Below are 107,750 nucleotides of genomic sequence, written 5' to 3' on the forward strand. Positions count from 1 at the left end.
GATGACCCCTCGATCCGGTGCAGGTGGAGGGAGGCAGATCGACTCGAGTGCAAATAACATCACTGTTGGACAATGTCTCCCAGCCCATGCATGAAGCTGTTGCAGAACTAGCAAGCTCCTTCAGTGACAGACTGCTGCGTCCTAGGTGCACAAAGGAGCGATGTTGCAGGTCCTTCCTCCCAGCAGCTGTTAGACTTTATAACCATCACTGCTTCCAACAAACTCAATAAGTGTTTACTCCCCTGCTGTTCCTACAGTTTTTTACATTTCTTGTAAAGTCTGTTGTTGTTTTTTATGCATAATTATTCATGTTCATTTTGTACTTTTTTAAAATGACCCTACTCAGTTGCACGTCATTTAATCTGAATATGTTATTTTTCATAACTGCACAGTGTTTTTCTTATGTTATAAATCCTTCCCTCACTTTACAGTCTCTTGTTCTTATTTTTTGTTTTTTATATACTCCACTGTATCACATTCATTGCTTCTGGGACACATGACTCCTAATGGCTTTCTTTCAACAATAGTTTTCTTCTTGTACTCTTCCATAAATACATGACTAAAACTTGTCCTGTTTACATATTCTCTTACTTGAACTGTGTTTTTTACTGTAGCTCCTCCAGAGTTACCATGGGCTTCTTGGCTTCATCTGTTCCTAAAGTGAATGCTCATGTCTTGCCTAATGTGCGAAACTCTTTATTTTGTGAGGATGGACCGAGCAGTGCTCTGTAAGATGCTCACAGCTTGTGATATTGTTTTATAACCAAACCCTGCTTTAAACGTGTTCACAGCTTTCTCGCTGACCCTTCCCTGTATTTATTCTGAGATTACATTACACACAGGTGGACTCTTTAAAGGAACTCAACCCAAAGGCCACCAAAACCATGCATCATTTTCCATCCACATTATAATAACCCACTAACTTGTGTTGGTCTGTCATAGAAAACCTTATTACACTGAATACATCGAAGTTGGTTGTTGCAACTCTTTAGTGTTGTATTTTACAAACTATATCATAACATTAATAACCAAATCACTGTCATAAAGTGTCAGGAGATAAAGTACATTAAATGACATCAAGTTTAAAGCTGTAATGTAGCAGCTTGTAAATGCTGGCTGTCAAACACTTTTGTAAGTTGTGTTTATCTAAAACTTTAATTCAAAACCTGACCATTTTTAAACTGGAGCATGGACATCCATCAGAGGATTTGTGCTAAATATCCCCACCCACTCAGACCCGATTCAGATCCTTCACGCCCCGTGATCCGCCCACTGGTGGAGCTTCTACGAAAATCCACAAAGCGCAACTTCAGGACGCGCTCAATGACAAAAACCCATGGAGTCCATGTGACAAGTCCACGCATGGTGCTCTTGTAACTTTAAAACAAAAACAAATAAAGCCTAGATTCTTCCTGCCCATGCATGAAGCCGTGAAATTTTCCACACGGACAGAATGTGGAAACCCACGGGGGGAGTCATCGTCAGCTCAGCGGGAGTCCGCGCTGCTGCCGGGGTCACCATCCTGATGTTGACCGGGGTCCTGCTGCTGCTGACCGGCAGACACCCGAAGGAGCCACCGGTCGCCGGGACGGTCTTCTCCGCTTATATCAGGACACTAGCCCGGGAGAGGAGAGCGATAAGCGGCCCCCCGCGGAGCAGAATACCCCCTGGACCGGTGGAGCATCTTTCACAGACTGACTTGTTCATAGCGCTGAAAACCACTGGGAGGTACCACCGACTGAGGCTGGAGCTGCTGCTGGACACCTGGATCTCCAGAAACCTACCACAGGTGAGCCACACTATGTTCTTACTGATTTAGGGTTCGTGCCCGTTTTATGACTGGGTTACTGGCTATATTAAAAATAAATTAAAATTAGCAACAAAATGTTTGTCGGAACATTGCATACATATGCTGATGTGTTGTTAGTTTAAGGACTGGGATCTTTTCATATTTTCTCAATTTTTAGCCACAAACGTCAAGGTATTTTATCAGGATTAGACCAGCGCAAAGTGGTGGATGATTGTGAAGAAAATGGAAAATGATTTTCACATGTTATGTGGCATTCATTTGAATTCAGCCTCTTTTACTCTGATAGCCTTAAGCGATGTTACCTTTTTAACAAACAGATTCCACCTGTATGAAATTCAATCTCCGTATAAGTCGAGCTGTTCTGTGAAGAACTCAAACGTTTGTCAGAGAACATTGGTGAACAAATGGCATCATGAAGATCAAGGAACACAGCAGGTCAGGGAGGAGGTTGTGGGGAAGTTTAAAGCAGAGCAAGGTTATAAAACAATATCCCAAATGTTAAGCATTTCATGGGGCAACTGTCCATCAGCCTATACGCTAAAGAGTATGTCACAACTGCAAATGTACAACAATATGGCCATGCACTCAAACTAACTGACTGTGCAAAGAGGGCATTACTTAGATCTATGGGAACCATGGTAACTCTGGAGGAGCACCAGAGACCCACAGCTCAGGTGAGAGAATCCATGTAAAAGACAACTATTTATCTTGCACTCCAAAAATCTGGGCTTTATGAAGGAGCAGTAAGAAGAAAGACAAAGTCCTGTTTGTAGTTCACCACAAGACAAGTATGAAAACCAGCAAATGTGTAGACAGTGTTCTGGTCAGATGAGACCAAAAATAAACTTTTTTGCCCACATGCAAGATGCTGCACATCACATTGGAAACACCACTCTAATGGTGTAACATGGTGGTGGTATTGTCATGCTGTGGGGATAGTTTTCCTCAACCCAGGCAGAATAGCTGGACAGGGTTGATTAGAAGATCACTGTGCTGAACACAGGGCAACTCTGGGAGAAAACTTGTTAGAGGCTTACTAACGACTTGAACAACTAGAGCCATGATGGAAAGCTTCAGATTAAAGTATATTCATGTGTTGAGTGGTCCAGTCCAAGTCCAGACCTAAATCCAACTGAGAATTCAGGCCAAGACCAAATAATTGCTGTTTGCAGGTGCTACTTTGAAAAGGAAAATGGGCAAAAATAATTCAGTCCCTAGATGGGCAAAGAATCAGAATCGGCTTTATTGCCAAGTTGTACAGACAAAAAAGGAATTTGACATTTTTTTGTAACAGTGTAAATAAAGAATATCTTTTTATAAAGAATATTTTTTTAAAGCTGGTAGAGAAATACCCAAAAGTCTTCTAGTTGTAACCACTTTGAAAGCTGGTTCTGTAATGTATGGCTACAGGGGTCCTACACATAAATGCACGCCACAATTTTCAGATTTTATTTGTAAAAAATAATGACACCAAACATAATTTCCTTTCCACTTCATTAATATGCATGCCTGTGTTTGTCTGTAACCTAAAGCCCCAGTGATATACTGGGAGGTTTGTGGTTTTCACAGGACTGTGAAGTAGTGTCGTCAAGGAGCAGCAAGGTGAACAAGAAAACACCATCAGCCACCGGTTTCAGATTCTTCTGTTGACATTTATTTGTTACGTTTGACTCCGACAACCTCCCCAAGCTTCCAACAACTCACTGTTTTTCTAGCCAGTTGGCAACACACCTGCACTTGAGTGGACCAAGCCACAATTAAACAGGAAAAAAACAAAATCTTAACAGAGAAACAAAAAATAAAATTACTAATCTAATTTACAAACTCATCTACATAATGAAAGGATCTGCAAAATATACCATGTAATAGAAGTTAACTCAAAAGTTAATTTAAAGAAAAACAAACAAAGCAATGTTCCACAGAAAACCCTCTAATTGGTAAAACCCAGCCAGGTAATCAGTGACATCATCCAGCCATTCAAGCAGGAAACACTATGACAAACAATGATGAATAAAAAGGAAAACAAATACCATGAATATACTTTGAAACAAAATAAACTAATTCAACCAATAGTCCAGAAGTAATAGCTTTAACCCAAACATATAAATAGATAGAAACTGCAACATAATGCTAACACAAACAAACCCGGGATAGTAAGTGAAGCACAGTTGCAAACTAATGTTTAAATTTAAGCATTATGACCTGCTACCGAAAATAAATAAATCAGAAATACGAATAAGGGAAAAGTGGTAAACACAAACTGAACCACTTTGTCACAAGGACAAAATATAAAAACGCTCCAGAGGTAAGAACATTTTATTCATTACACTGAAGTGATAACATTTTCTCTCAGATATTTTAAATTGATTCAGATCAGAACAATAACAAAATTCTGATCAGCTTAGAAATTATTTTCTCCAGTAAATGATTGTGATTTACACAAGTTTGCAGACTTTAATTCAGAGTGTGAGAAAATATCAGTAAATTAATTATAAGGTTTGATCTGATAACTGCTTAGAGAAAGCCTGATTCAGGACGAATTTTAGTGCTTCACAGATGGATATTTTAGATCAAATGCAGCCTTTTGGTCTGAACCACAAAGCCGAGTGAGTCAAAGATGCATCTGTTGCTCTAAAACACATGGGACAGTGGTGAACTGCACCCAGCAGCTTCAAAGCTTGTAATCGAACGCAGACGTGACTGGATCGCACAGCGAGCGTCCAGATTTCTTTTTAAACCTCAGTGTCTCAGGAGGAAAAGCCTGTTGACATGTAAACACAGTTCCTGTGAGGTAAGGGTGGGGTGGGAGGGATCAGCTGTATAGGAGCTCCCACGGTTCAGGTGGTTGTGACTCCACTTGTTTCCCAGACACACCTTCTCACTGTGAGACTGCTGAGTAATGGAAACACAACAACAACACGCATGAACACAAATACCCAGTGTTACCATCATGCACACAGCCTGGGAACTCAACAGATTTCTCATGGGAAGTCAAACATGTGTCTGATCACAAGAGTAAATAGAAACAAACACTTATCACTTTCTCCAGCTTTTGGGCATAAGTCGCTGCTGTTTCCTGGGCTGTAAAGATCAGCTGCTGAAGAAAAATCCCCCCTTCTTCAAACCCACACTTTCTCCTCACCGCATCCTCCCCCGCTGCCTCGATTGGGCCTGCGTTGGCAAGTCCCAGACACACAGATGAGGAAGGCTCATTCAAAGAGAGGAGAAAAGAAGAGTGATAGAAACTCACAGTTGGCTGGACTCATTGGCTGGTCTTTTTTTCCCTTCTCATTTAACCACAGACGATGATGTGATCACGCGGTGCTCGAATCAAAGATTTATTATTGCATTTGGATGCATGAATATAATCCCTCTAAGGCAGATATTTCCCATTTGGATCTACAGTGACTTGCAGTTTTCATAACCCTGAACTCTTTAACCTTTTGCCACCTTACAGACCACAAACTATACATACATACAATTCAGAAAGGATTATATGAAATGGCACATAATTATGAAGTGGAATTAAAACTCTAAAAGACTTTAAAACAAAAAACTGAAAAGTGTGGTGTGCATTTGTTTTCATGCTCCTTTACTTAGATACCCCAAAATAAAATCAATTTAAACCAGATCTCTTTAGAAATCACCTGGTTAGTAACAAACAACTTCATGAAAACCAAGGAACACAGGAGACAGGTCAAAGATAAAGTTGTGTAGATGTTTAAAGTAGAGTTAGGTTATAAAAGAACGTCCTAAGTTTTAAACATTTCACAAAGAACTGTTTGCTACATCTTCTTGAGAGGAAGAGAGTAGGGTACAGCTGCAATCCTACCAAGATACGGCTGTCCACCTAAACTGACAGGCCAGGAATTCAATTCAATTCAATTCAAAAATACTTTATTAATCCTGAAGGGAAATTAAATGTTGTTATAGCTCATATTATGTAGGTTTCTTCAAAGAGCCGTTGTAGATGCTGATGGCTGTGGGCAGGAAGGATCTCCTGTAGCGCTCCGTCTTACAGCAGATCTGAAGAAGCCTCTGACTGAAGACACTCTGTTGTTGTAGGACAGTCTCATGAAGAGGATGCTCAGGGATCTCCATAATGTTCTTCATTTTATGAAGAATCCGTCTTTCCATAATGATCTCCAGAGGTTCCAGAGGAGTCCCCAGAACAGAGCCAGCCTTCTTTATCAGCTTGTTGAGCTTTTTTAAGTCCCTGGCTCTGATGCTGCTTCCCCAGCAGATGATGGCAGAAGAGATCACACTTTCCACAACAGATTTATAGAAGATATGCAGCATCTTGCTGCAAACACCAAAGGACCTAAGCTTCCTCAAGAAGTACATTCTGCTCTGTCCCTTCTTGTAGATGGCTTCACAGTTGCATCTCCACTCTAGTCTGTTGTCCAGGTGAACACCGAGGTATTTATACTCCTCCACCACCTCCACTTCTTCTCCCATGATGGAAATAGTTAATAATAGGAAAGGAGAACATTAATCAGGGAAGCAGCTGAGAAGTCCATGATAACTCTGGAAGAGTTACAGAGATCAACAGCTTAGGTAGGAGAATCTGTTGGCAGAAACTACTAGCTGTGTACTATTAACCTTCCAGCAGGACAACAAGACAGTGAGCATTTTTAAGTTGAAAATGGGTCAAAACAATGTCTAAATACTCCATAGAAGTTCAGGCTAAATTCGGTATATGTTTGGTTTCAAAGTTAAAGTTTTTTCTATGTCTATTTGTTTCTAGACATGCAAAGCTGTTAAAGACATACCTCAAACAATTTATGGCGTAAGTGCATCAAAAGGTAGTTTTACAGAATACTGGTGCTGAATGCCACACATTTTTATAGAAAAATCTGAAAACTGTTGAAAACCATAAATCCTTTTCCTTCCATCTAACAATTATGCACTAGGTTGTGTTGATATATCACATAAATTCCCAATGAATTACCCCAATGTTTGTAGTTGTAAAGTGAAAAAGCATAAAAAAGCTCAATACTTTTGTAAGGCACAGCAGTCGATCATATTTTCTGAGGCACAATGGAAACAAGTGACACAGCTCTTCGCCCATTGTGGTTGTAAAAAGGCTCACAGTTAACCTTAAGGGTGGCATATTTACTTGGTATTATTTCATTTAAAATCTATTGTCCTGAAATACAAAGTCAACACAGCAGACAATTTAAAGACTGCTGTGTGTGTGTGTGTTCAGTGTGTGTGTCTTCATTTCCTGTGGAAAAAAAAAATAGGATCTTTGTTGCTTCCTGAATGCTCAGTGACCCTCAGCCTCATCACTCGTCACCAAAACACCCATAGACCCACTAACAGCTAAAGGTCTGTGAGCAGCTGCTGCGCCGCTGATGGACAGGAGGCTTACCTTTGGCCTGGCCTCCGTCCATGACCAGCACTGTTCGCTGCGGGTTTACGGAAACACGGGAGGGGGCCTCACCTGAGATCACAAACTGTGAACTGAAAACAAAGCAAAGCGAGCAGCTGGATGAGGGCGTTTTATTCTGTCTCTGGTCATGAATCGAGTTATGTTGTGTTTTGTTTCTTTTTAAACAGACATACGTGTTCACTGATGGAGAGGATGAAAGGCTGAGGAAAAGGATGGGTGAGCTGCATGCAAACATGGACACTGAGGCTTTGCTGACTAGGTGCAAGTTTATCTGCCGCATGAGAAACAGGAAGGCTGGTACCAACCTGCTGACTGAGCAGTAATGTTTCCTTGAAGTACAGGAAGTCACTTCAGTTTAATCAGCAGGCCCTCCTATTTCCTGCTCATTGAACTGTAACATTAACAATAAAGTATTCTTCTGGAGAAGCAGCTTTTAGTTCTTATGCTCCACTAATCTGGAATAAACTACCAGAAAATTGAAAAAGCGCCGAAACTCTAAGTTGCTTTAAATCAAGATTAAAAACTTATTTGTTTAGAGTGGCCTTTGAATGTGTTATCTAAACATTATTAGTTAAGTTTTCTGTCCAATTTTCCTTTCATTTTCTTATCCATCATTCAATTCTTTTTTTTTTTCTTAATTACCTCTGTTGTTTGATTTTCTGTATCATTGTAATGTTTTTCCTTAAGGCAACAAGGCGCCTTGAGTGCCTTGTTGCTGAAAAGTGCTATATAACTAAACTTGACTTGACTTCTGTTATCACACACTATGATTTAGTGTAAAAATGTCTGATTATTTTTGGGGCGCTATAAAGCAACAGGGCTACCTAAAGAGGTTGACAATAATCCGAAAGCGCATCTGAAGTATCAAGGTACACCAAAAACATGCATTCACTGCGCTCACAGACTTTTATGAGTAAGACTGTACTTACCTGTGTGTATATATGAAATTTAAGCACTACATACATGCACACACAAAGCACACACACACCCTAAAAGAAAGGGTTAAACAACACAGTTTACCAAAATGGGTTTTTAACATGTACAGAATAAAAACACATTGGGGAAAAGATGTTTGCACGGGCACAAACCTAGGTCAAAAATATTTTTTTACATGTAAGTAAAGCTTTGTAACCAGATGAAATGTTAAAAAATATGTTTGTGCAGATCTAGAAAATATTTTAAAGTATTTCTTATTTCAGGTGTCTACATTCAACTAATACAAATAAAAAGTAGAAACTCAACTGCCTTCAATTACTAATGCAAATGTTGGCACAATTTTTACACTTTGAGCTGATTGGACAATGACGGATTGAAGAGACCAATCAGAGTAGAGACTTATGTGTAAAAATCAAAAAACCAAAAACATTCAGATTACAACTTTTGGGGAATTTAGGGAAATTAAGGTATTTATTATTTATCACAAACTGTGATTTTGAAGGATCTGGTACTTCATCCAGGATAATCCAGTCTAGATTTGCAAGGCATTATATATTTGAACTGATCAATGTTTATCCAAAGGCCAAAAAATACTAAAATGGCCTGTTGCCTCACTACTGAATTGGAAGACTGCTTCGGTTCGGTGTTGTTTAATGGCTTGGGGGAAAAAACTAATAATAAAATCTAGGCTAATGTTTTGTTCTCATATGTCCATGATTTCAAAAAAACTGGAAAACTGAGATTGGCAAAGAATGTATTTGGAACAACACGACTTTCAAAAGTAGGTGATTTTCAGAAAAACAGCTGAAAATCACTGCTTTAGACTATTTGTAATATAAATGAAAACAGCTTTTTCTGCTCTTACAAAACACTTATTTACTTATTTTGTTTAGCTTCTCTTGAAGATTGATGGCTGATTTGTTTTGAAATTGATCATCAGGAAGTCATCTGATCAACACCAACTGCTCGGCTGCCCACACCCGTCAGGCCCTCTCTTGTAAAATGGCTCTGGAGTACGACACATTTCTAAACTCTGGAAAAAAGTGAGGACACCGAACAGTCCTGCTGCTCAGGAATACAGACAGGATTCCTCACTAATTGTCAGCGTTTTGTGTTCCAGGTGGTTCTGTCATGTTGATGATGATAACTACCTGAATGTCGGCTCCCTCCTGAAGCTCTTGTCTCAGTACAGCCACACGCAGGACGTTTACATTGGCCGGCCCAGCCTGGAAAGGCCAATTGATGCCATAGAGACTCTAAGTATAACTGAAATGGTGAGTTGATTTTCCAAAGAGCATTCAGGTTTTCTTCTATTCTCTATCTTGAAGTCATGCACTGCTAAACCTTCACACAGGACGGTGCTTTGTTCTTGCTTTTACTGTATAAGGACTATATTGCCTTTAAAATCATTCTACTTTAAAATTATCTACGGTATCCAGACTTATCTTCAGTGTGGTACATACGCTCACCCTGTATGTCTCTGTGTGTGTCTGAAGAAACGGGTCCGTTTCTGGTTCGCCACAGGAGGAGCGGGGTTCTGTCTGAGCCGTGGCCTTGCTCTGAAGATGAAACCCTGGGTCAGGTAAACTCTCACATCCAGAAATCGTTTCCTGTTACTATTACAACATTAAATCTCCTCTTCCTCGTGCTCTCCATCAGCGAAGGCAGGTTCATGGCCACGGCTGAGCACATTCGCCTGCCTGATGACTGCACTGTTGGTTACATAGTGGAGGCGCTGCTTGGGGGGAGCCTCACCCGCTCAGCGTTGTTTCACTCCCACCTCGAGAACTTGGGATTGGTGTCAGACATTCACAACCAGGTGAACTCACTGCTGCCCCGGCAAGTCGCTACTGATTAAAAGAAACCTGACCGAACAATATAATGTTTCTGTTGCCCTCTTTCAGGTTACTCTGAGCTATGGCACTGTAGAAAACAGCAGGAACACTGTTAATGTGAAAGGACCGTTTTCCATGAAGGAAGATCCCACCAGGTGAACATACCTTCCATATAGTGGACCAAACTGAGTTGTTTTCATCTTGTTATGCCTTGTAGCAGATCTCTACCAGTCATAAAGAAATCTCATCCAAACTGAAAGAACAAGTGGCTGAAAAGGATCTTAATCCTTCTTTATTTGTTTTCTCTCCCACTATTGGTTCTTCAACCAGTAACTTTTATCGTCATTATTGTTGAAGTTTTTGTTTTTTATAACAGACACAGACGGCAAATCAGATAAGCCTGACCCAGCTGTTGGTAAAAAGCCATTCGGACACAATAGCACTCAAACTTATATTATTACTTACTTATAATAGCACTTACTACAATCTGTTTTATTGGGATTTTATGAGATGGATCAACAGAAAATAGTGCAGACGTGTGTAGTCTAAGGAAAATATTAAATAAAATCTGGTGAGTGATGTGCAAATACATCAGCCATCTTTGTTCGGATACCTCTAAATACAAAGTTTTACACAATTACTAAATAGAGTCGACATGTGTGTAATTTTTAATCTCACGATAGATACAGGGCAGGCTTCAGAGGATTGTTGAAGAACATTAGAGAACAAACAGCAACAACAAGACCAATGAACACATGAGACATCAATTTCAAACTCCCAAATAGATTGGGGAGACGTTTAAAGCAGGCTTCACATATGCCACAAGAAATGCAGGGATCACAACAAGCATGTGGAAGATGCTCTGGTCAAATTGGTTAAAATAAACTTTTTGGCCCACATATGACACACTGATTGTGAATGAAAACAAACACTGCTCCCTGCACACACCATCCACCAGGTCAAACATGATGGTGGCAGCATCATGCTGTGGGGGTGCTTCAGAGGCAATGCGGAGATGGTTGGAGATAAATTCAGGGCAGTCCTTGAAGAAAACATGGAAAAGATTGCAAATGACTTAAGACTCAATGCTTTATATTAGGAGCAGACTAATATAACGTTTTTTTGAACATGGCAAAATATGGAAAAGTACATGTTGGTGTATTAGGTTAGCCAGCATACGGCAGCTTTGGAAGTCTGGTGCAGGAAAAGCTTTTGTTTTTAAAACATGTACTAAAGTTACTCTTATTGTACACGTTCTGATACTATGGGCTTCCTGGCTTTGTTCATTATGTCTGTGAAGCCGATTGTTTTCATGGCTTTATTTTGAAATCAGCAGTTTGTGGCTTCCAGGCATTGTGACACTTGTTTCCCTCTTTTTCTTAGATTCAGATCTGTCCATTGTCAGTTGTACCCGGACACTTCTTGGTGCCCCAGCCTGTGGTGACCTTAACACCCACCTAGAGACAAAAGGAGCGATGAACTGATGGTCCCGGAGCAGACTGCTGTACACTAACCTGCTCTGACAGTCAGGGACAGGAAATGTTTTCCTCACATTCTGTAACAGTCGTTTTTATAGGGCGACTGGTCTGAACCCTGCACTCTGCCTCTTTAAAGTGTCAAAAGGCCAAAAATCAAGCCAGCGTTGATTAACTCCTTGTTTCAGAGTAAAGAATAACAAAGGAACCCTTACTTTTTTATCCTGCTACAAAAAATAAATTTGGCAATTTGGCCTCAGGTAGGTGATGTCATGGGTGCTGTCAAATTCGGAATAAATATGCAGAAATTTCCATTATTTTGGCTCTGCATGCAGACAGAAACTGAGTTTTCAGGTTTCAGAGCTAGGAACATAACCCTGAAAACACTAACTTTCTTGTTTTTAATGTGCAGAACCAGTTTGTCACTTTTAAAAAAAGATATCAACCCTGAGTGCATCTGTATGCTGATGATTCACGCCTTTATTTCTGTTTTTGGTGTGCAGTTAAACCCAAACTTATTCATACCTTTGGCAGTTTTCGTTTTAAAGAAATCTTTTAATTTTAACAAGTTTCTTCGGACTGGAAGTAACGTACGTTTTGGAGTGGCCTAGAATCTGTGGAGCAAGCCACTGTAAAGATTAGGGTGATGGCAACGTGGCCTTCCAACCTCAAAGACTTGAAGCTCATCATCAAAGATAAATCATCAAAATACCAGCAGAAACATGCAAAAAGCTGGTGAACAATTATAAGCAGTTTGCAGCTTGGTTGTTGTAATGCCAATAAAGATTTTTCCATTACTTGAGAAATTTCAGATATTTAAATACTTAATATAACAATTTTCAACATACCATTTTGTTATTAAAATATATTTTTTATAAACTATTCCTACCAGGGGTGTGAATAGTTTATGGCCTAACTATACATCTGTGGCAGTGTTACAGTACCACATACAGGCCTACGTTAGGCCATAGATACTACAGTATTTTGGGGTTTTTAATGTGTTCTTTTCTAAAAAGATCCTGTGTTCACAAGGAACATTTTAAAACCTATAATCAGACTATTATTTAAATATCTCAACTTTTATGTCGACAAAGCCTTATCTTTGCAGTAGCTATTTTATATTCTTTATTTGACAAGTTGCTTCTCTTTTAACCTCTTGATTACACATCAAGTTAAATCATGCATTTTGATACAATCTTGCTTACTTTTCAGCATCCTCCAAGTCCTTTATTGTAAAATAGAGGAGGTGTGCTTTTAAGAAGTGGGCTTCTCCAGCCTCCTCTCCATGTGCAAAAGTGTTAAACAATTAGATTTCTATACAAAGGACTGTGAATGAAATGAAGAAATCTAGTCTCACTCGCCTGCTACAAACGTTTTAACCCTGTTCTGAACAGTATTAACCTCTAATGTATATAACGTAACTGAGCACTTTCATGTTTTCTTGCTGATATTCGCTCTTTACCAGCGGATAGAAGCACATGAACAGCATAGTGTAACATTTGGGGACATTTGCAGGGTATTTAAAAACAAATAAAACACATATTTTTCTCTGCTGTCCTCAACTGAAGCACCACCTAAAGAGCTCCAACTCAGATATCCCTGAATGTCATGCTTTGCAACAATTTTGTGTGAACTAAATTTCTATTTAGAATACATCCAGTGAAGTCTTGGTGGACCTCCCCTGCTTTAATCTAGGTAAATTGATGAACTGTGATCAGAACAAAGTTTAGACTGCTCCTTAAATGTTGTAGCAGTCCAACTTGAAGGTAACTCATGTTGAGTTGTATCTTATCGTTCTGTGCGTACTGTCCCACTGTGCTCTCTCCAGTATCTGGATTGTATGCAGACATTAAGGTAATAAAAATTGTTAAGAATCAACTTCTTCATTGTTTTGTGTTTTTCTTAAACCCCCGAGAGCTGCGACTCGCACTACAACAGCCCTCCTGTCTGATAAAGCCAAGCAGGACTGCAGAGCAAAAACTCGGAATCAGAATATATTTGTATTTGAGTGCGTTCTTGATTTTGTTACCCTAGCCGGATCTTTTCTGCACAGTGGTTCATTGTTTCTGATGGGAATGACCTCAAACTATGTAGTATGATCCCAGGAATACCAGGCTGAGAGGACATGCCACACAGACACCATGATGGCTTTCTCAAAGAAACCTCTCATACTCTGTGTGGGCAGCGACACCTGCTGGCCTTTGTGGGTTAATGAAGAAAGTGAAAACTTGAAGAGAAAAATTGCAGAATTTCTGCACACATGTACATTGGTACCATTAAGTGTGGAAGGCGCTTGAAGAAGTGCACTCCAGCAAACGTGTAGAGCCTGCACACCCTACCGAAACCAAAAGTTTTTAAATGACCAAAAAAGGAAGAAAAAAAAGGAGCAGCCCTGATCTGTACGTTAAAAGTGTTTAATTTCATTTTTTTAAACATTTATTCCAGGCTGAATATCATTACCACAGTTTTGACATGTATATCGTTAATATCAGTTAAAACCATCAGAAAATAAAAACGTCAATAGAAAACATTCTGTCACATCTGTACACGGGTGTATCAGAAGTCCTGTAGGCATCTCACTCTCTCTCTCTCTCACACACACACACACACACACACAAATTACTGATTTTTAATCATGAGCGTAGCTCACCATCCAATCAAAACACTGTACCTTACAGGGCATTGCACAGAACTTCAGATACAACTCAGGATTCAGGTGTGCAGACGACACTGGAATAGTCTTATTAAAACATTGCAATACAAACTATCATTCACCATTAATGAGAGAAAAAAAAATTGTTCTCTTTTTCCTCCTAAAAAACAGCTAGTGATTATTTTATCTTCAAAGTCTTCTTTTTACAAGACAGAGGAAATTAAAAAAAATGGTATGAAGTGATTTAAGAGCTTATAAACATGAAAGGCCACTCATCAGTGACTTGTCCCACAGATCTTAACATCGTTTGCGTTAATAGTGCAAGAAAACACGGTAAAGTCTTAGACCATAGGTAGCACTGTTATCGCAACACGGACACTTCTTTCTAGTAAAACCACGCGTGTAAGATTGTCTCGCTAATACGAGAAGTGGTCATTGGTTAAGTTAAGCAGACAATATTAAAATCTTTTATAAGAACGATGGGTGAGAAGCTTATGAATGATAGGCCATTCGGTCTATACCTACTATGTCACCTGCGGCGCAAATCAGTGCGAGGAGATGGTGCAGTTACTACAGCTCTTGTTGTAAACAGGACAAAATGATGGAAAGAGAGATTTGAAACGATGCCTCAATGTGTATGTGTGCCTATGAAAGCTTGTATGAGTACATTTACGGCATGTGTGAGCTAGTGTGTGTGCAGCGGCGACGTGGACGTGACTCAGGCTGTTTAGACTGGCTGTAACACGTACCGCCACACTGATCAACTGTGGTCACACAGAGTAACACTGAGATAAGAGCATCAGCCAATCACGCTGCAGAGATGCCACACACGGATTCACAATTACAGTTTGTTTTAGTTTTTCTTTACACTGTACAGAGTTTTAGGGCAGGAGGAAAAGCCGTGCGGCAGAGACCCAGGCAGTGAGTTTTATTTATCCATCTCCTAAAGCCGTCTCCTGCAGAATTTGTGCTTGAGTGATCAAGAAAATAAAAAGATTGCTCCCAATGTTACAAAGCAAGATAAACAAAGTGGAACGGTACAAGACTATAAAAGAAAAAAAGAAAAAATACAGTTGGTCACAGTTTCGTATCCTGAATATAAAGAAAAAAAATATACCACCTGATGTCCTTATGTCCTTTATGCAATACCTTTTTTTCTGGTTCTGGGACACAATTTCCTTTCAGGTTCAAAGGAAATGTGTTTATTTGGGCTTTCTGTGATGCCTTGTATTCATACCTCTCGAACCTTTCAACATTGTGTCACATTTTAACCATGAACCTTTTCACTTCATGTCATAGATGTAAGTAAGTGATTGTGAACATGGTTAATACATGGTTTTACATGTTTTGACTAAATATTCAACCCCCCTAAATAACATACAGAGCAACGACATGCTTTCAGACGTCTACTAGTTAGTAAATAGTGTGTCATTTAATCTCCTTGTAAATACAGATGTCCTCAGAGGTTTGAGAGAGGACATTGGTCATACAGGGGGCGCTGCAAACGTGGTAGAGGGTGCTCTTCTCAGATGAGGCTTAAATTGAACATTCTAGCCTACATGCAAAATGCAATGTGGGGCAAGATGATTGCAAATCACTCTTCATTCAACCTTCCCGTTATTAAATAAGGCGGTGGCAGCATCATGATGTGGGGATGCACTTCTTCAGCAGAGACAGGAACATCCTGGAGGAAACCTTCAAAAAGACTTGAGATTGAGGTGGAGGTTCACCTTCCTGCAGGGCAACAGCCTGAGCTACAGTGGCATGGCAAGATCGAAGCACGTTCCTGTGCTAAAATGTTCCGGTTAAAGTCCAGATGGAGAGTTTTTAGTAAAACTTAAAAATTGCTGTTCACAGACGATCTCTGATCTAATTGAGCTTGAGATATTTTGCTAAGAACCAGGAGAGTCCAGATGTGCCAAGCTGAAAGAGACAGACCCCTGCTGTAATGGCAGCAAAAAGGTGCTTCAATAACATATAACTTTAAAATCAAAATTTAAAACCATGCATCATTTTCCTTTCACTTTACAACTATGTGCTGCTTTGTGTTGGTCTGGCTGATGAAATACACCAATGCTTCTGGTTATGACGGGAAGAAATGTGGAAAAACGTCCGAGCTATGAATAACTTTGCGAGGAACTGTATGTCCCTCATCACAATCATGAATGAACAAAAGAAAACATTTCTCCCTCTCCGTCCTGACGTCCCGAGACTTTGACAGCTTTACATAGCACCTTACAAGTTTTAAATCTCAAATACGTGTCCGTCGATTCCCTTTTCAAGAATCCGTCCTGTTCCCTTGTCGCCGACAGCTGCACGGATAACTCTCCTCACGAGTTTCTTTACCCTTTATGAGTCATCCGGAGGCAGTAGGAGATGAGAACAGAATCAGGCATCGTTTATTTTCATTTGTCAGTTTATTTGGCACAAGTTGAGCCTTTTTATATCCGTGCTCTCCAGCTCCCTCTTCCCAGATATAATCATTTGTTGTACAACAGGACTCGTGGCTCGTTTACTTGAAAATGCATTAATTAATGTGTGTGCAGTACGTGCACATAAACAAGATGTGGACGCACAGATTCAAGTCTTAAACGACGAGCCAAAGATGGAATGTGAATGTGGTGGCACAGCTCAGTTCCTATCTATTATCATGGCTTTCTGAGTCACTGGCTTGTTATTTATACACATGAGCATTCAGTTTGTGTGTGTTTGTGTGAGAGATACAGCAAAGAGTTTCCATGATGAACACACAGCACACCACGTAATCAGGAAGGATTAAACAGTCTACTCTTCATAAAATCAGAATAAAGCCCATGTTGCACTATTTACAGCTCTTTACAATGTGTGTGTGCAAGTGTGTGTGTGTGTGTGTGTGTGTGTGGTGTGCTAGTTAAACGTAAAAGTGTCCAGGAACTCGGGTGGGGGTTAGCTGACCGGCAAGCCAGCGAACAGACCTCAGTGGAAAGGGAGACATCGGAAACACAGAAGAAGGAAACGCTGAGGGAACGAGAGCTGATCCGCCACCGAGGGGGTGGAACAAACAGCCGAAAGGTGGATCCATAAAGGAGAGACGTAGAAACAGTGACCCTTTTAAACTGGAAGTGTTGCTTCTGGTACCGTTTGAAAGAGATTCAGAGGACTTTGCAATGTGGGGTTCTGGTAGAGCTGAAATGCACTCCGCTGAGCTCCGGCCTGAGCGCTGTGTTGGGTCTTGCTGTTGGCTGTGAGAACATGATTGAGGCAGTGCTGTGTTGAACTGGTCTCTAGTGGACTGAGGACTGTGGTCGGGTGGCGGGGTTAGGCCGACTCGCGGGATCCAGTTGGTCGTTGGGAACCGAGCGGCGGTTCTGCTCCGGTCGGTTGGTGGCCAGGTACTTCGCTCTCATACTGGAGGTGTACTAAATAGAGAGGGAACAGCAGAAGAAGAAAGGAAGAGCAAGAAAGGAAAAATGATGAGAAGCAGAGAGAAAGGGGGAGGAACAGGAAAAATGAACCAAGATGGAGAAAATGAAACCTCTTTCATACAACAGACAGATACATCGACGGGACGATTCAGGTGAATCCAGATATTTACATTTACTGTATAAAAAGAAAACAACTCATTTTTCTCACTGTCTGACATTAAACCAGACTGAATCTTTCCTGTTTTAAGTCAGTTAGGAATACCAACATGACTGATGTTTCTTAAATGCCAGAACAATAAGAGATTTTGTCAGAACTCTCTTCAAAGTTAAGAGTTGTCATGCACAAAGGTCACTATGCCCTAGACGATTATGTCATGGGTTTGCAAGCTTATCAGAATCAGAATCAGATCAGAATCAGAAAAGCTTTATTGCCAAGTACGTTTTTGGACATACAAGGAATTTGTTTTGGCGTTAGTTAGGTTATTCATAAGAACAGAGTTTAATGGAGGCGCAACTGTGGATGTGTATGAAGGCCACACCCCAAACACACTGCTTCCTTGTGTCACATCATAAAAAAATTTAAATCAGCCAAGATATCAAGAAGAAAATTGTGGACCACAGCAAGTCTGCTTGGGTTGAATTTCCAGATGCAAGATCTGTGCAATCAGTTATACCCACAGCATGGGAATGTCCATCTCTAAAATGCCGAACCTATTTTTTCCCTGAATGATGTGATGGACGAACATGTTTGGTTTGAAACGTGTTCAGAGACCCTAGAACAAAAGAAAAAGTAGGTAATAGTCTGAATAAGGTAAGAGAATGTATTCTATAGTGAAACAAGTCCTGTACAGCATGGGCTGAAAGGCCACCAAGAGAGGAAGAAGCCACATAAAAAAAACAGATTACAACAATTAACCTTTGGAGACATCTCCTGTGATCTAATGACACCATAATTTAAAGTGTCCGGCTATAATGACCCGCATTACATTTGGTGGAAAAAGGGAGAGGTTTGCAAGCCTGAGAACACCATCCTAAATGTGGACTACGAGGGCTGGCAGCACCATGTAGTGTGGTCCGTTTGCTGCACTTCACAAGATAGATGGAATCATAAGAAAATAACTTTGTGTGGAAATATTGAAGCAACATTTGAGGACATCAGCCACAAAGCTAAACCTTGGGCACAAATGTGTCTTACAACTGGGTAATGATACTAAGCATAAAGCCCAGTTAGTCAGTGTTCTGGACTGGCCATGATAAACTCCCTGATCTCAGTCCCATAGAAAACCTGTTGACGGAGCTAAAAGGGTGTGTGTGAGCAAGGAGGTCAAAACCTTGTCTCGGTGATACCGGTTCTGTCAGAAGGAATGGGCCAAAATTACAGCAAACCGCTGTGAGAAGCTTGTGTTTAAAGGGTTAGTGTTGGTGTACCAAATAATCAGGAGATTTATGTAAACTTCTACATGTTAGGAATGTAATAAAAATTCTCTCATTCTGGTTTTAATCAAACTAATAGGTTTTTTTAATCCTGAGGTAGAACAGGGCTTATTTAATTTGATCTAAAGTCAGACGGTAAAGGGAAAAAAATATGTCATTTTTATAGTTTATGTAAATATCTGGTGTCAATTATAGGTAGATGGAAAGATAAAGACACACACACACACACAGGTCATGTGATCAGTCATTTGGACAGCCAGGATCTGATTACAACAGTCATTCCTTATTTAGCTGCTGATTAGAGCTACATGATGTTATCACAGATCAGCAGATGTGATTCATTCGTAGTTAGTTCTCTACTTCTGATGTAGGAGGTTAGCCTGGTATGAGTTAGTGGTCTGGTGTGATAGTTACAGTAGAAGGGTCTTGGGTTTCCACATCACTGCAGAGGGCTGAAGATCAGCTCTGTCTGTAAAAAAAACAATGAGCTGTGGCCGTTTGGCTGTTTATGGACGTTCTCGGCAGTGGAGGTGGGAGGAGAGTGGTAGTGTGGCTGCTCGATGGTGAAAGGTGTCAGGGTGGGAGGGGGTCACAGAAACAGCAGACACATACACCTCGATCGGAAGATGTGCACACATAGACACAGTGTGGAACAGGAGGGAGGGAAGGCAGGACCTTCAGAGGTTAGGGCTCCAGTTTCTCAGAGTGGGTGAAGAACTGTCAAAAATGACTGAACGCAGTGTTCGGAGAGGCGGCACAGTGCAAAGAATGCATCTAAAGAGTTGAATTTCAGCTGTCCACAGCATCACAATGCAAAATGTGTACAGTTGATACGAGGTTTTTTTCATCAACAAACACAGGCCCAGCAGTAGTCAAAGCCACAACTACCAGTAGAGGTGCATCTCAATAAGGTAGAATATCAAAAGTTTTTTTCCTTAATTCATCTCAAAAAGTAAAACTCATTTAGAGACACTAACCACACTGATTTATTTGAATTATTTATTGCGGTTCTTTTTATTATCAGGGCTTCCAGCTAATCAAACCTAAGATTCAGTTTCTCAGAAAATAAAACATTACAAAAGAAGAACTTTTGTTATGTACGCATTCATGGCGTTTGCCCTCCACAAGAAGGTTAAGGCACAAAAGATCATTGCTAAAGAAGCTGGCTGCTCATAGGCTGCTGTATCCAAGCAGATTCATGGAAAGTTGAGTGGAAGGAAAACATGTAGTGAAAAAAGATGCACAACAGGGATAAGCCTTGAGAGGATTGTGTTTAGGGGAGATTCACCAGGCTTGGGCAGCTGCTGGAGTCAGAGAATCAAGAGACACCAAACACAGACACTCCAGAACCAGACACAATGTCAGAGGCGTCTTATCTGGGCTAGGGAGACAAACAACTTGACTGTTGCTCAGTGGTCCAGTTTCCACAGTCAATGATGATTTTGGTATCATCATCTACTGGTGTTGCTCCACTGTGTTTTATCATGTCCAAAGTTAGTTCACACGTCTACCAGAAAATTCTAGATCACTTCATGCTTCTGTCTGCTGACAAGCTTTAGGAGATGCTAACTTTATTTGCCAGAAGGACCTTGCCCCTGCCCACATTGCCAAAATGACCAATACCTGCTTTATTGACCATGGTATCTGGTTGGCCATCAAACTGGCTTGAACCATATAAGAACCTAGGGTGTATCGTTAAGAAGAAGATGAGAGATCACCTTCATCCCTCACCGCATCGCTTCAGTAATTGATGCCAGCGGAGCTCTGACCAAGCATTAAGCTCATATATTATATTGTTCAGTACATGGATATGATTTCAGTAGTATTGCGTTTCTGTTTTAAAAATTATTTTTTATTGGGTAATTGTGTTTAATTGTAATTATCTATAAGCCATAATCATCAAAATAAAACAAAACTAACTCTTAAAACATATCACTTTGTATGTAATAAATTGATATAGGATGAGTTTTACCTTCTGAACTGTAGGTATTGGAAAAATACACTTTATGATGATACTCTAATTTATTGAGATGCACAAGAAATCCATTTTAGCTAAAAAAAAAATATGTGCAGTTCTGCTGTTGAACAACAAACATGAACGTAGTCTGCAAAGTTTTCATCACACTGCTGTTGAATTCAACCACTGTACATCAGAAATAGAGGCCAACTTTGTGTCCAGCGTGACACTATAAAGGCAAATCAAAAGAGCAGACTTTCTCTTTCAATTCACATGCAAAGCTACGAAAGGCGTCTTTTTAAGCTCCAGTTTTCCCAGGCTGCCAAAATGACCCTTGTTAAGCTTGAACCACGATCACACTCTAGTTTGAGCAAAAATGACTCTTGTAGGGATGCAGGGAGAGAGGACTACCTTCCAATATCCACACATAGCAAGTGCTCACACAACAGGGATGGGCGAAAATTCACACCCTTGTTATTAGTAGAACAAATAATCCTAATAAATCTCTGTGGGTTTTAAATGTTCTCCAGCTGTGTTGTGGGTATTGGAAGACAGCAGAAGGGAGAGTGTGATCTAGAAAGTGTGCACTTACAGAGGGTGGAGGGGACTCCCTGCCAATCAGGGGGGTGTTCTCACACCGGGGGTTCTGAAAGTTTGCGTTCTGGCTCCTGCATTGTGAAATAAGAGGTTACTGCATGTGGTCACCCTGCCGCTGATCTCCTGATCTGCTGCTTAGCTCTAATCTGCTCATCATGACTGATTATTGGCCTTTGATAAATGATCTCAATCATAGATGAAATAGGGCCCTTCAGCTTGCCAATATATAACAATGTGTTCTTCGTAAACAATGCAGAAAAATCTTTATATTTCCTAACAAATAAAAGTAGAGAAACAAACGTGAAGAGCCACAGGAAATGAAACATTTATAGATTAATTTAATATTAACAGTGCTACTTAAAAAATTTAAAAATTTATTCTAAAGAAGTTTTCAGCATTTGGTCAATATGTAGGATGATGTTGTAAAAAATAATTAAGGCAATACATAGCACCTTGAAAAAGGTGTTACTAACTCCTTAACTTTTAAACATTTTATCACAATACAAGAACAAACTTCAGTGTATGTTATTGGGATTTTATGTGATTGACCAACACTAAGAAACATTGATCTGTGAAATAGAAGAAAGAAAGGATGCTTTTTTATTCAGCCCACTTCAACCAGATATACCTAAATAAAGTCCAGGATAAACAAATGCATTGTGGGGGAACAAACAGCAAGGATCACACCAGAGAGGTCAAGGGTGGAATAGGTCATAAAAAAAGCTTCGGGCATCTCATATTGTTCAAACGCTCATCAAAAAATGGAAAGAGCATTAATCAGAGAAGCTGCCACGAGGCCCATGGTAGCTCTGAAGACGCTGCAGTGATCCACAGCTCGGGTGGGAGAATCTGTTGACGGGACATATACATTTTCCTTTATAAAAGAGTGACAAGAAGAGAGCCGTTGTTGAACAACAGTCATCAGACGTCCTGTTTGCAGTTTGCTACAAACCACATAGGAGGGACAGCAAACATGAAACAAGGTGATCTGGTCAAATGAGGCCAACTTTGAACTTTTTGGACACTATGTCAGGCAGAAAACTAACACCGCACATCACCCCTAACACACTAATCCTGACTGTGAAACATGGAGGGGGCAGCTTCGAGCTGGAAATATTGTTTTCCGCAGGGACAGGGAAGCTGGTTGGATTAAATGGAAAACTGAAGCAGCTTAATGCAGGACAGTACTGAAAGAAAACATGTTACAGGCTGGCATCAGACTGCTTTTAAACCACTGGTTTAAAGCAAAAAATATTCATGGATTAGCAAAACCGGGTCAAAGTCCAGAGCTAAATCCAGCTGAGAATTTGTAGCAAGACTTGGAAATTGATGTTTGGATGCTTTGAATCCAATTCGACTGAGTTTGAGCTATTTTGCAAAGAAGAATGGGTGAAAGTTTCATTGTTTGGATGAGGAAAGCTGGTGGAGACGAGACTTACAGCTGCAATGAAAATATATCGACTCTGGGTGGCTGAATACTCTTATTATAGAAGTAAAAGCCCTCTATTAGTTTTATTTCACTTCACAATTTTGTTCTTGTTTGTGTTGGTTTATCACGCAAACTCTCATTAAAATACATTCTACAAGTCCATAGTTGTAACAAAATGTGAAAAAGAAATAGTTTCAAGGCACCTAAACAGAAGCAAGCCAGGATATTTATTCCAGCGCTTACCTATCGCTTGTTTAAGGCTTTGAAGTCAACTAATTGTGCTTGATTAGCTAAAAAAGCAACAAGCAACAGGAGAAAAAAGCCATTTAAGATATTTTTTGGTTGTTCTGCTCTGAGCAAGGAAGCTAGTCCTGTGGCAACAACACGCAGCATGCAATGTGACATCACTAACTTATTTTCCAGAGTGCTATCATGTATTTATCTTGTTTTCGAAAATATTGTGGCGATGTACAGGTAGGCCAGCTAATGGAGGTATTTTCCTATCATTCTCCAGCAGGTTCTAGTGAGAGGTTTTCTATGATAAATACTACTGACAGGTTTGTCACAGAAAACATAGGTATACCACTTTGCTGTGAATGTTTCTAGGTTGTGTGGCCTGGGTCACACAGGGCAAGCTTCAGCTTCCTACAGCACGGAGTGTATGGGTCCTGCTAGCCTCTAGCTAGCGGTGGGTGCTAACTCACATGTATTCAGTGACGGGGGCATTGCTGACAGTGTGGGCTGTGGCGGGCAGGCTAGCTTCGCTACCGTAGCTGGAGCCACAGCTGTAGAGACTGGGCATGTGAACGCGGTACAGGTTATCGTGCACACCACGTGAGGCACCCGACTCGTCTTCTCCGTCCTCGTCATCCGTCCTTCAATTGGTCAGGTTAAGAGCAGGGCACAAGAGGGCATGATGGATAAGAAGGAAAAAGGTAGAGGGGAGGGAGATCCGAGAGAGACAACAGAGTATAAACAAGTGGTTGAAGAGGAGGTTAGGTGAGGGAAGGTGTACTTGGAGATCTCCAAACACACAACAAAGACCCAGCTGGGGCTATGCCTCGAGAAGAAACGGATCATTGGCAGCATTCATCTAAAAAAAAAAAATACATCTACTGCAAATACAAAAGAAGCTAAGACTGGAAACAGGAAGCTGCATTTTGCTTCTTATTAAAGCTTTAATTTGTTCAAACTGTATAAACATAATATCCTTAAAGATAACCATGCAGTCATTGTTTTCATGCAGTCTATTATTGATAACGAAGTTCCGTTGCTGTTATTTAAAGGCTAATAAGTCATACTGTCCAAACAGAATCATATTCCAAGAAGGGCTGGGCGATAAGTCAGATATATATCATACATCATGATGACCTTTCTTCAACTTCAGATGTCTGAAATTTAAATATAAACTCCCATAGCAATCTACATCTGATTTGATGGGAGCTTAATTTTTCACAATTCTCCTAAATACATCAGTCACTCTCTCCCACCCAACCTCCCCTGGACCATTACGGAGACAACATTACTACCAGCATCCCTCCCCAAAAAATAGTTGTGTTCAGTTCAGTTATTTAAGAAAGAAAGAAATCAGCTCAGGATCAAGCATCACTTAGGAGCAACAAAGAGACGTCAGCTTGAAAATCCCTAATGTTTTGTCAAAGCTATAATTGAGCTGACAATCTAACAGAATCAGGAGGAACAGACAGAAAACTCTGCAGGTTGCTGGCTGCTGCACGGCTGAGGCAGACAGACACATGGAGACATCAAAGCACCAAACCAGGAGCAGAGTTGGTCAGATGATCAACTGTGTCACCGCTAATGTCTACAAAGGGCGAGTAATTTGATCGCTGGGTAAAACAGCTTTTGTTCTGGTCTTCAGCATGTGTCAGCGTTCATCTGGACCAATTCATTTTATGACTCATACCGTCCTAAATGTCAATAGATTAAATTGGAACTAAACCCCAAATGAACATTTTTTGCAGATAATCTGTATAAGGTGGGCCTTAAAGGTTCTAACTTTATGTTACTGTGCAATTTTTTACATTTTCATTTAAACTTGTTTAATTCTGCAATATTTGTCCTAAAACAATCTTAGTGCTGCCCTCTTTGGGTTGAACGGTGGCTACTGCAGTTGAATTTTCCTATTGGTTCAAATGGTACAGCTTGGTACATGTCTATGTCTCAGCCCCTGTGTTCGGGTATAAAATCATCTCACTCAGACACACGCCCCTGTAGCAAGTCAGTGAGCAATGATTACAGCCTTTTATGCTTTATACCTTCGATCATATGCTTTACTTGAGATAATATAAATCTACATGTAAATGTAAACTTTCTGAAAGTTTGTTACTGTCTTGAATGGTAGCCCATGTTAGCAATGATGCTGCTACCATCACTTTACCACTCAGAAACTGGACTCATTCAGTCCTCCACTGCCTCGGCAGCGCCAGCTGCGGGCATCGCTGAGTCAGCACCTTAGGCCAGAGGCTCGAACTGATAAGGCTCAGACCCGCTGGGCTCCACAAAGCCTCCCTCATCCTCCGGTGACGAGGGGGGTGAAAAATCATCCACCTGAAAAGATCTATCCATGGCAAAACTACCAGCGTTGCTGTGTTTACTCTCCAGGAGAGTTGAGGTGCACATTTAATTCTGCCGTGATTTGGGCAGCCGTGGTTTTATGTTTTTTGGATACAATCCAGGTTAGCACCCGAACATCCCTTTCAGAAAACTTCCTCTTGCGTCCACAGTTGATCCTGTTGGATGTGGTTCGTCCTTCTTGGTGGTATGCTGACATTACCCTGGATACCGTGATTCTTGATACATCACAAAGACTTGCTGTCTTGGTCACAGATGCGCCATGAAACCTCCCACACTAAAATGACAGGTGTTTCAGTTTCATTGTTCAACCGCTGTATAATATCTATTTTCAGCCTGAAGCCATGAGTGTGTTCTCTAACCAAACATGACCTGTCTAGTGTTCTGTAGCGCTGCTCAATATATTGAATCACAATTGTCATGGAAAGTAACGTGTGCAACATTACACATAATTTTGTGGGATCTTATATTTCAGGTGTTAGACATTCATACTGTGCATATTGATAATATTTTATTACCAGCCGTAATGCCCCCACCTGATGTATAACTTTAAGTGGCTGAGATACTAAAGCTCACAGAGAATGGTGGCGACATTTTGTTTTCAGCAGAAGTACCACATGTGTAGCAGTATGTGAGAGGACAGCTTGTTTTTCATGACATCGTGAACATGAGAGCACAAAACTCTCGCCTTGTTTTGGTTTTTTGATCTGTTAAAGCTGCCAAAAACTACAATGGTTAATGAGTTGGAAAAAACTAAACTCGTGATGTGGCAAATCAAGTATAAAGGTAATCTAAATACAAGACAATGTAACAACCCTTTTATTTCTCCAGAAAGTCTGATTCTTAGCCTTTAGACAAAGGAATGCGATACAATGTCCGCAAACGAAAATTGTTTTCCATACCCAATTCAAATTTTACCAAACGTTTCCCCATCCTTTGTATTTGAAGCTTGTATATAACATATATTGTCATAAGTCCCTGATGTATAGTGGTAATTTTTAGGCAATATCGCCCAGCCCTAATTATAAGAACGCTTGTTTATCATACATAATTCGTGCATTTTTTATGTGTTCCATAGAAAAGTAAAGCAAAAGTATCAGGAAAAAAGGAGATAATATGGCTGAACTGAGCAAACCATTTTCAGACATAAAATGGTTAAATGTAAAACGGCCAGGAACGTAACAAAATGAGGCATTAAAAAAAGGTATGTGCTGATTTGGAAGTTGGATCTCTGGCTGCAGTGCTGGACACAAAATGTAAGCTCGAAACCTCACACTGACATCAAAAACATCTTTCTTGACCTTAGTAGTACGTCTGCATCAGCTGTTTACATAATAAAACTGTAATCCCATGTGTCAAAGAGAAAGGGACGGAGCTCTATTTAGATCAGTTTACACAGAAAATTAGGACAATGAGATGTCTTACCACCAGATGGCGGTATTCTGCTCTTTTAATCACATGGACTGTGGAGACTGTGCGCTGGTGCTGCTCAGCCCTTCCTTCAACGAACCCACTGAGGGGTCATTCTTGTTAAAGTCAGATACAGACATAAACTCCTGCTTATTTCTGCTGGGCCATACGCTTGTATCGTTTCTGATCCAAACCCAACAGAGAAGCATAGAAACACCATTATCCTGGCACAGCTGTATTGCAATAGGAGTGAAATCCATCACTGCATGCAAAGCTTAGATTTATTGCACCGGCTGTGATGCTGAATTATTATCTGATCACAGGGTTTTCAGTTATCTCAATATGCACCGTCATTTGCTGAAGCCCGAAGCATTTCCAAATCAGGACAGGAGGGAGAGAAGAAGGGGAAGGAACAGAAGGAAGAAGTGGGGCACAGGGAAAAGAAATAAAAGTGTGGTGACATACTGTCCAACACAACATGGGTGCTCTGAGTCCAAAGGAAATGAGAGATGTACAAACATACAAAAAACAAACCATCGACTGGACTGGCTGCGATGAGAGCAGACAGTAAAATAAGAAACAACTGCATGGATGCAGAGACAGGCAGACAGAGGTGTGGAGAGAGACAACAGTTTGGGAGGCGAATACACCCAAAGCAAAGCAATGACATGCATGGGCACAACAGCGATCCTGTTTGAGGCCTTTTGCATTGTTTTCAGTTAGGCATTACAGTAATTTGTTGGAGCTAGTAAGTGTGTGATTCATTAGTGAACAGGTTAAACAAAGACGAGGATTTAGGGATGTAAAGAGTTGTGTGTGGCCTCTATGTGGGTTGTCCATTGCATCATTTGCCTTGACTCAACTCTACTGTCCTGCTGCCTGCAGATCAGATCGCCTAAATGTTGGTGGGATGTGCTGCTTTTTTTCCCCAATACTTTCTAAAGCTGATGTAGAATCAGGAAAAAAAAAAAAACTCACAAGAAATTTTAGATTAATTTGTATGTTTGTCATCATCCAGCAGCATACCATCTCTGCACAATGAGCCAAGCCACATTCTCCAATGGAAAAGTCTCATACCAGCATGAGAGGAACTTTGGAGGAGCATGTGTACGTTACCTCTTCCTTGGCCAGGTATGTGGCACACTGCACACAATAGAAGAGAACATCAGAGCCGTGACGAAGGAGAACAGAACCAGGTAGATAACACCTTCTACCCCATCGTAACACAGCCCGGTCAATGCCTGGACGTAGTCCTTTAAAGACGAGAGGAGGAAAGTGAGCTGGGAAAAAAAGGCTGTGATTTCCATCATCAAACAAAGCACATAATGACTCACCATGTGTAGGCTGCGACAGTCAACCAGGGCTGTCAGCTGGTGGAGACCAACCTCAGTGGAATTCAGTACCGACTGGATTTGCTCAAGACTCTCCTGCACACACAATGTCAACGTTTTTCAAATTGAACAGACATCCTCCTTTATATGCATGTTGAAAAATGAAAGATATAGGGCCTTGCGACAGTATTTGTACTCCTTGAACTTTAGCACATTTTTGTCACGTTACAAACACAACGTTTAACATACTTAAGTTGGATTTTTAGAGACAGAAGAACATAAAGTGACAGGGAGTGGATTGAACAGTTCTCTGTGAGATGATCAAAACTTGGGATACTGTTTTATGTAGACGAGAGGCCTACAGATCACTCCGCTGTAAGCAAACATACCTTGGCAGTGGCAAAATCACGTGTTGCTGATCTCAGTAGTTCAGCCACATCATCCTGCATCTCCACCAAAGCTTTGTGACTCCCTGACAGCCTCTACAAAACAAACAAGGAAGCGTGAGAGGAACACGACTAGTAGAAAGAAATTAGAGAAAAAGATATCGCTTCAAGACTGATTAGAAATATCTGCAACACAGAGAGATTTTTACCTGCTGGAAAGGGTTCACTTTTCCAGAGCTGCATCTCAGGTAATACTGCAGGATATCTGGCAAGGCATCCACAGATTCATATCAGTATATTAATATTACATACATTTGCAATATCCAGTTTCATAACAAAAAAAGGTCAACTCTGCATTCTTCGGGATTTTATATGTCTTTCATCTCTTTGCTGAGGCATGTTTTCTGTTTTATCAAGCAGTTGGTAGGTGTGTGTTTTATGTGAGCATCATCTGTGCTCTACAGCTACAGACAGCAGGACTCATTAGCTGTGTGGATAGGGGGAGTGAACTAAGCAGAGGAGAAAATATGACAAAAGGAGAGATGAAAAAGGGCGAAAAAAGGGAAGGAAGAAATCAGCTCAGGTCGTAAATGAAGATGCAAAAACGTGCTCAGGATTCTTTCTATCTTTGAGACGAGCAGGAGGAAGACGTAGTTGCTTATGCACAGCGGGCTGCTGTGCATAAGCAACTACTGTGTATGAGCTTTTAGATACCAGAGTGTCAGTCAGACACTATCCCGCTGGATGTGCTCAGTCGCACACAAGTAAATGCATCCTCTTTCTAAAAATAGAAGCCACAGATTCTGCAGCTTCAGCTGTCAGGAGTCAAGTCGACATGTCTTTGCTTCTTTTTCAACCAAAATGGATAACAGTGTTCATAATTTATAAACTACCTGCTGGAAATCAGCAAAGTTGTATTGTTTCTTTCTGCGTACCTTGATTGATGACTGCATTTTCTTTGGTTACACTGGTGATGTAGGCGTCTGGAGAGACGCAGAAGTCACTTGCTGACTGTAAGAGGGTAAAACATACATGAGACATCAGGCTACAGAGAACACACTCACTCCAGCAGTAGGTAGGGATTACATCACTGCAGAGACGGAGAGCTCGGCTGTGTTGCCATGGTTAACTTACAGCAGCGACGGCCAGCTCAAGACCCAGAGAACCCCAGCTGATTATCAGTGTCAAAACCCCAAGGAAGCACACTCTGGAGGATAGAAAAAAACAGATCTCCTAAAAGCCAATATTAAACTCATTGACATGGCACACATCACAGCATTAGAAGATACATTTCAGAGAACAGACAGGCTTTTAATCGGTCCAATTGGAGCAGTTTGTGGAGAATGATTCAACAGGCCGTACCCAATCAGAGTGCCTCGAGAGTTGCGAATGAGACCAAAGAGCACCAGCAGACATATGAGAACATCAAACAGCAGCAGGCCGAGGTACCCCAACCACCTACAAGGATACAAACAGGGATACATTATTCCATGGAAAGGATTTCAAGATCTGAAGCAGGGAAAAAACAAATGCATGTGCAGTTTGAGAAATTAAACAAGCATACTATTAAATATACAGAGCTTCTCATTTACACCAATCAGGCAAAAAATATGACAACACACAGGTGATGGGAATAACCCTGATTCTTACTGTTAGATGGTGGTATATATCAGGCAGCAAGTTGACGTTTTGTCCTCAAAGTTGATGTGTTAGAAGCAGGAAAAATGTACAAATGTAAGGGTTTGAGTGACCACATTGTGATGGCTGGAATGCTGTGTCAGAGCATCTCCAAAAATGCAGCTTCTGTGGGGCTTTCCTGAATGATCTTGGCTCATAAATGCATGTGGTGCAAAGGCTGGTCTGAGTGGCCCAATCTAGCAGACTATTTAGCATAGCTCAAATTGCTAAAAAAAAAAAAAAAAAGGTAATGCTGATTTTTTTAGAGAAGTGTCAGAAGACACAGTGAGTCACAGTATGTTACATCTGGGCTGCATAGCTTCCAGTCAGGGTACCCATGCCACATATACACCGCCAGCAGTGCAAACAAATGGCATGTGAGCATCAGAACCTCTAAGTGGCCTGATCTGATAAATCATGTCTTCTTTTTTATCACATTGATGGCTGAAGACCAGGTACTCCCTGTCATGGAAACCATATTTCTTGTGGTCTCTAAGCTGGATAATCTGCACTGCCACAAAACAAAAACGATTCGGAAATGCTTGGAGGTGGACAACAGCTAGTTTGAGATGTTGACTTTGCCTCCAAATTCTCCAGATCTTGATCCAACCAAGCATCTGTGTTGTATGCTGGACAACAAGGTCATACAGGATCTGCTGCTGATAACACCTCAACACCAGATACGTCCCCTGGGCCTCCTCCCGGTTGGACGTGCCTGGAACACCTCCCGAGGAAGGCGTCCAGGAGGCATCCGGTATAGATGCCCGAGCCACCTCAGCTGGCTCCTCTCGATGTGGAGGAGCAGCGGCTCTACTCTGAGCTCCTCCCGGATGGCCGAGCTCCTCACCCTATCTCTAAGGGAGTGCCCGGCCACCCTACGGAGGAAGCTCATTTCAGCCGCTTGTATCCGGGATCTCGTTCTTTCGGTCATGACCCAAAGTTCATGGCCATAGGTGAGGGTAGGAACTTAGACTGACCGGTAAATCGAGAACTTCACTTTTTGGCTCAGCTCTCTCTTCACCACAACGGACCGGCACAGCGACCCCATTACTGCGGCAGCCGCATCAATCCGCCTGTCGATCTCCCGCTCCGTTGTCCCCTCATACGTGAACAACTCCCAAAGATACTTAAACTCCTCCACTTGAGGCAGGAACTCCCCTCCAACCTGAAGAGGACAAGCCACCCTTTTCCGGTCGAGTACCATGGCCTCGGACTTGGAGGAGCTGATCTTCATCCCAGCCGCTTCACACTCGGCTGCGAACCGCCACAGTGCATGCTGTAGGTCTTGGCTAGAGGGGGCCAGCAGGACCACGTCATCTGCAAAAAGAAGAGACGAAATCCACTGGTCCCCAAACCAAACCCCCTCCGGCCCTTGGCTGCGTCTAGAAATCCTGTCAACAGGACCGGTGACAAAGTGCAGCCCTGCTGGAGTCCAACATGCACTGGGAACAGGTCCGACTTAGTGCCTGCAATGCAGACCAAACTCCTGCTCCGCTCGTACAGGGACCGGATGGCCCCCAATAAAGGGCCCCTGATTCCATACTCCTGGAGCACCCCCCACAGGGCATCACGAGGGACACAGTTGAATGCCTTCTCCAGGTCCACAAAACACATGTGAACCGGTTGGGCAAACTCCCATGAACCCTCGAGCACCCTGTAGAGGGTATAGAGCTGGTCCAGTGTTCCACGGCTGGGATGAAAACCACACTGCTCCTCCTGAAGCCGAGGTTCGACTATCGGTCGGACTCTCCTCTCCAATACCCTGGTGTAGGCCTTACCAGGGAGGCTGAGGAGTGTGATCCCCTGTAGTTGGAACACACTCTCCGGTCCCCCTTCTTATGTAGGGGGGACCACCACCCCAGTCTGCCAGTCCAGAGCCTAATTACTGTATGTTTCATTATTATTAATACAAAGTAAATTAAGTCCTTTTGACATGGTGGCTCTTATCTTAAATGTAATGATTATTAATCGATGCTAACATCTCTGTGTATTATACACATGAGCCGTATTCTGCTCAGGTGAAATATGATTGGATTTCCAAACTCTTGAGCTTACTGACCTGTAAAAGTCAAAGGCCTCTGTTTTTTGGGCTAAGTCCTCGAGGGAGATGTCAGTGTTGGACCAGAAGGGGACATCGCCCATCAGCCTCACCAGCTCGTCTAGCTGGCCTTGCAGCTTTTGAACGATGGCAACATAGTCCGTCTGGTCCTGGAAAGTTGTCTCTAACTGGGCCAGGTTCTCCTCCACGGTCTGGTTTAAGGCTAGGGCATTGTCTGACACCTAGAAACAAAATCAAATAACATTTAGGAAGTCAATCAAGTGTATTTATATTTATGTTTTTAGAGTCAAATGTTTAGTACTCTTGGAGGTGGCTCACCAGTTTCTCCACTCCAGACACAGTGCGGTTGGCGTGACGAAGGGAGTATGCCAGGCGACTGGCTCCATCACTCGACTCCCCATTTCCATAGAATCCAACCGCGATTCCAGCACTGGACGAAAACGGTAGACAATAAACAATTTCTTTGATTCCATATAGAATCATTCATACGGATATAACTCATAGTAGAGCATAAGGTCTTGCTGCATAACTAAAAGTCAGGCTACAGAGTTGTTGGTTGCAGTTCATCTGATGGCCACCAGAAGGCAGCCCTGAGTTCTCAGATTTCACCCTAAAGCCTCAGGCAAACGCAGGACTACCAGGGATGATTCACACGCACACATGCACGCTCACACACAGTGTACACAATAACTGGGTCACCAGACCACAAATAATGGGATCCCTCTGCAGGGCCCTGCCCACATTCATACAGCACACATGCAACAATATTTGGGGCTCTTCACTCATACAGACGTTTCCCTACACATCAACAATGCAGCCATTTTTTCTATTTTCTTGTCGTATCTAATCCATTCCTCCCCCACTCACCCTCCTTTAACCCCACTATGCTTTTATATCCCCTTGTGTGCCCCCCCCCCCCTCACTCTGCCCTTCTTTTGTGAGCTTTGTGTACACGAGTCTCCTTTACCCTCTGCACTGAAGCCGCTGCTGCTGTCTGCATGCAGGAACTATTTAAAGAGATCAATTTATGGCCATTGTTCAGACAATTCATTCAGGCTCATTAGATATTTAATAGCTCCATTATACATTTGCGGTTACGATGTACATATATCCTTGGATGTCTGTTTGCAAGAGCTTTTTGCTCTCTGTATGTTGATGAGCTGTTAACCATCGTCTAGTAATTTCTTCAGCCACCCTTGTACCTCTAAACAGCAATTCATTTCCTTATTCCATTCAGTTTTTCATCCTTTTCCTTTTTCTCAATTTAGGTTTAGTCAAGGTGGTTTAATGCCTGTCGGTCCTATCCGGAGATTTGCTTAATCGACTGAGCCAATTAATCCACTGCAATCATAAATATTTAGATCAATGGGAAACAACAGAGAAAAATCACATACATCAAGGGTACCTCAAAGGAACAAACTGTAAGTGGTTCTAAATGATGCTAGAAACTTAGAGCTGTATTTTATTCTCAGCATTAGTCCATTTAAGATGAAATGAGCTGACCTCATGAGTGGAAAATGCGCTGCTGCACCTAAATGAGGACATCAAAGCGTGTTCAGATGGAGCTCAGCAGATGAGCTGGAAATGCAGCAAAACGTTGTTTATAATGAATTCTAGGTTTAAACAAATTAAGTCATCTGAGTCCCAAAGAATGTGTTGAATTAGTAGTAAGCAAACAGAACACAGAAACTGATATTTCATCCGAACACAATGCAGCAAACGCATACACAAAACCACAGCAGACTGCTGAATGGCAGCTCATACAAGTGGCAACTAGAGATGAACCGATCCGGCTTTTCCAGGGAAAAAACTGATTTTCAAGTTTCCTGAAGGTCTGACCTGCTCATTTGGGATTTTAAAAAACTGTTTTTATTAACGGCAGTATAAGATAAGAGAAAAATGTGCTGCCTGTCCTTTGATAGAGATAGGAGTTTAGAATCTAACAGAACATTTCTTTCTGTTGTTCTTCTTCAGACATGCTGGTTATGTTTTAATGTAGCCTGGTCCTCTCAACCGGCAGGCCTTTTTCTGTCCAATAACACCACACTGGCACACAAATGAAGGAAGTCCACATGTTGTCGGCCTGCAGCCAAAAATAGGATATGATGTCATATTAAATGGTGGACAAAGAATCACATGCACACGCTTGTGCACTCAGGGAAATATGAAAAAAGCATGCACAAATGTTCTGATCCATATCAAATACTCTGTAAGAATATTATAACAAATCATAAAGTATTCAAAATCTACAAAAACCCTTTCACCCTGTGTCAAACCCCCACACTCAGAAAGCTTCCCATGGCTGTATTATTCATTTGTCGTCTCTGCATCAAATCTGCTGCTGTCTCCATGGCAACCTTTCTAGGCCAGGGAGAGGGCCGAAATGGGGAGTAATAATAAATAAAGGCCGAAAAAGATGGAGAAGTGAGAAGGGAAGGGAGCAAATGTCCCAAGCTTAGAAACAGAAAAGTGATGACAGTGAACGAAAGAGGAAGAGATTCCTAGTCTATTAACAGGCCGGCGTCTTCGTCTGCAACATTGTGTGCTGACAGGAGCATGTAGGTCAGCATCTGATCTGCTGCCTGGTCGCTGGGATGAAAGATCTCAAAGTTTGTAAGCAGAGAGCGTCAGATGAACAAAAGCTAACAGACTTGCTCCCAATTACACCACATAAGATTTAGGTTTACGAACGAATACTTGACCTGAACGGTTTACATTTAGTCATGTATACATGTCTGCTTTCAAATAATAATGCTGTGATTTCTGATCAGTGGATCAAATATAGTTTAAATGCATAATGTGCTCCCTTTGCATCGATACAATCCATATCAAAAATAACACACACTGATCAGCTATGCATTTATAATCCTGGCCAAAGAGTGGCATGTTGGGGGGTCACCAATTCTCCATAACAATTACCTGTACAACCATTAAAAAACGTTAACATGTGGAACTCTGTGTTTTGCAGAACGCTTCCACACACGAGCTGTTTGGTCTATTTAAGGCAGAGCAGATAGTCTGATTTGCTTCAAGCAGCAGTGGAAGCTAATCTGAACTTTGGTGTGGCCAAAACAGGCGAACTCTGGTGCACCTGGATATGTGGGTCTCAGTTGACTTGAGAGAGATCCCTGATTGTTCGTTCACAGTGGGAAAGCAAATAACTATCCAGAAAACAATAAAAGACAAAGTAAACCGAAGTGATATCTCTTGAAATATTATCACATATGTGATCTGGAAGTTCGCCATAGTCCCTGTCCTAGTCTCTTCCTCTGTCTTCTGCTTGCTGCCAAGATTATGGCAGCATGTTTTAACATTTAATACCAAGGGAGGGTCTTTACATCAAATATCCATAAATCAATTCTTTATAATAGAAATCTACGTTTCACATATCCAGAATGGCATTCTTCCGATCCACAATTAACATTTCAGCCACCCAATGTGCATCCATGTGTAATGGGTTTGCTGCTGCACATTTCTACACACACATTCTTCCCCTCTACATCGAACATCATGGATGGCTCAAATGTAATTCTTATTGGACAAATTCATTTCAGATGTCTATAATTCAAATGGAAAGCAGAGAGTTTGGTGTGTTTTTGATTAAATGTTGAACTGGTTTGCCATACTGGGCAGTTTCTTGTGATAGCGCCCCAAACTCGCAGGATGAACATGGATGAACAAGATGAACATGTGGAAAAGCACCTCATGCCCACTACTAAGTAGAGTGGAGGATCTGTGATGCTGTGGGCCTGCTTCTCGTTTTAAAACCCCTGGAGGTTGAGTGACATAGGGAACTCTTTGAAACAGGAGGAAATTTCAAATTAAAGTTTGGTAGATTCTACTAGAAATAAAGAAAATAGTTCCCAATCTGGTGTTTCAGCAGAATAATAATCCAAACATGATCAAATACACACAGAAATGGTTTCCAACGAAACAAAACGAACTGCCTTCCCCATCATATGGATCATCATACCTAAATCCTGCTGATAATCTGTGAGGTAAGCTCAAAGCAGAAGAGCATAACTGAAGGCAGAAGAGCAGTCAAAGATCGCTCCTATTAGTGATATCTAAGCTGAACAAAAAGGGTTAAACAAAGTATCATCAACAGGGTTACCAAAGAATAGGTGCCACCTGTAAATATTAAGTACCATTCCAGATTATGCTGCAGCTCTAAAAGATAAATGTAATTTAAAACTTTTAACTCATCTTTACCCTGCATGACCACACACAGGTGGTGTGAGAGTGCACTCTATTATTCTACAGAGAAAACGTACATCCTGGCATTCATGTGGAATAACTGATCCATTTCTGTGACTTAAAAAAAGTTGACACATGGCAACCCTCAGTCAACCCACAGTGTTTTTACATTTCTAATTGTTATAAACAAGGTCATATTCCACATGTGTGATTTGGCCATCCTGAGCACAGACGTCTGCTTCCTTTCTTCTCTTTGTCTTTTGTGTGTTTATGAATGTAAATGTCTGGCTCTCAAATTATACACCCATAGAACTAGTTCTACTGTGTTTAGACAAATAACAGACATGGGCCTGAGTGACAAATAATTTCAAGTCAACTGTCAGTAATTACAGGCCCCTCCTGTGTAAACTGAAGCCCCACAGAAAAATAGCTGGCTTGTTAGTGGAGCAAAGCACAGAAAGGAGCCCTGGTCACACTACGGCAGATGTGAAAGCACAAACCGGTCAGCCTACATTAAGATTCAGAGTAAGTCATGGTGATTAATCTACGTGGGGAGATTTAAAAGACCATTAGGGGAAAGTTAGAGACTCCAGGCTGCAGGGCAGAGGGCAATTCTTTAATCTAGACAAAGATGAACTGGACACTTGGGAGCCACCACTACAGTGTGTGCCATGGCAGCAAAGCTGCAGTTAAACATACTCAAACCGAACGTTTGAGTATGCTTTCATCCTTTAGCCTCTCACCTGCAGACGAGCGTGGCGATGATGACGCACCAAGCGGTGCAACAGCAGTCAGCGCTGGGCTGCTGGGAGTGCGAATGGGAGTGTGAGGAGTCTTGCTTCTTGCATCTTCGGCAGCAAAGCCAGAAGGAGTAGATGAGCAGGAAAATAAGGTCCAGGCCCAAACACAGCAAAGCCACAGCACCGATGAGCAAGACAGACTAAAGAAACGAGGGAGGGAGAAAAAATGATAGTACAACTTACATTTATTAATAAACATAGTAATTATATTTTTTCACCAAAGTTTGGCCATTACAGTCAGCGCACAAAAGAGTCCCGTTCCAGACTTGTCTTAATCACAGGGAAGCCGACCATTTAGGATGCGGATACAGAACACAGGAAGCCTGTTAGCTGATATGAGCAGAAAGCAGATACACAGATAGGCTGCATGATTTAGCAGTGAGGTTGTAACAAGACTTCCAGCTCACGAGACGAGACAATACATGATACAATACGAGACAAGAATTTAGCTGCATTATGGAGAAAACTTAAAATCCTATTGGTTTCGTTTTATAACAGAGTAAATGTGTCACATACAGTTTTAAAGAATCATTAATCAGTGTTAAATAATACATTTGACTTCCATACGGTTGTCTTATTCTAACCAAACACCAAAACAGCAAAGAAGCTGCTTATTTATTTGTGTTGTGACATATTTTAAAGAATCTCTGTTCAGTGTAAAATTGTCCAGGTCAGATTTGATAAGTTCAGTTATTTCAGATATAGAGTCAGATGTGATCAACTGAGGTCCCGACTCAAAAAACAAAACTTGTAAAAACACCTTTATTTAGGACGCCAACTTTTTGCAGTGTGGGCAGGTGTCAAGTCCTGATGGAAAATGAAATCGGCACCTCCATAAAGCTTGTCGGCAGGAAGACGCATTAAGGGCTCTACAATTTCTAGGTAGACGGCTGCGCTGACTCTGGACTTGATAAATCATAGTGGATCAATGGCAGCAGGTGTCATGACTCCCCAAATCATCATTGACGGTAGGACCTTCACATTGGACCCTAAGCAACTTGGGTTATGTGCCTCTCCACTCATCCTCAAAACATGGAACCTTAATTTCCAAATGACATGCAAAATTGACTAAATCTGACAATAGGATTTTAGACCACTAAGCAGCAGTCCAGTCCTTTTTCTCCTTAGCCCATGTAAGACACTTCTGATCTCTGGAGCTCAGCAGTAGCCTAACAGTTGTGGCCAATAACCTGAAGTTCTCACTCCAGCTGCAGTCCGCATCTTATGAATTTCCCCAAACGTTTTGAGTGTATTTTGCTTCAAAATACACTCAAGACTGTTGCTTTTTTCCCTACACTTTCTCCTTCCACTTAATGTTCCATTACTATGCTTGGATAAAGCTCTTTAAACAGACAGCTTTTTTGGCGATGATCTCTTAAGGCTTACCCACCTTGTGGATGGTGTCAATGACTGTCTGCTAGATACCTGCCGAGTCAGCAGTCTTCCACATACTTGTCTAGACCAAAACATAACATGGTTGAATTTAAAAGTGGTCTTTTGTAATATAAGGTATTTTTAGATGTAAGCCATAATCATCAAAATTAACAGAAATAAACACATGAAATATATTAGTCTGTATGCAATAAATAAATATACAAGTTTCACCTTTTGAAATACATTTAAAAAACAAATCAACTTCAGTTATATACATTATATGTACATGAGCCATATGTCACAGATCTGTTTGCAGAATCCAAAGTTCTGAAAGCACATGTTGCCCGTGATGTAAGCAGATTGACCTGCATGATATGATTTACAAAAATATCCGTAAAGGAAGCGTTCATGGCTGCATGTTTATCTAAAAACTAAAATCTGATTATAAATACAACAAGGTGTCAAGGCCCATAATAGTATCTTACACTTTCTTCTCCAGATGGAGTCACAAGCTTCCAGAAACTGGTTAGCACTCTGTGAGGTAGACTCTGATGAGAAATAACATGCCGTTTTAAAATGTGCAAGAGAGCGTGGCATGAGATCTCCTTGCATCAGGTAAATAAAGTATATTCAGCATTTTATGTTTTTCCACCAAATCCTGGCCTGATACACTCAGTCCACAAAAGAATTCAGTTCCGGATTGGTCTTTATCACTGGGAATAGGACCATTTAGGATGTGGATAAAGAATACAGGAAGCCCGTTATCGGAAATTAGCAGAAAGCAGATATGAAGCTGGGCCACATGACAGGGCACACAAATAGCGCACATACAAGTGGAGCTCCTCTCTTGAGCCGTTTACAGTTGGAAAATAGTGGCTGTTCACTGAATGTTTGATGTATCGCATTTTGTGCGTCAAACAATCACACCTCCATGGAGGGAGTGGGAGTACTGCTGTTCGGAAACTGCATGCGATAAAGACCAACCACACAGATAACTCAACCTCCAAAAGCTTTGAAGTGCAGAGCAAGGCCAGGGTGGTGGGGGAGACAGAACAGAGAAGGGGGAAGTGATTCTAGAAGACAAAGAACACAAGGAAGAAGATGTGAAAGAATGTCTAAACTGTAGACTAAAAAAAAGAAGTGGATAAAGAAGGAGATAAGAGCTGTTGCAGCGAGTGCTGAAATCTTTTTTAGGCACATAAATACACTGAGATGTTAATTTTCCTCTCCCATATGGAGTTGCCTTTGCACAGCAACACCATGCAGAGACACAGAACCATTCTAGGGAATCTAACATCTTCATCTGCAAGACTACATACATCAGACAAAGATCTCCTGCAACAGAGCTCCTCATTTAGAAACAGCAGCAATGCAATTCTGGGAGACTCCGGAGAGTAACACAATCTGACTACATCTCCAAGATCTTCCCAGAGCTTCCTGCAACTCCAGCCTCTGAAAGGCTTTTTGCATCGACTATGAAATTTCTCCTGTCTGACAGACCGTTTTAGTAGGCTGGGAGACATATTCATGCTTACAAGAACAATGTAGGTGTTGGCAGGTGTAATCTCTATACCATGTTAAATATGTATTGTCCTATTATCATAGCCTTTGCTAATAAACACTGAAGTACTCAAAGTTAATTTTGACTAACTAGTTTAAATGAAAGACAATGGCGTCCATCTTGTCTTAAGAGAGATTTATTTTCTAAATGGATTAAAACAATTTAAAGCAACTGATATTGTTATATTAAACCTTGATATTACACCTTTTCTTAATATTAAGGAGCCTGACATTTCAGGAGTTCCTGCTAACATGTATTGTGACAGATGTGTAACTTCAGCAGCATAATATCCACATATGGAGAGCAATGGCCATACTTACCTGTATATATATATATATATATATATATATGTGGCTCATCAGTCATCTAGCCTTGTATATCATAAAGAAACAAACTTCAACGTATTAAACGCTAACCAGTGCATAACTGTGAAGTGGGTTTTTATTTACAAATATAAACCTGAAAAAGTATAAGATGCTTTTGTTTTCAGCCACCCTGAATCAACACAGCCACGAGTGTTTTGGGGTATGCCTCTGCCAGCTTTACACATCTGGAGACAAGCTGTCTTTTCTAAGTAGCTGAAGGTCAGTTGGATTAGTTGGTTAGAGAGTTGGAGTGTTATTGAATAGCAATTTTCAATTTTTGCCTGAAATTCTCTGTTGGATTTAGATCTGGACTTTGACTAGTCCATTTTAACAATGCTATGGTCTAAACCAAGGATGTTCAACCTGAAGCAAATGAATGGCTCATTACCAGGCCTTTGCAGCTGCTTGCAGGTTTTCTTTCAGGACTGCCCTATATTTAACTCCATCCATCGTTTCATCAACCCTACAAGTTTCCCTAAAGAAAACAGACATGGTGTATTTGGGATGAAGTGTGTAGTCAGCTTCCCACCAGACACAAATAGGCCAAAACGTTTCATTTTGCTCTCACCTGACTGTTTGCTATGTCCGCTACATGGCCAGCGTTACATTGTGGGCCCTTTGGCTGCTTCTCTTTCTGCCCAGCCCGTGACTTTAGTGTTAAACTAGTCTTCTCAGACCTCAACCCTGCAACTATCAGATGTATTTCTGGTCCAACACACTTCAAATAAATGGCTGAATTAACTACTCAGTAGGCAGTCAAGTTCCTGTTAATGACCTAATTATTTGAGTTAGATTCCTGCAGGACACCAGCCCTTGACGACTGGAGTTCGACACCCATGGTTTGGTTGGACAATTGTGTCATGTTAGGTCTGTAGCATTTTGAGATGATGGATTACATAGTGCTCTGTCAGATGTTTAAAACTTGAGATATTGTTTTTATAACCTTCCCCTCCTTTAGCTTCTTCACAACTTCATCCCTGACCTGTCTGCTTGGTCTTCATGGTGTTTGTTTACTAATGTTCTTTAACAAACCTCTGAGGCCTTCACAGAACTACAGGTGGACTCATGAGCCCTCTGAAGGACATTACTTGCACTTGATTTAATTTGTTTATCAGAATTAAAAGGTGGCACACCACATATTTCAGATTTTTATTTATGCAAATGTATACATGCATCATTTTGCCCTTTTGCACCACTGTGTTGGTCTACCACATTAAATCCCAATAAAAATATATAAAGAGCGTCTGGTCATTATGTAAGAAAGTTTAATGGGTATGAATACTTTTGCCTTAACTGGAGTCTGTCTGGTACCGCTTCAGCTTTCAGCTATGGTTTAATGCTATTTATTCCATTAAAAACTAAATTGCAACTTACACACAATTGACAGCAGATCATTTTAACTGAATAAATTTACTGAAATTATGTTGTTGTTTTCTCCAGATCAAACAAGGTGGAGGTAAAACTAAGTCTGCTGACTGAATGCTCCTATCTGCTCTGCCAGGTTAAAGACGATAACCGTGGTGGATCAGGAAAGGATCCTGATGGTAGAGGAGAGGGACAAAAGCTCTGAAGATTCTCAGTGTCTGGTATCATCCTGTGTTATTATCTATTGGATTACTACTGGAGAACTTGTGCTTTGGTAAAGCCATACTAAGCACCACCTACACATTGTTACGCCTCTTGAGTCTTTAAAATCAGCTACAGCTAATACAGGTCCTTCTGAAAATATTAGCATATTGTGATAAAGTTCATTATTTTCCATAATGTCATGATGAAAATTTAACATTCATATATTTTAGATTCATTGCACACTAACTGAAATATTTCAGGTCTTTTATTGTCTTAATACGGATGATTGTGGCATACAGCTCATGAAAACCCAAAATTCCTATCTCACAAAATTAGCATATTTAATCCGACCAATAAAAGAAAAGTGTTTTTAATACAAAAAACGTCAACCTTCAAATAATCATGTAAAGTTATGCACTCAATACTTGGTCAGGAATCCTTTGGCAGAAATGACTGCTTCAATGCGGCGTGGCATGGAGGCAATCAGCCTGTGGCACTGCTGAGGTCTTATGGAGGCCCAGGATGCTTCGATAGCGGCCTTTAGCTCATCCAGAGTGTTGGGTCTTGAGTCTCTCAACGTTCTCTTCACAATATCCCACAGATTCTCTATGGGGTTCAGGTCAGGAGAGTTGGCAGGCCAATTGAGCACAGTGATACCATGGTCAGTAAACCATTTACCAGTGGTTTTGGCACTGTGAGCAGGTGCCAGGTCGAGCTGAAAAATGAAATCTTCATCTCCATAAAGCTTTTCAGCAGATGGAAGCATGAAGTGCTCCAAAATCTCCTGATAGCTAGCTGCATTGACCCTGCCCTTGATAAAACACAGTGGACCAACACCAGCAGCTGACACGGCACCCCAGACCATCACTGACTGTGGGTACTTGACACTGGACCTCTGGCATTTCTTTCTCCCCAGTCTTCCTCCAGACTCTGGCACCTTGATTTCCGAATGACATGCAGAATTTGCTTTCATCCGAAAAACGTACTTTGGACCACTGAGCAACAGTCCAGTGCTGCTTCTCTGTAGCCCAGGTCAGGCGCTTCTGCCGCTGTTTTTGGTTCAAAAGTGGCTTGACCTGGGGAATGCGGCACCTGTAGCCCATTTCCTGCACACGCCTGTGCACGGTGGCTCTGGATGTTTCTACTCCAGACTCAGTCCACTGCTTCCGCAGGTCCCCCAAGGTCTGGAATCGGCCCTTCTCCACAATCTTCCTCAGGGTCCGGTCACCTCTTCTCGTTGTGCAGTGTTTTCTGCCACACTTTTTCCTTCCCACAGACTTCCCACTGAGGTGCCTTGATACAGCACTCTGGGAACAGCCTATTCGTTCAGAAATTTCTTTCTGTGTCTTACCCTCTTGCTTGAGGGTGTCAATAGTGGCCTTCTGGACAGCAGTCAGGTCGGCAGTCTTACCCATGATTGGGGTTTTGAGTGATGAACCAGGCTGGGAGTTTTAAAGGCCTCAGGAATCTTTTGCAAGTGTTTAGAGTTAACTCGTTGATTCAGATGATTAGGTTCATAGCTCGTTTAGAGACCCTTTTAATGATATGCTAATTTTGTGAGATAGGAATTTTGGGTTTTCATGAGCTGTATGCCAAAATCATCCGTATTAAGACAATAAAAGACCTGAAATATTTCAGTTAGTGTGCAATGAATCTAAAATATATGAATGTTAAATTTTCATCATGACATTATGGAAAATAATGAACTTTATCACAATATGCTAATATTTTGAGAAGGACCTGTATAACGAGCAAACTGAATAAAGCTTTTAAAAGAACTAAAAAGAAATGTCATACTTTACAACCTTTTTTTAATAACCTCTTTAATAATTCAAAATTAATAGAAAAACTACCTTTCCGTACATGGGTTTAATCCGTTAAATGAACCTTGGATTTCTATTAAAACCTCAGTAGGGACCAGCTCTCTGCAACAGTCACCCTCCTCTCAGTCAGTTTGATGGCGTCTAGATTAACTGTCAGGCTGACAAACCGTCAGAGCAGATTAGGCGAGGCTGAATTAGCTGCTAATTAGCATGGTGAGCTTGGCTATAAATGAGTGTGCCCACTGTAATGTCGCTGTGTGTGAGTGAGCATCAAACCTAATGGAGATCAGCTTGCAGGCTGTGGGAGGGGCTAAAACGTTAAACACCAAGGCACAGTGATCTACTTTCAATCTGTCCCTGTAAAATGTGTGTGTGTGTGTGTGTGTTTGGGCTGACAGGATCAATCACTTCCACTTCTGTGAGTTGCCCTTGCTCTGCCAGACTGTGTGTTATCATCTGTAGTCTGGATTCGTGTAGGACTGAGCTCGACTTTTTTCCCCCGGAGGCAGTGGCTGACCTCAAGCGCGTTCTGCTTGTATTTACCTCCGCTGTGAGTTCAAAGAGCAGCCAAATTCAGGACTAAACAAACAAAACAAAAAAACAAGAAAAGTCTTTTGTCTGTCCTTTTTCAAAGAGCAATGAGATCATTTCTCCCACTATGCAAACTGTAGCCTACCGTCTAAAATGGTAATTACTGACTTTGCTCTCCACAGCTGGGAATATGTGTTATTTTGGGTCACATGATCCCACTGTAATGTTCTGCAGCTGTTTGACTGTAGCTGACTCTGCGATTCAAACAGATGCACAAGCACTGAAGCAGGGTACCAATGCTGCACGCGAATGCCTTGCACGGCCTCGGGATGAGAGCTCCTATTTCAGAACTCCAAGAAAGAAAGAAAACAGTGAGGACTTTTTCATCGGAAAGGACAGGCAGCATCCCGAGTGATGTGAAAGTCATCAGATGTCAAACGTTATAGTAGATGACTGTTAAACAACTTGTTAGGCTTCATTCAAGATGAAAAGTTGAAGATATAGAGTACATTACTGAAGTATTCCGACCCCTTGAACATACCCTCCCCAATATGACACATGGTGGTAGCAGGATCATGCTGAGGGACAGAGAAGCTTGTCAGAGTTGATGGGTTGACCTGTTGCAGGCTGCAAAAGTCCAGACCTAACTCCAATTGAGAATCTGTAGCTAGACTTGAAAATGGCTGTTTACAGACTTTCCACCCAATATGGCTGACCTTGAGCTTTTATGCAAACAAAATGGGAAATAAATTCAGTCTATGTGTGTACAAAACTCTTAGAGAAATGCCACAAAATATGTATTGTTTTAATTGCACCAAAAGGTGATTCTACACAGCGTTCACTAATGGGAACTGTATAGTAGGTCAAAGCACACGGAGATTTAAACTTTTTGTGCTTTGTGTTTTTCTGTCAAATAAAATCCCAATAAAATACATTGATGTTTCTGGTTGTTATATGACGACATGTGGAAAGCTTCGAGGGGTATTTAAACTTTTGTTAAGACACTGTAACACAGAACATGAAACTAAAGTGTGAGCAAAATCAAATGACACTGAGTGCAAAGTGACCCAGAAAAAGAAAACCCTACACTGAAGATCTTCTGTTGTTTTAGTTTGTGTGATGTTGTGATATAGTGATGGACGCAGTGGATGGAAGGACACTGCATAGGCCCTTGTTTGTGTGCCGAGTGGACGCATAAAACCTTTGAGACGTATATGCTGAGCCCCTCTAAAGACCGGCCTCAGTGAAAGAGTGAAAGAAAGAAGAAAGAAAGACTGTATTCTTTCACCATATTCTGCACCCACCACCACCACCACTATCTACCACTCCCCCCCGCAACCCCACCTCCTCGGTCCAATTCCCCGTTCTTCTTGGTCTTCTCAGCCTCGTTCCCTCCTCCAGTCTAACCAGAATTAACAATCTCACCCTGTAAAAAGAAAGATTTTCCCTCAAACACCCTGAGGGGGCCGAGTGACCCCACATCAACAAACAACACAAAGGGATGCATACGCTCTGACACAGAAGACCATCTAACTGTAAGTAAGCATATAGCATACTGCATCACACAAATAATGCACAGGCATACAATCACGGTGCTCAGTGACATAGAAACGGCCTCATCTGCTGAAATATGTCAGTATGTAATTAGTCTGAAAAGGGGGTCCTTAAAATTCCAGTGGGCAGACACTGAGACACAAACATGCACAAAGGCCCTTAGTTAAATGCTGAATGGCTCATAGGAAGTGGCTACTTGGCAATTTAGCAGCACCTCCCATGGTTCATCGAGCTGCCTCGCTCTCTCCTCTCGTCTCAAGTTAGTCTTTTTTTTTTTATATTCTTTTTTTCATTCCTCCTCCTCCTGCTACCCTCCAGTTCTCATCTTCCCCCCTTGTTTGTGACTGTGGGTGCCTTCTCACGCTCAGCTCTTGAACTTCCACGGCCCCCACCTGCCCTCCTCCTCTCTCAGTGCATGTCAGCAGACTGCAGCACATGAAATGGGGGATTCTAAATGATGCGTCTTAGCTCTGTGGGAGCTGCCAAGACTGAACTCCCCGTTGCAGAGACCTAGTAGTCACCTTGTCCAGGAATGTTAAGGAAAGGCAGGCAAACGTGAACATAAACTTCAGGTCTGAGATGAAACTGCCCTCTGTAGCGGCTTTGTCAACTTCTTCAATGAATAATTGAAAATGACTAATTACTTTTATTCATGTTACTAATTATAGGAACTCCTTTCTAATAATGCATACATTTTAATCCAATAAAATGTCACAATTGTCAAGTAAAAGAGCCTTAGGGGATAAACCTCATCAAGTTTTCACCTATAATACTTTCCTAATATAAATAAATCAGCATGAGAGCAGGTTATTGGTTTAAATTTTAGTAGAAAGAAGGTAGTTTCCCAATTAAATCTGCAACAGGGTCTCTAACCACCTCCTCACTAGCATAAAAACTGAAGTTTATTCAACTGGAAATGTATCCTGAAAACTGTTACTGAAAAATTACATAATATCTAATTCTTACTGCTAAATAAAAAAGGAGAACAAAGCTTGTCCCATATATACAGAGATCCAACAGAACTCTCATTTCAAATGCCGTACTCCTTGGTCCTCTGGCTATTTTCTGTCCATTTTTGAAACACAAAAATTAACTAAGGAAGGAATACAATGAAGGAAATTAGGAAGCAAGTAAAGGTTGAAAGACAAGGAAGGAAATTAGGAAGCAAGTAAAGGTTGAAAGACAAGGAAGGAAGGAAAGAAGGATACAACAGATAACAGGATATGGAATAAAGTATGGAAACATCTAAATTCTGTCTTCCTTTTCCACACTTATCCAGATCTGGAAAATAATTAAATAACAGCCTACTTTCCCAGAGGGTGCGTCTTTTCTGTTTCATCCCTATCTCATTAATTAACTGTTCAACCATGGAGTTACATTGCAAGCTGGGAAAGAAAACGAAACAAAAGATCAAACCAGTGCTTGACTGCAGTTTCTCAAATCTGACACTCAGAACAGCTTCAAACGTGAGTCAGTCACTGGACCCTGTCACGTTCAGAAGTTCAACATTACAGAAATAAGAAATATGTTCAAAGCTTCCTCCCAAAAATGTCACGGTATAAGAAACTAGGTTTACGGTACCTCTAGTAACAGGGTGAGTAACATAGAAATGTATTGTTTTCTTCAACTGAAACCTCATCAAGTGCAATTAGATTTTAAAAAGTGTTTTTTGTCTAACACTTCATGCCAGTTACAAATTAATACTTCACACACAATAAATACAATGGTCCACTTTCTGTGATCCAGAAGTCCAGAAAAAAAACTTTGAAAATATTACCTTTTTAGCAAGTCTGACCTGTTTCGTCTTTTTGAACCACTCAGACGTTTTCAACCACATCTAGATATCAACAGATGTCATTATGAAGACATTTGGACAGGACGTATGGACTGAACAAACTTTTTTTTCTGTTATGCTACCTTGAACCTTCATCCCCCTGAACCCTCAGTGCTTCTTGGGAGCTGAGAGCATCGCTCCTCCCCAGTACCCAGTAGTAGGTCACAGAAAAGAACAAGCTGAGATTTTTTTGCAAAAAAACTATGACTGATTCTATAATGTATGTGAAGTAGCTTCAAACGTCATGCAAAGAGACACCTTAACAATTTTTAAAGGTTTTTCACAGATGCACACGTCTTTATGTGTATTTGTTGCAAAGGAAGGATGAACAGGAGCTCTGGTCGAAGCTTTAATAACTGTAACTTCTGAAATATTTTCACGACTGTTACACTCTGAAACCAAATTAGAACGTCCTTCAAACTCAGCGAAAGATGCAGCATTAACAGAGATTATTTGGACTTAAGATGGTGCAAAGAGTCCCTAAAGGGCATCGCACACTGGAGCAGAAGCAGCTGCAAACTTGAAATCTGTTAACGTCCCAAAGTCCTGATGGTTTGTGGTTTATTTATTTGTGACTGAGAGCCCAACGTTTGCAAAACATTCTAACATAAATGGTTTAAAACACTGAAAATGATTTCCCTGATGGGAAGATTAACTCCCTTTGTCCCAACAGATGGCTGAATGGAAGCAGGTTACAGTTTAAGTTAGCAGAAAAAATTAGCTGCAGAGGAGTTTAAATGGAGATGAATGAAATATCCTTCTGACAATATTCTTCCTATCGGAAATGCCTAGCACCCTCCCTCCACAAAGCTCCACCATCAGGTTCATGGTGACACCGAAGGTTCTACCTCTCAATCAAGAAGTTACACTGGTAGATGCAGGGGAAAAATAGAAGAATAAAGAACAGCCATTACATAGATGTTCATGTACAGTACATCCAGTGCTAGAGGGATGCAATCATTCTAAACATAAAGTTATCATTTTTCAACCATTTATCCATACGAATGGCTGAGTGGTAGCAGCTTCAGCATCATCCTTTAAGAACAATTAATTTCTTTCCTTTCACACAGAACTGATCGATGCAGAAGGAACCCACAATCCTATAGTTGAGACGAGCCACAGAAACCGCTCAGCCAGTCTGCTGTAAAATTACAGCGTGTGCCCGTGACAAGAGCCAGGATGACAACGTGATGCTGCACAATGAAAAAGGTGACAAATTTAGAGCGGAGGGGTAATTATTCTCACCTTCTGATACTCTGAGTCCTCCGGTCTGAAGTCACTGCTCACCATTTGAAATTCCAAGTTGAAATGAGGTAACCGATGAAGCAGATTCACCCACCAAGGCGGAGAATAGTTAACCACGGCGGCCATCCTGATGCAGCTGCCCGCAGACTGTGACTTTGCTCTGTAGCCTGGTTCTTCACGGGGATACTGGAGAGAAATACACAGCCGTGTTTAATGTCATTCGAAGAAATGCGTCTGATGTAAAGATTTGCTGCTAAAACAGTTTTCTGCAGAAGCCTAAATGCAACAGGCATAGCATTATGACCACCTGCCTAATAGAGTGTTAGTTCCCCCTTTGCTGCCAGAACAGTGCTGGTCTTTCAAGGCATTAACTCCACTAGACACCTGAAGGTGTCCTGTGGTATCTGGTAGAAGATCATTTGCAATTTGCAATGTGGTGCCTCGAAGGATCAGAGTCCTTTCACTCAAAGATGGTAGATCGAGATGAGATGTGGAGAATTTGGAGCCCAAGTCAACACCTGAAAATTGTTTCCATGCTCCTTAAACCATGGCTGAACTATTTTTAATTTGTGGCAGGAAATAATTTCCTGCTGAAACAGGCCACAACCATCAGGGAGCACCGTCTCCTTGAAAGGTACGTGGTATACAACAATGTTTAGGTAGGTTGTTCGTGTCAAAGTAATATCCTCTTAACATCTATCTTTCATTTCAGAAACATAAAAAGGCACATTGCTATAAGAAAAAAAAGGCATTTAATGCTGCAGCATCCAAAATTTTATTCAGGTGCATAACTATCCTTAGCATTCTGGATGCCTAAAATTGAAAGTGACACTGATGTAATTGCTTGCTTTGTGATTAATTCAGCAAAATAATATCTGCCCACTTAGAGAATAAAAATGTAATTTCCAAATATTTCTTGATTTTTAAATATAAAAAACAAAAAAATAAACAAAGTCCACACCCTAGATCCCAAAACAACATGCACTATTCAGAAGCCAATCATTTCCTCAATGGTCAGACCCATGTCACCAGTGTTTTCCTTAAACACCAGCATACCTGGCAAGTCAAGTTTGACAGTAGTTTAAATTCCACATTTTTGTCATGACCCAAGTTTTCCCTGCAGTAAATTGTCTATAGTATCACACTGCCTTTGGGAGCTTTACTTTCTTCCCATACTGCATCCAAGGGCCACATATTCCCAGAGTAAGCGACGCACAAGCAACCAGCCAACCAGGGCATAAAAGAAAACGTGACTCATCACAAAAAGGCCACCTTCTCCCATTGCTGCATGGTTCAATGCTCATTACATGGGCACCCTAAGTGGTCTGCAGCTGTTCAGGCCCATACACGATAATCTGCAATGAAAGGGTCTTACCAACACCTTTCGATCAGAAACAACACGAACTTCTTCAGCTATTTGAGCAATTATATCTCCTACCAGTGACCACATTTGAAAGATACTCACCACTGCAGAACAGGAACACCCCACAAGAGCTGCAGCATTGGAGATGCTCTGACGCTATTGTCTATCCATTACAGTTTAGCCCTTGTTGAACTTGCTCAAATCATTAGCTATTTTTCCGACTTCCTTCATGTCAACTTTTAGGACAAAATGTTCCACTGCAGCCCTATTATATCCCACCATAATCAAGGTTATTTACTTCACACGTCAGTGGTCATAATGTTATGCCCTATCGCTGTATGATGACCTCATCACACAGGGAGATATGGAAAAACATGCCAATGTATGAAACATTTTCTGACTAAATCTTTTAAGAGGTCATAATTTGGCTGTTTCACTCCGTTTATGACAAGAAAATGTCAAGTTTTGAAGAACCGTAGACATTAGAAAGCGTGTGGTTAAAAATCAGGAAATACAGGCATTTAACATTTTACTTGCGTTCAAAGAAAGCCAAAATAAGTGATGATGACATGGATGGCTCTGATATATTATGCACTGTAGCAGAGTCATAACAGAGGGCAATAGCTTTCTAATAGGCTGAATATTACCCTATAAGGGCAGTAAATGTAATAAAAATGTATCATTACTGGTGTGTTAAGGACGACATTGTTTGGGGGAAAACTGTCAAATTGATGCGGATGTGGCCAAAGCACGGTTGGCATTTCTCCCGATGCCTGCAAATTACAGGCTTCGTGGGATAAATCAGGAGAAATGGCCGTTAAATGCAGCCCCACGCACGTCCACGGTCCGGTGTGTTGTACCGAGAGCTTGTAGGTCAGTTCAGTCGAGGGAACCCTCTCGCGAACACCATGCGAGGTTATTTATTGCCACAGCCGATAAGACAAAAATGTTGGAGACCCTGGATTAGCTAGCATCATCCAGCTTTTTTTTTTTTTTTTTTTTTTAATAAACTACCGCAGTGACGGAGTCGCCAAGGCAACAAGGAGAAGGGAAATGTGGGTATTTTGCTCCCATTTCTGTGTTGGGGAATAAAACAGTAATGCCACCTACCTAGTGAAGCACAAGCGGATGCAGACTCTCGTTCAGCGGCGTATTTCTTCTCCCCGCCCGTCGGGAGTCCAGAGCGGCGTGTATACTTCACCTTTTGTCTTCCCTGATCCTGTGGTGGTGCTGCTGGATGTGAAGACCACAAGCCGCTGCGGCATCAACGCGGTTGGACCGAGCTAGCTGCTACGAGCCAGTCGGCTGTAGTTCCATCCGCATCGAAAATAACACAAAAACATGCTCGCATTTTTTCTCCCCTACAAGACGCCTTTAACGATTCGACTATCCTCCCCCTGTGGCAGCTTAGGAGTTAAAATCTTTGACCCGCGCCTCAGTTATCTGGTCATATAATTGTTTATTTTACAGTTTGTCGATGCCGTAGCTCCCGCGACGATTGTCGGTTCAGCGCATTTGGCGGTGATATTACTGGAGCATGAAGCGAACACGGTCTATAAAAAGCCCCGGAGGATGGGGCTTTGCGGCAGCTTTGCCTCTTTAAACGTGTCTGTAGGTGATGGGCAAATGCGCCAAAATGGCGCCCCCTGACGGTAAAACACTGGTAGTACAACTTTTGGAAAAGTATCAGGAACCCGTGAAGGTTCTAGATGGGGGGGGGGCATACAAGACCCAGGACTGGTACTACAGGGGCACTAGCCCCAGTTGGCCCCTGTCTAGAACCGCCCATGTCAGGGACGTTGCTAAACATACTTAATGTCTTACATAATACAGTTTTAATCACAGGTTATCTATCTTCCCATTGACTCACCAACTTTTCTGTTGAAGAAAAGCATCTCCATGACATGAAGCTGCCACCACCATGTTTTATTATGGAGATGGTGTTTTCAGGGTGATCTGCAGTGTTATTTTATTCATTTTTACCTTGCTGTGAAAAGGTATTCATCCCTTAAAACCTTATTCAGTTATATATATATATATTTTTGGGGGGGGGGGGGGGGGGGTGCTTTTGGGCCACAGTTAACAGCTTCATATCATTTTAGTATGAAACAACGAACGCAATAAAGCAGTTCTTAAATGGTTTTATTCATCAAATGGAAAAAGCTATGCAGACCAACCTAGGCCTATGTGAGAAAGTAATTCTCCCTTAACCCCAATAATTAGAGGTGCCACCCTCGGAGGCAATGACGGAGGTGGAGGTAACAAATTTGTCTTTTACATCCTTGTTAAAGACTTAGCACTGCCCTTTATTGAAGAATTAATTCAGTCAGACTGAAGAGATTTCAACTATTACCGGGGTGTTTCAGGTCATTGCACACCATCTAAATTGGATTTAAGTATGGACTTTGACTGGGCCACAAGTAGAAGAAATATGGAGGGGTGACGTTTGTACAGCACTGTATATGATCATGCCTTTTGGATCTGTCTGAAAACCTTGCAGGTCAGTTCTGTTCAGTTAGACTAAGACAGAAACATTTTTACAGTGTTTAAGGCAGAATAATATGAAGGTCTTGGTGAATTTACAGGATAAAATATGTGCATTTTTGCAAAGCTTCTTAGCTGACATCTGCACTGGCTTTGCAGGTCTCCTTAAAATTCATATTAATATAAAATTTAATACCAAGATTTATTTTTCTTTAGGATGACAGCAGTTATTTGTGATTAACTTTCCATCATATTGCCTTCCAAGCCCTCGAATCAGTAGCTGTAAGAAAGACTAAAATTGTGTACTGTAATAACTTTTAAGGCAGTTTGAGGATGTAAACTATAGGGATGGATGGATGATATTAACCTAAATTTTATTTTATTTTCTGATTTTTACTGCAAATACAAAATATGTGGCAATACAAAACTATTTATGACCATGAATCTTTCACAGCATAGTTTATAGCCTCACAAACACAATTATTGCTCCTTAATATTTATTTTGCGAGGACTTTAACAACTCTATGACACTAGTTGGATCAAATAGTGCAACCGCTGCTCAGCAGTTCATAGCGACTGTATGTAATCATATTTTAAAACACATTTATGCTTTCAAGGAACCAACAGAAGAAAATAAATTTGAACAGCAACAGTAATCAGTCCTCAATTAGAGTTCATTATTAGATATATTTTTCTATTATCTGAAACAAATGTCCCTTACCCTATAAAGCAGAGGGAGAAATTTACAAATCCTACCTTGGACCTCTGTTTCTGCTTGCTGCTACTTACATTCCTATACCTAAATACATTCTTTAGGTATACAGATACTAAATCGGACACATTTTCAAATCTTATCAGTCTATGTAAACCATCGAATGAGCATGAACCATCAAAGCCCCTAAGGATATGAGAGATGTGTTTACTTAGTGTTCCCAGGACCAGAACTGAACAAAGTCAGGCAGCACTTAGTTTTCTAATGCCTCAGCTCTGCAGCCAACTCACCGAAGACCTGAGAGGTGCAGAGCATGTTGGCTCATTTAAATTAGACCTGAAAACCAATTGGAATAAATGACTGAATGTTACTGCACTGTTCAATAGTTAGAATTAACTGGAATGTATGTACCCGACTTGAAATCGTTATGATTCGATCGAATTGACTTTGTGAAGTGCCTTGAGACGACGTGTCGTGAATTGGCACTATATAAATAAAACTGTATTGAATGGAATCAAAAACATACATACTGCAGTTTTCTAGTCAAGCTAAGTTTTAGCAGTTCCTGGCCCGTTATTTTTTAAATTTGAGTGAACTTTATGTACTTCTTTTATCTCTTTAAAGTGCTTTAAAAATCACACCATATGAAAAATTTACCTTAAATTGAATTTATTCTAGCTGTTTGAGTTCCCATAACACATTTAATTAAGGGCCACACAATTAATGGAAAACAAGGTTTTGATTAAATTTAGCAGTGAAAAAAGCTACATAGCACAGTAAAAAGAATTATCTCTGAAAAAGAAAAGAAAGAATACAAGAACAAGCTTCTTAAAATTAAAGAAACAATCTGAAACTACATTTATAAAAACAGCATTTTATTGAAGGCCTCACACATTAGGTTATACACCCATAAAATTGCAGTCATCCATTTTTGACAGCTTTACAAATTGCCTTTCTTAAAGCACAGGTTTTATTAGTATTACTAATACATACACCTGTGTATCCTACCATTGGAATGACAGTTCAGTATTGCAGCAGAGTGATCTATAATTTATTCACAGTTTGGCTCAGCAGTGCATCAGATGAGATTCGCTTCCTCATCATACCTCAAGGATCAGCCATAATTTCACTATAGTGCATTATAGTGTGAGATCGTGTTTATGGGTTTCATATCAGGCATACAGACACACAATCAGGCGAATTTATAGGGATGTGGGACGCCGCTGAAAGATTAATAAGGATTCTTCATACAACAGCTATTTCAGCAGAGAAAACAAAGAATGATTTATAGTTAAGAGTATTGCTTGGCTCAAAACTATACAAAGAAAAACTAAAAGAGCTGCTTTTTCATGTTACCATAAGGTTTCTTTCCCCAGCTAGTAAACATATACAGGGGTTGGACAATGAAACTGAAACACCTGTCATTTTAGTTTGGGAGGTTTCATGGCTAGATTGGACCAGTCTGGTAGCCAGTCTTCATTGATTGCACATTGCACCAGTAAGAGCAGAGTGTGAAGGTTCAATTAGCAGGGTAAGAGCACAGTTTTGCTCAAAATATTGAAATGCAAACATCATTATGGGTGACATACCAGAGTTCAAAAGAGGACAAATTGTTGGTGCACGTCTTGCTGGCGCATCTGTGACCAAGACAGCAAGTCTTTGTGATGTATCAAGAGCCACGGTATCCAGGGTAATGTCAGCATACCACCAAGAAGGACGAACCACATCCAACAGGATTAACTGTGGACGCAAGAGGAAGCTTTCTGAAAGGGATGTTCGGGTGCTAACCCGGATTGTATCCAAAAAACATAAAACCACGGCTGCCCAAATCACGGCAGAATTAAATGTGCACCTCAACTCTCCTGTTTCCACCAGAACTGTCAGTCGGGAGCTCCACAGGGTCAATATACACGGCCGGGCTGCTATAGCCAAACCTTTGGTCACTCATGCCAATGCCAAACGTCGGTTTCAATGGTGCAAGGAGCGCAAATCTTGGGCTGTGGACAATGTGAAACATGTATTGTTCTCTGATGAGTCCACCTTTACTGTTTTCCCCACATCTGGGAGAGTTACGGGGTGGAGAAGCCCCAAAGAAGCGTACCACCCAGACTGTTGCATGCCCAGAGTGAAGCATGGGGGTGGATCAGTGATGGTTTGGGCTGCCATATCATGGCATTCCCTTGGCTCAATACTTGTGCTAGATGGGCGCGTCACTGCCAAGGACTACCGAACCATTCTTGAGGACCATGTGCATCCAATGGTTCAAACATTGTATCCTGAAGGCGGTGCCGTGTATCAGGATGACAATGCACCAATACACACAGCAAGACTGGTGAAAGATTGGTTTGATGAACATGAAAGTGAAGTTGAACATCTCCCATGGCCTGCACAGTCACCAGATCTAAATATTATTGAGCCACTTTGGGGTGTTTTGGAGGAGCGAGTCAGGAAATGTTTTCCTCCACCAGTATCACGTAGTGACCTGGCCACTATCCTGCAAGAAGAATGGCTTAAAATCCCTCTAACCAACGTGCAGGACTTGTATATGTCATTCCCAAGACGAATTGACGCTGTATTGGCCGCAAAAGGAGGCCCTACACCATACTAATACATTATTGTGGTCTAAAACCAGGTGTTTCAGTTTCATTGTCCAACCCCTGTATGTGCTAAGCATCTCCATGATGTACAAGGTTAAACTACCAATTCGGATTATTAATTGGGTCTTCTGGACGACAACTATTGTGTTCTCATTATTATTCTCATGTAAAAGGTAATGATTTTATAAGCAAGCAAATGATGGATATCTCTGATATACACAAACTGAAACAGACCTGAACATCTAAAGCATCAAGGTTTCTCTGCTTCTCAATGGACGTGATGGAGATACAATAATGTCATCAGAATCATCAGATCCCACTGCAGCGTCTGCATCAAACTCTGCTGTGGAACGGAGCTTTCCATGAGCTGTAAGGGACGAATAAGGTATTTAACCCAAATTTTACCAATAAAACATTCATGTATGTGTGAATAAAACAGTTGAATGCGGAAACTTAACATCTTTTTTCCCTCTGACCTTGTGTGTGTGACCTGCTGGAGACATCAGTTATTGAGATAGGATCAAGATCTTCTTCCTTTTGACCATTTTTACTAAGATACATAGAACCTTGGGAATAAAATAAAAAATAGACAGTTATTACTGAACTGTAAATTACAGTAAATCATCAGAAACCTGAGTAGAAATTGGATAGATTTTAAAAATAAAATTTTTTTTAAGACTTAGACACATACAACCAGTCTATATATGATCTCCAGTTCTCTAGCAGACACCAGATGGTTTTGGGTCCAAACTGGCAGGCATTTGAAACTGTTTATAATTTCATTCACTTCGAGGACCCCAGCACCAGCTGACAAAAAGGTAACCCTACAGCATGATGCTGCCACCACCGTGTTAAACTGCGGGCATTGTGTTCTTTCGGTAATTGTAACCTCTCCACAAACTGTGGCTCTAACTGAAGGATGCAAATGTGGTAAAGTGAGGAAAATCCCACTAGGGTAGCTGAGCTTTATTACAGGTTCATCAGATTTAATACAGTGCCTGTAAAACTAACGGTAGGTGTGAACTCAAGAAGACTAAATGCTGTATTGGAATAATAAAGTATTAAATTAAGGGTCTTTACACTTAGGCAACCAGGTTTTGCACAATGAAACCTTTGTGGGTTTTTCAGTTCAACTCTATAGGATAAATGTAAAATTGTATTTGAAAAAGTTTTGAAGTGATTTATGATCTCATTCCTTTACATCACAAAAACCTGGCATTGTAACAGAGGTGCATACACGTTTAAAAAGCCACAGTCGACACAAAAAAAAACCATCCTCTTAGCTGCCAAACTGCTGAAGTTGTGCAGTCCAAACTGTCTCAACCGAAGCCAATTACACATCAAATGCAGAGACAGGCTTGTAAGCAGGCACAACATATGCTCACTATTGTGCTCTGTGGACCCATATACTGATCAAACCTCAGCGATTAAAGCCACGGGAAAAAGGAGGTCCCTGAAACCTCACAGGTCTTTGAACAGTAGTAGCTACCGATCTCTACAGGTCATAAGAGATAGCATCATTACAGGCTCACAGGTCTGCTGAGTGCCATCATCACTCTTTTTATCTCAGGCTGTCAAAGGCCTGGCTGGTGTAGAGGAGAGCGCTGTCATGGAATTAGATATACACTACAGGTAGATCCATCACTACTCATAATGGTGTCAGGGGAGTAATGAAGAGCAGTTCTGAGGTTTGGAGCACAGTGTGCTACACAGAAGTATAAATCAAGGCAGACTCAGGCACACGATGGATGTAACTGCTGTGTAATTCCTGCTGTGGATAAATTACCTTTGTATCTCCACACTGTAAAAGGAGTCCAGCATCATTAAACACAACACAAATTACACTGAGGTGTCGGAGATTACTGGAGGTGGAAAGTCACAAATATACAGTTAGGAGCTGAGACAGAAAACATCTATTCTGCCTTATCGATAAATAGCTAGAATATATAGATATATAGCCATGGACAGTAGTTTCAATGATTGTCCATACAATTATATGAAAACCTAAGTAGTCCCACCCAAGTTATAGTACCTTGTAGAACCACATCTTTTTGTGTATTACTTTATGTTTCTCAAAATATCCAGAAGTTTTAACCCACTTTTCTTTACAAAATGGTTCCAGTCAACTGAGGTTTCCAGATGTTTGTTTCAGCACTTCTTTCTGAAGGTTCCACCCCAGCATTTCAGTCAGTTTGAAGTCTGGACTTCAAACTGACTTCATTTTTCAGGGAATTTCCGTCTACATTTGCTGCTGTTGGGGATCACCCAGATCCTGTGGCAACAAACAAGCCAAAACCATCATGCCTCCAGTTAGTTTGAGGGTTTTGTGACAATATGCTAAGTATTATTTTCACCAAGAATCTATACTTTGTTCTCATATCTCTCAGAGGACAAGTATTGGCAAAAAGAAAAAGTATAGCGGCTCATCTGGATTTAGTGTTGGAAACATTCCTTCCAAAGAAGCTGTGAAAGTAGACTTTTTTTAATTTCATTGTCCTAAACTTTAACATTTAACAAGCTAAATGTATCTTGTAGAGTCTGAGGGAGACCTTGTTTTTTTGTTTTGCAATTGCTCTGAGGACTATGGGAATGATAATGTGCAAATCTTTTGGGATGTACACTACTAGGAAGATTACCACCTGTTTAAAATGAATGTCACTTGAAAATAATCTCTCACAGCGGAATGATGGATTTTAAATTGTTTGGAAATGATCTTTCAACCCTTCTGAGATTGAAGGCCAGCTACAATTGCTTGTGTAAGATCAGCGCTGATGTTTTTCGACCTTGGCATTGTGTTAACACATACATTAATGATCCAGACAAACAAACTGCCAAATCTTCTGATTTTATTGGTGGTCCCAGTTGCTGCTGAGCAGTTAATCAAGTACATTTGATTAGCAGTACCTGGCTGCTACTTTCTCTGTTAAATCCTTTGTAAGCAGGAAGGGTGTACTTAGTTTTTCCCATGACTGTAAAGGCGAGCCTTACAGCAAGAAGGTTAAAATCTTAGCTGAGCTGGGCCTTTCTGTGTGGAATGTGCTCTGGTTTTGTCCCACAGCTTATAAACATGTATGTTATGCATGGGAGCCTTACCTTTTCTGCTAGGAGCATCCGGTAAATCAGCCCCTCTCGGTACCAGAGCAAGTGGATAGTTTTCAGCTGGAGAAGGCACAACAAACCCTGAGCTGAAGCACAAACAAAAAAATCACTCTAAAAAAATATTGCGGACACAATTTTTAAAAATTCCATGTAAAATAATGAGTAACCTTTTTATTGCAAGACTACAACGAGCCAAATGTCCCCTGAAGGCAGATTGTATCAGTGTCAAGGCAGCAACATCCAGCCCTCCACCGCCAGAGTTTCTGTCGTTGAGGGATACTTCAGCCTGAAAACAAAACAAACAAGACACAGAGAGAAAATGGGACTCAGTAAACACTTTTTAGAGCCATTTAGCGGTTGTTTTGGGTGTCCTTTGATTCTCTCATCTTTAAACCAGGACATACATGTAATCTACAATTGAATCTGTGTTAAATCATATTTTCACTTTCTTTTGTGGACCATAACTTGATTCTTGAATCCACCTCTCAATGACAAAAAACTAATGATGGTGAAGGAACTGAAATGCTAGAAAAACTATTTACTAGTTGCTAGATTCTTCTGAAGAGAACTGCCTACAATGGCTTTTATTTAGGGGCATCAGAGTAAAGAGGAAAGAATAAGAATATAGTCCACACTTTTCAGATTTTTCTTGTGAAGAAAACATGTGAGCCATGCTCTACTTTGTGTTGGCTTATCTCACAGAACCACATGAAAATATTCTGAGGTTTGATAGAATGGGGAAATATTCGAGGGGTATGAGCAACTTTGTAAAGGACTGTATGTATAGTGGAATACCTTCTTCTCTGTGTTTTTCAGAAGGTCTTTCAGCCATGAATCTCTGAAGAGATGGCCCCTCATCACTGACTGTAGCATCACAATGTCCTGCAGACAGAACAGAGTAGAAAAACAAGACCGTGTGTCTGGATATTTCTTATATAATAGTTCTCTCAGGCATCAATGGCTTCCTTAACATAACTGCACTGCGTTACCTACCTTCTGTCTGTGCTGTCTCCAGTTTGTCTGGATGATCGAAGCTGCCTTTTCTTTTTTTGTCATCTCTGCATCCATCCCCAGTGCTTCCTCTTCTTCCTCCCCCTTTTCCTGATGTCCAGGGGCCCTCTCCTCTTCCTCCTCCTGCCCTGTTCTGTGCTGAGCATCCTCGAGATGCTCCGTTATTGTCGGAGGAGTTGAGCAGACCTCAGCCTGTACAATTTTTCTTCTGTCCTCCTCCAGAGTTACAATCCTCGACAACAACTGCTCCAACTCCTGTCTAGAAAACAGAAAGCAAAAAATAAATTAAAAATATGACGTAGTGGCTGGAGCAGGGGTGTTATTTAAATTCATGTGTCATTTTCTGAATTGTTTTTAAATCATGAGATCAGATATGATGGAGAGCAATGGCAACATAGGAGAAACCGAATGCTATACTAAGAACATTAACTTATATACTACTGGTATATAACCTGGATCAGGCAGCTTGAAGCAGCGTCCTGTTAATATTAATAGTTTCTTCATCATCATCGTGTTAACTTCAGTGAGTCAGTTTTTGTCTGTTACACTAAATTAATCTCATAAGGTGTTGATCTAACTGACAGCAGTCTGAAACAATACTTTGATAACTGATTACATTAGGGTTAAAACTATTAATCAGATTAATCATAATTAATCTATTATTGAAATAATCGTCAACTAATTTAGTAATCGAATCACCGTTATCTGTAGTATACAGACTGTAAAACATGCCATTTGCTGAAAGGACAATCCACTCAGGGCAGTAATTAGGCCAAAATTGTACAAAAATATTTACATTTTGCATTTAAAATGAAAAACCTTCTTTATCTTTAAATATGCTCTGGCCAGAACTCCTCAAGAGGCATAGCTTTAGCTTCACCTGGTTCAAATTCTGTAAAAAAAAAAAAAAAAAACTCCTATTAAGCACATTTTGCTATCTGATTATTAATCGATCAATCGAAAAAATAGTCAACAGATTAATCAATTGTAAAGTAATCATTAGTTGTAGCCCTAGATTACATAAACAGTCGTGTTTATATGTAAATTGCAAATGAGCAACAGTATAGAATCGGGATTTGCTGCATTAATTCATATTAAGTAGAGCGGTACATTGTCATTGCAATATCAGAGAGTACAATATTACGGAGGACTGCTCGCATGCAATATTTGTTGGGCTATTATATTAAAAGCGTCATGCATTCATGATGTGCATATCAATGATATATCGGACTAGTTGGATGGACTTAATGCCCACACCTGATGTAACCTTTTAGTGGCTGAGATGGTAAAGCTCAGAAAATGGTGGGTACATGGTGTGAAGTTAAAGAAAAGAGTAGTAAAAATGTGGGTTAAAAGCATATTTCAGTAATACTGTCACAGTTACATACTTTCCTGATATTTTGCATCCCTAATATTAAACCAGTGGTAGCAATCAATAATGTAATAATGGTGCATAAGGAAAACACCTGTGTCAATTTACCATGGCCATTTTAAATATAAGGAAGCTTATAACATGACAACTTGCAAATATTATAATAAAGCTTTTAAGCCAAAAACATTATAAGTTATTTCATTTTTGGGTGAGACATTTACAAAAAAAAGAAAAATCAGTTTAAAATGTGATAACTTCAGTAGTAATACATAAATAGGCCTGCATTTCATGGTGTAGATGTACAGGAAAGTTTTATGACCATTCTGAACGCACTCAACATGATGTTCAAAAATACACATTTCCAATCAATTAGAACCAGACTGATCAGACTCTTACTGGCCGACACTAATTTCTGGGTTTTTTGTGGTCTAAAATGTCAGTTCCTCTTTTAACCAATTCTTGCTTTCTTTCTGAGAACCACAACAATTAAAAAAAGCTATTTTGTGTAAACTCTACTTTAATTTATTCATCCATCCATTCATTTTGTATCCCTGCTTATTTCTTGTATCTCCAGTGGAAAGAGGCAGGCCTGGACGCGTTCCCACTCCATCACAGGGTAGCATAACAGCGGACACTCAGGACAAACAACCCTACCAGCACACACTCACATCGTAGGGAAATTTAAAGTGACGAGCTAACCCTAACATGCACAATTCTGAGAGAACCTGCTTTATTCTTCGTAATAAAAGCCAACCCTAACTCTGCTTCAGGTCCTTTGATATAGGTAGCAGTTCTGAATGCATGAGAAAATGAAAAGATGAATAGATTATTCCCCATTGATGCATCAAAGCATATGTACCTAACCTTTTTCGAAAAACGATGCTCTTCAGTCTTCAGTTTTGATGCAGTGAGTGTACTTTGAATGTGTTTTTTTTCCCCAGTATTTGATCTTAGTGGCTGATTGGTGCATCACAACACAAAACCTAAGAACTAAAAGCACACCTATGCTGCTGTTCCATTGTGTCCAGTTGTTCTTTCTGTTCAGCTTTCAGTTGTTCAGTCTCTTCTACCAGTTCATCTGTTTCTTTCCTCAGCTCCATCAGTTCATCACTGAAAACACAAACACAGATACAAGAGAAGAACTCTGTGACTTCTTCAACTGCTGGGAAAACAATACAAGAAACACTGCAAACATAAAACTAATTCACTTATCAACTCAGTATTCTGACTTTTTAAAATATCAAATGGAAAAAAGAGGACGATGGATGTATTAGTGAATTCTTTTAAGTTCCTCTTTCTTTATTACCGCACTTGACAGATTAGTTTTAGAGCATGCAGCCTTATTATGAACCTTGTTTTTCTGGGCTTTTAGAGTACAAGTTATTAAAAGTTAATGACGTGTGACTTGGGGCGACGGTGGAAAGGGTAACCAGCGGGTTGCTGGTTCGAACGCCCGCTCTTCTGTCTCAGTCGTTGTGTCCTTGGGCAAGTCATTTTAACCGCCTTGCCTGCTGATGATGATCAGAGGGCTCGATGACGCCAATTGTATGGCAGCCTCACTTCTGTCAGTCTGCCACAGGGCAGCTGTGGCAACATTGTAGCTTACCACTGTCAGTGTGTGAATGGGTGGATGACTGATTGTAGTGTAAAGCACTTCAGGATCCTCTGACACTAAACAAGTGCAGATTACTTACCATTTAAATGCTTTAATAGTAATCAGGTAAAAAACCAAATTACTGATGGGCAACATGTTACAGTAAAAATGTGATGTAGCAAATCAAACCTAAAGAAAGTTGTTTAATATAAAAAATTATATTAACAAAAGCAAAGTCCATATAAGACATAGTTAGATCCCTGAGTTTCTTTTGTTAGTTCAGTCCACAACATTTCCCACTTTTGTCTCGTGTTTTTTAAGTTTCTGTAAGTTTCAGATAAATGGTAACTTGCAACACTTCACGTTTTATTGCCTTCTTGTGAGATTTTTTTTTAAAGCTCTCATGGTAAAGCAATATTTTCCTTCAATTAGCCAATTGTTTCATGTTATTATGGTCTGTTTGAACATTTAACTGCAATGTCATCTGCATACTAAGACTTGTCACAGAACACATTTGTTGTTAAAATGCAAAGTACTATATTCCCTATTTTTCCCAACTGGATGTAAAACAAATTGTAAAATATTGACGTATTTATTTATTTATTTAAACTAACTCGTGATTTTTTTGCTGACTATATGTGTGTATGGCACAGTCCAGTAAAAACCATTTTACAAATTTCTTCTTACGCTGATGCCATAAATTTAGTTTATTAATTAAGTATATAAGTTGTTTATTGAACTGAGTGCTTACTCACTTTTTATTTGTCAGCCTCTCTTGAAGCTCTGAAATCTCCTCCTCCAATTGGCTGAGGTGTTCCCTCAGATCAGAAACCTCTCTCTCTTGCTCAGTGACTGTTCCCACAGAGACCACAGCCTCTGTTGCCATGGTAAGCCCTGGAGCCTCAGTAGGCATAGTCTGGACCTTCTTATCCAATCTGGCACTGCTCTTTGCTGAAGGGGTGTGTCTTCTGCTGTCCTCCAGCCTCTGATAGGACGAGATAATAGTTTGTGAGTGCTTGAAGCTTCTAAGCTACAAATAGGAAACTAATAACTGCAAGTGTTCCTCTTACCCTCTCCACCTCTAACAATCTTCTCAACAACCTCTGCCTGCTCCACTCTCTGTAACCTACAATCACACACACATGTTCCCCTTATATTTACAGTAGAGATTATTAAAAATAATGTAGTATTGAGACAGGGCTGACTTATTCACCTTTTGACATGATTTTATTAACAAAATGAGGAAACATGCAGCTAAAAGACATTTTAGATTGCAAAGCTGAAATGTGTTGAAAAAGAGCAAAGGTTGTAAAAACATAAAAAGGAGAATTTCATTGTGTCTCTTGGGGTTGTTGCATAAAGATGGTACTGGGTATGCGAAGACCTTTAATTCCAGCTGCAGGACTGTCTGTGTCAAGCTCTTCTCTGAGCGCTGCGTTTTCCTGTTGAAGATGCTTCACATTTTCAGCCAAGCGATGAACTGTGGAGTTTAAAGCTTTCTGCTGCCTCTGAGAGCATTTACTCTCTGCTCGACTGCTGCAGACAAACATGCAAGATGGAGACTTAAATGCAGCAAAGACCATATATTTTACATTCACCTCTGGACAAGCACAGTGAAATTGTCTGGAAATCAGAGTTTAAATGTTTTTAGCGTAAACAATGACTTGACAGTCGTACTTTTAGCGATCACTGAATGTGCCACAACTAATCATTTCCAGGACCACCAACACAGTTCAGTGTGGATGCCGTTACTGACTGAAAGAGACTCAAAGTCTACTATTTTCGGTATCAGTAAGGTGTGTAAAGTTGAGGTCAGAGGAGGCTCAAAGATGTAAAAAAGTATTTAATGGGAAACTATTTTTTGCAGGATCTCTGCAGGAGAGCCAGAGAGAGCAACATTTTCAACCGATAACAGGAAGGCTGAATGGAATGCAAAAAAGTAGCCATTATAACCTTTAGAGCTTTTAAACCATTGTTGAAAATGCATTAATTGGAAAGTTGGCAGCCTTTTGGAAATCTCAAAGTTAAGGTCAAAATCTACAGTTGGGCTCATAGGTTTACATACCCTGGCAGAATTTCCCATTTTTGGGCCATTTTTCAGAGAATATGTAGAATAATACATTTGGTTTACCTATGGTTAGTGGTTGGGTGAAGCCATTTATTAACAAACACTTGTATATACCATTTTTGAGTTATAATGTAAACAGAAACTACCCAAATGACCCCTGAACAAAGGCTTGTTGTATAACAGTGTAACGTCACCTCTGCTCCGTCCCCTCACAGCAGGAAGGCTCCATCAAACAATATTTAGTATGTTGTTAGGTATGGTTGTTATATTATAACAAGAGAACTCATAATCAGGTTAAATCTGTGTTGGCATGTCAAATCTTTCCAGAAACTGGCCACAGAATTTTGATCGGTGCATCTCTACTGACAACAAATCATACACTGTGCATTTTGACCTTTCTGATTTCCGGTGCAGTTGTTAAGATCTTGGCCCTATTTGTTAGCATTATGAAAAGTTAAATAAAACAATCAATGCACTTTATGTTTCAAGCAACAAGATGTGTTCCTAAGAGAGATGCTCCTTTGTGTTTTAATTAATCGCACCTTTTCTCTGCAGCATCTAAAAGTATCCTCAATCTTTGGATCTGAAAGATGAGAATCACAACAACAATTTTACAACTTTCCTTTTTAAACAGCCTCGGTCACACTTCACAGCTTAAGCAGATTTAATAATAAACACCACACGCAATTCAGCAGAACATCTCTTATAAATATTACCTCTTCAAAGTATGTTTCTACAGTGATCTTCAGCTCCTCCAGGTTGATGGTCCTCAATTCACTTTGCAGTTTACTATGGAAAAAAAGAAATATTCAGAAAATATTGCACATCTAAAAAAAAAAAAAAACAGTTAATTTACAGTGTGATTAAGGTTCAGGTTACCTCAAAGCATTTTCTTTCTCTCGACATTGCTGCTCTAGTTTTAGGATTCTCTGCTTCAGCCCATTGACAATCTTAAGAGAAATATGTAATCTTAAAAGACGGGTAAAGCTGTTTGCTACAACAATTTTACATATGCTCACAAACAACATGGACAAACTCACCACACTCCCCTCCTTTTTCTTATCGACCAAACTACGAGAGTATTCAGAGCCCTACCAACAAATAAAACAATCATGCTTTGAAAATGTGTAAAACATTTATGGTAAGGTGAAAACTTCAATATCGCGTTTCAAAACGATTTGGTCTGCTATTAAAGTTTGTTCCGAGTTCTTCAAGTGTTGCTGAAGTTTTCACCTTACCTGTTCGTTGACCCTCTTCATGCGCCTTAGAGGTTGGTGAAGTTGCAACAGAAACTTTTGGATCTAAACCATTAATGTGAAATTTAAAAAGTATTTAGTGATTATACCTTTGTGGGGTCCAGGAGTTCTTCAATCTGTTTCACTCTCTTAGCATTGTCTTCCTCCAGGCGCCGAAGTTTGGCTTTCGTTTGCTGGTTGTCAGACTTCTGAACCTGGAGACTCTGACAACAAAGGAATTAATCACACAGCGAGATCAAAATAAAATACGTACATATGCAAACGTTAATGTGGATCCGATGAAAAATATAGATATACATCACTAAAAAGCAGAAAAATGTCCGAACTTGCTGGAACAAATTTTAAGAGTTTACAGCTAGGTTTAGCCTGAAAAAAAGGTTTTTAAAAAATTGCTGGGTGAGTGGTGATTAAATTATAGAATTTAGATTTTATTTTTCGTATTGTATTTTTAGATGGTTAGTTAAAAAGTAAAATGAGAACTGGGTGAGTAATTAGTTGTTTTTGTTTTTTTTAAGTCAAAAAGGCACTGGACCGATGTTCCCCTTTGGGTTCCTGTTTCATGTCCACACGTTGCAATTACATCCCTCCCTTTTTAACCAATTTATAACATGTACTTAAATCATTGTGTATCTCTTTGTGGTGAAATATTTTTACAAATTAGAAAGACAAACACTCTGTAAATGTTTTGTATTACACGTTATTTCCATGTAATTTGATACTCATCCCCATTTTACCAGTTGACCACTAGGAAATCTGACCCCTAATCAAACCAAAGTAACTCAAAGCGATCTCCTTTAAGAAATAATTATTGGAGACAAAATAACTGCTTTTCTTTACTGTAGACTATGAGCAGATCATAGAAAATTACTTAAAAGTCAGGGATCTCAACATCCAGTCCTTGAGAGCCTGCGTTCTGCAACCTTTAGATGCATTCTGCATAAAATGGCTGAATTGGCAGCTCATCATGCAATCAGGCTCTAGAGAGTACTGCTAATGACCTAATTATCTGATTTGTGTGTGTGTTCAAGCCGATACACATTTAAAACACATACAAAATCAGCCTTCGAGGCCTGCCATTTAAAACCCCTGATTCAAATAATTATTTGTCAAAGTGGGTATAAAATGTTGGTCTAGTAGAAAATCTCTGTTGCAAAATAACAAAAGACACAAAGTGGCGAAATGATCTCCACCCCTCAAAAAAAAAAAAAAACTGAACAGCAGCTGCTCCATTGTTCAGGCTGCTGTTATGTTCATCTTTACCTTTTTGAGGCGAATGATCTCATCATACATGCCCTCTTTGTCCTTGTGGTCACAAGCCCCTATAGCAAAACCTGCAAAACATTACATGGTGTATAAAATCAAAAAGAAACATTTCTATACTCAGAATTTGTAAAATATTCGTTAAAAATGGTTATATGTCATATTCTTCAAACATCTTCCTCAGTCAACAAAATATGATCCTCATCTTCACAGCCTGAAGACTTTAAAACATTCTTACCATTAGATGCAAAAAGGTGTTTCCTTATGCTTGATTTCTGTGTTAGCAGCTGTGGACTATCATCAGACTCTGAACCCACCATGTTGAGAAAACAAAAGTGTTAAAGCACGAAAACAAATTGCAGGGACTATTGCACAGGTTCTATGGCATCTTCTCCAAGCTGTTCTGAGAAGAACTCTCCTCTGAGGAGTAACACTTTCTATGAAGCGTCAGCTGTGTTTTGGAGCCTACCATGCCCGTTACTGAGAGACGTCTGGCGAGCCAAGAAATGTTCCCTTGAAATGTCACCTCTAGTATCCCCCAAGGAGGGCCTCGGTAGTCTCCAGGCTGCCACTGCTGCTCTTTTGGAGTTCATATTCAGACTGAAAAGATATGGAGACCCTAAAAAAAAAAAAAAAAAAAATAAGAAATCAGTAAAGGAGTGTTTTATTACAGTTTCAGGTAAACATTCCTAACTTATCAGCTCAGGTGGTCTTACTTGGAGAAGGTGGAGGCTTGCCAGCTGATTTTTTTCTTGATGTACTCTAATAAGCATGAGGTAATGGAGCAGAAGGAGGGCATGTATATCAAATTAAAACCTCTTTTCCAAAAGGCGGAATTAATCATCCAGAAAAATACAAGATTAGTTTACCTTTCCTGAAATATCAGCAGGAAGAGTGAAACCATCCTCCAGCTGAGAAAACAAGACAAGGTTAAATGGACAGCCAAATCAGAAAAAAACTGCATTTTATCCTAGAAGGCAAGAAAAAATAAAATGCAGATTTAAAACACATTTAATGTTTTTTAAGTTAATTACAAAACTTAAGTTATTTGTTTAATATTTCCCTTTTTTACTGGAAATTCATTTAACAGCATTAGTTTATTCCCATTCTTAGATCAAGACACCTAATGCAGTTCCTTACAAAGCATTTTTAATACCCCCCCCCCCTCCGCAACTAGTTTTCAAGTTTACCAATTCACAGCCCATGTTACAACTTTGTATTCAATAATGCTTTGAGGTAGAAGCTCCAAATGTGTCCCTTAGCTCAGATAAATACATTTTTATTAGACTTTCCAGTTCAGTATTTTTTCCTCTAACAATTGTTCACCAACAATAAAAACACAGCCGGGTAAATGCATTGTTTTCCACTGCAGGATTACACAAAATAATGTTTTTTAGATTTCACTCAATAATTCCTTGTACCCCCCCAGTTTAATGACAATAAAGACTATTCTATTCTAAAAAAAAAAAACAGCTAATTCTGTTATGTGTGTATTTGTGTCAATGACATCATAAGAGGGATAAATGTCAAGCTGATCAGTTGGCATTTGTATAGATTGACTTTTCGACAGAGATTTACCAGATATGTAATTATTTGTTTAAAGACAGTATTGTTTGCATTGAATTTTGTTACTTTTGACCCTGAAAGGCTTTGCAACCTTTTCTTGCCATTTCAGTCTGCTCTGGTCCTCTTCACAAACCAGGTGTTTTATTGTTGCCAATGTTCTCACATATAGCTCAAACAAAAAGGTTTTATTAACAACATGCTAAGAAAGCGGAAACATAAGAAAAATACAGACACATTCAGATAAACTCATAACTTGTCTTATACCTTTTGTGATGTCACCAGAGGCATGTGCACGTGGAAGCTTTTTTGCGAGGTAGATGATGTCAATTAAACAGGAATTTGAAACCAAATAGGAAAATAAATAGGAAAAACAACAGCATGGAGTTTCGTTCTAGGTGACAAACTACACCCAAAGTGAGTGATTTTTTCTACAAAAAAGTCTGGCTAGTAGGTTAAAAACTTAGATTAAAAATGGTAATTTTTAGATAACCCAGACAGTTGTTTTTGATGAAAGACTCACCAGCTCGTCGCAGTCCTCATCAGTTGGGACATCACTTGCCACCAAAGACATTTTAGTTGCACTGAACATAACTGATAAACAAAAGACACGTTAGCCTGAAAACTTCGACTTTTCCTTCTTGTAATGTTTCCATCCTTTTTCAGCCAAAAGGCTTCTGTTCAGCTGGGTCCTCTGGCTATTAGTGTTAAAAACATGAGGTTACAAAAGAGACGCCCGCTGTTCTACAACTTGAACACCTCGTTTGCGGGAATAAAACGTGTATCCGGTGAAACAGCCAGTTAACCATTTCTTACGGATATTCGTTAAAGTGTCGCCGTCTTTTTAATCAGAGGTTTGTGTTTTCTCAACGGTTTGGCACACGGGGTCGTCTAGCAACAAGATAGCTATTACTCAGTTAAGCTAGCTAGAGACTCGGAGTAAAACCGGAACTTCTCAAAGTGGACATTCAAATTAAAAGTAGCTCCAAGTAAATTAGTTTCAAATCACATTTAAATAGCTTTGGGTTTTAAAATATTAGGCAGATACAATTATATAATCAAATATGTACCAAGTAAAATACAATTACTGAAGTGAATAGTGGCGTCAGTTGCAACAATGGATTTATTTTAAAAGGTGAAACCGGATATTGGCATGCTAACCTAATGTACCTTGACAGAATAGATTTTTTTCTTTACCTCAACACTCCTACTCGAAGTTTTTCTTCCTTGCGTCTCCTTACTGAAGTGGTGCTGCTAAATGGAGGGTCTTAAAGTAACAGTTACACGAGAAATGAAGAAACGTATTTTAAACGGTTGACATTGACCGACTTGGATTGAGCCATGTCAATGCTTTTGACATTGGTTATTCAACGTACTTGGCACTGCCTTAAGGATATGCTATAATTACCTACAGTGCCTCAGCAACGTATTCATCAACGCATTTTCCCCATTTTATCATTCTACAACTTCAAACATCGATGTATTTTATTTGGGGCCAACACAACGTGGTGCATAGTTCTCAATTGCAAGAAAAAGGACACATGGTTTTATGCATAAAATATGCAAATAAAATATGAAAATTTGTATTCCGTCCTCCTGACCAATACCAAAAATAAAACCAAGTGCATGCAGATGCCTTCAGAAATGACCTAATTAGTACATTTTACATATTTGTGCAACTTAATCTCAGAATAAACCCAGCTGTTTTGTAAAGGCCCCAGAGGTTTGTCAGAGAATATTACTCAATAACCAGTATTATGAAGACCATGAAACACAGGGGTCATGTCAAGAATAAAGCTTAAAACAACATACCAGGCATTAAACGTCTCACAGAGCACTATTCAATGAATCATTTGAAAATGGAAAGAGTATGGCACAACTGCAAACCTACCAAGAAATGATTGTCCACCTAACTGACAGGTCAGGCGAGGAGAGCATTAGTCAGAAAAGCAGCCAAGAGCCTCATGGTAACTCTGGAGGAGCTGCTGAGTTTCACAGCTGAGCTGAGAGAATTTATTGACCAGGCTAAAATATTCGTTTAGCGCTCTGCAAGCCTGACCAAATGGAAGAGTGTAGAAAACCACTGCAGAAAAAAGGGCATTAGAAGTCCAGTTTGCAGTTTGCCGCAAGCCATGGGTAACACAGGAAACATGTGGGAGAAAGTTCTCTTGCAAGATAAGACCAAAACTGATATTTGCAAAACACTATTTGTGGCAGAAAACTGTAGAGATTATTTCCTTCAGCAAGAACAGTGAAGCAGGCCAGTGTAGGGGAGGGCGATGGACCCAAATCCAAATGACAACCTGTGGCAAGCGTTGAAAATCTATTTTCACAGACCTTCTCCATCCAGTCTGAGATATTTTGCAAAACAGAATGTGTAGAAACATTATTCTAATGATATGCACAACTGTAATTCAGCGTTTAGCTGCAGTCACTGGTGGCTCTACAATGTATTGACTTAGGTGAGTGAAAACCAAAATATGTCACACTTCTTATATTTTTACCTGGACAAAAATGTAAACACTACTTTGTGTTGGTCAGTCACATAAAATCACAATAAAATACATTGGAGTTTTAGGTTGTAACCTGACATGTAAAAGAAGAAAGGGGTATAAAACTTTTGCAAGGCACTAGAACGCAAGGCATTTATTACTTTAACTGTCCACTTATTGGTGTTTGTACTGTCATTTACTTTAGAGCTTTCTCACGATTTGTAGTGAGTAAAAACCAGCTCCGGTCTTTTTGACAATCTTCTGTGTGAACCTAGTGACCTCTTTTTTCTGCATTGTTTTCTCATCCACACTGTTTGTACAGGTGATGGATCCCTGCAGCATCAGCCATACTTCGGTTTGGGATAACAAACCCTAATAAAGTTGGAGTTTAATGCTGCGTAGTTGTGCCGTTTTTATGTACCAAGCAGACAGCTTTACTATTATACATTCACGATGCTCCTGGGTTCACTGATACTGGATAAAAAGGATTTTATCTTACCACATAAAAAAAATAATCTCCATTTTTATTCCCACCATTGTTGTAATTGCTGTGTAAATTGTTGCAGTATTCAAGTTGACATAAAGCCAATGTCTTTTTGGTTCTCACTTGTTTGAGCATTTGGATTTTTTTTTTTTCAATTATTTTTAATATTGTTAAGGTTTTGGTTCTCTCCTTTTGAGTTTCTAAGTTATTTTTTGTGTTTTGTTCTCTGTACATTTTGGTTTAGACTCTTATTTTAGTGTTAGTCTAGTTCCACTGGTATGTAAGATCAGTTCTGTGTCCTGGTCTCTTTGTGTAACATCTGTAAAGACCTGTACATACCCTGAAAGTAATGAGAAATTAGTTATTTTACTACAGGCTGCAAAAACTAAGTCCTTGCTGGTAAGAACATATCATACTTCACAAGAACTAAAGCTCATATCTCCTAGGAAGTCTTCATAGGCTTCTGCCGCTTCATGTTTCTTGGACAGCGCGCAAGGAAAAAAAGTACCTCCCAAAATATGCATTCTTGCAACTTTCCTCAGATGATGTCAGAGACTGGTATGGCTACAAGAAGCATCTCACTAAAATTCATGGGGGTAGGACCATTTTTCTATTAGGCGGTAGAGTGTCTTAGCTGTTTACTAAATTAGAAAACATTTTTGTCACCATCATCTGTTTAACTAGTAAGAGAAGGCTAGTTTTTGTTGCTTACCTGTAATGAAATCCCTTTCATTTCCAGAGAGAAAAAAAACCAGAAACCTATATGTGAACGTTTCTTAAAGGGAACAAATCATGTTTTTAAATCCTTCATTTTCACACTTAAATCATTTACTTGTGATCTATATAAAGTTGAAGTTGAAGTTTGGTCTGAACTTCTTTTTATTGTAGCTCCACAAGCCCCTCTTTTATCCCTGTGAGGTGCGACTGAGAGCAACTCATTTTTGTGCCATCTCTATAAATGTTGTTGAGGCACTTCACAGCCCAACCCCTCCAGTTCAAAGAGCGCTCCACTTCAACCCGTTCTGCCATTTTTGTAGTTTCATGGCAGTGATACAATTATCTAGCGTTGCAGAAATAAGACAAAATCGGCAAAACGATGCAAAACTATTAACGTAATAATACTATTCAAATCACGCAGAATGGTTCTGTCCTCAATGAGCTAAAAGCAGCACACAGCACTAACATAAGCAGAAGGCACGATGCTACTGCTATCAAAACAATGGCCAGAATGTCATATTAACACACAGTAAATTCATATCTAAAATCAAGTTTGTCATCATTTTAACGTAGCTGGTCCGCAGCAAATACTGTGCCGTAACAGTTGGAAAAACAGAACAGATGACAGAGAAAGCTGAATGGATTGCAAAATAATGACCCAGACAGATTATAGAGATATCTCTGCAACACCTGAAGGGACTAAATTCAACTTTTCTGCACTCCTACATACTCCAAGTACACAACAAAATGTATTTAAAGGCTAAAAAAGTGGGTTTTGGATGATATGTCCTCTACAATAAAGAAATGGGGGCATGGTGCTTAGCGTAGTGGTAGAGCGCCCCCGATTGACCCGTATACGGAGGCTTCAGTCCTCGGTGCAGCTGTTCCTGCTACGAGTCCCAACCCTGGCGACCTGTGCTGCATGTCTTTCCCCTCTCCTCACCCCACTTCCTGTCTACCTACTTTCAAACTAACAAAACACCACTAGTCCTGTATCTTTAATAGATTGTCCTAATTTCTTAAACAAGAAATTAGATCAACAAATATGTGCAGAGCACTAAAGTCTTCAATAACGGAAGCTGCAACCTGAATATTAGTCAGGAAATTGAAATAGCTATACTTTCCAGGTCTAGATGAGTATGTTAAAGAGTATGGAAAAAGATGTATATTTCCAGGCCTAATTTCCAAGTTGTCTAAAAAAACCATCTATCCATCAAGTGTTTTCTTTTTTTTTGTTTGTTTTTGCAGAATGTATCATACAAAATTCCACTTAATTTCTTTTAAAGGAATTTTTCTGTATTTATTTAAAGTTCTTCAACATATGACAACAATATTTGGACATTTATTTCATACACCGTTGTCCTGCACCAACAGTGTTCTGGTAAGGATTAAATGAAACCAGAGCCATTACCTAACCAGGTAAAATACAAGAGAGACTCCAATCTGATAAACACGATGACACCAACTGTTTTTATAATCTACCCAGAGGGTGCTTGCTTGACTAAATTTCAACTTTCCTTTTTATGTCTAATGGCTAAACAGGCTGGATGCAGGACTAAATTGCAACATAATAACTAATATTCCTGAAGAATGCTTTGCTAAACAGCCACAATGGATGCTGGTTAAATCCCTCCTTGGAGATTTGTTGAACACAAAGAGTGTTTGATTGCTGTTTTAATCCTGAATCAAGAGCTGTGGCTGCCCTGCTTTTCTTCAAAGTTCCAGGTGAGGGCGATGTGGTATGAGGCAACTTTTTTTCTCTTATTTGCCAACTTCCCACCTTTACTTTCAATGGACTCGACCTCACACAGCCCCAGTCCTCATTTCCTGTCCACTCACTTGCTCATCTTTGTTGGGGAAATTCTAATTCATCTAACTTTAAAGTCTTTCACTGTACATACATCTGGGAAGTTTGTGTTTTCTTCGATTGTGTCTGCACTTTTAATGACCTCCAAGTCTATCAGTGTTAAATTCAATTTCTGTCAATTTATATATCTCAAGGCACTTTACAGGACAAAAACAGCTCATATGTGATCTATCTCAGTCCTTAAACATTCACTTTATCCAATTCATTCCAGTACAATTCTATATAATATTGTTATGTTCAGACCATGGCATACACGGCTCACTTTTGTTCAACTTTAATTGTATGGAGTCAGATTCAGTTGCCCTTAAGATGCCAATTAGTAAAAAAAAAAAAAAAAAGTGGTCTATTATAAGGAAATCAGCAGATTGGTGCCATCGGTGCAAAAATCAATTTGAACCAATGTTAACACACACTTTAACTTCAGAAATACATGAAGATGGCAGACATATTATGAATATTATAGAATTCATGTACCTTAGAATTCTAATTTTATTTCCTCGCAAAGGTTCGGTCTAAATAACCTTGCTGTCGCATGTGCTAAGAATTGAAAAAGAAAATGATCTTTGGCCCTTCCCAGGATAAATGGAGGTAGAGGTACAGCTTAGAGGATTGTGGAGGAAGATGGAAAATAGATGGATTCACAAAGATAGAAACAAGGTAAGCATTCAACTTAATAAATTAAAACTTTGGACAACTCTCCCTAATGTTGATCCATTTATTTTTTTTCATAAAAGAAAATTATAAAGGTAGGGATAGAGCATAAGAGACGAGTTGTGTGCCAGAAGAGGAAAAAAGCCTATTTTTTTCTGTAGAAAATAAGCTGAATGGAGAGAAACAAGAAAAAGGAAAAAAGTGTAGGATGTGCTGGTAAAGTGTACAGACTAAGTCTAAAGATGAGTTACAGGGGGTGGGGTGGTTTGCAAAAACTGGATCAATCTCCCTTCAGCTCCTGTCTGTAAAGGGGCGTGCACAGCATATAAAAAAATCCCAGTCCTGCAGCTCGACCGGAGCAGTGTGGATTTGCAGTCAGGGGATATCCTTTGTCATCATTACCATCTTCTCTCAGAGCAAAGCTGCCCTCTCTGTCTATCCTTTTCTTGGCATTGCTTCTCTTTTATATTGTTGTCTCTCCAGCATCATGTCGTCAAACGGCGCTGACGGGGACTTGCTGCAGATCCCTCTGGGGCTCATCAACAGCGCAGGCAAGTACCTGACGGCGGAGAGCTTCGGCTTCAAGATCAACGCCTCGGCCAGCAGCCTGAAGAAGAAGCAGACCTGGACGCTGGAGCAGACCGGGGAGGACGGCAGCGCCGTTTTCCTTGTGTCCCACCTGGGCCGCTACCTCGCCGCGGACAAAGGCGGCAACATTACCGCGGACAGCGAGACGCGCGGCCGGGACTGCCGCTTCGTCATCACAGCACATGAGGACGGGCGGTGGTCACTGCAGTCTGAGCCCTACGGTCGCTTCCTCGGCGGTAGCGAGGACCGGATCACCTGCTTTGCGCAGACAGCCTCTCCGGCGGAGAAATGGAGCGTTCACCTGGCTGTGCATCCGCAGGTGAACCTTTACAGCTTTGCGCGGAAACGCTTCGCGCACCTGAGCGCCCAGGAGGTGTCCATAGACCGGGACGTCCCCTGGGGCGTCGACTCGCTGGTGACGCTCGTCTACCGAGATCAGCGCTACCATCTGGAGACCTCTGACAACCGCTTTCTGCGCAACGACGGCAGCCTGTCCGCGAAAACGGACAAGGACACCGGCTACATGCTGGAATTCCTCTCCGGGAAAGTGGCATTCCGCGACTGCAACGGCCGCTACCTGGCACCCGTGGGTCCCACGGGGACAATGAAGTCTGGGAGGAGCGCCCGTGTGGGAAAGGATGAACTATTTGGCCTGGAGCGCAGCCACGCTCAGGTGCTGCTGACTGCGGGCAACGAGAAGAATGTCTCTACGAGGCAAGGTGAGGCGCTTCAGAAAAGCAATAAAGGGCCTAAATAAATAAAATTCCTTTAGACCGCTGCAGCGGTGGCGCCACCAATTACCACCCCAATAAATTTGCTGCCCCACCCCACCTCACATTTGGCACTCCCTGACCACACTCTTATATTCAGGGCCCCCATACAAAGATGTGGACCCCCAGAGACTTAACTTTACCTTAAAGGCTTTTAGTTTGAGATGCACCTATCAGAATTTTGATCTCTTATATTTGCTAAGCTCTGACTTGTCAGTACTGAATTTAGCTTATTCTGATACTCTTTAAAGAATAATAAGTAAAATAATTTAATGTCTTAGTCCAACCTTCCTGCCTTGAGTGGTCATTAATTAATTATATTTGAATCAGAGGCAACATCCCACCTTGTGTGAGAGATGCTAAGGTAAATCAAGTTTTGGGTCATTTAAAACAAAGGCAAAATGATCACAATGGAGACATTTTAAACTGTCTTTAGCAATAGCAATTAGCACAGTCAGCATCACTGCCTGTGAACGTCGATCCCCTTGTGAACTACCTACAGAATGAAGACCATTAACTCTGAGATCCTATGATACATTCACTTTTCCTGGTATCTACTGAATCCGCTCGTTTGCCAGTTTGACAAAACTTCCCAAGACAATTGCAAATTGTCACCCCGTGTCAAACGGCTCCCTTTAATACCTGAAACATTTGTTTACGAAACATCCAAAACTGCAAAAGCACAAGATAACAGCCATTATCCATTGACTGTAGCTATAGCTTCTTAGAGCTCTGTGCTTAATCTGACTGCATTCACTCGATAAAAACTACTATGAAGAGTGCTGTTCTTTTTGCAATCACCTGATTCGGTCCCCAGCCAATTTCTCAGTGCATCATTTTTAGGCCTTTTCTGCTTAAAAGTTGATTTTCCTAAATTATTTTTACATTTGTCACATCTATAAAAATTCCTGAATACGACATAATTCCTATAAGTGTCATTATTACAAAAAAAAATTAAAAAATGACATTGTTTTATTGTTTTACTATGCCAGGACTATATGGCTATGTGATGCAACCATCAAAATACACTAAAAGAAATGTATGGTGTATGAGTACTTAAAGCTTGCATATTCATGTGACAGAAGGTCAAAGGTTATGTCATTCTAATTATCTGTGCAATTATCCAACAAACTAAAGCACCTGAGAGTGTTATGGGCTTGCAGTTTTATTAATTTGTTTTTTTTGTTCTGGAATCAAATTAAAGATGTCTTTTGTAATAGATTCATACATCAAAGTAAAAAAATAATTCATTTTTGGGACCCCTGAAACATCAGAGATCTGGGCTTCTACTGCTGTAAGCCCATTCTAAAGTTCAGGCTGGCTTATATGCATATTTGTTTTATTCATAAGCTTTTATATTTATGAAAATATGCTTGTACTATTTTATTGTTATTGCTCAAAATGACAACACTGTACATGTCTGGCACTCACTCCCAGTCCCATTGTCATCCTCCTACCCCCTACATCCATATTTATGACAAGAGCATAGGACAACTAGTTTAGTTTGCATAATTTACAAAAAGAACTTTGTTAAAACAGTAATCAATTTACTGTGTAGAAGAAATTTAAAACAGACTAGTGAACACAAATCTAGGTAAAAATTAATAGAGGGCCTGCTTTTCAAAATCACAGATGCTGAATTTTGCAGGGGGGAAAGGCATGTCCTAATGTACCAAATCAGCAGATTTTATAGGTTTTATAAGGGAAAATTATGATTTTATTTAATCAGACCTACATTTTAAAGCAACATGCCTAATAAACTCCTGAAATTGTGCTATGGCTTTTGGTTTTGTGTGCTGCTTCAAGATAATAAGTGCCCCCCTTCTGGCCACCTCTTGTGAACCTTTCCAGAGACACCACTGCTATGAAGTCACTGCATAGCTGGACTCATGGACCAGAGGAAGTTGTGTGAAAGACTGTAGAAAAAAAGCCCTTATTCATTTCCCTGCACCATGTGATTTTTATTACCATGCTCACTCCCCCAATCCATTTGACCTGTCTTTGCACAACTTAACATTTTCTGCAGTAATTCTACCCCTGCATTGTGGTTGCTGGGCCAGGGTCAGCTGAGGTACACACAGCCTGTGTCATCTATTATCTTAGAATAGACTTAGAACAGAAGGAAAATTAGAACAGGTATTTTTAGGGACCAACAGGGGATGAATTGAAGGTGATACAGAGGAAAGAGGCTGCAAAGAACTGGGTGACTCAGACAGTCCTGCTGAACAGGGAATTTATTTACACCTCATGCCACCTTTTTTTCTTGTTGCCTCTTTGTTTCAGATGGTATCTGCTGCTGGCATGGATAATATATTACAAATCAGCCTGAGTGTGAGGGACAACTGTAATAGTTCAAGAGGGATTTAGACTGTAGAACGGAGGTGCTGCATTAGGTTTCTCTTTGCCTGTGTGGGCTGCTTTCACCTTAAACAGACACTGATGTGCATTTGTCAAACAAACAGTGGATTGAATATAAATGTCTGCATGTGGAGCTGTTCTGTTTTGTTTATTAAAATCTTCAGCTAAAGTTAAATACAATAAAATATATAAATAAAATATATATGAAAAAATGCTATCGCTAAATTTCTCTCATTTCAGCTAGTCTACACTCCCTTGCAGTTTTTTCTTTTGTAATGTAATTTCATGAAAACAGAAGGTCTCTGCCATACTTTACAGTTTTCATAGTTTACAGCTGTACAGTGGTGCAGTTGGTAGCACTGTTGCCTTGCAGCAAGAAGGTCCTGGGTTCAACTCCCAGCCAGGGGTCTTTCTGCATGGAGTTTGCATGTTCTCCTTGTGCATGCGTGGGTTCTCACCAGGTACTTGGGCTTCTTCCCACAGTCCAAAGACATGCCTGTTAAGTTAATCGGTCTCTCTAGATTGCCCTTGTGTGTGAATGTGTGTGTGCATGGTTGTTTCAGAAATTTTGAAATTAGGTTCCATTATAAGGCTGGGCTTATAACCTTATAAGAGGACAGGCTTAAGCAGAGAAAGATGAAACACAAGATGAATCTTCTGACTGGGGGAATGTCCAGGCGAATGGTGGTGGGGCTGAGTATGGAGGTAATAGTGTAGGGATCACTGAACCTGGGGGAGAGCTTCCTGGAGGAGCCCTTCAAATTGATGTCCCGGGTTGACAGCCACACTTCCTGGTCAGGGAAGTACTGAGGTGCGGGGAGCCACCTTAGCCATTGGTTACATGCACTGGTGCGGTTTAAGGCTGAAACTGTCCTCTTCCACACTCGTCTGCACTTGCGGATGTGTGGTTGGACAGATGGGACAGAGATAACCTGTTCATCCCCAGGAAAAAGCAGTGGTTGGTAGCCTAGTGATATTTCGAAGGAGGAAAGACCAGTAGCAGAGGAGACGTGGCAGTTATGCGCATACTCCACCCAGGGGAGATAGGAGCTCCAGGCAGTAGGGTTGGACGAACATAGGCAGCAAAGAGTAGCCATAAGTTCCTGGTTCAGTCGTTCCACCTGGCCATTGGTCTGAGGATGGAACCCAGAGCTAAGGGTGACTTTAGCGCCCAGAGCTGAACAAAACCCCTTCCAAACTCTTGAAATGAACTGGGGCCTCCGGTCTGATAGGATCTCTTAGGAAATCCCATGCAGACGGAAGACGTGCTTGATTAATAAATGGGCTGTTTCTAGAGATGTGGGGAGTTTACACATGGGAACAAGGTGGCAAGATTTAGAGAAGCAGTCAACAATGGTAAGGATGACCAAAAACCCTTTGAGGTTGGCAGACCAGTGACGAAGTCCAGCGCTATGTTGGCCCAAGGTCGTATAGGGATAAAGGTTGTAACAAGCATGCAGGGGGCTGGTTCTGGGACTTATTACTCGCACATACACGACATGCGTGGACATAAGATTTTACATCCTCAAAAACAGAGGGCCACCAAAAAAATCTCCTGATGAGGGCAGCAGTACGACTAACCCCAGGGTGGCACGAGAATCTAGCTGTGTGCCCCCAGTGAATAAGGTGGGCTCGGACTGTACTGGGAACGTACATTTTATTAGTCGGACCCAGTGGCGATTGCTCTAAGACTGCAAGGGAAGCTCAGCTTCCCCTAAAATGTCAAAAAATAAGTGATCAAATATATATTGTTGTGTGTACATGTCATTGACTAAATATGCGCTCAACTTTTGTTCAGAATCAGCTTCTTATCACTGGTAACAACGCCGCTTTCCTCTCACTCATTCCCGCAGCTTCACAGTTCTTTAAACAGTGAGTTCAATAGCGAAGCAAAAATGCTGGGCTTTGTCCCGCCCATCGGACGCTCAGTGTCTCTGGGGGTCTATGGGGCAGTGGGCTGGCCTCAGCTGGCTCGGACGCTCAGCTTCTGCATGATGATTGGATTATCTGTCTGAAGCTGAATCCCTTTTTGATTGACACTGAAATCAGCGAATCAGCGATCTTGAAATTGAGTGAAATTCAGTGCCCCTATAATGCAGGAATGAGAAATGATGGCTTCGACAGGCATCTCCTCATTTACTGAAAACTGCCTAGAAAGGGAATCAGGTTTAATATTCTTTGAACCTGGTCTATAGGGAATGATCAAGTTAAAGCGAGCTAAAAACAGAGACCAACGGTACTGTCTCAAATTAAGGCGTCTGGCCTCCTGGAGATAAGAGAAGTTCTCGTGATCAGTCCAAACTACAACAGGATGTTCAACTCCCTCCAACCAGTGACCCCACTCTTCAAAAGCCAGCTTAATGGCCAAAAAGCTCTCTGTCCTCAACGCCATAATTTTGTTCGTCCGGTGTGAGATGGCAGGACAAGAAAGCACGTGGATGAGGTTCATTATCAGAGTCAGAGTTCTTGGAAATAGACAGCCCCAACCCCCACATCGGAAGCATCAACCTCCAGCACAAACTGTTTGGACGGATCTGGTTGGGAGAGGATGAGAGCATCAGCAAATTTCTGCTTGATTTTTAGAAAATGCTTTTTCGGCCTCTGGGGTCCAACTGAACTTTCTCTTGGTTGAGGTTAAACTTGTTAGGGGAGCAACAGTTTGACTGTAGTTCCTTATGAAGCATCAGTAGAAGTTAACAAAGCCCAGAAAACGTTGTAACTGTTTTCTGGTGGAGGGGACGGGCCAGTCTAGCACCGCCTGGACCTTCTCTGGGTCTGACTTCACCTGCCCGCTCTCTAGGATGTACCCCAGGAAGGCTACTGAAGATGCATGGAACTCACATTTCTCAGCTTTTACAAAGAGATGGTTCTCAAGTAGTCTTTGTAGAACCAGCCTCACATGTTTCTTGTGCGCTTCTAGAGATTTTGAAAATATGAGTATGTCATCCAAGCACACAAAGACAAACTGGTTCAGAAAGTTCCTTAATACGTCATTGATAAGGGACTGAAACACCGCAGGAGCGTTAGTCAACCCAAAAGGCATGACCAAATACTCGAAATGACCTATTGGTGTCTTAAACGCGGTCTTTCATTCATCTCCTTCTCGGATTCTGATTAGGTGATAAGCATTGCAAAGGTTGAGCTTAGAGAATATGGTAGAGCCTTGGAATGGTTCAAATGCAGAGGTCAGCAGGGGTAAAGGATATTTATTTGTATTGGTGATCTGGTTAAGTCCTATGTAGTCAATACAAGGTCTGAAAGTTCCATCATTTTTAGCCACAAAGAAAAACCCTGCACCAAGTGGAGAAGTAGATGGCCTCATGATGACTGTTGCCAGTGATTCATTAATGTATTTTTCCATGCACTCTCTTTCAGGGTTGGAAATGTTAAATAGTCTGCTGGAAGGGAGTGTAGCTCCAGGGAACAGATTAATTGCACAGTCATATGGTCGGTGTGGAGTTAATGAAAGGGCCATTGGTTTGCTGAAAACTACATTAGAAAGATTGAGGATTGTTACCTCATTCCCCATCTCAGAGGACACAGGAGATACATGGGCAGCCAGAAAGCAGGAGGATAGACAATAGGCTTCCAGAACTCAATCCAACCCTGGCTCCAGTTAGACTGGGGATTATGGAGGCAAAGCCATGGGTAGCCCAAAACCACAGAGGACTGTGGAGGAGGAAAAACATATGCTTGGAGTTGTAATGATTCTTGATTAGTGACAATGGACATAGGGAGAGTCAAACGGAAAATGTCTTTATCCGTATTGCCCGCCAATACTCCCGTTACCATTGGCGGGCATTCCCTTTTGGCTGGCACGGGCAATTTGCCACATAGTGCCCAGCTTGGCCGAAGTATAGGCAAACACGGCTCTCCATTCGACGTTGTCTCTCCTCTGGTGTTAGTTGAGTTCGCCCGATCTGCATCGGTTCTTCACAGGTCTGGACAACAAGGGGTTTAGTGGACATACTTGCGGTTGAGGTTACAGATACTGGAGGAATTGGACTTTGCTGTCTTCTTTCCCTGACTCTTTCTCAGAGCCGATTATCTATCTTTGTTGTCAGGGAAATCAATTTATCTAGGCTCTGTAGTTCATCCCTAATTCATCCTTTGTTTGCTCAAAGCTTGGGTAAAGGCTCCCTTAAGGGCCTGATTATTCCAGCCTGAAGAGGCCAATAACATGCGAAAAGCTATGCCAAATTCTACTGCTAAATATGTACCTGTTTTAGACTCCATAACTTCCTGGTGCTTTCTGATCCTGAGTCAGAGTATCCAAAGGGTTGTTTAAATTCAGAAACAAAAGTATGGAAGTCTTGATTTAGTAGTGTCTGAGAATTAAATTTTGCTGAGCACCTTTCCTTGGAGGAGTCCCACCACGTAAGATTTTCTGGAGGCATCATATGGAAAAGAATGAGGGGATCTGCCAAAAAACAAGTGAACATTGCAGCAACCCCCCTGCCAATTTTACCTGCTCAGGAGTAGGTGACAGCACCTCCCTCGAGCGGGAAGTCGTGGGAGGAACTGAAGGTGGGACGGCTGCTGCGCCGGCTGTAGGAGGGGGCTGAGCTGTCGGAAAACTCAGTTAGTTTCTGAACTGAAGCTGTCAGCTGGTCTAGTCGTTGAAAGGCGATGTTTTGTTGTTCAAATACAGGTCCTTCTCAAAATATTAGCATATTGTGATGAAGTTCAATATTTTCCATAATGTCATGATGAAAATTTAACATTCATATATTTTAGATTCATTGCACACTAACTGAAATATTTCAGGTCTTTTATTGTCTTAATACGGATGATTTTGGCATACAGCTCATGAAAACCCAAAATTCCTATCTCACAAAATTAGCATATTTCATCCGACCAATAATAGAAAAGTGTTTTTAATACAAAAAACGTCAACCTTCAAATAATCATGTACAGTTATGCACTCAATACTTGGTCGGGAATCCTTTGGCAGAAATGACTGCTTCAATGCGGCGTGGCATGGAGGCAATCAGCCTGTGGCACTGCTGAGGTCTTATGGAGGCCCAGGATGCTTCGATAGCAGCCTTTAGCTCATCCAGAGTGTTGGGTCTTGAGTCTCTCAACGTTCTCTTCACAATATCCCACAGATTCTCTATGGGGTTCAGGTCAGGAGAGTTGGCAGGCCAATTGAGCACAGTGATACCATGGTCAATAAACCATTTACCAGTGGTTTTGGCACTGTGAGCAGGTGCCAGGTCGTGCTGAAAAATGAAATCTTCATCTCCATAAAGCTTTTCAGCAGATGGAAGCATGAAGTGCTCCAAAATCTCCTGATAGCTAGCTGCATTGACCCTGCCCTTGATAAAACACAGTGGACCAACACCAGCAGCTGACACGGCACCCCAGACCATCACTGACTGTGGGTACTTGACACTGGACTTCTGGCATTTTGGTATTTCCTTCTCCCTAGTCTTCCTCCAGACTCTGGCACCTTGATTTCCGAATGACATGCAGAATTTGCTTTCATCTGAAAAAAGTACTTTGGACCACTGAGCAACAGTCCAGTGCTGCTTCTCTGTAGCCCAGGTCAGGCGCTTCTGCCACTGTTTCTGGTTCAAAAGTGGCTTGACCTGGGGAATGCGGCACCTGTAGCCCATTTCCTGCACACGCCTGTGCACGGTGGCTCTGGATGTTTCTACTCCAGACTCAGTCCACTGCTTCCGCAGGTCCCCCAAGGTCTGGAATCGGCCCTTCTCCACAATCTTCCTCAGGGTCCGGTCACCTCTTCTCGTTGTGCCGCGTTTTCTGCCACACTTTTTCCTTCCCACAGACTTCCCACTGAGGTGCCTTCTGGACAGCAGTCAGGTCGGCAGTCTTACCCATGATTGGGGTTTCGAGTGATGAACCAGGCTGGGAGTTTTAAAGGCCTCAGGAATCTTTTGCAGGTGTTTAGAGTTAACTCTTTGATTCAGATGATTAGGTTCATAGCTCGTTTAGAGACCCTTTTAATGATATGCTAATTTTGTGAGAGAGGAATTTTGGGTTTTCATGAACTGTATGCATCCGTATTAAGACAATGAAAGACCTGAAATATTTCAGTTAGTGTGCAATGAATCTAAAATACATGAATGTTAAATTTTCATCATGACATTATGGAAAATAATGAACTTTATCACAATATGCTAATATTTTGAGAAGGACCTGTAATATCCGTAAAAAGGAATCGTGTAGGGAAAGCAATTGTGAGGGTTCTGACGTGGCACCAGCGGGTGGTCCTGCTTGGTCAGACTGGCCTGATGGTTATGACATATTGGGTTGAATCTTTCTGACCCATGTGCAGAACCACACTCGGAGACCGTTGAAAGTTTGCAAAAGTATTTTGTACAGGGGTCAAGTGGAAGCAAGAATCTGGTGCTGTTGCAGGAGGGTGGAAAACGGCTTTGAGGTGAGGCAGCGATATGGATGGTGAGCCTTGAAGGAGGGGTTTGGTCGGGGGTGTCCGACCCAATGTGTTCACAGGCGCGTCGGAGAGCGGGCAGGCAGGTTGGAGCGACCTGGTGCTGTGAAGGACGGCTGGGAAGTGTTCGTCCGGTAAAATTATGGTCGTCTGAATTTCGGCAGGAGAAGTCTGGGAAGCAACTAGCTTTTCGAAACCACTTATGTGGGACCATCAGGTGCAGAATGCTCATCCCGCAGCTCCTTTAAACGCTCCAGCCTGGATTGATTGCAGGTGCATAGAGCATTCAGCTGCGCACCACGCCCACCAGTATGGAGGACCGATCCTGACAAAATTAAAAATAAAGCAGAAATATATATATTTTGTTTTTCCTTTTCCTTACACATGCCTTTTTTCTTTTGACATTTCTTCGTCTCTCTTTTTCCTTTACTGTATGCATTTCTGCTTCATTATGCAAATGAGGAGGGCTGCCTTCTTCTCTCCAGCTCCTCTCCTATTGGTCAATATACAGGAAGGAGGAGGATCCATGTGCAGGCCGAGGGTGTGTCCCAATTCAGGGGCTGGATCCTTCCAAGTGCGTACTTGTGGGCTGATTACATCACAGCGCGGCGGTAAGGTCTGTCAGATGCTGCCGACAAACGTGTCCTTCTTTTGCCTGATTTGAAGGATGCGTTGTGAGTATCCTTCGCGGTCCATCTTTTCCCATGATTCATTGCGGGTCGAAGCGGTTTGGTCAAACAGGGGCAGCCATGGCGGACCACACTGGCAAAAGCTGTGAGTAAACTGTGAAAAATTACACTTTCTGTGACACAAATGAACTTTTACAATGTTTTTAGTGCGGGAATATAACTGTGTAGAAGTGAAAAATCTGCTTGATTTATCAAGACATCGCTTAATTTCAAACGTGCTCCGACGTGTTCGGAGTTTTCCGCTCCCACCGTAGTAACTGCCAGTTTACTTCGCCAGTCCTACCGGCGGTGGAGCGAGCTAGACCCGGTAGAGATCTGACCGGACTATCGGCACTGAGCTCCTGCTGCCAGTCATCACAGTGAACGTTAAACACAAGTGATTTCTAACAGTTTATGTTAGTATTATTTTAATGTATTGTCTCATTTGTTCATGTAAGTCGATTTGACATTACAGGTGATATTAAAGTTAACCTGAATAAATGGACGATTTTATGTAATCCTACCGAATCGCTGAAGAGTGTGATTGAGAATAAATAAGCTTTTAAATATTCATTTTTGATAAAGAAACGTGCTATATGTGTTTTTAAAAGTATATTTATAATTCAGCTAGCATTATAATTCGTGATTCCAGGTACAGCTGAAGAGAAATACACTTTCAAATGCAAGCAAATCTCAGTAAAGAAGTGAAAAGTTTGAAAGAGCTTGTTTTAGGTATTTGCATAGAAATATTTTAATATGTTCTGCAAATTAAGACAAATGGAAAATTAAAAAAGGCATTTGTTACACTGATATTAAGCAAGATGGTTTTTTTTTTTTTTTTTTTTTTATTGTTTAGGGACAAAGGAGCAGACGGGCCAGTTTATTAAGCTCAGGGGTGAGAACCACCACCTTTTTACTGGAGCTAAAAACTCAGCCACCGTGGCTTGGAGGTACAATAGCAACATTCTTTGCAGTCAGTTTCTGTCCAGTTTCAAAATCTCCTAACTTTCTGCCCACTGCTCTGGAATTTTTGGACATTCTGGTCAAAGGTGCGCTCACCTTTGTTCACGCGGTGAAACGCCGGAAGAGAGGGAAACGGGCTGGGGTGCTGGTACGTCTTTGCCAGTGTGGACTACGAACACCGTTACCTGGAATATTTCTCTCTAACGTGCGCTCACTTCCCAACAAATTGGAGGAACTACAACTGTTGTTGGGGAAAAACAGGGACTTTTATTCATCGGCAGTTTTGTGCTTCACGGAGACGTGACTGTGTGGATTAATACCGGACTCTGCGCTGCAGCTGGCAGGATTCCAGCTCTACAGAGCGGACAGAGACACGGAACTCTCCGGCAAAGCGAAAGGTGGAGGAATCTGTTTTTACCTCAACAGTGGTTGGTGCAACGACGTGACAGTGATTCAGCAGCACTGTTCTCCAGACCTGGAATCCTTCATCATAAACTGTAAGCCTTTCTATTCCCCCCGTGAGTTCGCTTCGTTCATCCTGGTCGGTGTTTACATCCCGCCGCAAGCTAACGTGCAGGTCGCACAGCGCATGCTCGCCGACCAGATACTGAGTCTGGAGCGGACCAACCCGGACTCCTTAGTAATCGTCGTTGGCGACTTTAACAAAGGTAATCTGACCCACGAACTCCCCAAATACAGACAGTTTATAAAATGTCCGACCAGAGAGGACAACATTCTGGATCACTGTTACACCACCATCAGAGACGCTTATCACGCCGTCCCACGTGCTGCACTGGGCCAATCCGACCACATCATGGTCCACCTGATTCCTGCATACAGGCAGAAACTAAAGCTCTGCAAACCTGTTGTGAGGACGACAAGGAAGTGGAGCAGTGAGGCTGTGGAGAATCTCCAGGCGTGTTTAGGCTGTACAGACTGGGATGTGTTCAGGACTACTACCAACAGTCTGGACGAGTACACAGAGGCTGTGACTTCCTACATCAGCTTCTGTGAGGACAGCTGTGTACCATCATGCACCAGGGTGAGTTACAACAACGACAAACCCTGGTTCACAGCTAAACTCAGAAGGTTAAGACTGAATAAGGAAGAGGCCTTCAGGAGTGGGGACAAAGACATATACAGAGAGGCAAAGTACAAGTTTGGCAAGGCAGTGAAAGAGGCCAAACGACTGTACTCTGAGAAGCTCCAAAACCAGTTCTCAGCCAACGACTCTGCGTCTGTCTGGAAAGGGCTCAAGCAAATCACCAACTACAAGCCGAAAGCCCCCCACTCCATCAACAACCGACGCCTCGCCAACGACCTGAACGAGTTCTACTGCCGCTTTGAAAGACAAAGGGACAGTCCTGCAACCATCCCCCACGACGCCCCCCAACAGCTGCAGCCACAATCCACCACCCCCACCTCCCCAACCTCAAGAGGGGCCTTGGCACCTCCAACCCCCACCCTGACGTTCCCCCCCACCAGCCCCCTACCCACGCCGAGGACGGCTCTTTCCATCCAGGAGAGGGACGTCAACAAACTCTTCAGGAGACAGAACCCCCGGAAAGCTGCTGGTCCGGATTCTGTCTCACCAGCCAGCCTGAAGCACTGCGCTGATCAGCTGTCTCCAGTCTTCACAGACATTTTTAACACCTCACTGGAGACATGTCATGTGCCAGCCTGCTTCAAGTCCTCCACCATCGTCCCTGTTCCCAAGAAGCCAAGGACCACAGGGCTTAATGACTTCAGACCCGTCGCCCTGACCTCTGTGGTGATGAAGTCCTTTGAGCGCCTTGTGCTCTCACACCTAAAAGACATCACCGACCCCCTCCTGGACCCCCTGCAGTTTGCCTACAGAGCCAACAGGTCTGTAGATGATGCAGTCAACTTAGCCCTTCATTTCATCCTCCGGCACCTGGACTCCACAGGAACCTATGCCAGGATCCTGTTTGTGGATTTCAGCTCTGCCTTCAACACCTTCGTCCCAGTTCTGCTACAGGAGAAGCTCTCCCAGCTGAGTGTGCCCGACTCCACCTGCAGGTGGATCACTGACTTCCTGTCTGACAGGAAGCAGCGCGTGAGGCTGGGGAAGCACGTCTCTGACTCCCTGACCATCAGCACCGGTTCCCCCCAAGGCTGTGTTCTCTCTCCTCTGCTCTTCTCCCTGTACACCAACAGCTGCACCTCCAGTCACCAGTCTGTCAAGCTTCTGAAGTTTGCGGACAACACCACCCTGATCGGACTCATCTCTGATGGTGATGAGTCCGCGTATAGATGGGAGGTGGACCATCTGTTGGACTGGTGCAGCCAGAACAACCTTGAGCTCAACGCTCTAAAGACAGTGGAGATGGTTGTGGACTTCAAGCAGAACCCAGCCCCACCTGCCCCCATCACCCTCTGTGACTCTACAATTGACACTGTGGAATCTTTCCGCTTCCTGGGAACCATCATCTTCCAGGATCTCAAGTGGGAGCCAAACATCAGCTCCCTCATCAAGAAAGCCCAGCAGAGGATGTTCTTCCTGCAGCAGCTGAAGAAATTCAACCTGCCAAAGACTATGATGGTGCACTTCTACACAGCCATCATTGAGTCCATCCTCACCTCCTCCATCACCATCTGGTACGCCGCTGCTACAGCCAAGGATAAGGGCAGGCTGCAGCGTGTCATTCGGTCTGCTGAGAAGGTGATTGGCTGCAGTCTACTGTCACTCCAGGAACTGTACACCTACAGGACCCTGAAGCGGGCAGGGAAGATTCTGGCTGATCCCTCCCACCCCGGTCACAGACTCTTTGAGACTCTCCCCTCTGGCAGGAGGCTGCGGTCCATCCGGACCAAAACCTCACGCCACAAGAACAGTTTTTTACCATCTGCCACCAGCCTGGTTAACAAAGCCCGGAAACCACCCTGACATTCTCCCTTTCCCCCACACCCCCCCTGTTTTTGCTGACAGGACACCTGTAACCTGCAACTCTATGCGTTACATTAACGTTCAGCATGGACTCCTGCTTTACTTGCACAATGATCATCTGCACTGTTGTATTGCTCTTGCATCTTATACTGCTCTATACTTACTCTCACTCACTTAAAACTGTGCACATATATTTATATTATATTGTAGATATGTTTATACTGTTTAATTTGTATTGTATTGCACCGACTACGCCAAAACAAATTCCTTGAATGTCCAAAAACGTACTTGGCAATAAAGCTTTTCTGATTCTGATTCTGATTCTGAACTTTCATAAATATCCATCCAGTGATTAACATACTTCTTTTGGTTTTCCCTCTTTCTGTTTGCTTGTTTAGGACAGTTCTGGAGAAGATGGTCCAACAGGGGAAGGTCACCCCCTTGCAGGCCAAACAAAAGTGGGACAATATGAAAAAGAAATATAAAGTTTGTTCAGAAGTTCTCATGTCACACACAAATAAAAAATATGTCTAAAAGTCTTATTGGTTTCTCTGTTTTGTCAACTCTTCTTTTATTCCATCTAACTTTAGGATTGCAAGTATCCAGGGTCAGGAGAGGGAGTCAGTGAAAAGCCCACTGCTGCTACTTGGCCCTGGTTTGTCCTTATGGATGAGGTGTTGGGACAGAGGTCTTCCACAACGCCTCCTGTCCTAATTGCCTCCATCCCTGAGGACACTCCAGGGCCAAGTAGAGCGGTGGGCAACCAGATGGAGAAGGAAGACAGTGAGCCAGCAGGAAGGGATCAGAAAAGAAAGAGGGACAGAGATGATGGAGTTGATCAGGGAGGACATGAGGGCACAGAGAGTGGACAGACTGTTTTCCATCTTAGAAAGAATGGTACTGAAATAAAGTGCTATATAAGAAATAACATTAAGTTTTGTTCAGATTGTTTCTTAAAGTTTTAAGCTGTTCTAATAAATTTCAATATTGTTTTTGTCACCATTGTATTTTATTTCCATCTGACCTAACAATACATCAACTTCATTTAAATTTCTAAACACAGTTCATTTTGAAAATTACAAATAGCATTTAAACAGAATGTGGAAAAAAAGAACATTCAAACAGATCAAGATTACAAGACAAAAGGCATAAAATAAAACTATGTACAAATATTTACAATGGCGACAGCAGGATCAACCTGAGTGACCGGTTCCTGGAAAAACCTCTTCAACAGAACAAAGTGTCAGATGTCTTTCTGAACAGAAAGTCTGGTGGTGTGGCTAAATCTCTCGCAAGGTCAGAGACTTGGATGGGATGCTGCAACTGAGACCTGTGGTTTGTCTTTCTGGATGGTGAGCGAAGCATCACACAGGTGGTCTGCAGATGTTTGTGATGCCTCTCTCATCCATCAAGTTTAAAGGACTGGCTGGACCACATCACTAATCAGGAATGTAATCAGGAATATGCAGAATTAGAAGATTGTGCTCACAAAATATGACAATTACTTATACCCCTCAAACATTAATCACATCTATAATATTATACCTGCCTGCATACAGTAGTCATGTTCTGGTGGTGTGTGTATATATATATATAAATATATACAAATATATATATATATGTATATATATATACATATATATATATATATATATATATATATATATATATATATATTATATACACACTGCTGAAAAAAAATAAAGGGAACACTTAAACAACACAATATAACTGGCCCGTCTGCTCCTTTGTCCCTAATCAATAAAAACATCAAATAAAAAACCATCTTGCTTAATATCAGTGTAAAAAAAGCCTTTTTTAATTTTCCATTTGTCTTAATTTGCAGAACATATTAAAATATTTCTATGCAAATACCTAAAACAAGCTCTTTCAAACTTTTCACTTCTTTACTGAGATTTGCTTGCATTTGAAAGTGTATTTCTCTTCAGCTGTACCTGGAATCACGAATTATAATGCTAGCTGAATTATAAATATACTTTTAAAAACGGGCTGCATGGTGGTGCAGTTGGTAGCACTGTTGCCTTGCAGCAAGAAGGTCCCGGGTTCGATTCCTGGCCTGGGGTCTTTCTGCATGGAGTTTGCATGTTCTCCCCGTGCATGCGTGGGTTCTCATCGGGTACTCCGGCTTCCTCCCACAGTCCAAAGACATGCCTGTTAGGTTAATTGGTCACTCTAAATTGACCTTAGGTGTATGAATGAGTGTGTGCATGGTTGTTTGTGTGTTGCCCTGCGATGGACTGGCGATCTGTCCAGGGTGTACCCTACCTCTTGCCCATAGACTGCTGGAGATAGGCACCAGCTCCCCCGCGACCCACTATGGAATAAGCGGTAGAAAATGACTGACTGACTTTTAAAAACACATATAGCACATTTCTTCATCAAATATGAATATTTAAAAGCTTATTTATTCTCAATCACACTCTCCAGCGATTCGGTAGGATTACATAAAATCGTCCATTTATTCAGGTTAACTTTAATATTACCTGTAATGTCAAATCGACTTACATGAACAAATGAGACAATACATTAAAATAATACTAACATAAACTGTTAGAAATCACTTGTGTTTAACGTTCACTGTGATGACTGGCAGCAGGAGCTCAGTGCTGATAGTCCGGTCAGATCTCTACCGTGTTTCGACCCGCAATGAATCATGGGAAAAGATGGACCGCGAAGGATACTCACAACGCATCCTTCAAATCGGGCAAAAGAAGGACACATTTGTAGGCAGCATCTGACAGACCTTATGCGCCGCACTGTGATGTAATCAGCCCACAAGTACGCACTTGGAAGGATCCAGCCCCTGAATCGGGACACACCCTCGGCCTGCATATGGATCCTCCTTCTTCCTGTATATTGACCAATAGGAGAGGAGCTGGAGAGAAGAAGGCAGCCCTCCTCATTTGCATAATGAAGCAGAAATGCATACAGTAAAGGAAATAGAGAGACGAGGAAATGTCAAAAGAAAAAAGGCATGTGTAAGGAAAAGGAAAAACAAAACATTTACATTTCTTGATGAAAACACATGTTTAATGAAAAGGAAAAACAATATATATATACATTTCTTGACGTAAACCCATGTGTAAGAAAAAGGAAAAAAAAAAACATTTACATTTCTTGATGAAAACACATGTTTAATGAAAAGGAAAAACAATATATATATACATTTCTTGACGTAAACCCATGTGTAAGAAAAAGGAAAAAAAAAACATTTACATTTCTTGATGAAAACACATGTTTAATGAAAAGGAAAAACAATATATATATACATTTCTTGATGTAAACGCATGTGTAAGGAAAAGGAAAAAAAAAACATTTACATTTCTTGATGAAAAACGCATGTTTAAGGAAAAGGAAAAACATAATATATATATTTCTGGATGAAAACGCATGTGTAAGGAAAAGGAAAAACAAAATATATATATTTCTGCTTTTATTTTTAATTCTGTCAAGATCAGTCCTCCATACACCAGCAGACCCCCACCCGGAAAAAGACAGACTCACACAGACACATGCACCCACATCGTGACAAAAATGGACCTCTGCCACCATAAAATGTCATTCTTAAATTGTAGTGATTTATGTGAACTCTATGTTATAAACCTTTTAACAGCCATTAAATTTGTATTGGGTGACTGACAGAGAGGCCAATGATTATTTACACAAGATATGAAGGATGGAGGTGGTGGGCTACAATTGAGCTTTCCGTATAAAACATACTAACAAGTAATTGTAAAATATTTCTGGTCAGTGTAACTGCTTGATCTAAAAGAAAAGTTGTGTAAAAAAGTTTTGGTTTTCTCTTGTTTTTCTGTTTTGATCTTTTACTTGTTATGTTCCAAAGGTCCCTTGTGATTTTTAGTTTCTATGTTTTTTTCTATGTTCAGCTTGATTTATGTTTATTGGTCTCCTACCCTTAGCTCCACTGCTTACCTACTGCCTCAGCTGCTCTACATTATCTCCTGATTAACACATTGGCAACCCATGTCATTCTCCAGATCTCCCTCAGCATTTAGGCTCTCTGTTGGTCATTATAATCCACTGGATTATTCAGTTTCTGTTCAGTCTGATTTCTGGTGCCTGTTTTTTCCCTGTTGTTCTACTAGTTTTTCCATCCATGCCCTATTTCCTATTTTCTTCAAGCCGAGCCATAGGTTTTTGCCTTTTGTTTTCATTTAAACTATTCAGTTCATCATGCCGCTCCTGAGATCCTGTCTGTGCTTTGGTCCAGTTCCTAATTCATAAACCCTGACATCTTCTGCAGGTTACATATTAACACTTTCAAACTTCATAGTACACTGTCACTTTAATCGTTCTAGACCCTTCTGCAAGGTTTTTGGAATGAGTTATATATACTTTAGACCACTGATGGACATTGATTCTGTTATTTTTGAGTCTCTTTCGCTGCTCTTTTGGTTCGGATGTCTCGACCTTATGTTCACAAACTTTAATTTTTCAGAAAGATAGCCTTACATTTGACTCTGCACAATTTGGTATATGCAACTCTATGGATGCTTTCTCTTTTCTTGTCTGAAATTTTATGAAACATTGCACAGTCTGGGAAGGCTTTAATTCCCTAGCGATGAATGAAACCTCACAACAGACTGCTTTATTTTCCAGGCATGGACCTTTCAGCCAATCAGAATGAGGAAGGGGACCAAGAAGTCTTTCAGTTGGAGATGAACCGTGAAGACAGGAAGTGTGCTTTTAGAACTGCTGCTGGGAAATACTGGACACTGACAGCAACTGGAGGACTGCAGTGCACGGCCTCCACTAAGTAATCACCCACCTATTGTGTGATATTGTATGTATCCTAAGAAAAATACAGATAATAACCATATTTGTAATTTTTTTGTCAGGGCTGCTAACACTTACTTTGAACTGGAGTGGCGTGATGGTTGTGTGTGCATTCGTGCAGCCAATGAGAAGTATGTGATCGCCAAGAAGAACGGCCAACTGGCAGCTGCAGTTGACAATACAGGTGACTATTGTTTCTGATATTTCTCAAATGTTTTAAAGTCATGACACAGTTGTAGATGGTAAAAGTACTGTGTTAGGTTTTTTTTTTTTTTGTAAATAGAAATTTGTGGTGCCAAGTTCGAAAAATCAACTGCAATCTGCTGTCTTCCATTTACCTCAGAGGCAGGAAGCTACATCTGGGAATGACATCAACCCCAACTCAACCAAGTTCCGTGTAGAAATCAGAAAAACAAATATTTCCTAATCGTTGTGCTCTGTGACAAAGCTAACCACTACTTGGAATAAAACCTAATAACGATATATCTCTCAGCATTTTGTGCAACTGTACCCACATGTTGACTATCAAAAGCCTGTGATGCATACATTTGAAAGAAGAAATAAACAGTTTTTAGTCCAGCAGTCATTAAATTTGCTATTGCACAGCAACAATCTTAAATTTCAGGAAGATTTTTAGAGTGAGAATTACTAAACAAACTAAGCACACCTTTCCTCATCAATTCTGATTATAAAATGCAAAAGGGCTGTCATACAAGTCATAAAAGTTAGTTAAGGGGCAGTAATAAATTACTTACTTGCATTTCGGACCATATATATCTGAATAAATGAGTTGCACACATAGCATTGTTAGGGATTTGCTAGTTACCACAGTAACTGAATATACAAAACGGAGGGAAACACATTGTTGTCAGTTTGTATGTCTAATAGAAGTGGTTAGCCTGGTCCTTGATCATAGCAGTTACCAATTCCCACTGGTCTTGCAACTGGAGCACAATTAGGTTTGATGTGACATCATTTGATCCAAATTCTGACTTCTTATAAAAGTGAAACACATCTTCAGATCTGATGCAACCAACAACTATTTACAACAGCATTTCATTTTAAAATGTCCTTAAAACTATAAAAAAGATTTATAGTTTAAACTGCGCATTGGAGGATATATAAAAATTCTGAGTCTGGGAAACAAACAAAAAAAAAGTTGTGTAATGACACACTGTCTCAAAGCTTGAATTTTAGTAAGGCTGCAATTAACAATTATTTTGCTAAAATTTGTGCATGCTGTTGCTGCAGGTCACTACACCGTTTTCAATTAAACCAGTGTGCATGATCAGTTTACCACATTTGCTTTTAAAATTTGAATCAATGCTCCGGTATACTCTATGTAAAAAACTTCTGTTTACTTCTTTATTTGTTTGTTTGTTTTTTTTTTTTTGGTTTTGATAACTTGGGGCTTTTTTCTTAAAATTGCATAATGCAGAGATGCTTGAGCTCATGAGATAATTTACAACCTGCAAATGTCTCTTAACTCGCTCATGGGAAAGAAGAGCCTCTAAAAGTGTAGTTAATTTGTTAGTAGAGGCTTCAAACTTTGAACTTGCTGACTTCCCTTTTTGGGTCAGCCGCATCACAATATTTAAATCTGTGTTCAGCTCGTCAATATACAATTTCACACCCAAAGTAATATCTTTTCTAGCTGTGGATATTTCAAAATTTCCTTACACAGTATGTTTTTAAAGAAAATATTCTGCTTGTGGTCATACTCATGGTCATCTTTTTTGTGTTTTTGGTGCCACCTTTTAAAACACCAAAACATTTTACCGAAAGAGAAAAGTATTCGTACCAGCACAGACGCCTTTTGGAACTTCATGATTACCTCTCATGTGAAAAGGAAACATTATTCTCTTTTTCCCCATTTACAGTTTTTTAAAACTGGCAAAAACAAAAGTTGCAAACAAGCTTCATGTAGTTAATTTATTCACAATAAGATAATTAAGCCTTTAGTATAATTAGTATAGGTATTGGTCCATATCAGCTATCAATTAATTGTCATTTCAGGGGAGGCTGAGCAGTTCCTAATGAAGCTGATTAACCGTCCAATTATCGTTCTGCGTGGAGAGCATGGTTTCATTGGAGCTCGTAAAGCTGGTCTTCCAACCCTTGACTCCAACCGGGCATCCTATGATGTTTTCCAACTGGAGTTCCATAACGGTGCTTATTCCATCAAAGGTAAGTGGAAGTAGTTAACATTCAAGCATATTTAATAATTTTTACATGTCACATGCTTCACCAGGAACAGTTCCTTTTCAAAGTAAAGAAATTATTTAACTGAAAAGTATGTGGAATATACCATTTTCTTTGAAAAGTACCTGAGGTTCTCTAAGAACAAAATTAAGGTTTGTAAATCTCTGCTACATGTTCATCTCTGCAGTCTTATAGAAGATCTATGTTATATTTTCACACAGTAACAAAACACTTCTTTTCTTTGTGCATCCAAACTGTCGTAGAGATGCAATAATGTTGCTTTGTGGCTAGATAGACTTTGCCAGTCTTTATCTCTTTTAAAAGCATTTAATTAATTTTACAATTTCCTTTCAGTTGTATTCAAGCTAGTAGCTCATAATTTCATTCCCATGTTCAAAATCAAGAAATAGGTGAAAATGTGAAACAAACCATAAGTTAGCAAGAGTGATGATAAAAATGGAAAATCTAACTTGGGCTTTATGACTTAATACAATAGCCACCCAAGAAGGAAGTAGAGATCTCCAGCTCAAACATAAGCTCATAAGGGAAAGATTTATATGGCTATTTGCCCATTGAGGAGGAGGAACCCAAGAGAAATGTTTGAGAACAGTAGATTGGAGATATTAACACAACGGCACTCCATGCAGGGATTTAAAATCACTGTATGGGAGACCAGTCTGTTTGTCACTGACCACAGTGGCCAATGAAAGTTTGCGACAAAAACTGTAATCTGAAAAACTAAAACTCTGACAAACGTCAAGTAGAAGTTGTTATTTCTGCTCCAGTTCTGACCAGCATTGTGATGCTAATACATATGGGTGTGCATTAGTATGTTTCTGATAACTGTCTCATTAGAGCAGCCTTCCATGCTTTAGTGTCTGTAAAATGACAGAAGTCTCCCTATTTTACACAAAAATCAGTCTGTGTTTTACTTGTGATGGTTGAACTGCTCTTCAGCAATTTAGCTGTGAAAACATTATTTATTGAACAGCAGTCTGTCACACAGCTCATACGTCTGCTAACAATTAGGTTTTTGTTCTCAACAACATGCCATTATGGCCTTACAAGTCACTTCAAGCTAATGCTAAATGTGATGGCTAAAAGGGTGGGTAACATGCAAGGGAAATGTTTAAAATGACCAATTATTGATTTAATTTAGCAATGTAATATGTGAATATCAGCATCCTTTCTGTAGTGACAGAAAGCACATAAAAAAGTAAGTTAAAACAACATATTTTCTTAACAGAGAAACTTTAAGCTCACAAACAACACCTGCAGTTGCCTCAATAAACGGTCCAACTACTGACTCATCTTGAGCTATCTGTCATCACAGTGGCATGAACTGTGTTGTGTCCTCATCTCAATTGTTTAGAAAGGTGTAGAATAAAAAGGTATTTTTGGTGAAGAAAACAATCTGTCTTCAGTTTACCGTTAGTTAAGTTCTGTGGTTTCAGGCAAACACATCATCATCAATTTATGGTAATAATTTAAATTTTAGTGGGGCATGGCTCCAAAGGCTCTTTTTATGTAAAAAGTGTGTTTTACAACTAACATTCTGTTTTAAACAGTGGAAAGGCCAATTGTGATTTCATACTTTTGAGGTGTATAATGTACCCTGCCTCTTGCTCATTGACCAATGGAGGAAGACAACAGCCTCAATGTGAACAAGCAAGGATTAGGTGGGCAAGAGAAATAGACTTCAAGTTCTTTAGATTTTCTGTTTCTAAAATATGGTGATATTTACCAATTAAGCTACAGCTTTTAAGCTTTTTTTTCCTTTATCTTACAACCTTTGATAGTCACATTCACAGTTCCACACTAACCAAATCCTAGAACTAAGTCCTCTGTATACATTCCAAGTTCAAATAGAATGAAGTAGATTAGAGGAACAAATTGTTGGCCTTAATAATTTGACAGAGTTGCATTTACCAACACGTTTTGCACAAAAGACTTATTGAAAGCAAATTTTTCTTCATAATTGGAAGAATATTATATTTAAAGTTCAACTGAGACATTTTTTGAGACCGTTTTGCAGAAATAGACCTACACCTATATATACATTGCTCAAAAAAATAAAGGGATCACTTAAACAACACAATATAACTCCAAGGAAATCAAACTTCTGTGAAATCAAACTGTCCACTTAGGAAGCAACACTGATTGACAATCAATTTCACATGCTGTAGTGCAAATGGAATAGACAACAGGGGGAAATCTTTGGCGATTAGCAAGACACACTCAATAAAGGAGTGGTTCTGCAGGTGGGGACCACAGACCACTTCTCAGTACTTATGCTTTCTGGCTGATGCTTTGGTCACTTTTGAATGTTGGTGGTGCTTTCACACTCGTGGTAGCATGAGACGGACTCTACAACCCACACAAGTGGCTCAGGTAGTGCAGCTCATCCAGGATGGCACATCAATGAGAGCTGTGGCAAGAAGGTTTGCTATGTCTGTCAGCGTAGTGTCCAGAGCCTGGAGGCGCTACCAGGAGACAGGCCAGTACACCAGGAGACGTGGAGGAGGACGTAGGAGGGCAACAACCCAGCAGCAGAACCACTACCTCCGCCTTTGTGCAAGGAGGAACAGGAGGAGCAATGCCAGAGCCCTGCAAAATGACCTCCAGCAGGCCACAAATATGCATGTGTCTGCACAAACGGTTAGAAACCGACTCCATGAGGATGGTATGAGGTCCCGACAAATGGGGGTTGTGCTCACAGCCCAACACCGTGCAGGACGCTTGGCACTTGCCAGAGAACACCAGGATTGGCAAATTCGCCACTGGCGCCCTGTGCTCTTCACAGATGAAAGCAGGTTCACACTGAGCACGTGACAGACGTGACAGAGTCGGGAGACACCGTGGAGAGCGACCTGCTGCCTGCAACATCCTTCAGCATGACCGGTTTGGCAGTGGGTCAGTAATGGTGTGGGGTGGCATTTCTTTGGAGAGCCACACGGTGCTCGCCAGTGGTAGCCTGATTGCCATTAGGTACCGAGATGAGATCCTCAGACCCCCTGAGAACCATGTACTGGTGCGGGTGGCCCTGGGTTCCTCCTAATGCAGGACAATGCTAGACCTCATGTGGCTGGAGTGTGTCAGCGGTTCCTGCAAGATGAAGACATTGAAGCTATGGACTGGCCCGCCTGTTCCCCAGACCGGAATCCGATTGAGCACATCTGGGACATCATGTCTCGCTCCATCCACCAACGTCACGTTGCACCACAGACTGTCCAGGAGTTGGCGGATGCTTTAGTCCAGGTCTGGGAGGAGATCCCTCAGGAGACCATCCTCCGTCTCATCAGGAGCATGTCCAGGTGTTGTAGGGAGGTCATACAGGCACGTGGAGGCCACACACAATACTGAGCCTCATTTTGACTTGTTTTAAGGACATTACATCAAAGTTGGATCAGCCTGTAGTGTGTTTTTCCACTTTAATTTTGTGTGTGACTCTAAATCCAGGCCTCCATTGGTCAATAAATTTGATTTCCATTGATGATTTTTGTGTGATTATGTTGTCAGGACATTCAACTTTGTACAGAACAAAGTATTCAATGAGAATATTTCATTCATATAGATCTAGGATGTGTTATTTGAGTGTTCCCTTTATTTTTTGGAGCAGCTTATGTATATATATATATATATATATATATATATATATATGTATATATATATATATGTATATATATATATATGTATATATACTGGGGCAATCACAATAATTTCTCTATTCCCTTACAATGAATTACATGCTTGTCTTATCGTCTTGATTTAATGTCTTCTGGCATTCTGCATGGCAGAATGCATCACTTGTGTGTGTTCTTGGCTTTATTAAGAGTGTTGTTTGTCCAGACTTCCAGGGGAAGTACTGGTGCGTTGGAGACGACTCCGCAGTGGTATGCAGCAGCCCCACACCTGTCCAGTTCCTGCTTGAGTTCTGCGATCTCAACAAAATGGCAATTCGAGCTCTGGGTGGGAAGTACCTTAAAGGCGACCATGCTGGAGGGCTGAAGGCCAGCGCAGACTCTGTGGATAGCGCCACCCTCTGGGAATACTGAGAAATTACGTTTTTTCTCTGCACAATGCTTCAAACTATTGATACTCAATGTATGCAGATTTTTTTCTTATGTGTGTTTGCATTTGTTTGGATGGCTGTGTTGTTTTGAATGTCATTTCACCGAGGTGCTGCAGACATTTTCTTTTCTAATAATGAAGTAATCTTCCAGGGTTCCTACTGGAGATTTCCAGCGACTTGTCGATGTTCTGAATGTGTCGCCACACATCATTTGGTTGACGTCCAGTCAAACTTACACAAGCTATACCTAATGGCTCTACCTATCTGTGGTGACTGCTGGTATAGCATGTAACATGTAGAACGTTGTAACTCTAAACTTTCAGTATCAAGTTTTCTGCTGCTATCAATTCCTCCTGGCTATATTCTCTGCTCTCATTTCTTGCTGTCTGTCGAAACACATCTATATAAGACACCAGAAGAAGCGATGTCAATGGTTTGTATTTGTTGGCTGTAAATAAGGCTTTCTCTACTGCTTGAATGCTTCAAAACATGATAACCATGGAAACGTTGAAGGAGAATACGGATGGTAAATCTAGGATTTGCCCATGTGCTGCATTTCAAATGTAAGCAAGGCTTTACACACTCATTGAATCTCTCTCCGTTTGCCTCTGAGAGCTTATAATATCTCCCATCATTTGAGGGTGGATTCTTTATATAATACTGTTAAAAGCACAGGTGGTAGAAGAAGATCTTTATAAGCACACAGTATACATGGATGCACATACCTTATCTTGAACTGTGAAATGACAACGAATAATGATCATTGGAATAAAGATGTGTCTGTTTAAAATAAATCAAAAGCACATGTTTTTTAATATCAGGGGTGCTGCTGCTGGTGTGTAAACACAATGGTAGAATCATCATCCCTATGGATCCTATTGTTGCTGTGCCTTCAGTAGAGTACATGTACTTGTTTCTCATTCATGCTTTTTCCATTTTACTGAACCAAACAAAACTTCAATAAAGTTCTCTCTTACACAGTTAAACTTTTCTTGGATTATTTTCTCGTGGTCATCAAGGAAAAGTCTATACAAAAGAAAAAGTCTATATTCCTTACACCATTGTTTCCAGAAGACATCCGAAAGATACTGGACCTGTCTCCATCTGCGTCTAACGTACTGATCATCTTTGTTGAATGCTCCAGGTGGTAAATCTGGTTTGACTTTGAGTAAAAGCAGATGATTAGATGTGTTCCACGGCTGGGACGTAAACCACACTGCTCCTCCTGAAGCCGGGGTTCGACTATCGGCCGGACTCTCCTCTCCAATGCCCTGGCGTAGGCCTTACCAGTGCATTGGTAAGGGTATTGGCATTTATATATGCTTCAGCTATTTTATAGTCATCACCAAAAAAGTCCTTCAACATCTGTTTAGCACGAGGATAACCAACTGAAGGTTCCATGTGGAGGCAGCTTTTTACTAGTTCATGTGGTTGTCCACCTGTGTACTGCAGCAAAAACTGAAGACGATCTAAATCATTGTCAGTACGGCCTTCAATTCCATGCTCGATAGCCCTGATGAAGGATTTGTACTCCAATGGGTCTCCTTTGAATGTTGGAATCGTGAGGTCAGGCAAAAGTGATGATATGTGATTCTTAACGAGATACTCGGTTACAGTAGCCTGCTGAGATACTGCCTTGCAAAGACCATCTAACACTGATCCATTATTGAAATTTGCAATTGGAGTATTTGGAGAATTTTGTGGTTTAATGGACTGAACAACATGATCCTCAGAAGGCATTGGCTTCACACTATACAGCTGTTTTAGCAAGGTGGCATATGTCTTTGTTTTATCCCCCCCTTTCATCTGTTCCTACAATGCTTTTAACTTCCTGAGTACCTTCATATTTTTACAAAACTTCCATTTTTGTGTCTGCCTCAGCCAAGGCAGTCTGTATGGCGTGGATTTCCTTCTTAGCCTTTATTGCCGCTTCTACTCTTTGCTGCTCAGCTTCAAACTCGTCATCTCTTAGTTTTTCTTGAGCTAATCTAAATCTTTTCTGTGCATGCCAATCTGCTTCTTCTCTTTCAATTGCCAATTTTTCTTGCAAAGCAGCAGCTTTAGCCTGTAATGATGCACGCTCCATTTCTGAATTTTATTTGTATGGATGAAGACGTTGAAGAAACGCTTCCACTTTGTGACCCATGCATGCTGCGCCTTGTAGACATTGACAAAGCTGACCTACTGTCTTCAGGTGTTACCTGTTTATCACACCTTTCAGCCATTTCAGTACGTTTTAAAACCTCTTTCATCCAATCCTCGCATTTCCAGAAAAATGTATTGATTGTATCCATTTTAGGATCAAACCAGTCCTTTTGATCATTCAAAAACTCCTCTGTCATGTACTGTTTTAAACTTACGTTTAAGTCAGAAAACTCCAGCTGCAGTCTACTAAAATCAACACGGAGATTATTTTTTACCATGTCAGCATTTCTATCATCGTCCATTAACTGCTCAATTTTTTGTTTCAAGGTAGTTAGCTGGGATAACTTGTATCTGCGAGCTTGGATTTGTCTAGCCCTGTGTTCTTCCATAGCCTTTTCAGTAATTTTTACTGTCCGCTTTCCAATATCCTGTTCATCCATATTGAGCAAGCTGTCCACTCGTTATTTACTAAAAGCCGAAAAAAAAACAACACGTATGAAATAGCAGGAATCCACTGCACCTGACTGTCCTCACAAGGTAGCAATTAGCCGAAACATTCTTGTTATCCTTGTCCTTGTTATCAACTATCCATCAACAGAAAATATTGCCACTTACAGCTTTATGTTGTCCATTCTTTCCAGCTTGATCTTTAATCCAAAAAATATCCAGCATGTCTTTAAATCCAGAATCCATGCGAAGCAGTTTTTTGACGAAAATGTTGATCCTCATTAAATGAAACCTAAGCCTGACGCTCCCATTATCTCCTGCATGTCTCTCATCCAGACAAAAAAAATAAAAAAATAAATTCTCAGAGATGTCTTGCATTCAAAATGTTTACTTAATGAACCGAATATGTACAACAAAAGAGAAAAATAAGGAAAAGCGACTTATCCACATGTTGTTAGTTAAACAAAAAGGAGAGAGGGAGGTCAAAAAACTGTTAGCCTTCACTCCCCATCTTTTCTGTCTCCCACCTCGACCTTCCTTCTTTCCCCTAGGCTCCACCCACATCATCTGACCAAATTAAGCATCTTACCAGCATCATAACTAACAAACACCCTGCATAACACATAGTTTAGGCTCCTAGTCTATACAAAAGGAAAGTCTGTAAAATCTAGAGTAGGACAGCTGACACCAGATAGTATCATACAATCTTTAATTTCACAGTGTGATTTAAAAAACAAAAAACAATAAAAGGTAAGGTAAGTTTATTTATATAGTGCTTTTCAGCAATGAGACACTCAAAGCGCTGTACATGCAATTACAATACAATCACAAAGAAAATAAACACAGATACACACAGAGAAAAACAAATCAAATGATAAAATCAAACAACAGAAGTAATTTAAAAAAAAAAATAAATAAATAAAAAGAATAGAATAGAATGATGGATAAGAAAATGAAAGGAAAACTGGACTGAAAACGCAACTAATCATGCCTAGATGGCACAGTCAAAGGCCACTCTAAATAAATACGTTTTTAATCTTGATTTAAAGCAACTTAGGGTTTCGGCGCTTTTATAGTTTTCTGGGAGTTTATTCCAAATTAGTGGAACATAAGAACTAAAAGCTGCTTCTCCGTGTTTGGTTCTGGTTCTGGGTGTGCAGAGTAGATTTGAGCAAGATGACCTGAGAGGTCTGGGTGGTTGATACACTGACAACAAGTCTGTAATGTATTTTGGTGCTAAGCTATTCAGTGATTTATAGACTAACAGAAGTATTTTAAAGTCTATTCTCTGAGCTACAGGGAGCCAGTGTAGGGACTTTAGAACCGAAGTGATGTGCTCCACTTTCTTAGTTTTAGTGAGGATGCGGGCAGCAGCGTTCTGGGTCAACTGCAGCTGTCTGATTGACTTTTTAGGCGGACCTGTGAAGACACCGTTGCAGTAATCAATTCTACTAAAGATGAACGCATGAATTAGTTTTTCAAGGTCCTGCTGAGACATTAGTCCTTTAATCCTGGAGATGTTCTTTAGGTGATAGAAGGCCGACCTTGTTACTGTCTTTATGTGCCTCCGAAGGTTCAGGTCTGAGTCCATCACTACACCCAGGTTTCGAGCCTGACTGGTGGTTTCTAGCTGTATTAACTGAAGCTGTGTGCTAACTTTTAAACACTCTTCCTTTGGTCCAAAGATTATTACTTCAGTTTTGTTTTGATTCAGCTGAAGAAAATTTTGGCCCATCCGAGCATTGATTTCTTCTAAACATTTACCCAGCACTTGAATGGGTTCATAGTCACCTGGTGACATCGTAACATATAGCTGTGTGTTGTTATGATAACTTACGCTGTTGTTTATTAAAATCTGAGCTAGGGGGAGCATGTAGATATTGAATAGGAGGGACCCTAAGATGGACCCTTGGGGAACGCCACATGTGATTTTTGTGGTCTCTGATGTAAAGTTACCTACTGACACAAAAAAGTCCCTGTCCTTCAAGTAGGATTTAAACCAGTTGAGTGCTGTACCAGAAAGGCTGACCCAGTTTTCCAGGCGCTCTAATAAGATGGAGTGATCAATGGTGGCGAATGCTGCACTAAGGTCCAATAATACCAGCACTGTGGTTCTTCCACAGTCTGCATTTATACGGATCTCATTGAACACCTTGACAAGAGCAGTCACTGTACTGTGGTGAGCAGGAAGCCTGACTGGAAGACATCGAAGCGGTTGGTCGTTGTTAGGAAGTTGTTTAAATGCTGAAACACAGCTTTTTCAATAATCTTACTGATGAAGGGGAGGTTTGATATAGGCCTGTAGTTCTGTAGTAGCAGCTTGTCCAAGTTGCTCTTTTTCAATAGAGGTTTGATAATTGCTGCTTTCAGGGCCTGGGGGAAAACACCTGACAAAAGGGACGTGTTTATTATTTGTGTTAAATCAGATGTTATTACAGGCAAAGCTTTCTTAAGGAAAGCTGTGGGTAAAACATCGAGACAGCAGGAAGAAGAGCTTAGTTGCTGTACGATTTCTTCTAAGTTTTTGCAATTTATTTGGTGAAATTGGGAAATTTTGTCAAAATCAGTTCTAGTTGGAGACAACATTGGTACTGGAGTTGATGTGGATGTGCTGACTGCCCCTCTGATCTTTTGGGTTTTTTCAGTAAAGAATTTATTTTTGCTGATGATTTCAGAAAAGAAAGATTCCCTTGCATTTTTCAGTTGTAGGTTATATCTGTATAATCTTTCTTTATGGATCATATAGTGAACCTGGAGTCCAGTCTTTCGCCACCTGCATTCAGCTTTTCGACACTCCTTTTTTTCTCTTCTGACTGGTGGAGCACTTCTCCATGGAGACATTTTCCTCCCAGAAACGACTTTCACTTTAATCGAAGCAAATGAATCAATGATGTTCGAGATTTTAGAATGAAGTTTTCTACCATCTCATCTACAATGTTACAGGGCAAAGTGGAGGTAGAAGAGTAAATCTGGTTAAAGGTTTCAGCAGCACCGTCCTTAAAGATGCGTTTTCTTATCATGTCTCTTTGGCAAACTGGAGTCATTGCAGATGATGCTTTCAAAAATAACAGAAAAGTAGTCAGATAGAGCAACATCAGTTACAGACACCTTGGAAATGTTTAGACCCTTAGTGATGATCAAGTTCAAAATATGTCCCTGTTTGTGTGTTTGCTGTTTAACATGTTGAGTCAAACCAAAATTTCTAAGAGTGTCACATAGATCTATTACACTTCTGTCTTCAGGATTGTCCATGTGAACAATAATTAAACAGTCATAATCAACACATATCACAGATAAAAGTTCATTAAAATCAATGATAAAGTTTGTTTTGGACTTAGGAGGCCTGTAAATATTCAAGAACATGGTTCAGACAGGGCTCTTTACCCGGAGAGCCAAATATTCAAAAGAGTCAAATTTGCCCAGGAATACTTTTTTACACTCTAATAAATCTTTAAACAAAGTAGCCACCCCTCCACCTTTTCTTTGCTGTCTGCTCTCACAAAGAAAACTGTAGTTCAGAGGTGTCACCTCTATCAGAATGGGAGCTTCATTAAATTCATGTAACCATGT

At 40.8% G+C, this 107,750-nt stretch overlaps 4 protein-coding genes across 7 annotated transcripts; 2 read left to right on the top strand and 2 right to left on the bottom strand.

Annotated features, from left to right (window-relative positions):
- Window positions 1-1,293: 1,293 nt before the first annotated feature.
- Window positions 1,294-13,329, top strand: LOC124868493 (beta-1,3-N-acetylglucosaminyltransferase lunatic fringe-like). The gene is made up of 8 exons (XM_047365856.1): window positions 1,294-1,789; window positions 7,373-7,421; window positions 9,082-9,184; window positions 9,262-9,415; window positions 9,638-9,723; window positions 9,801-9,960; window positions 10,046-10,131; window positions 11,360-13,329. Exons 1-8 carry the CDS (start codon window positions 1,454-1,456, stop codon window positions 11,418-11,420), a joined length of 1,035 nt encoding a protein of 344 aa, XP_047221812.1. The 5' UTR covers window positions 1,294-1,453; the 3' UTR covers window positions 11,421-13,329.
- Window positions 13,330-13,849: 520 nt separating this feature from the next.
- Window positions 13,850-52,195, bottom strand: LOC124868492 (protein tweety homolog 3-like). Of its 2 annotated transcripts, none has more exons than XM_047365854.1 (15): window positions 51,707-52,195; window positions 49,234-49,419; window positions 37,321-37,517; window positions 32,699-32,810; window positions 32,381-32,601; window positions 30,007-30,102; window positions 29,779-29,851; window positions 29,580-29,655; window positions 28,854-28,909; window positions 28,648-28,740; window positions 28,262-28,354; window positions 28,044-28,180; window positions 23,630-23,800; window positions 21,492-21,567; window positions 13,850-17,502 (listed from the first exon to the last, which is right to left on the bottom strand). In XM_047365854.1, exons 2-15 carry the CDS (start codon window positions 49,357-49,359, stop codon window positions 17,368-17,370), a joined length of 1,662 nt encoding a protein of 553 aa, XP_047221810.1. In that variant the 5' UTR covers window positions 49,360-49,419; window positions 51,707-52,195; the 3' UTR covers window positions 13,850-17,367. The 2 variants fall into 2 exon arrangements, with proteins under 2 accessions (XP_047221810.1, XP_047221811.1); XM_047365855.1 differs by lacking the exon at window positions 51,707-52,195 and adding an exon at window positions 51,457-51,605.
- Window positions 52,196-54,650: 2,455 nt separating this feature from the next.
- iqce (IQ motif containing E) lies at window positions 54,651-70,876 on the bottom strand. 3 transcript variants are annotated; one of them, XM_047364223.1, is made up of 23 exons: window positions 70,810-70,876; window positions 70,136-70,206; window positions 68,919-68,960; window positions 68,766-68,811; window positions 68,519-68,668; window positions 68,288-68,356; window positions 68,050-68,120; window positions 66,879-66,992; window positions 66,574-66,624; window positions 66,413-66,483; window positions 66,250-66,322; window positions 66,076-66,116; window positions 64,850-65,001; window positions 64,536-64,591; window positions 64,221-64,450; window positions 62,874-62,981; window positions 60,482-60,758; window positions 60,284-60,370; window positions 59,656-59,774; window positions 59,483-59,574; window positions 56,866-56,955; window positions 56,624-56,756; window positions 54,651-55,048 (listed from the first exon to the last, which is right to left on the bottom strand). In XM_047364223.1, exons 2-22 carry the CDS (start codon window positions 70,202-70,204, stop codon window positions 56,632-56,634), a joined length of 2,133 nt encoding a protein of 710 aa, XP_047220179.1. In that variant the 5' UTR covers window positions 70,205-70,206; window positions 70,810-70,876; the 3' UTR covers window positions 54,651-55,048; window positions 56,624-56,631. The 3 variants fall into 3 exon arrangements, with proteins under 3 accessions (XP_047220179.1, XP_047220180.1, XP_047220177.1); XM_047364224.1 differs by lacking the exon at window positions 70,810-70,876 and having other exon boundaries at window positions 64,850-64,998; window positions 70,136-70,524; XM_047364221.1 differs by lacking the exon at window positions 70,810-70,876 and having other exon boundaries at window positions 54,651-55,015; window positions 70,136-70,523.
- Window positions 70,877-75,968: 5,092 nt separating this feature from the next.
- Window positions 75,969-102,574, top strand: LOC124869173 (fascin-like). Its single transcript, XM_047366930.1, has 5 exons — window positions 75,969-77,130; window positions 95,138-95,294; window positions 95,377-95,498; window positions 97,331-97,501; window positions 101,366-102,574. Exons 1-5 carry the CDS (start codon window positions 76,311-76,313, stop codon window positions 101,569-101,571), a joined length of 1,476 nt encoding a protein of 491 aa, XP_047222886.1. The 5' UTR covers window positions 75,969-76,310; the 3' UTR covers window positions 101,572-102,574.
- The last annotated feature ends 5,176 nt before the right edge of the window (window positions 102,575-107,750 follow it).

This window comes from Girardinichthys multiradiatus, chromosome 5 (assembly GCF_021462225.1).
Source record: "Girardinichthys multiradiatus isolate DD_20200921_A chromosome 5, DD_fGirMul_XY1, whole genome shotgun sequence".
Classification (NCBI taxonomy): Eukaryota; Metazoa; Chordata; class Actinopteri; order Cyprinodontiformes; family Goodeidae; genus Girardinichthys; species Girardinichthys multiradiatus.

What these genes read in the sequence shown, in the direction of transcription:
- iqce (XM_047364223.1), bottom strand. Translation starts at nt 70,204, where the DNA reads ATGTTCAGTGCAACTAAAATGTCTTTGGTGGCAAGTGATGTCCCAACT. An exon ending in AGAAAAAGGAGGGGAGTGTG is followed by an intron (nt 66,484 to 66,573) that starts GTGAGTTTGTCC and finishes ATTTCTCTTAAG; the next exon opens with ATTGTCAATGGGCTGAAGCA. An exon ending in TTAGATGCTGCAGAGAAAAG is followed by an intron (nt 65,002 to 66,075) that starts GTGCGATTAATT and finishes GTTTGTCTGCAG; the next exon opens with CAGTCGAGCAGAGAGTAAAT.
- LOC124868492 (XM_047365854.1), bottom strand. Translation starts at nt 49,359, where the DNA reads ATGGCCGCCGTGGTTAACTATTCTCCGCCTTGGTGGGTGAATCTGCTT. An exon ending in ATCGCCACGCTCGTCTGCAG is followed by an intron (nt 32,811 to 37,320) that starts GTGAGAGGCTAA and finishes GTTTTCGTCCAG; the next exon opens with TGCTGGAATCGCGGTTGGAT. An exon ending in CATACCTGGCCAAGGAAGAG is followed by an intron (nt 23,801 to 28,043) that starts GTAACGTACACA and finishes GACCAATTGAAG; the next exon opens with GACGGATGACGAGGACGGAG.
- LOC124869173 (XM_047366930.1), top strand. Translation starts at nt 76,311, where the DNA reads ATGTCGTCAAACGGCGCTGACGGGGACTTGCTGCAGATCCCTCTGGGG. An exon ending in CAGTGCACGGCCTCCACTAA is followed by an intron (nt 95,295 to 95,376) that starts GTAATCACCCAC and finishes TTTTTTTGTCAG; the next exon opens with GGCTGCTAACACTTACTTTG. An exon ending in CGGTGCTTATTCCATCAAAG is followed by an intron (nt 97,502 to 101,365) that starts GTAAGTGGAAGT and finishes TTGTTTGTCCAG; the next exon opens with ACTTCCAGGGGAAGTACTGG.
- LOC124868493 (XM_047365856.1), top strand. Translation starts at nt 1,454, where the DNA reads ATGTGGAAACCCACGGGGGGAGTCATCGTCAGCTCAGCGGGAGTCCGC. An exon ending in CTCTAAGTATAACTGAAATG is followed by an intron (nt 9,416 to 9,637) that starts GTGAGTTGATTT and finishes GTGTGTCTGAAG; the next exon opens with AAACGGGTCCGTTTCTGGTT. An exon ending in TGTCAGACATTCACAACCAG is followed by an intron (nt 9,961 to 10,045) that starts GTGAACTCACTG and finishes GCCCTCTTTCAG; the next exon opens with GTTACTCTGAGCTATGGCAC.